At 53.1% G+C, this 138,810-nt stretch overlaps 5 protein-coding genes and 3 long non-coding RNA genes across 21 annotated transcripts; 4 read left to right on the plus strand and 4 right to left on the minus strand.

Moving 5' to 3' along the window:
* Positions 1–628: 628 nt before the first annotated feature.
* LOC138419805 (cyclic nucleotide-gated channel beta-1-like) lies at positions 629–28,475 on the minus strand. Of its 2 annotated transcripts, XM_069552892.1 has the most exons (16): positions 28,326–28,475; positions 27,215–27,272; positions 26,833–26,905; positions 25,918–26,038; positions 25,777–25,822; positions 25,329–25,365; positions 23,730–23,805; positions 23,446–23,485; positions 22,932–23,091; positions 21,881–21,956; positions 20,669–20,705; positions 14,382–14,550; positions 13,105–13,482; positions 6,941–7,142; positions 6,243–6,279; positions 629–687 (listed from the first exon to the last, which is right to left on the minus strand). In XM_069552892.1, the coding sequence occupies exons 1-16, from the start codon at positions 28,473–28,475 to the stop codon at positions 629–631; spliced, it is 1,719 nt and encodes a 572-aa protein (XP_069408993.1). The 2 variants fall into 2 exon arrangements, with proteins under 2 accessions (XP_069408993.1, XP_069408994.1); XM_069552893.1 differs by lacking the exons at positions 629–687; positions 6,243–6,279; positions 6,941–7,142; positions 13,105–13,482; positions 14,382–14,550 and adding an exon at positions 17,919–18,461.
* A 9,301-nt stretch (positions 28,476–37,776) lies between these two features.
* Positions 37,777–45,004, plus strand: SPMIP8 (sperm microtubule inner protein 8). Its single transcript, XM_069552894.1, is given in 9 exon segments — positions 37,777–37,881; positions 37,883–37,915; positions 38,677–38,932; positions 41,963–42,024; positions 42,247–42,421; positions 42,833–42,894; positions 43,117–43,181; positions 43,531–43,563; positions 44,841–45,004. Coding segments are annotated over 9 exon segments (822 nt in total). The 3' UTR covers positions 44,872–45,004.
* Positions 45,005–50,396: 5,392 nt separating this feature from the next.
* ZNF319 (zinc finger protein 319) lies at positions 50,397–56,521 on the minus strand. The gene is made up of 2 exons (XM_069552897.1): positions 56,240–56,521; positions 50,397–54,204 (listed from the first exon to the last, which is right to left on the minus strand). Exon 2 carries the CDS (start codon positions 53,974–53,976, stop codon positions 52,216–52,218), a length of 1,761 nt encoding a protein of 586 aa, XP_069408998.1. The 5' UTR covers positions 53,977–54,204; positions 56,240–56,521; the 3' UTR covers positions 50,397–52,215.
* A 33-nt stretch (positions 56,522–56,554) lies between these two features.
* On the plus strand, positions 56,555–84,582 carry USB1 (U6 snRNA biogenesis phosphodiesterase 1). 12 transcript variants are annotated; one of them, XR_011249075.1, is made up of 9 exons: positions 57,244–57,437; positions 58,835–59,001; positions 61,668–61,851; positions 66,523–66,576; positions 68,967–69,072; positions 70,299–70,382; positions 71,414–71,514; positions 72,608–72,857; positions 84,213–84,582. XR_011249075.1 is itself a non-coding variant. In XM_069552901.1 (8 exons), the coding sequence occupies exons 2-8, from the start codon at positions 58,890–58,892 to the stop codon at positions 72,657–72,659; spliced, it is 693 nt and encodes a 230-aa protein (XP_069409002.1). In that variant the 5' UTR covers positions 57,083–57,163; positions 58,835–58,889; the 3' UTR covers positions 72,660–75,075. The 12 variants fall into 12 exon arrangements, 7 of the variants coding, with proteins under 7 accessions (XP_069409005.1, XP_069409002.1, XP_069409000.1 ...); XR_011249078.1 differs by lacking the exon at positions 84,213–84,582 and adding an exon at positions 75,234–75,638 and having other exon boundaries at positions 70,299–70,410; XR_011249074.1 differs by lacking the exon at positions 84,213–84,582 and adding an exon at positions 75,234–75,638.
* Positions 66,977–69,300, minus strand: LOC138419811 (uncharacterized). Its single transcript, XR_011249081.1, has 2 exons — positions 68,689–69,300; positions 66,977–67,198 (listed from the first exon to the last, which is right to left on the minus strand). It is a non-coding gene; the product is annotated as an uncharacterized lncRNA (long non-coding RNA).
* On the minus strand, positions 81,861–86,279 carry LOC138419810 (uncharacterized). Of its 2 annotated transcripts, none has more exons than XR_011249079.1 (3): positions 85,595–86,279; positions 84,855–84,929; positions 81,861–83,092 (listed from the first exon to the last, which is right to left on the minus strand). It is a non-coding gene; the product is annotated as an uncharacterized lncRNA (long non-coding RNA). The 2 variants fall into 2 exon arrangements; XR_011249080.1 differs by lacking the exon at positions 85,595–86,279 and adding an exon at positions 85,410–85,592.
* MMP15 (matrix metallopeptidase 15) lies at positions 85,710–106,979 on the plus strand. The gene is made up of 10 exons (XM_069552896.1): positions 85,710–86,591; positions 97,833–97,981; positions 98,633–98,761; positions 100,052–100,359; positions 100,702–100,863; positions 101,758–102,011; positions 102,592–102,730; positions 103,658–103,808; positions 103,921–104,036; positions 105,023–106,979. The coding sequence occupies exons 1-10, from the start codon at positions 86,430–86,432 to the stop codon at positions 105,478–105,480; spliced, it is 2,028 nt and encodes a 675-aa protein (XP_069408997.1). The 5' UTR covers positions 85,710–86,429; the 3' UTR covers positions 105,481–106,979.
* A 9,506-nt stretch (positions 106,980–116,485) lies between these two features.
* Positions 116,486–118,137, plus strand: LOC138419077 (uncharacterized). Its single transcript, XR_011248852.1, has 2 exons — positions 116,486–116,828; positions 117,872–118,137. It is a non-coding gene; the product is annotated as an uncharacterized lncRNA (long non-coding RNA).
* The last annotated feature ends 20,673 nt before the right edge of the window (positions 118,138–138,810 follow it).

Below are 138,810 nucleotides of genomic sequence, written 5' to 3' on the forward strand. Positions count from 1 at the left end.
ATGCAGGCTCGGTAGTGGCAGCGCACAGGCTTAGTTTCTCTGAGGAATGTGGAATCTTCCCAAACCAGGGATCAAACCCATGTCCCCTACTTTGGCAGGCAGATTCTTAACCACTCTACCACCGGGTAAGTCCTTTTCTTTTCGGTGCTATTTTTAAAGGGTTTCTTTTTTTTTTTTAACATTCCTTTTCTGATGTTTCATTGTTATTATAAAGTGTTGCAACTCATTTTTTAATATTAATCTTGAATCCCACTACTTTGCTAAATTCATTTATTAGATCTAGTAGTGTTTGCTTCGGAGAAGGCAATGGCAACCCACTCCAGTAATTTTGCCTGGAAAATCCCATGGGCGGACGAGCCTGGTAGGCTGCAGTCCATAGGCTCACTAAGAGTAGGACACGACTGAGCAACTTCACTTTCACACATTGGAGAAGGAAATGGCAACCCACTCCAGTGTTCTTGCCTAGAGAATCCCAGGGACAGGGGAGCCTGGTGGGCTGCCGTCTATGGGGTCGCACAGAGTTGGACACGACTGAAGCGATTTAGCAGCAGCAGCAGCAGCAGAGTTTGCGTGGAGTCTTTAGGGTTTCCTATGGACAGTATCATGTCATCTGCATGTAGTGACAATTTTACCTCTTCAGGGCCTCACATTCTTGAAGGGCCTCGAATGGAGACATTTGGAAGTTTCCTACAATCAAGGGTGACAGACTGTTTTTGTAATGTGTGTTACCCCTGTGACATTTGGTATTTTCTTATTTTTGCATCTACCAAGAGGCCCCAGAAATAATCCCCTCAGCTCCTCTCCTGACCTCTGAGAGGCCTCGCATCCTGAGAATCAGATCCTCCCTGGGGAGACTGGGTGTGTCCTTGTTTTGGGCTTCATTACCCTCCCTTGGGACTGTGGGGACAGGTCTGCCCCTAGGCAGAGCTCAGAGGATGCTGAGGGGCTGGGAGGGTGCCCCCACTCCCCACTACACCTGGGCCAAACCACGCAATAGTAGCCAGGTGCAGGTCTGGGTACCAGCAAGGCAGGTGCACACCCCCAAAATGTGGAGGGGTGTGTTTTGAAACATTTGGATCTGTGAGCTTTTTTCAGTGGCCACATGGGGAAAGCCAGCACATTATGAAGGTTGGTGGAGGGAACGTAAGCAGACCTCAAGACTCTGGGGCATTTGTTGACCTAACCCTAAGCCCTCAGGAAAGGAGGATGAGCAGGACTTTTGCTAGACTCACCAGAGATGCCCCAGGTTGTGCAAAGCAGGAGAGAGCCATGAGGTAGCAGGGACCTCCCCCTGCTTCCCACAGACCTCAGGAGAGGGGAGCTGGAGGTGGGCTGGGGGCATGGAGGCAGCCAGGACTAAGGCAGCGTCTCAAAAATGCTCAGGGCCCCAGGTGCTTCCAGCATGGCACCCCCGGCAGCAAAAAAACACCATGGCCTCAACATCCATGAGGCTGTCCAAGGGAGCCTGGGAGGGACCACGTGGTCCCCTCACCCCCTATCTCACCCTGCATAAGACCCTACAAACTCAGTCACTCTCAAAGGTAGGGGGACCTCCTAAACCCAATGTTTCGTTTCCTGCCAGTTTGACAGAGTAAGAACTCAAAACAGAAATCATATTTGTTTATATTATACTGATTTATAGAATAAGAATCTGTGGTTAAGAATACAAAGAATAATATTGTATGCTTAAATTGGTTTAGAGAATAATAATATTTACTGTTAAGCACTTCCTATGTGCCTACTAGGCATTTGTTTCACTAAACACTAAGTGCTTTATTTATATGTATATATAAACCCTTTCGTCATTTCCAGCCACTCTATGAGGTCATTGTTATCATTGTCCCCATTTTGTGCAGAAGGAAACTGAAGCACAGAGAGGTTAAGAAACCTGCAGCAGAGCCCAGGTTTGGACCCAGGCATCCTGGCTCCAGAGCTAAAACTCTCAGCCCATCCTGAGGTTGGTGACCAGCCTACTTACAGACTTCTGTGCCACACAGAACCACTGAAATGGAAATAATCTTGTCACTCACTGCATGCTGTCATTGCCTCGGCCACAGCATCTAAAATCATTGTGTGTCAATCACAGTTGGGTCAGACCACCGTCCCAATGTGTCACTGCGACTGTTTCTCAAAGCGTGGGGCTCCCAGGGATCAGAGAAGGCACGCGATGATTTTAGATGGCACAGCCAAAACAAAGGATGACACAGAATGAGACCATTCCTCCCTTTCCTGTCCTCTCTGGATCCAGCGTGGGCAGAGAGGAAACCTCAGGTTAGTGCTGCTATGGCCTCAACGCCTCCCAGACATGTCCTAGTTCTCCTCCGCAGACTCAGCTATGAGCCTTCAGCAGGCCCCCACCTCACTAGAAATTACCAACATGACCTAGTTCCCCATGTCTTTGTGGTTATTTCTATTTATGCCCTTCTATTTATGGCAGGCCAGGCTGGTTTTCCATTTGAATTATAATGTAAAGCTTCCTATTTAAATACACTGAATTGAATGAAAAAATGAGTAAGCAAATAAGCGCAGAGTTGGTACATGCTTGCATGTATGAGTGCCAAGTCACTTTAGTCGTGTCCGACTTTTTGTGGTCCTATGGGCTGTAGCCTGCCGGGCTCCTTTGTCCATGGGATTCTCCAGGCAAGAATACTGGAGTGGTTGCCATGCCCTCTTCCAGCAGAGTTGATACAGACTATACAAAAATCAAGAAGTGATGTAAGGGTGGAGGACATGGGGGACCCTTTGGAGTGAGATTTAGGGCTGGCCTGGAAGATTGAGCTTGGCATGTCGTCCCCAGTAGCTCATGTGGAGAACGTCACCAGTCATGAGGCTGGTCTAGCCAAGAGCTCTGAGAGACAGCCCTGAGCCACCCCGAGCCACCGCCACCCCCAACCCTGGGTGTTCCGCTGTCTCTGCTAACTGAACAAGCCCTGGGGTCACTTGGCCAGGCAGGCTGATCTTACTCCACCTCACCCCCACTCTGTGCCCACCTCAAGCCAGGAGGAGGGGAGAATAAGAGTGGATCTCTGGTCATGAAATGTTCAGCTCGACCTGCCTGTGGATACCACAGACAACCTTGCCCAGTGTCATCCTAAAGCAAACAAATGAATCAAAGGCAAAACAGGCAGGTCTGGTTTGAGTCAAGGCAGACTCAAAGTGACAGGGGTTTGCCGCGAGGCACCAGCATGTCCCCCAGCTCTTTGTCAGCAGGCAACAAATAGCAGGAGCCCAAAGGCCACTATGGGGACCCTGTCACAATTAAATGGGTCCGGACAGGCTCTCTTTCTGCACTGGCCCCTGAGGACACCTCTCCTCTGGGTCTGCCTGTCAACACCTGGGGGCCTCTCCTGTCCTGAAAGGGAATTTGCTGGGCAGCCAGCCACAGTCCTCAGAAAGTCCAGCTCCCAGCAAACTCTCAAGGTCAGTAGACTCTGTCTGCAGTGGACCTTCACCTTGTATCCTGGTCCATTTCCCTCTGATTATTCTTCCCCCGACCCAGCTCCTTGATCCAAGCCTCTTCATTGGCCTGGAGATCTGAATGACTTGTTTAAACTAGGGTATGAGTGACTAACCCATATAAAAACTGATGATCTGCAAAATGCCATGTTTAACCCCCAAAAGTGAATTACGAATTGTGGAATTTTAGGCGCAGAGAGAAGGGGTCTATTATACCTTAAATCACCACAAAGCAAGACGAAGGCACTGGTCAGCAGAGGAAGAAGGGGTGGTTTTCTAGGAGCCCAAATAGCAGTCCCACACCAAGACCACAACACCCATGCAGAAAGCAGCCCAAGCCATGCAGAAACACACAACACAGACACCAGCATGCTGGGTGGGCAGTTTCACGCTACCTAGACGACGGGCTGAGCTCCTGGTCTCCTTGATGAAGCTGGAGTTGGACAAGTTTGTCCTCCGGGAGATGAGGACAGGGATGCGGGTGATGGAGGGGCGGTAGCTGGGCACATTAGGGAGGTGCTCCACCAGGTTTGGGGGGGCAAGCCTGGGGGTCACTTGGCCAGGCGACTGATCCTGGACTAGGTGATTCAGCTCCATGTCCCGGCCTGGTTTAGCCATAGTGCTGAGGCCAGGGGGTCTCAGGCAGAGGCAGGACCCTGGGGACTGCAATGAGGAGCAGAGAGTTGGGAGAGGCAGAGAAGGTGGGGCTCTTCCCCACCAGTGCCAACACAGACCAGCCCAGGGCCCACCTGCACTTGCAGCAGTGCACCCAGAGTCTGAAGCACCACTCTTGTCCCTGGAGGGCAACACCAGTCGTGTGGCTGGTCCACCCACAGCTCTGAGAGACAGCCCTGAGCACCACCCAGTTCTGGCACTTTCTCTCCTTAACCAACCGTCATAGCATTTCCTACTTTACAATCAAAGAACCTAGAACTCCTCAGGCTCTTAAGCTAACATTCAAACATTCTTAATCCGGTAGGATTTTCCATCCTAAAGAAACCCTGGAGCTCAATTAATTTCACTTCCAACCAGACACAATAACTTTTCCTAGGTTCCTGGTTCCCCAAATAGGCTGCATATTGGAATTGCCTAGGAAGGCCTGGCAATGCCTGATGCCCAGGCCCACCCCCAGAGATTCTGATTTAATGGTCTGAGGTGAGGACTGGCACCAGGATTTTTTAAAATCTCCCCCAAATGATTGCAATCACAGTCATGAGAACTACGACTCAAGGCCACTGCTTCTCAAACACAAATGTGCAGAGAAACCTCCAGGGATCTTGTCACGGAGCAGTTTCTGCTTCAGCTGGGTGGTGTGGGGCCTGGGATTCTGCATTCTAAAGCAGCTCCCAGGTGACACCAAAGCTGCTGGTTTGAGAGCCACACTTTCAAGCGGCAGCAGACAGAGAGCCATGCCTCAGTGTTTCTCAAAGTGTGATTCCCAGGTCACCTGCTTCCAAATGACCTGGTGGAACCAGCCCCATGGAACCCTAGTTTGCACTCCCTGATCCTGGTTTTGCTCATCTTTGTGGGGTGCAGACTTAGTAGGTTTCCAGTAGATTTGGGCTAAAGTTAACAGAGCATGTTTTTCAAAGACCAGGTGGGAAGCAGACTCAGGACACCTGGGGTTAAGACACCTGGGTCCATCCCATCTCCAACGCTGGCTGCCTGGGAAACAGGCTCATGACCCCATTTATGGTCTCTTCCTTCAGGGCCAGGGATACAAGGTCACCCCCACTCTGCCCAACAACCCAGTGAGGTAGGTACTGTTACTGCCCCTCTTCTTGACTTGGAAGTCACAGTTAAGAGAGGTCACAGACTGGCTCCAGGTCACACAGAAAGGAAGGAGGAGGGGAGCCAGGAGTGACATGAAGGTCTGTGTCCTTGCTGCCCACACAGAGCCTCAGTTTTCTCATCTATAAAATGGTCTGTCTGCCTTCCAGGGCGTCTGGAGCACTACTAGCGCTTTGAGGATTGTGGAGGTTTGCAAGGCCTGGGTTCAGGGTCCAGCTGGCCTCACTCTCCTAGACTCTGGCCTGTCGTCCCTGAAGTTCTCAGGATTAGGGGTCAGAGTGACAAATGACCAAACTTGTACCAAAGATCTCAGCAGTAAGGAAAAACTCAAAAGACACAGAGTCTAGGACATGCTTTCAGCAAGCTCTGGTCCCAATTTTCATTCAAGTATGATACATTTGAGCCAAACTCTCACTGGTCTGTAGCCTAGAGAGTTGTGGACCCAGTGAAGAGGTTGGCAGGAGGGATTAGCTGGGAGTAGGGTTTCCCTAGGCCTCCTGGGGTCCTGGGGTTTCCCAGATGGTGCAGTGGTAAGGAACCCGCCTGTCAGTGCAGGAGATGCTAGAGATGCGGGTTCGATCCCTGGGTCAGGAAGATTCCCCTGGAGTAGGAAATGGCAAACTGCTCCAGTATTCTTGGCTGGAGAACCCCATGGACAGAAGAGCCTGGTGAGCGCCAGTCCATGGGGTTGCAGAGTCACACAGGACTGAGTGAGTGAGCACACACACACCTGCAGTCCTGGTGGGGTGGGGGTGGGGGGAAGGTGGGGGGCAGGGCCTCAAGGCAGTTCCTTTGGGGCCTTTGAAATACATCATCAGACTCTGATTATGTGGTCCTAAGATGCAGAAAATGGGTTTTGCCTGAGGATGGGATGCGTTGGGGAGCGGAAGGAATTGAGAGGCAGAGGGGGAGGGCTTGCCCCTGTGCCCTGGCTACCCTCAGCCTCAAAGAAGCCTGGGCATTCGTATGCAACCCCACCCCCACTGCACACCTACCTCCTGAGCTGTCGGCCAAGGCCTCTTCTTGCAGCTCCTGTGAACGATAAAGAGGAAACCAAAGCAGTGACCATCCAACCATCCCTGCCCTGGTCCAGCCCAGCCAGTGTCGGGGGATCTGCCCTCAGGCATCTTCATGGGCCCAAGTCTACTCCTTACCCTGCCCGCTGGTTACACCTTCAGCCCACCTTCTGGGGCGTCCAGTGCACACAGGAGCCCCAGGCCCCAACACCTGGACCTGTCACATATCATGAGGGGAAATTCTCGGGCAACCCTTTGTGTGTGGAGACAAAGCAACTAAAGCAGCCCCCCCGGCACTCTCCGCCTGGCACCACATTTCACAGCCTACAGCCGTGTACAAAACTCTGGAGAGGGGTTTTTAGCCCCATTTTACAGAGGTGACCACTGAGGCCCATAGAGTCACATAGCCACATGAGGACTGGAGTCCAGGACCACTGCTGCCCACTCATGGCCATGTTGCCAAGGCCCTTCTTGATGCCATCTGATCCCTGACACAAGCAGGGCCTTACGGCAACTACCAGCCCACTCTTCTCCATTCGGTGGGCATCTCATCAGCTGAACCTTCACCCCCACCCCCACCCCCCATACACAAAGTGGACAAGGCCCCAGCCCCTTCCACTGACTTTGCCCCAGGCCTCCAACGTAGCCAGGGCACGAGGCCTGGCACTGCTCCATACCTGGTGTGAGGTGCTGTGGTCCTGGGCTCCGCCTACTCCGTCCTGCTCCTGGGCTCCACCCACTTCACTCTGGTCCTGGGCTCCGCCCACTTCACTCTGGTCCTGGGCTCCACCCACTTCACTCTGGTCCTGGGTTTCACTTTCTTCGCTTTGGTCCTCCTCACTCTGTGCCACCAGGTAACTATCCAGCAGGACACTGTGACTGTGAGGGGGCAGGAGGCAAGGTCTGGGGTTAGGGATATTAAATGTTTTCTGAGCTGTGCTGAGTGCCAGGCTCTGTTCCAGGAGCTGGGACACAAAGATGCCTAAGGATCATCCCCGGCCTCTTGAAGCTCCCAGCACCGGGCAGGCGGCAGATACCACATCCTGTTAACAATCTCACAGTCTGCATCATGTGCTGGAGCAAGCGGCTGTGAAGGGCACAGCCACAATTCTGCTAGTTAGGAGGGCTTCCCAGAGGAGGTGGCCTGTGAGTTGGAAATAGGTGGGGAATGGTGTCCAGGAAATAGGAACAGCATGTGCAAAGAAAATCCTGGAGCATGGTGTTGAGGAAACATCCTCTGCAGCAGGGGAGACTAATGGGCACTGTATGGTGTTCAAAATCTATGCCCAGCATTTCCCCTCTTAGAGTCTCCAGACAACCTTGAAGATGGAGGCAGAGAAGGAAGTATGAGAAAAGTGAAGCCCAGAGAGGTCAATTGGCCTGACCAAAATCACACAGCATATTGTCCCACATCACTCAAAATTCAGACACACACCCTGATTTCTTTGGATGTCATGAGACCAGAGCCACACTGCAATTGCTGAAGGTTTCAGGGGCCCCTGGCCCAGGCAAAGGCACACATGAGTGACAGGGGGCCAGGGTTAGACTATAGGGAGCAGAGGAGAATATGGCAAATTAGAGAACCCCTGCCCATCTGAATCAGCAACTCCATTCTGCTTGGAATGGGTGCCCCGTGGCCAGATCTGCTGATTTTCAAGAAAAGACTGAACTACACATTTTAATGTGGAATCTCCCCATCTTTAGAGGCTGATAATTAATCCAAACTAATATCTATATTAAAATATGTATGATCTACATTGACATCTATATTAATATGTCAATATCTCAAAGAGCCTGTCTCCAGGCTAAATTGGGCCCTGAGATGCCTGTGTGCAGTCTCTGGATTAAAATGATGACTTGGGACCAAGGGCTAATGTGATTTTTGTGGTTAGAATTAGATCTGGCTTCCTAGCAGCCTCAACCCACACCATGGACCATTGTCACCGAGGAGCTAATGGAGGATGCTCTTTCTGCTGCCCAGAAAACCTGAATCCCCTGTCCTCTACCCAAAGAGGCAAGTCTCAGCCTCTGAGGTGGGTGAGGAGATGGGGCCCAGTTGGTTTGGAGACAGCAGCCTGGGAGAAGGAATCAGCCAGCAATCATATTATCACAGCAGTTCCCAGGGGCTGAGTGCCAGGCACAGGGCCAACCACTTGTCCCACCAAATCCTCACCCAAATGACCCTAATAGCCCAGCTGCGATTGATCCCATTTGAGCTTAGTAATTGGAGGCTCAGAGAGGTCAGATGGCCTGGCCAAGGTCACATAGCCTGTACCAGGTGAACCTGGATAAAAGATGGGCATATCTGACCCCAGTGCCAAGTCCTTAATATTCCACTGCCAGCCTCTGAGTGTCTGCACAGCCCCAGGTGATGTGGATGAGTGACCTGAGTGTCTGGAGGATTCAAGCACCCAACTCATTTTCTTTCTCTTCATTGTATACATATTTCCATTTTGAGGCACCTGAGTTGTCAGATTCTATCCTGCCCAGGAAGAAACAGATTTTCTTAAAGAAAAGGGCATATTATGGCTTTCACAGGGCTTGGCACTTCAGCCTTCATGGGCCCCTTCCTCCATATATATATTTTATGACTGCATTTATATGAAGATTGACATGGTAATATTATATTTAAAATATTCTCTTCCATCTTAAAGTTCATTTGTTGGGCCTGCTTTTGAAAGAAATTTAAATGTTCTTTGCATGCTAAGTCGCCTCAGTCGTGTCTGCACTTTCTGACCCTATGGACTGTAGCCCACCAGGCTCCCCTGTCCTTGGGATTCTCCAGGCAAGAATATTGGAGTGGGTTGGTATGCCTTCCTCCAGGGGATCTTCCCGCCTCAAGGATCAAAGCTGTATCTCTTATATCTCCTGCATTGGCAGGTGGGTTCTTTACCACTAGCACCACTTGGGATGCCCATGTTCTTGGAGGGCTTCTAAAAGTATTACAGAAACCATGCCCTCAAGCCTAACAGAGAAGAAGGCCCTGCCCAGAAGGGGTGGATAGGCTGGTGCTGCAAGAAGCTGACTTGACTCTCCTTCCCTGAAACAGATGCAGTGGCCTCCTCGGTTCTCAGAGCATGAAGGCCCAGAAAATGAGCTTCCCACAGTCCCAGTCAGAGACTTCCTGGGGTCTTGCTCATTCTAGAATCAGGCCTGGAAAGCAAGTCCCTGGGAAGCCTCCATTTGCTTATCTGTCAAGTGGGTAGGACTTGTCCAGCCTCTACCATACAGCCTGGCCTTTTTGTTTGTTTGTTTTTTGGCCACACTGCACGGCATGTGGGATCTTAGTTCCCTGACCAGGGATCAGAGCCATAACCCTGCATTGACAGCACAGAGTCCTAACCACTGGACTACCAGGGAAGTCCCAGCCTGGCTTATTTGAGTGAGGTCAGAAGTGCCAGTAAGAAGCCAAGAGAAAAGTCAAAAAATCTCCCCCTGTCCAGAGTCATCTGGGTTCTCCATCTCTAAACACAAGTAAGTTGAACTGTTCCTCGTCTGCAGTACCAGATGTCTGCTTAAGAGCCCAGCCTGACCTGGGACACAATCCCAGCTCTGCGCTCGCTGCCAGGGCAACCTGGATGTGTGGGCTGCTGTCTCTGGGCCTCAGTGCTCTCATCTGTGAAATGGGATTAGCAGTAGGAGCCCTGGCACAGCATGTGGCAGGGAACACAAGTGCTCATCAAATATTTGACAGCTGTTATTAAGACTGTTCCTGTCGTAGTTATTATTAATCCCAGAGGAGGAGGCGATCTATGAATCACCCACAGAGATGGAAGAACATTTTACACAAACATCTCCAGCTATGGAGACACCATAACAGGCCCGATGGTGGCCCTGTCAGCCTCACCAGGGGCTGTTTGGGGACCCATGTACCAAAAAATCTTATTGCCCCTGGTTGGGAGTGTTCCCACTGCCTGCCAAGGCCCCCTCCTGACCTGCCCAGAAGCAGCAGGCCATGAGCTTCTGGAAAGCTCCCAAATTCCTGGGATTTGCAAGCAGAGGCTCAGACAGACTGGCTGAGGCGGGGAACGCAGAGATCCTGGCTCTCTGAGTTAAAGATGTGGGAAGTAGCAGCTATAGCCTCTGGCAAGAGTTTACCAGTCCACTGCTCCTCCCTCAAGTCACAAAGCAGGCCGTGTCCCCAACTTAAGGACCTCACTGTAGACTCTTTGCCAGGCATCCCTCAACCCCGAAAGAATGAAGGAGGGGAGCCCTTAGGGAGAATCAGGCACCTACTTGGGTCTTGCTGACTTTGCCAACAGGGACGCGCATGATGCAGGAGCTCAGCTGGGGGCAATGACATTCATCCCAAGCCCCGGGTCGGTGCGTGCCAGTGGAGAACTGGGGAGCCCTGGCCCAGCCCCGAGTCTGCAAGGCGAACTCCAGAGCCAGTGTGACTGAGCCTCCAATCCCTCCTGCTTCTAATCAGATTGAGGGGATGTGCAGGGAACTCTGTAGAAACGCCCCCAGGGAGACCAGGTGGGGACCAAAAGGCTGTGGTTGCTAGGAAAAGCCGAGCTGTTGCCAGCAGAGATCGGGTCGCTAGGCGACCATCTGCCCGTTACCAGGGCCTGCGCGTCATCAGTAACCCCTGTGTCTCCACAGAGCTGGCAAGAGCATCCTTCCCCAGGCAGCAACAGCCCGGCCGCCTGTCCCACGCCTGACACCCTCTGGCGTTGTGCCTGGGATCAGCTACTCTGTCATCACAAGACCCTTGTCCTTACTTGGGGCCCTAGGCTCCAAGGTTCCCTGAGTCTGAAGTTCTGGGCAAATATTTGCGTGACCAGGTGCGTGCCTGGGAGTGTGTGGGTAACTGTATGCGTGTGCTTGTGTGTAGTGTGGATGCGTGCAGGTGAGTGCCCCGTGCCTGTGTTACCTGTGCATGTCCGCAGGCTGTGTGGGGTATAAGCGCCCTGAAGACACGCACGTGTGCACATAACCCAGCATGTCTGTGTCTGTGTGCAGGTGTGCATGCACAGTGCAGATACATGCGGCGTGCCCGTGTGTATTAGGCAGAGAACAGAGAACAGAGAACGTATGTGTACTTAGTATGCTTGCCTGGGTGCACTGGCTCCCTGGCCTTCACGTGGTGTTTTAGTTCAAGAGCCATGGCATATAAAGGGATTTGTAGGCCTGTGTGTTGGGCATGTGTGTGTTCTGGCAGAACAGCTCAGAGCTCTGCACTATACCCAGAGCCAAGTGGAAAGAAGAGAGCAGATAGGGCTGTCCTAATGAAGACCCAAACAGCACCTAAGGTCTTCACCTAAGGGAGGGGCACTCACCTGAGAGTGAGAGCATCCTGGCTCTGGAGGGGCCTAGAGGGCAGAATTAGGACCAGGTCACAGAAGCCAAAAGGAAGCACTCCTAGTTTTGGCAGAAGAAATAATTTCCTAAGTCAGAGGTATGTGTGGATGGAATGGATAGCCTTTGAGAGGTTGTGAGTGCCCCATTATTGGAGGCAAGCAAGTAGTTATATGGCCTCCTGCTAAGGATGGAAAGATTATATGTGAACTGGGCAAGCGCGGACTCAAAGCAGAGGAGACTAAGCAGGCTTCTAGCTCCCAAATCCTATGTGGTCTCATGATTTAACTGCTTCCTGACTGAGACTAAAAGTGACTCTTAGTAGAGATGAGAAGGTTGGTGGTTTTTGATGGACCACATACTCCACACCAGGTCCTACTGCATCTGTTCTCAGCCGGCCCTCTGGCCACTGGGCAGGGGCTATTATCCCCCCCTGCCAGACCTCCCATTTTACAGATATAGAGGCGGAAGATCTATGCCTACCTGCTGCTCACCCAGGTCACTCTGCTGAGAGAAGCAAAGCTTGGGCTCCTAACACTCGCAGCGCTGTCTTGCCTTACGCCATGGCCAAAGGGACAGGGAGGCAGGGTGTGGGCCAAGGGGCACCAGGGAGGGTAGAACGACAGGGACAGGGAACAGCGCCAGGGGGTGAATCAAGGGGAAGGACTAAATCACCCGGTCTGATCGAGGGGAGAGATGAAATCACCCAGCCACCTCGATGCTCCTCCTGCTTCAACCTCTGCACAGTGCAGCTGCCAGCCTGCATCACTCCCCTGCTCACAAACCTTCCACGGCTCCCTATTGCTCCCAGGAAGTCATCAAGGCCTTCACAATCCAGAACCTCTGGAGGATCATCTCCCCCCACTTCAAGTTACACTGTTACTCTTCCTGGGCCATGCAGGCTGCTCCTGAGGCTGCAGTTCACTTCCGCCTCCTTGAAACACTTTCCAACTGGGCCTCCAGGTCCCACCCTCTTCTCATCTCCCTCTCCTCCTCCTTGGTCCTTTCTGGTTCCTCCTGAACTCCGATCTGGCCTTTGGGTCTCTGCTTCATCCATACTCACTCCCCGGACACCTCCTCTAGCCCCACTTTCAATTCCACCTACAAGACCAGACACCTGCCTTTACATGTCCGGTCCAGCCTCTTACCCCCTAACCCCACTCAGGCATCCAGCCATCTGCGCGTCACCTCCACGTGCATCCATCTCGCCATCTGCCCTTCTGTCCGGCTCACGTGGTTCAGGATCCTCTCCCCAAAACCTCCTTCTTGTGGAGGTGCATTCTACATTTGTTTGCCTGTATAGGGGTGGGTGGGGTGGGGGTGGTTGTTGAGTGTTGGGTATTGTGAATCCCAAGGTCATTATGAGCCCAGTGGAGGTCTCCCAGCAGCCCCCTAGCCTCTCTGATCAGTGCTCAGCGGTTCAGCACACAGCTCAGAACAAAGCGAGGAGCTCCCATGAGCAGCAGAAAGCATTCCCACCCCAAAAGCCACAGCAGCCCCTCCCTGGGTCATCCCTAAGCCAGGCACACAAGTGTCTTACTCATGCACCTCCTCTTCGTCTTCCTCCTCGTCTCCGCCTTCCACCTCCTCTTTCCCTCCGCCTTCTTCTTCCTCTTTCTCTCCGCCTTCTTCTTCCTCTTTCTCTCCGCCTTCTTCCTCCTCTTTCTCTCTGCCTTCTTCCTCCTCTTTCTCTCTGCCTTCTTCCTCCTCTTTCTCTCTGCCTTCTTCCTCCTCTTTCTCTCTGCCTTCTTCCTCCTCTTTCTCTCTGCCTTCTTCCTCCTCTTTCTCTCTCCCTTCTTCCTCCTCTTTTTCTTCGCCTTCTTCCTCCTCTTTCTCTCTGCCTTCCTCTTCTTCCTCTTCTCCGTCTTCCTTCTCCTCCTTTTCATCTTCTTTCTCCTCTTGAATCCGAGGCAGCTCCCTGAGTTGAGGTCAGAGGCAAGAGATGAGGTCACTTTTAGCTAGCTGCATCCCAAGTCCCCTTCCTGCCCCAGTTCTCAGTAGGATGTCCTATAACTGCAAGATTGCCCCTGGGGAGCCCTGGCCTCTCTCTAGCAATGAAGGCTCCCTCCCTGCATCAGGGGCCTGTCCTGGCCCCCAACCGCCCTGGTGCCAACCCTAGGTCACCCCTCACCCTCCCTGGTCCTCAGTTTCCCCATCTTTGCAATGTAGGTCATGGACCTGTGGACCTGAGGCCTCCTAACTTGAGCAGCTAAGACTCCACAGGGACTGAACTGAGAAGCTTCTGTCCTTGCAGAGGGTGACCTGGCCATCACTACCATGGTTACACACTCCCTTCCTTGATGACCCTGCAACTCCCTTCTGGAAATGTATCCTGCAGATATACACACATGCACGTTCAGGGACATGGAACAAGAGTGCTTGTGGCAGAATTATTTAAAATAATAAAAATGGCCATCAATAGTGGACAAGTTAAGTACATTCTGGCATATCCATACAATGAAATTCTATGCAGTTGAGAAAAATGAGTATGATCTCCATGTTCTCAATGCGGAAAGATCTCAAGGTACCTTGTTGAATGAATGTAATAACGTCGATGTATGTGATATGCTATCTTTTGTGCAAAAAAAATGAAGGGGCTCCATGGTCACATATGCTCAGATAGGCCCTGGAAAGTTACAGAAGAACTTGGCAACTGTTGTGCCCATGGGGAGAAAGATGTGTATCTGGTAGGAGGGAGAGGGAGGAGAAGGTAGGCTTGGTCCCAGCTCTCTGCCCTTTTGTACCTTGGGGATTCTGTACCATAGGACTGTTATCTTCCCAGACAATCTTTTTTTCAGGGCCTTCTCTGGCTCCCACCTGGGCATCTGCTCCACCACCTCATCCTTCTCTTCATCAGCTGGAGCTGCCTCTGAGATCCGCGGGCTGATGCTGGTGCTGCCCGCCTGGTGTTCATCCTCCTCCCAGTGAGGGTCAACCTCTTCTAGGATGAGATCCGACTCCTCTTGCTCTCCAGGGAGGATGCTGACTACAGGGGACACGGTATGGGAGAGAGTGGGCCTGGGCCTCTGAGTCCCAGGGACCACACAGGGAGCCTTGGTCATCATCAGCCACGCGCCAGTTCTCATCCAAGCAGTGGAAACAGCAGTTATCACTGGGCCATTGACAACCAGGCCAGTGCTAAAGTGATGCGCGGGGGCCCACAATAATTCACCCTGTCTCCTTCCATTAGTTCCCCCTTTCTTTTTCCTTTTGAAACAAGGCTTCTCTGGTGGCTCAGATGGTAAAGAATCTGCCTGCAACGCAGGAGACCCAAGTTCGATCCTTGGGTCAGGAAGATCTCACCTGGAGAAGGGAAGGGAAACCCACTCCAGTATTCTTGCCTGGAGAATCCCACGGACAGAGGAGCCTGGACTACAGTCCATGGGGTCACAAAGAGTCGGACAAGACTGAACAACTAACGCTGTCACTATGATTAGTCTTTGTCTCTCAGCAGGGCTTCCTTCCTGGAGGTCTGTACAGAAACAATGCTTCCAAACACAGTATTGCAGGTGACGCCATGAGACCTATGCTCAAAGTCCACCCTGCCGTATCCAGGTGCAATGCCCCGGAATGTCCCGAGGGCTACAGAGGGAGCTTGTTCACCGCCTGTTCTCCAGATGCCTCCCCTGCCGACAGCATACTTCATGCCCATAATCTCAGAACCTGCCTCTGGGAGTCTAGAAAGATTTTCTCTTGAACTGGAGGCTCCACCTCCAAGGGAATTTGACTTTCTCATGGACATGGTCTCACTTTCAACATTTCTCCATGGACTCTGGTCCCTGGCAGAGAAAGTGGGGCTGTGAGCGTGGCAGAAGCGGGTGCAGGGGAGGTTCATCAGGAGCTTGAGCCCACCCCCAGACAGGAGAACGGGGAGAAAGGTGAAGATTACCTGGGAGCAGGTGGTCCCCCAAAGCTCCAGGGGTCTTGGTGGGCCTGAAGCCAGGTGTGAATTACTAACGGTGACTTTATGTGGAAGCTGGCCTCAAGTCTTCTCCTTTGACTCTGGGAGTTATTGTTCATAGTGCAGGATAATAACAATAGCCCCAGCTACACTTATTGAGCATTTACTATGTGCCAGGCCCTGTACTAAGTGACCCATGGATTAACTCAATTAGTCCTCACATCAACCTTTTGAAGTGGGAATAACTATTATCCCCATTTTATTTTCCCTCTTTTATGTTTTAGTCCCCATTTTACAGATGAGCAAACTGAGATGCAGATTAAGGCTTTCTTTTATAGGGTGTTTCCCTCACGCCAGGCTCAGGGGCAGTCTCCTTCCAGGAGTTCTCACTCCCTACTCCTGCCTCCTGTCTTCCAGGTACGGATGTTATCTTGCCTCACAGAGGAGGTGCCCATCACATCCTAGACTACAGTCCTATCTCCCCTATCCCTCTAAGCAGCCTGGATTTTGACCAGGGAAGATCCTCCCACTGTGGCCCTGAATCCAGTGGTGGGACATACAGGTCATAGGTGCTTACTGTTCTATGTTGTCACCAAGCCTTGGTGTGGGGTCTTCATCCGGACCACCCCTTGAGGGTGCAAGTTCCTGCTTGACTCCCAGGGGCCACCCATGGGACAGAATATCCCCTGACCTGTGAGCTCATGAGCTTTCACAGCAACCCTGCAGGGTAAGGACAGTCCTCTCCCCATTTTATAGACCAGACAGGCTGAGTGACTTGTCTAAGGCCACACAGGATGCCAGAGGCAGGGCCAGGTCCCCTGACTCATTTCCCAGGTGCTATCCTAGGTGACAAGCGTGCCCTAGAAGCACCTCCCCGGCACTGGCAGCCACTCCATGACAGGCGTTGGATGCCATCCTTGCTCACATCCTTGCTTTCCCTCTCATTAACCCTTTTTCTTTAGGTACTAATTAGTGAGTAGGCATTTTACAAGCATTTCCTCCTTACATCTCTGCGCCAGGCCTATCCCCATTTTATAGCCAAAGAAGAGGATGGTGCCTGAGATCACCAGTCAGAAAGGGCAGGCAGGGTGTACCAATTCTGGGGCGGGGCCCTACTGTCCCTGGAGCTGTAAGGTGGGACCCTCTCTGCAGGCATCTGACTCTTAGCTCTTCTGGCTTTTCCAGGGTCCATCCAGGCAGCCAGGTCACAGATGGGGCCACGAAGCGCTATGGATGCTCAAACTCACATGGAAACTGCTGCTCCATCCAGGGCTTAAACTTCACCCTGGAGTGCCTCAGGGCACACCCCTTCCTGTGCAGTATCCTCCCAGCCTAGGGCAGTCTTCAGGCTGCTGACTCCAGCAGCGCAGGTCGACTGCCCCATACAGGGAGGGAGCTGCTGCTTCTAGGACCAGCCGACAGGGAGCCCAGGGGCATGGATTCTAGGCCAAGGCTTCCACCCGGTCCCTGGATTGCTGGCAAAGCCCTGGCCTGTACTTAAAACCCTCATCCTCCCTGGCACACCTGGATCATGACACCTGCTCTCTCTCTCGCTAGCCCAGACCCGCATCTTCTGGTCCCTGAAGCACTAACTCCTCACTAACTGGGTATTTCTCAAAGTGTGGTCCTCTCCACTACACCATCATCAGAATCATCTGAGCAAGTGGGTGCTTCTTGAAAGTGCAGATTATCAGGCTCCCACACTCTTTAAATTGGGAGGTCTGGGTGTGGGACATTCTTCATAGCCACCCCCAGATGTCACCTGAAGTTCAAGAACCCCTGCTTCAGCGGCCTTCTCTGCCTCCGATGCTAGCTTAGCCTCAGAGTACTCTCTGCGAAGTCACTGCCCTGCTCAACCACCTCCAACGGCTCCCCGTCACCTACAGCCTAGTCCCCTGACATCAGGCCCCGACTTTTCTAGCCTTACCTCCCGCATCAAGGACTCTGGGCTCCCGATCAGCTGAAGTGCCCAGCCCTCTCCCTGTACGCTCTCACCGCCAGGCATATGTTCACCCTGTTCCCTCTACCAGCTTGCCCTCCCCTCGTTGCCAGTCTGAGACCTCGGGGGTCTCAAAACCCCAAGGCCTGTGTAGCTGGGGAGATGAGAGTGGAGGGTGCCCCTGCTCTCAGGTGGCAGCTGCCACGCAGACTGTCCCCAGCGCACAGTGTGGAGCCATGGCAGCCCGATACTCCCAGTTGGCACGAGAAGCCAGGGTTTCCTGAGCCAAGTCACCTGGTTTTCAATGTCAACAACTAATGCCAATGTTTAAAATCCTCCTTGCCCCAAGCAAAGACATCTTGTGGGTCAGCTGGGACCCAGGGCAACTGGCTCAGGACCCGTGGCTGACTCCTTCCGACAACCCCAATATGCGGGCCTTATTAATTCACCCATGTCTCAAACCTAAGTACTCCCTTTAGCCTTACCCGGAGCAGTAACATCATGCAATCACAACTTTGATGTACTACCATATGCTTTTTAATGTCAGTTAAAGCATAGTGATGTCATCCACTAGTGGTCCCCAAATTTTGGAGGGGAAGAACATGGCCAAGCCTAAGGAGATCCTGTTTCAGGAAAAACCGTCCTTTGGGGGTGCTGAGTGTGTCAGGCACCGTCCTGAGAACTGTGTGGGTGTCCTTTCAAAGCCATGCCCGTGGGCGTCCCTGCAGCCTTCTGGTGGGAGGTCCTCCGGCTGTCCAGCCTAGACCCTACAGGCTGCTGGGCTGGCCTTCCCCTCGCTCGGGTGGAAAAGGGCACCCTTAGTCTGTGAGGGGCAGTTCTGGGACTGGCTCCCCGTCACCCTGCCTGGGATTGGTGGGGGGTGGGCAGTAGGGGGTTCAAGGAGGGTGGGGAGCTCAATGGCCACCCCATTCCCCTCCCCCGCAGGTCTTCTCTTCAGGGCACCCTTCTCTCCTTCCATCCATCTGTCCATGTGTCCATCTGTGCTCTCCCAGGCTCCCTTCCCTTTTGTTTCAGAGGCTTCCAGCTGCCACCACCCCTGAAACAAAGGAGAAGACAGAGGAGTGGGTGGCGGGGTGGACAGGCAGAGGGAGTGAATGAGCGAAAGGGTGGGGGTCTGGGGGACCGGCAGGGGAAGGGCCACCCTCATCTGAACAGTGTTCGCCCCAAGAAACTATATCCCAGTCCTAACCCCTGTTACCTGTGAGCGGGACCTTATTTGGAAATGAGTTCTTCCAGGTGTCACTAGTTAAAGATCTCAGGGTGAAGTGACGCTGGATTTAGAATGCTACTGCTAAGTCACTTCAGTCGTGTCTGACTCTGTGCGACCCCATAGGCGGCAGCCCACCAGGCTCTCCCGTCCCCGGGATTCTCCAGGCAAGAACACTGGAGTGGGTTGCCATTTCCTTCTCCAATGCATGAAGGTGAAAAGTGAAAGTGAAGTCGCTCAGTCGTGTCCGACTCTTAGCTACCCCATGGACTGCAGGCTCCTCTGTCCATGGGATTTTCCAGGCAAGAGTACTGGAGTGGGGTGCCATTGCCTTCTCCAGGATTTAGAATGGGAAGGACCTAAACCCAATGACACTTCCTTATAGAAGACATGAGAGGGAGGTTTGGCGGACACAGAAAAGGCAGAGCTTGGAGGGCAGCTAGATGCCAAGAGGCATCGAGGATGGCCAACAGCCACTGGAGCCAGGGGAGAGGTGCGGCACGGGGCCCACCTCAGAGCCCCAGAACCAGCCCTACCAACCCTTCGATTTCAGACTCCCAGCCTCCTGAACTGAGAGAGAGTCCATTTCTGCCGTTTGAGGGTATCCACTTCTGGTCTTTGTTATGGCGGCCCTAAGGAAATTGACACACCCTGGTTTCATTCATGACCCACATGCTCCAGGCACACCGCAAGGTCCTGCCTACAGCTGGCTTCCGGAGGAGCAGAGACCGGGTTCGGAGGGCGGGACGGGGGTCCATCCTCAGATCTCTCACTGGCCCCTGGGAGTGGAGGGGGTGGGTCTCTGTTCCAGGGAAGGGCTTCCGATCCTCTAACCTTGGCCTGGCTGAGCAGCTGCTGCTGGGCCCAAGGGACTCTAGTCATCGCTCCATGACAACTGCTCTGTGACCTTGGGCACATCTCTGCCCTTCTGCCCACCCCAATAGCCGTGGGCAGCCCTGCTCTGCACCCTTTAGGGTGGCTGTGAGCTCGAGACTGAGTGAACCCTGCCCTAAGCCTTCCCTTCACGACACTACCACGATTACACAAACCCCATTGCCTCCCATGCCTGAGCTCCACAGTCAGCCAGTCTGTGCGTGCCGCCCTGTGTCGGAGTGACCATGTGCACTAAGTCGCTTCAGTCGTGTCCAACTCTGACCCCACGGACTGCAGCCCACCAGCTCCTCTGTCCATGGGATTCTCTAGGCAAGAATACTGGAGTGGGTCATAAAGGCCACCATAGTGGGGCTGGGGCAGGCAGCTCTGGGACACCCAGGGCCCACATTCCAATGGCCTGTATCCAGGGTGAAAGAGGGCCACTGCCCTGGGCCTGAACTCTGCTCCGCTCACCTCCAGTTCTCATCACAGGCCTGGCACACAGCAGCTCTCCATGAGCATTTATGAACAAATGAACAGACAAATGAATGGATGTGTGGGTGCCCCATATGCCACATGCCTTTCCAGAGGCCATGACATGAAGGAAGAGCAGATTCTGGATCTCAGCCCTCCCCTCCAGGGCCCAGTTCTCCTGCAGGGCTGAAATAAAAAGCCATACACACTCCCCACAGGCGAGGGGATGCCCTCCCAGCTCAAGGTGTCCAGTACCCCCAGAGAAAGCCCATCTCTCTCCTTTAACCCCATAACCAGGGACTCTGCTGAGCCAAACCCACTAGCCCAGGGAACCATGGGACACTCTCTCCAGGGCTTCCTCGCAGGAAGGGAGGCTCATCCGACTTGATCTCAGAATTATTTTTTCTGCATAGAAGCTGGCAGGCAGGCCAGGTTCCTGCCTATGTGCCCATCCCCTCGGCTCCCCGGTCCCCAAGAGGGGGTCTCCAACCACCATCTGATTCTGGGCCAGGCTCTGGCTGGCTGGCCAGGCTGACCCGAAGTGTGGCCTGCAGAGCATGGGCTCTCCCAGGTCCAGGTCTGGAGACTGGCTGCTCTGGCCATCCCCATGTCCTTGCCTGGCCCATGCACACTCAGACCAAACAACCCCCACGGGGACACACACAAGGACCCACTAAGGTGTCACTTACTGGTCTGCACGTCACATGTCACTGGGGCGTCAGACTCCTGTATGGGGAGAAATGGGGAAACAGTTTCTGTGGGCTCCTCACCAGCCTTCCTGCTTCAGTCAGCACTGCTGGCACACCGGGAGTAAGAGGTTTCCTCACTGCGCCCGAGACACTCCCTCCCCCTCGAAGTGGCCCGCTGCTCTAGTCATTCCCCTATCAGGCTCACCGCTTGCCTGGTCCCATCTCACCTCCTTTGCCCAGGTGGGCACCTGCCTTAGCTGCCCTCTCTCTGGTTCTCTATGCATGAAAACCCTCTCCCATCCTCCCCTGAGGGTTCTCTCAAAGCTCCATCTGCACGCAGGCCTCTCCCCGCCAGCCCATCCCCAGAGACCCCCAGTCAGTGCATCTTCACCCACTAATCATTCCAGCTGCTGGACGCCCTCTTCCCTCCTCTTGGGGAGCTCCAAAGCTATTCCTTCCTCTGCCGCCCACAGAGGGTGTGTGAACATGGAGCCTGAGGGGTCAACCGGCAGGGAAGCAGTCCTGAAGCTTCCTGTCCACCTTCCACTACAGGGGACGACCACCCAGGCCTCCATTCCAGGTGCTTCTATGAAAATGTTCAATTGTGTCCAAGGGAGAAAGGTCAGGCGACAGATTCTTGGAGAGGGAAAGGTAGGGTGCCCTGCTCCTCCCTCCAACCCATGTGGGGGCTCTAGGTCGTCAGAAATGCACATGGGGCCCGCTGGCTTCCCAAGAGCCCCACTTCTTCCTGGAACATTCTGGGCCTCTCTTGTCTCTGGGCCTTTGCACATACTGACCTTCTGCCTAAAGGGCCCTTCCTACACCACCCCCTTCATTTTCTCCTACCCTCTTCTTACTCCTCCTTCAGGTCTCAACTTGAAGGCCACCTCTACTAGGAAGTCCTCCTTGATGTTCCTGGGAGGCTCCTCCTCTGCACCCCACATCCTCTCTGCTTCCCGCATGGAAGCACCTCCCCATTGACTGTGACCAGCAGGCAGGCGGTCACTGTAGTCACAGTGACCAGAGAGTGTGTGTGTGTGGAATGGACATGAGCCATGCAGACAGGCAGGCTAGGGGGGCTGAGTTCCGGTTACAGGCTCCCATCTTCCGTCTGTGCCCTCCCTGACCAGGGACCATCTCACCCTTGTCTGAGCTCCCAGGACCCTCCCACCACCACTACCCAGGATCCCTACTCCCCAAGACAGCACCCACCTGCTCCCCACCCTTCCCGCGGATCACTGGCTGTGGCAGGGCCATCTCCAGCCTGTGCAGGATCCATGCCATCAACCTGCAAGTGGGAGAGAGAGAAGGGGCATGTCCAGGCAGGAGAACTCATAGGAAGATTGAGGCTAGAGTCAGACCCCTCCCCAAGGCAGGTAGCAACCCGCCAGAAGATGAACCAGAACCTAAGTGCCCAGCCCTGAACACCACTGCCCCATCCCTGGCCTCCCTAGTTGAGCCTCTGGTGACTGTTCAGAGCCCAGCAAGTAACTCAGTCCCCCGCCACCCTCCACCCCACCTCTAAGATTCATTTCCAGCCCCTCATACACTGCCAGGGTGGGAGCACTTAGCAGTACCCATCTTGATTTTATTTTTTTGGCCACATGGCATGAGGGATCTTAATTTCCCAACCAGAGATCAAACCCGTGTCCCCTGCACTGGAAGAGCGGAGTCCTAACTACTGGACCACCAGGGAAGTAGCCATCCTGATTTTAAATGCGTGTATCCTTTGAGCCAACAACTCCACTTCCTCTGATTCACTTGCACATGAACGCGATGATGCCTGTACAAGTATATTACCTGTTCCAAGAGTGGAAACCCACCTAAATGTCCACCAAATGGTTAAATAAAAGTCGGCACATCGGTATAATGAAGTAGTATGCAGTCGCTGAAAGAGTGGAACTGACCTTTATGTGTAAAAACCACCTCTAAGATATATTTTTAGGTTAAAAACAAAAGTGAGATGAACTGGAATCTACTGCTAGAGTCTAGCGTATCTAGAGTTTGCTGCTGCGGGTATGTATGTTTGCAGGAGAAATGTTCTCCACGTTCGTCTGCATCTCGGAATTGTGCAGAAGCAGGAGAAGCTGCAGATGTGATTGCCTAGGGAGAGGGCGCTGCAAACCCACTGGAATTTTCTCCCAGGAGCCTGTGTTACTTTTCTAATTTAAAAGACTCGTTTTGGGGGGGCGGGGGCGGTATTGGGCTGGGGCCAGGCACTGAGCCTGCTGCCCCTGCGAGCAGAGGTGTTTGAGGGGCTCACCTGGCAGAGTCCTGTGGGGGTGGCAGGGAGGAGGCTTGAATACTGGGCTGGGGCTCTGGGGTCGGTTCCTCCTCAGGTTCCGGGGGGCCAGGAGCCGGCAGGGAGGGGCTCTCCTGGGCCTGCGGCATGGGCTTGATCTCCAGGGCGGGTCCTGGGGGCTCTAAGTAACAGAGAGGGAGGGGGTAAGGATGACGTGGGGGGCTCAATGCAACCCCTAAGGGCATGGGATCCAGATTCGAGGTGCCAGTGTGACTGAGTGGGGAGCCCTTCAGGACCGCATTAACTCTCCTCATCCTCAGACAGACATGGAGCTGAGGTGCAGGGCCTTGTCCAGGCCTTCATGAGGCTGTCCCTGGCTTCCCAGCCTGCACTAGGGAAGGGGTTTCAGGGTTCCCACAACAGCCAGTTCCCTGCAAGCTGAACCACTCCCAGAGCACCCTTGGAGCCCCATTTGTATCCCCAGCCCAGTCTGTGACCATCCCAGGCAGCCCCTCCCCAGGCCCCTTCCCTGTACCTGGACCTAAGGCAGCATCTGTAGGCTCATCGCTCCAGCCCTGGGCCAAAACAGGAAATGACGTCATGGAGGAAGAGGCCTGGTGCGCTCAAGCCCTGGCCAGCCCCGCCCACTCTTCCCCTCCATCGCTAGCCCCTCTTGCCTCCATTCCTCCCCACTAAGGACCCACCAGGGAGGAGAGCACCCGTCCCCCTCCAAGGGTCCCAGCAGTGAGGAGCACTTGCTGGAGTAGGTAGGCCCTTCCTGGGTAGTCAGCTGCCTGCTCTCCCTTTTCTTCAACTCACCTCAGAGATTTTCGGGGGCTGAGGCAGCATTTTCTCCAGATTTTGCTCGAACCACCGGAGCAGCCAGGGCCCGGGCCTGCAGAGGGGCCAGTGGTCAGGTGAGCAAACTCAAGTGATCAGCCCTTCCCTGGCTCCCATTCCGCACAGTGGGGACCTGGAACTGCATACTCTTAAAGGGCTTCCAGTGATAGGGGACTTCCGCCAAACTGAAATTCTGACCCAAGGCTGGACAAGGCTCTGGAACCGCAGGCCCAGCCTTGGCCTCCTGGGCAGCAGATGAGAGTTGGGGCTGCTTGCGGACCTGAATGCAGCAGGGGGGTGGGGGGTGCTCCCTGTGACTGGCACAGAGAAGTCTGGCTTCATGGGTATGTGAACAGTGTGGTCACAGAGGGCCCCATACTTAGAAAGGCTCATGTTTGGTTTAATGCTCTATTGTCACCATCTTAATCCTGTATTTTCATTCTGCAGTGGGCCCCACCAATTATGTAGCTGACTCTGGGATAAACACTGGGTCCCCAGATCCATCTATTCCAGGCAGCCCCACTCTCTTCAGGGAAGCTCCATGCTCCTAGGGGAACCCATCTCCCAGGTGTGGCCCAAAAGAAAGCTGGCGAGTCCTCTGGGTGCCTTCATCCTTAATGGCTTTACTGGTCTCACTAGTCTCCAGGGTAACCCTGGGGACCCATGACCTAGGCAGCCTCCAGGGGACAAAAGGAATAGAGAGCAAGTAGGAGCAATGAATCAATGAATGGTGTGTGTGATTGCATATTCATTCATTCGTCTCTTCTGTGCTGAGTTGCCTCTGTGCGGCAGGCACTGTGCTGGTCACTAGGGGTTTGGCAGTGACCTAGACAAACACGCCTGAGTTCAAGGACCTGACAGTCTATCAAGGCACAGGCAGGGGGAGCTCAGTGAGGCCCCTCCCAGGAGTGGGACATGGGCTCCCCCATTTGCCACAGTCACCACCCAGCCTGCCACCCTCTCAGTCAGTTCTGAGAAGTCAGAGCAAGTGAAGCAGGAGTGTCAGCCGCTCAGTCGTGTCCGACTCTTGGTGACCCCATGGACTGTAACCCACCAGGCTCGTCTGTCCATGGGATTCTCCAGGCAAGAATACCGGAGTGGGTTATCTTTCCCTTCTCCAGGGGATCTTCCCGACCCAGGAATAGACCCCAGGTCTGCATTGCAGGCAGATTCTTTACTGTCTGAGCCACTAGGGAAGCACCGTGAGAAGTCAGAAGCTGTGGCCAGTTGTGAGGCCAACTGGGCACCCTAGTGTCCCCCATGGTGGCCCAGATCCTGCCTCTGGGCATCCACCTCCATGTGGTACCCACCTCCATGTGGCACCCACCTACACAAGGCCCACCCCTAAGCAGCTCACCCATGCCTTGGCCCCTATCTGAGAATCTCCCAGTAATGAACACAAAAAACTATGAGCAGCACAGGGCTCATCATCCCCATACTGTGGATGAGAAAAGTGAGGTCCAGAAGAGACAAGAGGCACGTCCAAGGTCATACATAGAGGGAGTGGTGGACCCTCGGCTCTGGGCATGCTGAGCCCACCACACACACTACAGATGGGGCTCGGGGACAGGGACTCACCCTGGGTCTTCAGCCCTGGAGGGTCCACTGGGTTCATCTGAAAAAGAAAAGAAGCCTGTTAGCAGCAAGAGGGCTGCCCAGAGCCCCCAGTCAACCCAACTCAAACCCAGGTTTGAACCAGGCCTGAGACAGATGGGCTCTGGCCCCATGGACTCTTCCCCAAGAGCTGGGCCCAACCCAGCAGCCCCTCAGTCCTCAGTTGCTCAGTCATGTCTGATTCTTTGTAACCCTATGGACTGTAGCCCGCCAGGCTCCTCTGTCCATGGGATTGTCCAGGCAAGAATACTGGAATGGGTTACCATTTCCTTCTCCAGGGGATCTTCCCAACCCAGGGACTGAACCTGCATTTCCTGCATTGGCAGGCAGACTGCTTACCACTGAGCCACTAGGGAAGTCCTAGCAGCCTCTAAACCCACCACTATAATGCCATCTGGCCTCCTGTCCTTACCTGAGCCCCCAGTGCCGCACTGCCCAAGGACCTGTGCTCCTGCCTGCTGAGACAGACAGACGTGGGCAAAGGATACAGGTGCGCTGGCCTCCCTCCCGCCCCTTCCCCCCAACCCACCGGAGCTCCCAACCCCAGCAGTACCTGATCTGGACTCTCCAGGCCTGCAGCAATGTTCTGGGAGGGCCTGCTGCTGTGGGCAGGCTGCGGGACAACTTTCTCCACACCCTTCCTGAGCCAGGTCAGCATCCAGCCTCTGGGACCACTGAGGGACAGAGAGACTGGCCTGCCCTCAACGCCCCCAACCCTTCCCTGGTCAGCATGGCAGTCCACAGCATCCTAAAGAACTTGGTTTGAACCCCATGCCTCTATCTCCCACTGTGATTCTTCAGACACATCAACTCCCTCTAGGAGCCTTGTGTCCCTCTCTGGAAAATGGGGGGACACCAATGCTTGGTGAGGCCAGGCCTGCCCCATGCCATTCAAAGCCCACCCTGCTGAGATACTCAGTAAAACATCAGCCAATTATCCTTGTGTCCAGTTAGCCTGTCTCTAAGGGGCCCCTCCTGCACTTGGCTCATGTCTTGTGTTCTGGAAGGGTTGAGGGTTTCCTGTGGGGTGTTGTGACAGAGGCTTGTCAGCCTAGACAGAATCATAGACTCACCGTCTGAGGCCAACCTGCGCCCCCCACAGACATGCTCACTGGGGCAACCACCCAGGGTCTAAAATGTGACCTTTTGGGGAGATTTCATGGGAAAGTCTGGATTTCCTGTCTTCATGGGGAAAATCAGAAGCTCTGGCCACACCAAACCTGCATTTCGCCCGAGCACTGAGAAATCTCTGGTCCCCAGCCTCCATTTCTCTTGGTCGTATGGTCGATTTGGCCCAGGAGACCCCCCTCCTCTGCCTGAGGCTCCCCTCAGCCAATTCCTAGGGTCACCTGGGCCTTTGCTTGGGAATGACTGCAGAGCAGAGAGCAGTGGCCTTCCCCGCCTCCTCAATGACTCCCTAGCTTGGGTGGGGGGCTGGCCCTGAGGAGAGGGGAGGGTGCTGTAGTACCTGTGAGCTTCGGGAGCCACAGAGACCTGGGCCTGGAGGGATGTGGGCGGAGTGAGAGCAGTCTCCTGGGTTCCTGGAAAGAGCCCCTCTGACTTTAGGACTAGACCCTCTCAGAGGCCCGTTTCTACCTGCTGGGGAGGTCAAGGCAGAGGCGGAGGAGAGGGGAGAACCCTGAGGGAGTTGGAAGCCTGCAGTCCCAGCTCAGCTCAGCTAGAAAGTCCCCAGGAGTCTGCCCTTAGCTTCCTGAGCCTCAGTTTCTTCATCTGTCAGGGGGCACTCATGGGCCAATCTCATGGGCTGCTACTGGGCTCTAAGTGGAGGATACAGCCCTTCTCCCTCCCCGCCCTCCCCCAACCCACTGGCCAGAGCTTCCAGCACTCACCCTGAGGACCCAGAGTAGCCACAGCCACTTCCTTCCCCACGCAGGGCTCCTCCGGTGGCTGGAGGGTTCAAACAGGGCCATGTGAGCCCCCAGTGATGCCAGCCCTGGTACAGGCAGAGCAGCCCTTGACCCACCCATGACTGAGCCCCCGCAGGACCAAACAGCTCTATTCTCACAGTGGTCTCTGAAATCCTAGGGCCTCACCTCCCACCTGGGAGACAAAGGTCTACCACCTCGCCCAGAAAGCTGCCCCACTCAAGTGTGCATACACTTAACGTTTGCATATAGACCCAGACACGGATATTTGTTTGTACACACGTACATGCATATGCCCAGTCACATAAACATACACACACACATATATAGGTGTATACAAATATACTTGTGGTTTTGCACTGACATACAAATATCCACTCATAAACACATTATTTCAGGTCTATTAACACACAAATACAGAGATGTGCATACATGCACAGGTGCACAAAATATGTATATAAATCTAGAGCTGTCCCAGGTGTGGACCAGGAACCAGTAGCAGTCTGCAAACTGTTACTGGTCCACAATGTTTAAGAGGTTTGTAGCAGATTGTATTATCAACACCCTGCTTCCTTTAAGGAGAAAGTCGTCCTGCAAAACAATACCAGCTGAACTAAGCAGTGTGCTTAATATATAGTAGATTTATCCCTGGCAAGCTCCTGGTCTCCTCCTGGACTGGCAACAAATGGTTCTGGGCTTGGCTACTTTGATTAATTCTGTTTTAGACTCTAGAGGTTAAAAAACAATGGCCAGTGAGCCAAATCCAGCCTAGTGCTTGCTTTTGCAAATAAAGCTTTATTGGAACACAGCCACCATGTTCATTCATTTATATATTGTCCATGGCTGTTCTCACACTACAGTGGCAGAATTGAGTAATTAACAGAGATAGCGTGACCTACAAAGCTTAGAATGTTTACTATCTGGCTGTTTATAGAACCAGGATACCCCCGCCCCCCACATTTCCTTTTGGCCCCAACTTTCTCTGTTGTGGAAGCTGGGTGGGGGCAACTGATCCAAGCCGGGGATTCTCTGAGCAGCGAGGCCAGCGTGACCTTCCTGGCCCTTCAGTTCTCACCAGGGACACTTCCTCTATCTCAGTCTCCTCGGGGGCTGTTTCAGGCTTCGGCTCCAACTCTGGCTCTGGTTCTGTCCCCTCCTCCTCTTGCTTGGTCTTCTGAGGAGTCCCTGGGGGCTGAGGCAGCACCCTCTGGACCCAGCTCAACATCCTGACACCTGTAGGGGACAAAAGTCCTTCAGTATCCCCTGAGAGCTCATGGTTGCTCCTACCTTTCATGGGCTGCTTTTGTGAGTTACATATTTTCTTTTTCGCTCACCATCTTTAAAATACATTTTTGCAATTATACTTCCAGGTTTTTTCCTTATAGAAACATTCAAGCCCACAAACATATGTGTAAAGAGGTGGATCGTGACAATGTTAGAGAAAAAGATGAAAAATATCCACATATCCATCCGTGTGTTGTTTAGTCGCTTAAGTCGTGTCTGACTCTTTTGTGAGCCCACTGTAACCACCAGGCTCCTCTGTCCACAGAATTTCCCAGGAAAGAATACTGGAGTGGGTAGCCATTTCCTTCTCCAGGGCATCTTCCCAACCCAGGGACTGAACCTGTTTTGCAGGCAGATTCTTTACTGCTGAGCCACCAGGAAAGCCTGTAGGAGACTGGTTATTGGGAAGTACTTAATTGCTCATCCAATAATGGAAATATTATAAATAAATATTATAAATAAATAAATATCCAATAATGGAATATTATGGAGTCATTGATTTTAAATAGATCCATTTGAACTAACATGGAAAGACCTACAGGCTCCAGACTCCAGTCATGAGCAAATCAAGTAAATGCTCTATGCCTCAGTTTGCTTGTCTGTAAAATGGGGACATTAACAGTAGCTATCTTGTGGAGATAATTGTGAGGATAAAACAAACTGATGAGAAGAATGACTACCACGTGATGAAAGCTTAATAAATGTTGGCTGTGACTATTATTGGATGTCAAGCAAAAATGCTAATTTTAATTATGTTCAGCAGAACCCCATTATAAATTTTTTTAAATACATGATGAGCAGTATATGAATGGAAAATAACTTTTATGTTTAATATAAAAATTAACATATTTTCATGATTTAGAAAATTTTAAGATAAAATAACAGGCTCCTTTTTTCATGGTTTACTGCAATAGCTACTTTACATGGGTTCAGATTCTGGCTTCATATATCTTTAGGGAATGGGCAGCCCTGACCTTATGATTATACTCCTGCAGGATGGCCCAGCCCAGCAAGTATCACACAGATCAATATATGCAAACTCCAGCCCTTATAGGACCTTTTTGAGGCTGTGCTGGCATGGTGTGTCCTCCTTCCCCTGGCCACGGGCAGCCAAGGTATTAGTAGAGCACTTCTCTGTCCCTCCACTGCCAGGAACCCTGGTCCAGGGCTGCAAAGGGCAATCACAGGCCCAGGATCCCTGCCCCAGGGCCCAGCTCCACACTGCCTGCCCTTCTGCTCACAGCCCCGACTTCTGTCTCCACTCTGGCATCTGCAGCCCAACTCCTCCTTAGTGAAGCTGTGGTTTGGGACACAGCTCTTAGTGAGGGGGTCAGATCCCTGGCTCAGCTGCCAACAGTGTGAACCTGGGCCAGACACGACATCTCTGGTCTTCCCTGTCCTTGTTGGGTGTGGGGGTGTCGACAACCTTGGTGATTTCCAAGGTTGGCAGAGCCCCACATGGCATGTTTAGGATGGCAGATTTCACCACCCCAGCCAGACACAGGCAGCTCCATAAGCCACGATCATTTCATCCTTGTTCTCACCTCTGCCTCCTCCTCAGCCTCAGGAAAATAAGCATTTTTTCATCGCCGCTTTATAGCTAAGGAAATGGAGGCACAGAGAGGTCAGGAGACCTGCCCAAAGTAACACAGCCAGTAAGTGACCCAGCTGCGCTTATGCTCAGTCTGGCCTGACTCCAAGTGTCCCACACCTACCTGGATGTGCCGACATTTGCCCAGGATTGGCTGCTTCTGCACCCCAGTCCTACGAGCCATTTCCCAGCAGGCAGCTATTCTGGCTTGTGTTTCTGAACCTTTTGGAAATGACTAGGGGAGCCTTCCCCACACCAATTTTCCTTCTTTCCCCAGCCATTTCCTCCTGGATAGAAACATGTGCAGATTCCCTCCCATCTTTTTGCCCTGTCGCTGCTGATTCCACATTGATGAGGGAGGTATAGGCAGGAAGAGGGCCTGAGAGTGGTACTCAGAGCAACAATGGTACCTGGACGACCAGCCTTTCACAATTTTCCAGGGAAGCTGGGGGGTGCAGAGTCCTAGGCCCCTCTATAAACACACTGCAGGACCTGGAATCCGTATTTCACAAGCCGCCTTGGAGATTCACTAAGGTTTGAGCCTCACAGGGAAAAACAAGCCTCAGGTCTCCAGCCTTGCCAGATTCTCCATGTCTAAATGCCTTGCTGGGAGAAGAGCATGGAAGGGGTCCCATCAGGGGTCCCACAGAGCTGCCACCTCACCCTGAGTTACCTGCTCGGATGCCGTCCACCAGCCGGGACTTGCCTTCTTCCTGCTTCTCTCGGATGGCCTCTTGGACACAGCAGGGATTAATTGGCGGCAGCAGGGCCGTGTGCAAAGGATTAGGAGATGCTAGAGAGGGTGGGGAGGTGGTGGTGGAAGAGAGGCGATCGATGCCAAGGGAGCTGTCAGAAACCCCCTAGAGGCCAGCAGGGATCTGGGCCTCAGGGAAGGAGCCCCATGCGACCCTGCTTAGGGCATCGTGATTCCCCATAGACCTTGGCCAACCCACCTAGTGAAGGTGGGAGAATAACTGCTTGCAGCCCCCAGGGGACCCTGGGAGACTCCTCAAGGTAACAGAGGCTCATCAACTCTCCGTCAGCAGTGGCAGCAGGCACACCCCAGCTCTCCAGCCCCAGCGGAGGGACTCAAGCAGCATCTTTCTGTCCCAGAATCTTCTACAGCTTGGGCAGGGTCTCAGCACCCCTGCCTCGGGATCCACCAGAGTGGCTGTAGTCCCAGGGCTGGGCCTTTAGAGAGGATCCAAGGACTGATGACTGACTGCACTCAAGCTGGCCTCCTGAACTGAAGTCCTACCCTAAAGAGGAGATGGTGATCTCAGGGGAGAAGGGGAGAGGGACAGAGACCCAGAGCAAAAGAGTTCAGTGAGGTGATAGGACCTGGGTTGGGGGCAGGGCGGTGGGCTGTTTAGCAAAAGGCAGGGGACTTAAAAAGCAGAGATATCACTTTGCCAACAAAAGTCTGTAGAGTTGAAGCTATGGTTTTTCCTGTAGTCTTGTACGGGTGTGAGAGTTGGACCATAAAGAAGGCTGAGCACTTAAAAACTGATACTTTCAAATTCTGCTGGAGAAGACTCTTGAGAGGCCCTTGGACTGCAAGGAGGTCAAACCAGTCAATCCTAAAGAAATCAACCCTGAATATTCATTGGGAGGAATGATGCTGAAGCCAAAGCTCCAATACTTTGGCCACCTGATGGGAAGAGCCCACTCATTGGAAAAGACCCTGATGCTGGGAAAGATTGAAGGCAAAAAGAGAAGAGGGCAAAAGAAGATGAGATGGTTGGATGGCATCACTGACTCAATGGACATGAGTTTGAGCAAGCTCTGGGAGATAATGGAGGACAGAGGAGCCTGGTGTACCGAAGTCCACAGACTCACAGAGAATCAGACATGACTTAGCAACTGAACAATAGGGGACTTGACTTGATTATCTACATTTCTCAGCCTTGCCTATGTGCCAGGCAGCTTGCCAGCCTCTGCACACTGAGAAAGACAGAAATCTGACCTGCCCTCACAGAACTTCTGTTCCAACAGAAGATTCAGAAATAAAAAAGATTAACAATGAGTTTAAAAATATTGCAGATATGCTGAGCGCCATGAAAGAAACACGCAGAGCAGAAACATGTATGAGGTGATGAAGAGTGGGGGTGGGTGTAGGTGGCTCTATGCAGAGGCAAATATTTGCATTGAGATATAAGATTTAAGTGAATGGTGTTCCAGACAGAGGACACTGGAAGGGTAAATAAAGGTCCTGAGGCTGAAATAAGCTTGGATGCACCTGAGGGACAAAGTGGGACTGGGGGCTTAGTGGGGGTAGGGGAGAGTGGTAGGAGATGAGGTCCAGGACAGATCAGGCAGGGCCTGTAAGCCGCAGTCAGAAGCTTGGGTTTTAGCTGATGGCCCATGGAAGCCCACGATGGTTCAGTTTAAAACAGGGGCTGGACACAATCTGTGAGGCTGCTATCTGGTGGGCAGGTGTGGAAGCAAGAAACCAGTCCAGAGGTAGTGGAGGAGCAAGCCACTTTGTGACTGGATGACCCGTGGGCTCTCCTTATGCTAAAACTCAGATATGCAACTCACCCGCAAGGCAACTGGTATCAGAGAATGCTCTTTCGTCAGCAAGGTTGGACACCAATGGCAGAGCTCAAGGTGGCCCCGGCCATGCTTTGCCAATACCCGGCTGCTGAGGATCAGCGCTCCTCCCCCAGGTATCTCCAGCCAGACCCCTTCTAGAAAGAGCCAGCTCTCCTACTCTTCATGGGTGCCCAAGTGATGGCCTGTATCATTGGTGACACCTCCTCAACGGAGGCCAGGGCAGAGATGACAAGGCTTGGACTAGGGTGGCAGGAAAGAGAAAGGGGAGAGGAGGGAAGAGGGAGGTGTTGAGGGTGTTCAGCTTGGGAAGAGTTTTGAAAGAAGTCATGAGCTCCACTTGGTTATGATGTCTGAGAGACATCCAAGTGGGAGTGTCCAGCGGGTAACAAGAGGTGTGTGAGTGTTGCGGCGGTGGCGGGGGTGGGGAAGGTGGTGGGATTGGAGTTTAGGAGAGCCGGATGCCTGGAGATAGAAATTTTGGAGGCATCAATTCAGCTTGTAAATGACAGTTAAAGTTGCAGGACTGATTGAATCCAGTGTAAAGAAGAGAAGGACTGAAGATGATGCCTAGAGCACACTGGCTTGGTGTGATTTGGGGAAAAGGAGGAGGGGCTGGGAAAGGAAACTGAAGGAGCTGCTGGGAAGGGAGGAGGAGGACTACGAAGTGGAGTGTGCTGCAGCCAAGATGGGTGAGTGTATTGTGAAGAGGAGTGCTTTCCTGAGAGCACCAGGTGAGCAGAGGCTGAGCTGTGCCCCCAGGCTGGGCAACCTGGAGCCTGGGCAGTGGGCAGAGTCCCACTTCAGCCTGGCTGAAGAGTAGTGGGCTCTAGGGTGAGGAAAGTGAATGGGGCTCAGCCACACCCCACTGGATGACTCTCCTAAACATATACACAGATAATAAAAAGCCAGACTCAAAAGATCCCAGTGGTTTGTACATACAAAGCTGAGAAAGAGCATTATCAGCCTGTCTTGTCTATCTGGCTGCAAATGTAGATAATGAAACTTCAAAGAGAAGTGGAGGGGTCTTCCCTGATAGTCCAGTGGTTAAGACTTCACCTTCCATTACAGGGGGTGTGGGTTTGATCCCTGGTGAGGGACCTAAGATCCCGCATGCCTCAGGGCCAAAAAACATAAGACAGAAGCAATATTGTAACAAATTCAATAAAGAGTTTAAAAATGGTCCACATGGGAAAAAAACCTTAGGAATGAAAAACAGAAAAGCAGGTGGTTATACTACTCAGCCAGCAGACTGGTTACTTCTTTCAGGAGGTGGGATTGGAAAAGGGGCTGTGGAAGCTCCTAGGGATTGGCAGGGCTCTAACATGTTTTCTTTAGCTGACCTCAAATTTTAAAAACATTATTGTAGTATAACTTGTATGCCATAAAACTCACCCATTTTAAGTGTACAGCTCAATGATTTTTAGTAAATTGACTGGACAATGCGACATCTACTTTCAAAAAATAAACTCAGTTCAGTTCAGTTCATTTCAGTCACTCAGTCGTGTCCGACTCTTTCCCATGAATTGCAGCACGCCAGGCCTCCCTGTCCATCACCAACTCCCGGAGTTCACTCAAACTCATGTCCATCGAGTCAGTGATGTCATCCAGCCATCTCATCCTCTGTCGTCCCCTTCTCCTCCTGCCCCCAATCCCTCCCAGCATCAAAGTCTTTTCCAATGAGTCAACTCTTCACATGAGGTGTCCAAAGTACTGGAGTTTCAGCTTTAGCATCATTCCTTCCAAAGAAATCCCAGGGCTGATCTCCTTCAGAATGGACTGGTTGGATCTCCTTGCAGTCCAAGGGACTCTCAAGAGTCTTCTCCAACACCACAGTTCAAAAGCATCAATTCTTCGGCACTCAGCCTTCTTCGCAGTCCAACTCTCACATCCATCCATGACCACTGGAAAAACCATAGCCTTGACTAGACGGACATTAGTTGGCAAAGTAATGTCTCTGCTTTTGAATATGCTATCTAGGTTGGTCATAACTTTTCTTCCAAGGAGTAAGTGTCTTTTAATTTCATGGCTGCAATCACCATCTGCAGTGATTTTGGAGCCCCCAAAAAATAAAGTCTGACACTGTTTCCCCTGTTTCTCCATCTATTTCCCATGGAGTGATGGGACCGGATGCCATGATCTTCGTCTTCTGAATGTTGAGCTTTAAGCCAACTTTTTCGCTCTCCTCTTTTACTTTCATCAAGAGGCTTTTTAGTTCCTCTTCACTTTCTGCCATAAGAGTGGTGTCATCTGCATATCTGAGGTTATCAATATTTCTCCCGGCAATCTTGATTCCAGCTTGTGTTTCTTCCAGTCCAGCGTTTCTCATGATGTACTCTGCATAGAAGTTAAATAAGCATGGTGACAATATACAGCCTTGATGTACTCCTTTTCCTATTTGGAACCAGTCTGTTGTTCCATGTCCAGTTCTAACTGTTGCTTCCTGGCCTGCATACAGATTTCTCAAGAGGCATGTTAGGTGGTCTGATATTCCCATCTCTTTCAGGATTTTCCACAGTTTACTGTGATCCACACAGTCAAAGGCTTTGGCATAACTACTTCAGGGCATTTCTATCACCCCCAATAAGATCCTTCATGCTCATTGCTACTGCTGCTGCTAAGTCACTTCAGTCGTGTGCGACTCTGTACAACACCATAGATGGCAGCCTACCATACCAGACTCCCTGTCCCTGGGATTCTCCAGGCAAGAACACTGGAGTGGGTTGCCATTTCCTTCTCCAACGCATGAAAGCGAAAAGTGAAAGTGAAGTCGCTTAGTCATGTCTGACTCTTAGCGACCCCATGGACTGCAGTCCACCAGGCTCCTCCGTCCATGGGATTTTCCAGGCAGGAGTACTGGAGTGGGGCGCCATTGCCTTCTCCGTCATGCTCATTAGTCATTCCCCATTCCCACCCCCAGGCCCAGGCAACCACTAAACTGTTTTCTGTCTCTAAAGATGTAACTTTTCTAGACATCACACACAGATGGATTGTATAATGTGTAGAGTGTTTTTGTATTTGGTTTCTTTCATTTAATATAATGTTTTGATGGTTGTTCACAGTGTGGCATGTATTCATAATTCTTACCTTTTTCATTCCCAAGAGTATTCCATGGTATAGATATATCACAGTGTGTTTATCTATCCATTAGTCAACTTAAATTGTTTCCATATTTTGGCTATTATAATGAACGCTGCTATGAACATCTGTATGCAAGTCTTTGTGTGGACATATATTTTCATTTCTCCTGGGAAGATTCTTAGGGGTAGAATTTCAGGGTCATATGGTAAATTTAAGGCTTCCCAGGTGGTGCTATTGGTAAAGAACCCACCTGCCAATGCAGGAGATGCAAGAGATGAAAGGTTCAGTCCCCCGGTCGGGAAGATCCTCTGAAGAAGGAAATGGCAACACACTCCAGTATTCTTGCCAGGAGAATCCCATGGGTGGAGGAACCTGGAGGGCTACAGTCCATGGTGTCACAAAGAGTCAGACACGACTGAAGCAACTTAGCACACACACACACTCATGGTAAATTAATGTTTTATGTTTCAAGAGACTGCTACACTGTTTTGCCAAGTAGTACCCCTGTCTTGACCCGAATGGTGGTTACAAGTCTCACTTTTTCAGTCGTGTCCAACTCTTTGCGACCTGGTGGACTGTAGCCCACCAGGCTCCTCATTCCATGGGATTTCCCAGGCAAGAATACTGGAGTGGGTTGCCATTTTCTTCTCCAGGGGATCTTCCCGACCCAGGGATCAAACCTGGGTCTCCCCCATTTCAGGCAGACGCTTTACCCTCTGAGCCACCAGGGAAGTCCAGTAATTATGAGTTATATTACATATTTAAGCACTTTTTAGATTTTGTTATTTTTTAAGATTTTTTTTAATGTGGACCATTTTAAAAGTCTTTATTGAATTTGTTACAGTATTGTTTCTTTTTTTTTGTTTGTTTGTTTTTTGGCTGGGAGGCATTCGGGATCTTAGCTCCCCAACCAGGGACTCCCCAACCCACACCCCTTGCGTTGGAAGCATGGAGTCTTAATGACTGGACTGTCAGGGAAGTCCCTGGATTTTGTTATATTTTTAACTTTAAAAGAGTGAAAAATTTTCTATGAGGTGGTGAATGAAGTCAACTCTAGGAAATTTTTCTCTAAGGGGTGGGACTTGGAGATGCTGGTCTAGGGGCTGCATGGAACACTACGCTCGAGGAGGAGCAGCTAGGGAGCCAAATCCCACAGGAATCTCACAGCAGGGGTCCCAAGATGGCCCATTAGGCTCAGCAAGTGGACAGGTGTATGCAAAGCACATGCCAAGATGTGCAAATAAGTTAGCGTCTCCACAGGGTTCCCTCATGGGGGTGGAAGGGTTTCCCACTTCCAGTGATTCTTTTTTTTTTTTTTGGTGCACTATGTAATTTGCAAAAATCTTAATCCCCTGACCAGAGACTGAACCCAGGGCCACAGCAGTGAAAGCGCTGAGTCATAACCACTAGACTGCCAGGGATCTCCCTCAGTGGTTCTGACCACCTCAGGGTGCTTGGCTTAGGCTCTCATGACCTCGCTTTAGGAAGGTGGGAGGGAAGCTGCAGGCCTACAGGGGGCTGGCCGTGGAGTATCATCTGATAATCCCTGTCGTGCTGAGGTCACCAATCTCACTGATCCCCTTATGCTGACCCTGAATCCTGGCAGCCACTAATCTCCACCTTTGGAGCCTCAAGGACTGGCAGGCAGGGCAGTGCCCTCTTCCCTGAGGTTTGCAAGGAGAGAAACACCCTGCCAGTTCAGATACCCCTCCTGACAGGGCCCAGGATCCTTGCCTAACACAGATGGGAACTTTGAGGCCCAGAGAGAGACAGTGACCAGTCTAAGGTCATACAGCCTGCCCTGGCCAGCCCTACCATGGTTACCCCCAGGAAGCCCCAGTTCCTTGTCTGATTTTCTCAACATGCCCATCCTGTGTGAGCCCCAGAGATAAGCAACCTTCAGGCAGGCTGAACAAGGGGGCCAGTGTAAGGACTCAAGGGGGCAGCAGGCTCTTCTCCTCGGAGCCTGTGGTTGCCAGGGTTGCCAAGGAGCCAGTGCCCTCACAATGAGTCTGCAATGGGCATTGTCTCTGCAGAATGTCCCTTTATTCTCCTGTCTCATAAGGCACTGGGGCCTGGCCCATCTCTCTACCTCTCTTCCCCACTGAGCAGGCAAAGGAGGAGAAAATCTCTATAAGCCTGTGCACCTGGGGCTGGTGGCCTGCAGGTGAGGTACTACATAGGTGGATGGGGGGCAAGGGGTCCACCCTCCCCCTCCTCTCACTGCTCCCATTCCTTGCCCCTCCCTTCGAAGGCCCAGCCCCTGGGGCAGCTTTCCCATCCAGTCGTCATGCCCTCTCCCCTCTAAAGGTCCTCTCTCCTCCTATCCACCTCCCTGTTGCCCTCCTCCATCTCTCACCTCCCACTAGGGTCAGAAAGGAAGCAACCAGACTCAACAAATTCTCATTGAAGTTTAAATGACTCAAAGGCTCTGGGAATATCTGCTTTTTAAAAGGGAGTGCTGGAGAACCAGCCATATTTTTTCCTAGTTCATATCCATTACGTTTCTCCCCTTATGTAAAACTTCCCCATGTCTCCCTGTAGAATGTTGAGCAAATGCCAGGTACCTGAGCTAATGCCAGAAATCCATAATTAATTACCCAGAGGCAGGCTGAGCTCACTTCTGAACCCACTTGCTGCTGTTGCTCCCTACTCATTATTGCAGAATAGACACAAATGGCATCTCTTTTAGACAATTCCCTGAAAGCCCCAGCCCCAGCCTCCCCACATACACCCCCTCCTGTACGGACCTCTGCCAGAGCCCTTAGCACATGCTCTGTGAGTGTGTGTGTATGTGTGTGTGTCTGTGTGTTTCTGAGTGTCCCTGACCCCGCCACAGCTCCTGGCTCACAGTAGGTGCTCAATACCTGTTGGATGACAAGTCAGCACTGGCCAAGGCTGTGTTCCCACACAGAAGGGTGTCTGCTGCAGGTGTCTCCGCCACCCAGCCATGGCCCGCATCATCGACCTGGTGCCCTGGGAGGATGGCTCCACCCACGTGTACGCATCCCCAGCCATCCTCCTGCCCATGCCCCGGCGGCGCAACCAGCTGGCCGGCGTGAAGCAGCAGCTCTACCACCCAGCCCTGCCCAGCCTGCGCCGCATGGACATGGACTCTGTCAAGGCCTGCCTTTCCGACGAGCACTGCCAGTCCACCACCTACTGCCGCAAAGGTCGGGCCACCTGGCCACTGCTGGTGGCCCTCGGGGCCTTAGGGGAAGGCGTGGGTGGTTTGGAGGAGAGAGATCTCAGAGGGAGAAGCCAGGAGTGGCAGATGAAAGGGTTAGAGGGACTAGTCCCAGCTCTGCTCCTCCTTGCCTGAAAATCCTCCAGGTCTGAGCCTCTGTTTCCCTATCAGGAAAATTGGAATGCTAACAGGGTGGCCTCTCAGGGCTATTGGGAGATTGTTGTTGTTCAGTCAATAAGTCAGAAATGACTCTTGATGACCCCATGGGAGTCCTCCACTACCTCCTGGAGTTTGTTCAAATTCTTGTTCATTGAGTCGGTGATGCTATCTAACCATCTCATCATCGATTGCCCCCTTCTCCTATGCCTTCAGTCTTTCCCAGCATCAGGATCTTTTCCAGTGAGTGATGTCTTCATGTCAGGTGGCCAAAGTATTGGGGCTTTAACTTCAGCATCAGTCCTTCCAATGAATATTCACGACTGATTTCCTTTAGGATCAACTGGTTTGAGATTAACTTTGTGAGATTAAAGTGAGATAAGGCATGAGAACTGCTTAGAGTAGTGCCTAGCACATACTATGTGCTCAACAATAATGTTGTTGTTATTCATGGAGAGAGAACTGCAGAGGTCAGCAGTGCAGGAAGAGGAAGAATAATAACAGCAGTAATAATTTCTGCCCAGTCATCTCTCCCTTTGAAAAAGGAAGATAAAGATACCTGTCATGAAAGAGAGGGGAACATGGAAGCCTCTGGGGTTAAGGACTACACGGGGCTAAGGAAGAACTCTTCACTGGTGGAGAAGCTTGGGCACTGAGGTAGGGGTGCCACGCGGATGCCCACATGCATGCATTTCAGCACATTTATTCATTGCCCGCTTTGTACTTGAGTCTGTACTTGAGTTTGTACTTTGTACAAAGGCCTTCTAGCTAGAGGGAGCAGCACATACAGAGGCCTGGAGGGGAGAAGCTGCTCAAGGTGTTGGTGAACTTGAGGGATTTGGTTGGGCCCAAGGACAAAGTACGTGGGGGCAGCAGGAGCTGTGGCTGCTGGTGGGGACGCAGCTCAGGGAGGGCCCTGTTGTTGAGCTCAGCAATCTGGACTTTCTTGGGAGGTAGATAAGAACCCCTGAAGACTTTAAGCAGGAAAGAGGTCTGAGCATTGGGGTGTTGGGGAGGGGGTGACCGAGAGGGACTAGAAGTGGATAATGGGGGAGGGGTTAGTGGTTAGGACACTGGGAAGGACCACAGCCTTCAGGAGGTAGTGACAGTGTCTTGGCTATGGGGGAGGGACTCAGAAGGTATTTAGGAGATAAAGGAATAGGACTTGGTACCAATGTGAGTAGAGGGGCAAGAATGGGGAGTCCAGGGTGACACCCAGGTTCAGGCTCAGGTGACAGATGCAAAGAGCCTGTCAGAGATGATAGGGGATCTCCAGAGGTCCCACAGAGACTCCTGCAGGGCCAAGAGGGAAAACACAAATAGGGGAAGTGGGTAGGGAAGCAGTGGGGGTGGGGTGAAAGCGAGGTGGAGCCCCCTCACCTACCCCTCTATAAAGGGGAGCAGCTATAGGGTCCCCTTGACTGCTGTGTGGGAAGGGTCAGCACAGTTCTACCAATTTCCTAGCTCCCAGGAGAAGCCAGGAATCTAGATTTATAGGGAGAGCTCTTGATTTAGATATGCATTTTATTGCAAGTAAGTTTTAATCAAATCAATGGAGCCACAGGTTTAAAATGTTGTAACAATGTACTTTTAAAAAAATTCTTGCTCTTCCTCATTCTCTTCATTCTCACTTACAGGCAACCACTCTGAGTTCCTGATGTATCCTTTCATTCTTTACTACTGCAAATACAAATCTGTTCTTTTCCTCTACAGCTTTTTTTAAAATTATGAACATATTCAAACATAGAGGAAAGTTGAAAGACTAATATTTGAACATTTATTACCTTCTATCTGCTTCAATTAATGTTTTGCCATGTTTATTTTCACTCTTTCTCTCTCTATCTCTCACACACACACACACACACACACTCAAACACACTTTAGCAATCAGTTTCCAGTGATAAAAACAACTTCCTACATGACTCCCTACTATTATCACATTTAGGAAAGTTAAAGATAATTCCCTAACATCCAATATTCAGTCCATATTAAAATGTCCCCAATTATCCCCAAAGATGTCTTTCACAACTGTTAAAAAATTTTTGGAACCAGGATTTGATCTCGGATTGTGCCTTGTAGTTGGTTGTCATGTCTCTTGGGCCTTAGTCTAAAACCAATCTATCCACTTTCCATTTTTCCCTCATAATACCAACTTTTTAAGAAATCCAAAACAGTTGTGTTGTAGACAAGTCTTACATCGTGAATTTGAGTAGTTCTTTCCTTATGGTGTTGCTTACCTTGATAGTCTAGTTTCTGTAAACCAGAAATTAGGTGTAGAGGCTCCACTGTAAAAGCTTTCACAAGTTTTGAATGCCGCATTTGCCATGATGGCTCGGCAGGGGGCACCTAACATCAAACAGACTGTTAGTGGTGCTGCTTGATGACGTGGTTAGGTGATGACCTAAATGTATATTCTTGTTTGCCTCCAATCGTCTCAATTTTAGTCTTTAAAGACAAAGATAGCACATGGCATATACTCTTCTGTACCTTGGAAGTTCTTGAATCAAGAACTTTATTTTTAATCAAGGCATAGTGAGGATGCATCATGGTTTATTTAGCCACTCCTTTAATGACAGACGCTTGGGTTTTTTCCAGTCATTTTCTATTATAATACAAACAATGCTGAAATGAGTAAACTTTATACCCACATCATTTCCCAGTTGTGCAAAATATAAAATAGGATAAACTCCCAGAAGTAGGAGTATAGGGTCAAAAGATACATATATTTATAGCTCTGATAGATAATGCCAATTTCTTTCCATGGGCTCAAATTAATTTATTATCCCCCCTGGCAATGCATGGCAATGACCCTGTTTCTGGTAACTGCACTAACTCCTCTCCCTTTCTCTCTCTCCTTCAGATGACTTTGATAATGCCTACTTCACACTTCTCGGTGTCCCCAACAAACCCCTGCAGTGCTTGGTGAGCGTCCTTTGTCCCTGGTTTGCCCTGGAGAGAGGACCTGAAGGTCCTTTGTGCACCCAGCACCAAGCACCCCCGGTCCCAATCTCCATTCCGCTCACTTCCTCAGCTACCTCTCTGGGACCCTACCCTGCCCTTCCCATCTCTTTCAGGGGCTTCGGTAGCCCCCTGGGTCAGATGGTTCGAGTGCGCCCAGCTCCCTGACTTCCTTCCTCCTGGCAGGACATCACGGAGACTGGCCAGAGGCTCCGAAACAGGTACCACGAGGGAAAGCTGGCTCCCATCGCACCGGGCATCAATAGGGTCGACTGGCCCTGCTTCACGCGCGCCATCGAGGACTGGTCCCGATTCGTGTCCTCCGCGGGAGAGTTCAAGCTGCCCTGCGCGAGCAAGAAGGGTCAGTCTAACCGCGCGGACGATGCCCTTAGGGCGGGAGAGACAGCTGAGCCGCTGGGTCCATAGAGCTGGGACCCCAAGAGCTGACCAAAGACGAGCAGGGGGCTTCCGGGGCAGAACCTGACAAAGACAGGGGAAGAGCGGCAGCCGCGGCACTCGGAGGGTGGGGCAAGCGGGCCGGCCGAGGGGCACAGAGGCGGGGCTTATATTGGGGAGGGGGCGGTGCCAGGTCCGAACAGCGGGAGCCAGTGGGGCGGAGGTGGAGGGCAGGCGGAACGAAGTTCGGAGGTCGGACTGGTTCCACGAGCAGGCGTGAGGCGTGGCTTGGCCTAGGGGCGGGGATCAGGTAAGAGCCGGGGCGCGGGCTTGCTCAGGGCGGGTGTGGGGCCGGAGACCAGCGGTCTTTTCGCAGTCGAGAGCTTCAGCGGCTATGCGGTGCGGTACTTGAAGCCGGAGGTGACCCAGAGCTGGCGGGTAGGAAGGGCTGCTCGCCGACCGGTCCCTGGGGACGCCGGGGTGGAGGAGGAGCTGCTAACACGGGGGTCGGGGAGGGGGAGAAGAGACCCGGACTAGGGTCTCCGAGAGCCCAGAAGGCCAAGATCTCCGGCAGTCAGCAATGCGTGGGGCGTCGGCGAGGGGCGAGGTCCGTGTCCCCCCTCCTCAGTAGACACCCCCCATCCCTCTGGCCCGCCCCAGTTCTGTCTTAACCAGAATCCCAGTCTGGACCGCTATGGACAGAAGCCCCTGCCTTTCGACTCCCTGTAAGTGACCCCACACAGACCCCGGGGGACCCCATACCTGGGAAGGAGGCTGGGGTCTTGGCAGCTTTCATCAGCACATACCAAGTGGCCCTTTAAAATGTGAGACCTCCAAAGCATCGATTGGCTCCAAAACACCAAAAGAAAATTGCAATTTCAAAATGAGTAAATGTTTAATTCCTACCAAACGGAGCATCCTGCCATCCAGTCCCAGCAACTCCAGCCTTCAGAGTGGAGGCGTTTGGGTGGGGCGCAGGTGCGGTGTAATCCTGGTGGGATGGCACCTCCCGGAGTGGCGGTTCCCGGAGAGGGTCACTCTTCTCCGCCTCGGCCTTACCCTCCTCTATTTCAGGAATGCTTTCCGACGTTTCGGCTCCAACTACAGGTAAGGCCCCAACTGCAGGAGGCGGGGAATGACTCCGCCCCGCTCCCGCCCCATCTGGCCACGTCTCCGGTGGGACCGTGCTTGGCGGCCTCGGTGCTCAGGCGATGCTCAAATCCCTCTCCACTCGCAGAGCCTCATGAGGGAGGTGCCAGGGTATTGGTACCCTCCTGGGTGATGTCAGGAGGATTCGAAGGGCTTCCCCATGGAGAGATCCTCTCCAGGCAAAAGTGCAGCCTATTGGGAGGTGGAGGGAGCAGTTATTGTTCAGCCCCTCAGTCGTGTCCGAGTCTTTGCGACGACCCCATAGACTGCAGCACGCCAGGTTTCCCTGTCCTTCACCGTCTCCCGGAGTTTGCTCAAACTCATGTCCACTCGATTTGGCCCAGTCAGGACAAAAGACAAAGATGGGGGGTAGCGGGGTGGGGGTTTACCTGGGCAAAGAGCAGGGACAGAAAGAGTAAAGAGATGTATAAGAAATATAATGGAAAGAGCCAAGAATTTGCCTTCCAGAAGGCAGGTAAGGTGGTAAGGACTGGGACTAGTGTTCCCAACAGGAGAATACAAGATACTCAAGCACCTTCATAACTTGGCTGTCTCCCACCTCTCCAGTCCCATTCCCTACACTTCAGCGGTACCAGACTCCTGGGGGCAACCCAAACCACCCACACAACTGAGCACTCCACATCTTTGCTTGTGCTGTTTCGGCTCCTCAATGATCCTTCCATCTCTACCCGGAAAACTCCTCCTTACTCTTTAAAGCCCGACCCCGATGTCCCATCCTTCTTGAAGTCTTCTCTGACCTTCTGCCCCTCCCCTCCACCTCAAACCACCCCCCTCCAGAGGGTCACCTCATGTGCATCCCTCTCTATTTTGGAGCACACAGACTATTGCATTATAATTCCATATTGATGAAAGTCTGTCTTCTCTCACCTACCCTTGCACATAGAAGGGAATGCTATCTCTTTTTATACTAGTATATAATGCCTTCCAGAGTAGGTTCACTAAATGATTGAAAAATGAGGCAGACTCACAGGAGATAAGAATGAGGCAAATTGGAAACGGGGCTTGAAAATCAAAGGGACCAGCCAAAAATATATGAAAGGAAATAGGGAGCCAATGAAGGCTCTTGAGCCGTAAGAGACAGGATGGAAGCTGTGTTTTCAGAGCCTTAAAGGCAGGTAGGTGGGTTTTGTGAGGAATACCTAGAGAAGGACAACCTGATTTTTTCCCCAGGACACCCTGGAGGCCCCCACCCTCACCCCTGTTTCTTTCCACAGTCGTGTCAACTATCTGACCCCCTGGCATTAATCTGTGAAAAGGAGGCTGACACCCAGGCTGCCTAATTGTGCCACTCATGTTCCCCAGCAGGACAAGGGTATATGGTGGCCATAACCCATTTCCCTAAGTAGAAATAAACCTTACACTCCACAGGGAGGCACCCGACCCGTGTGTGTGTGTATGTGTGTGTGTGTGTTGCAAAGGCTGGGGGAGGATCAGGACCTCAGGATGATGATATTTTACCCTAACCTGCCTCCTGCCCTCTCCTGGAAGACTGATGGAGTCTAGGAAAGATGTACCTGGTGACCCCAGGCAGAGAGTCAGGGTCTAAGCCCCAAGCCCCAGCTGGGGGTGAGGTGCAAACTCAGGCCGGGAATTAGGTTCTCTCTGTGCCCCTGTCCACTGCTTATAGGCCTGCAGGCAAGCCCCTTCCACCTCAGACTCTGAACTTGAGTCAAAAAGAGAAAAGAGAGGGCACAAAAGGGATTTAAGACCCCTCTCTCAGATGCCCCTGCCATACCAATATATGCTGGGGGGCTTCCCTGGGCCTGGGTCCCCTTGGAGAAACGGAGTCAGGCCCTGGAGGTTTGGCCCAGGGCCTCGATTCATGGTGAAGCAACACAGTGTAGAAGTAAGGTGAGGTGCCTGAGGCCACTCAGAGAAGGTTCCCTCTGCCCAGAGCATTGCCACTGAATATACTGCAGAAACAAAAAGTTATCTGCTCTGTCCACAAAGCTTCAGGACTAGTTCTGATTGCCTACCAACCTACACAAAGGAGGTCTGATGCCCTTTAGACAGCCAGGGGTGTTCCTGGGCCAAGTCCAGAATAACCCTGCTCAAAGGGGTAAAGAATGTCTCAGTATGGCTGGGGTTAGAGCAGCCAGCCTCAGCACTTAGCTCCAGGATCTTCCAAACACCATCCCACCTGTGGCCAGTCTACAAGGACAGGCCCAAATCAGGGTCAGTAGCCACCAAGCTCACAAAGTATTTGAACAGGACTTCTGACACTATGATCTGGGACTTCAGGGATCCACGAACCTTCCAAAATCATGTGCAAAGCCGTTGGTCCACTCACATGTGCATTTTCCATGGAAAATCTCCTTGTTTTCACTTGATTCTCAGGAGAGTCAGTGCCCACAAAGGTTAGGAAACCCTGACTTACATCCTCCTCATCACCTGCAGGTTGAAAAGTCCCACGAGATGGAGAGAGGCCACTGAGCCTGAACCATTGCCTCTATGCCCTTAAGTCCCCTCAGTCCCAGGGGGCTCTTTGCTCCTCATAAAGAGATTAGTTTAGAAATCCTCCCTGTGGCCATTGCCTTGGGGACAGCCCAGCTTCCATGGCCTCACCTCTAGGCCTTCCTGGCCTGACCCCAAGCCACAACCCAGGCCCTGGGCCTCAACGCACTACCCCAGCCCAAAACCCATCACCAGTCTCCTTGCTGTTCCAAACACTCAGAGTCTTGCCTGCCTCCTAACCCTTGGTCAAAGCCTTCCTTCCACGTGAAATGCTTTTGCCATCTCTTCCTACCCAAATCTCATCCTTTCTTCCAGGCAGGCTTCTCCCCAGTCTTCCCTTCTCCCCAGTTCTTCCCCAAGATTATGAGGACAGGAATCATAGCCTCTGGCCCACAGTAGGCTCTTGGGCAATACTGTATTTGCTGGCCGCCTCTCATCTGTCCAGTAGGATCTGGGACTCAGGAAGGGGGCCTGGGGCCTCCCAGAACCAACACAAGACCTGGATGAAATGAAACAACTCCTACAAAGTAATAGTTGTGTTTATTACCGAGTAACACACAAGACACATACTCTCACCCTGGGCCTGGCAATGGGGAGGATCGGGGATGGAGGAAGGGTCCTGGCTGAGGGAGGGTGGTGGGAGGGTCGAGGAGGACTCTTGCAGGTAGTATTTTGTACTGTATTCCAGCAGCTTTGATATTTTTGACCCTATCTTTTGATATACATGAAAACCTCAAAACTCTCTCATCCCAATTCCTACCTTCGTGCCCAGTTGCACCAGCTCGGGGTCTGGCAAACAGCAGGTGTTCAGTGATGCTTACAGATGAACAAAGGCAGGAATGGGGATGGACATGAACGCAGAGTGAAGAGGGAGATCCCAGAACCCCTGACCCACCCCTACCCCTCCCCTCGACCTCCTTTTCAAGGCCCTGTGAGGAGGCCTGGGCATTCCTGCCAGAATCTTTGTAGATCTATGAAAATCAATAGCAGCCAAGGCTTTTCCTAGAGGCATGACCTTCAAGGAACAAAGAAAGCACCGGCTTGAGGATGGGATGTGGAGCTTATCACAGGCGAGCCTGGGCCAGGCGAGGAGGCCTGGGCAACTCTCCAAGGTTTGAGCAGTTTGTGGTCCTCTCTGGGGCCTGCTCTGGAGAAGGGATGAAGTTGGGGGCTGGGAAGTCAGGCGAAGGCTCTGTATGGAGCTGCCTCTGCACAGATGGGAAGATGCGGAACGGTGGCTCCAATCACTCAAGGAGTTGAGAGCAGGCCAGAGGGCTGGCCACACCACGCCCCCCCACCCCCGCTGCTGGTTGAAGAGCTCTCCTGCTCCCCTGGCCAGCCCGGGTGCCAGCACCAGTCCCGGCCATTGTTCCCAGCTTCCTGGCCAGCAAAGAGTAGGTTGGAACCAGAGCCCCAAGCTCCAGTGGCTGGAGGTGGAGGCCTGTGAGGTTCAGAGCCTAGGACTGTCCTGCCCCACTGCTTATCCCCTGCCTGGCCCACCTGGCCCGCCCCCACAATTCCAGGCCTCTCTCATCATGAACTGTCTGACTCATCACGAAGACTCTGACTTCTCAAGGGTCAACACAAAGCAGATCCTCAGGTCTGCCCGGTATGAGGCTCCAACCAACTGGTAGGTAGGAAAGTGACAGTGGGTTTGGGGGGTGGTGGGGAAGGGTAAAGAGAACCCTGACACTCGGATGGGAGAGCGGGGCTTGCTCCCTTCTGCATCGGACCTCCCAGTCAGTCCTCTGCTTTCCTCAGTGACTGCTACATGTCCAACACTCCACATGGGTCATTTCATGGGACCCTCACCCTAAGCCCAGAAGAGAGTGTTACTGGCTCCATTTCACAGATAAAGAAAATAAGGCCCAGAAAGATTCACAAACCTCCCCAAAGCTTTGGTTCTTATGAGTGGCAGAGGCAGGACTCCAGCCAGGCTTAACTGTGGTGCTCTTAACCACGAGAGCACAGCAGGGCCACCACGGTTCATGGGCACAGACGCCACTCCTGGACAGCAGGGTCCTCTCCCACTGCTCCGCTGTGGGGCTGAGCACAGAGCCGGCCGCACAAAGTCAGCAAGATGGTGGGCTCCCTGGGAGAGTTGTCTGTGGTGATCCAGCCTGCCCTGGCAATGACTTTGAGGACCCAAGGGAATGTACACCCACCCAAGCCATGCAGGGGGAATTATTAACTCCAAAATGTGAAATTTATGTTAGTGTTTCTCTCTTTTTTTTTTTTTTTTGGCTGAGCCTTGAAGCATGCAGGATCCTTGACCAGGGATCAAACCCACGACCCCTGCAGCCAGTGTAAGCGCAGCAAACTACTGGACTGCCGAGGAAGTCCCTGTTAATCTCTCCCTCTCAGTCCTCTGGCTCTCATCCAGATGTCACCCCTCACCCCAAGGGACCACCCTCTCCCTACGCTGTCAGTGGCTGGGCAGAGAGAACGATAAGCCAGAAATTAGAGAAGAGAGTGCCTGGGACTTCCCTGGTGGTCCAGTGGCTAAGACTCTGCACTCCCAGGGCAGGGGGTTCCGGGGTTCAGTCCCTGGCCAGGGAACTACATGCCACACGCCACAACCAAGATCCAGCAATGTCAAATAAAACAAATAAATGTATTTTTTAAGAAAGAAGAAGGCAGTGCTAGTTTGTACCCCTAGCCATAATGTTGGACGTCTGCCCATGAAAATTCTGTGCTCTAAGGATGGAGTTAATGGAACACAGGAAACTGTGGGGTTCCTGGGTAGGTAGGTGGGAGAGGTTATCTGTGTGTGGTCAGGTACAGTGAAAGGCAGCTGCTTAAGCCAGTTTATGCTGTTTCTGTCAGTTACAACCAAGAGACCAGAATGAGGCAGGTGGGGGGGAGCAGACTGGAGCCCCGGAGAGGCAGGGAGGGGAAAGGGGGCCACAGGTTGATCCCGTCACCTTCCCAGATTCAGGTCTCTTAGGAGCCTCAGAGATCAGAGTCAACACCTCTGCTTCAGATGGAACTGAGGTCTCGAGAGGAGCGGAGCCTGCCTGGAGCACCTGCTATCAGAGCTCTAAGACCTGAACCCCCAGGCCAGGGCTCCATTTACTGCCCTGGCTTTGGCCCAGGTTGGAGCCCAGAGGCTGAGGGCCAGGTGGGAGCCCCACTGCTTTGTGAGAAATGGAATGGGAAAAGAAGAAACAAAAGTCATTGTGGTCTATGTGAGATCTGCCAGGGCTTCTCCTGCCCCTGGCACACACAGACCACCGTCTGTCCAGGAAGGGCAACCTGAAGCTATAAAGCACCAAACACAGGCCAGTGCTTTCTAGGAGTTTCTGCAGGTGGGTGGGCTTTGCCTAAGGTCATTCAGCTAGAAAGGAAGCCAGAATTTGAGCCTAGCAGACGCACAAGGGGCCCTGGGCATCATTGCTGAGAAGCAGACACCTGCAGGAAGGAACCACCCAACTTCTCAAGGGCAGGTCCCCCATGGCCACACACGGAGAGAAGCATGGAGTCCTGGTCACATCTTGGGTCCTCCAGCCTCGCCACTAAGCCTTCTGCAGCATTTTGAGTCCCCTGAAGCGGGGGCAGCTTCTGGTCCTCTTTTCTACCCTCACCTCCACTCTACCTTCAAGGCAGGGATCCTGCTGACCACACTTCACTAGCTCTCAGACCCCAGGCAGAGGTAGTTGCTTGTCCCTTCCTCTCCCCACCTCCACCCTTGCCTGTGAGAGGCAGAAGGAGCCCAAGTTGCAGTTGGCTCCCTGGGGGACAGGGATGGGGGCAGAAGAGGGGTTCAGGTAGGCTGAGATGGAGGTGGCTGGGTTGGACATGCGAAAGGATCACCCTGTGACAGGGTGCGTGGGAATGAGGCCAGAACGGGCCACCCTTGGGGGCAGGGCCCACAGGCTGCTCCAGGAAGTTCCTGGTTTTCCACTGGAGCCAAGCAAGCTCTCCTGCTTACCAGGCTCAGGCCCCAGCTTCTGACCACCCATGAGCTGCTGGTCCCTCAGTCCAGCTCCCTCTACAGTGGCTGTGGCAAAACCCCATAGAGGTCAAGAGGTTGCAGCCCGAGGGTTCCAGCATCGTCACAGCTTCCCCCCTGGGGAAGCTCCATATGCAACTCCACTTAACTCTCACAAGAGCCAAACAAGGCAAGTGTTAACCTCCCCGTTTTATAGACGAGGCAACTGAGGGCTTGCCCAAAGTCACATGACCAGAGTGTTCCAGACTCAGGATTGGAACCCAGCCTTAGATCCCAGTCTCCCTCTGGCCCCCCTAGCCTGCACACCACCCCCTCCCCATTGCCCAGCATCCCTCTGTGGAAGAATGACCAGCAGAAGCTGTGCTTTGGTCTGTAAAGGTCAATGTCTTTACTTCTAAAGCATACATTGGACTCACTATATATTAACATCAAAAGGGGCTATCTAAAATGGAGTCATTCTTTTAAAAACTCAAATCCTCACATTTTTAGATAAGATCCAAAATGACATGAAATTAAACTATACAATGTTATGAACAGTATAACAACTGCTTTTAGAAAGCAAAATGAAAGGAAAAAAAGAAAATGAGCACTTGGGACTGTTGTCAGCCTGGGTTCCATGTCTTTTGAGGCATTGTGACTAAGGCCAGCACCGAGGGGAAGGACTGCCCCTCTCTGCAGGCACAGGAAGGGAATCCAGTCAGAGGAGGTGGACGTGGGCTTTTCAGACTTCTGAAGGTGACAGCGGGACGAGGCAGGTCTCCCTGTTCCTCTGGGATTTTGGGGTGGGCACTGATTAAAGTCTCCTTTTAAGACCCACATCCTGGGAGGGGGCTAGGGAGAGGGCAGAGAGCGGGGTTCAGAAGAATCATTTTGACAGTAAACATCTTCTGGCCTTCTTGAGAAGAGCCCCAGCCATCAAGTGGTAACAGCTGACTCCCGCTGGTTTCCTTAACAACCCTCTCCCCCTGCTCACTCCCTATCCAGGACACCCAAGGCTCCATGAGCCCTGCGGGTAGCCGGAGACCTAGGGGTATCCTAAAAGGACCCGAGGGAGAACACTCTGGTCTTGGAAACAGCTGGATGTTGTCCAGAGCATCTTGGGAGCACAAGACCCCTGGAGTACAGGCCAGCAGCCAGACCGATGGGGGAGGGGGCCGGGGGCTGGGAGGGCACTGTGGGGTCAGAGGCATTCCCACGGTCCTTTTACCTCCCCTACCCCGGGTACCCAGACATAGTCTTGACCCTGAGGCAGGGCTGGGGTGAGCTGATTAGGGCCACGCCCTTGAGGCTTTGGTTCACACAATTTGATTCGAGTGAGGGAGTTACACTTGTTCTCATCCACTAGGAAGATGAAGGGCTTGGCCCTTCCTCCTCCTGGGCACCAGGGAGTCTAACAATCCCCTCCTTTCACATCAGCAGTTCTGTCTGGCTGAGGGCACATTCCCCACCTGCACTTGGAACTCTGCGGCAAAGGTGGGAGGGGCGCTTCTAAAACGCTGGGATGAGTCCTCGGTGCAAAGGCTGCCTGTCCTCCTTTTCCTAGGGACAGCACTGTTCCTGGCTGTCGGGGGAAGAGCTTCTCTGCCTCCTCCCTTCTGGCTGAGCCAATCGCTCTCCAAGCAGACCTGGCCCACAGGTGTGCAGTACTCCTGTGTGTCTCGCCTGTCAGAACCCTGGAGGGCGGGTTGCCCCTGGCTGAAGTTGACAGAGGGGCCTGGGCCTCACAGGTTGCCTTCCTGGCCCCAGGATTCCCTCCTGGAGTTAGCCTTCCCCTTTAAACAGCAACCTGAAGGGGGCCACTCTGCGCCCATGCCCTCGCGTGACCCTCCTCTTTCCTAACCTATCTGCTTTCTCTAGTGAGGCTGAAAGGTTTGGGAAGGTTGGGCTAGCACCACCCCCTCCTTGGGGTGGAGAGAGGACAGTTTGACTTCCAGCCTGGTTCCATTGAGAAAAGGGAGGCTGAGGTCTCTCAAGAGAGCGAATCATGTAAGGGGAAAGAGGTTTGTGGGATCAAGACCAGCCACGGCCACCTGCCTCCCCACCCCCTCCAGGCCGGTACCAGGGGTGCCAGGCACCCACACCCTCCACCTGCCCGGGTGCCCTTTCATCCTCACACCCAGGGCCAGGTCCGAGGATGGGCGCGAGGAGGCCGGGCCGGGCCCTGCAGGGGCCGCAGCGGGGACTCAGGGCAGGCAGGCGGCTACCTGGTAGGCGCCCTCGGCCGCGGCGGCCGCGGCGCTGTGCTGCGCGCTGTGCTCCTGCAGCAGGGCCACGTCCAGGAAGCGCTCGCCGCACCACACGCACTTGAACTGCTGCTCGCGGGCGTGCACGCCCTGGTGCTTGTTGAGGTGCTCGCGCTGCTTGAAGGCCTTGTCACAGTTGGGGCACTTGTAGGGCTTCTCGCCCGTGTGCACCCTCCGGTGCCGCTGCAGGTCGGAGGCGTACTTGAAGCGCTTGTCGCAGTCCGGGCACTTGAGCGGCTTCTCGCGGGCCGGGTCGCAGCGGTGCTGCACGAACTCGGAGGACGAGAAGAAGCGGCGCTCGCACAGGGTGCAGCGCAGGGGCTTCTCGGCCGCCGAGCAGTGGGCCAGCTGGTGCTTCTGCAGGGCCGAGGCCCGCTTGTAGGCCTTGTGGCACACTGGGCACTTGAAGGGCCGCTCGGCCGCACCCGGCAGGCACTTGTGCCGCAGCAGCTCGGCCGACTGGTCGAAGCCCTTCTGGCACACGGGGCACTTGAAGAGGGTCTCAAGGGTGTGCACGTGCTGGTGGTAGAGCAGGTGGCTGGGCTGCCCGAAGCCCTTCTCACACAGGCCGCACTTGAAGGGCTCCTCGGCCTTGTGCGTGCGCCGGTGCCTCATGAGCGCGTACTGCTGCTTGAAGCCCATGGGGCACAGGTCGCACTTGAAGGGCCGCTCGGCGCTGTGCGTGCGCTCGTGCTGCCGCAGGTCCGACGGCCGCTTGAAGGCCTTCTGGCACTCGCCGCAGCGGAAGGGCCGCTCCCCGCTCGGCGTGCATGGGTGCTGCAGCAGCTCCGACGACTCCTTGAAGTGCAGCTCACACACGTTGCAGCGGAACAGGTGGTGCTCGCCCGAATGCGCGTACATGTGACGCACCAGGTGCGAGCGGTGCTTGAAGGTCTTCTCGCACACCGCGCACTTGTACGGCCGCTCTGAGCTGTGCGTGCGCTTGTGGTGCACCAGATGGGACGACTGGCTGAAGCTCTTGTCGCACAGCGTGCACTTGTAGGGCTTCTCGCCCGTGTGGATGCGCTCGTGCCGCGAGAGCTCCGACAGGTGCTTGAAGGGCTTCTGGCAGATGGGGCAGCTGTAGGGCTTGTCGGCTGACTCCGCCGGGGCCACGGCAGGCGGAGGCGGGGGTGCCGGGGGCAGGGAGGGGGCGGCGGTGGCCTCGGGCTCGGCCGCCTCGGCGGGCTTGTAGGTCTTCTCGCAGATGGAACATTTCACAAGGCCCCCTGTGCCGCTGTGGGCGCTGTGGTGCTGCGCCAGGGACGTGAGCAGCGAGAAGCCCATCTTGCAGACGCCGCAGACGAAAGGTTTCTGCTCGGCCTGCACGCACTGGTGCTCCAGCAAGTCGGTAGCCTGGTGGAAGATTTTAAGACACTGCGTGCACTGGAACGAGCGGTCATGGCCCGCCAGGCACTGGTGCTCATGTGGACTGGACAGGTGCGCCAGGTCGTGACCGCACACACCACACTTGGGGCCCGGCTCCCCCGCGGCCTGCAGGGGCACGTGCTGCGGGGGCTGCAGGCCTGGCTCAGGCTGCAGGAGGATGCCATAGACCGCGCAGCCCAGCGGGTTCTCAGCCGTGCCTGGGGGCAGCGTGTGCTCCGCCAGGGCCGGCGGGGGTTCAGCATGGTGCTGCGGCTGTGGGGGCTGAGGCTGCTGCGGCTGCGTCTGCGGCGGCTGCTGCCAGCTCTCCGACATGCTTGGGAAGATGAAACAGGGTTTGGAGAGTAGTGGCTTCAGTTTCCCTGCTTAAGGTGACCCACACCAAAGAGAGAAGCTGCCCAGGATCAAGGGTGGAGGAGGACCTCGGACAAGGCACGGAGCTGGACTGGTCAGGAGGTCCAAGTCATTCACCAAGACAGACTACAAGGCTGTGCCTACAGGACGGGGGTCTTCGGGCAGGGTGCCAGGAGTGGCAGGGAGGCTCTGAAGAGAAGAAAGAAATCGTGAGCTTGAGGCAGAGACACACAGCTGTTCCCCGGGCCTCTCCCTGGTCTGCCTGCACTCACCACATTGACATAAAACACATCAGGGAAGTGAAGGGGGCTCTGGGCTGGGAGATCTTCACTTGCTGGCAAAGCAATTCCTCCAGTAACGGGGATAGTGGCTGTCTCTAGGCCCACCCATCCTCAGTTCCCCATCCCTTGGCCAGGCATCCCAGTCTCCCAGCTTACTGCCAACCCGCTTCCATTAGCTGTCTCACAAGTGACAGTCTGGGGTGATCTCCCCACAATACAAAGAAGTCACAAGTTCTGTTCATGCTCCCAGGAAAGAAGGAGGGAAAGACTGACCGGTGAGGGCCTTGGCGCACAAAACAAGAATTTTAATAACATAACCTTTTTTTATGTGTGTGCGAAACACTTCTTATTTGGAAGCCTAATACAGAAGATAGATAAAACCAGAGAAGCTCTGGTTGAGGCCTCCCTGTAGACCTGCCAGCTCCTCTCTGGTCACTGCCCTGAATTTCGACCTAGGACACAACTGCTCATAAGAACAGACTGTAGATCTAAAGGGCCAGACCTCCCAGATCTGAAGGCCCCTTAGTCAATCAATATTTAAAACACCTGCATGGAATGGAGGCCCATCTCAGAAAACTTCTCCTGTGAGGGGCTGGCCCATACCTCTCTCAATTGTCCCCAGGTCCTCCCCCCTGACTGTGCCTATTCTCTCTTCACACAATAAGGGGGATGATTTTGCAGGGACCTGAGCCAATGCCTGATGAGGATGAGACCCACAGACCCACACAGCCTTGATGGCTACTTGGCAGAAGTTCCCCAGGCTAGTCATCTCCCAGAGCACCAAAAAAAAAAAAAAAAAGCCTTAAATCCTCTTAATATGATATAGTGTCAAGGCTTGCAGGAAATGTAAGCAATTTTGAGTTTGCCTCTGCAATGTGGGATGTAGCATGCTAACCATCCCTGTCACCTTTCCGGAGACAACCCTGTTCCCTTGCTCCAAGTCTGTAACACTGGATAATCCATGGAAAGTAAAGACCACCCAGCCCAAGCAAATCTCTAACTCACCACTTTGTGGCAGCATAAGGTAATGACAGCGAGAGGGAGGAACTTTTAGAATCAGATGCAACCCGCTTTCAGGTTCCCAGCTCCTCTGCTTCTAACATTGAAAAGTTTCTAAGTTTTCTCCCGATGAAAAGAGTAGGAAGGGGATGCCTACACAAGCCAGCCTGGCCTCTAACTGTTCTGCCAAAGAAACGTAAGAGTCAGGCTAAAAACTGTCAGCCTCAGCATCTTTCCGGGAAGGGAAGAAGTGAAGAAGCTGCTGCTCCGAGTGGAGGCAGCAGGTTGCATGAGCCAGCAGGTACCGAAGCCTCCCCAGGAAAGAGAGAAGCAGGACTTCTCTGAGCCTGGTCTAGGTCAGACTGCGCCAACCCAGCTGTTTTTTGTTTTTTTTTGTTTGTTTGTTTTCTCCTGGCATGAATGGCTCCCAGACCCAGGGTCCCCAGCCCCGGGCCCCCAGGTCCGCTGCCCATTCCGGCCCCCCCACTCCAGGAAGGTGCGGTCAGGAGGCCTCTCTGATCACTCAGCAAAGAGGATGAGAGACTAGGGTTAGGGAGGCACGGGGAGGCCCCCACCTGCGCCCCACCCCAGCCCTTCCTCTTCCTTGGGAAACCAACCGAATGAAAGCCGATCACCTCCCCGCCGGCACTGCCCGCCGGCCCAGCTGGGCTGCCTCCTGTCAGCCCTTGCCGGGAAATGGCCAGGACGCTGCGGCCCCGGCGCCGGACCTGCGGGCGAGTGGGCCCGAAAAAGGGCCCAGGGCTGCAGGCCAGGCCCGGGAGGTAGCTGCGTGTCGAGGTCGGCCTGGGCCGCCCAAGAGCTCAGGAGGCCGCCGGGTCGGGCCGGAGGTGGGGTTGGGGGGGTACTGCCGGGCCAGCTGGGGAAGGGGTGCGGCGGGCGCGGGAGTGGCCCCCAGACGCGGCCCCGGGCGCCCCGCCGCTCACCTGCTCCGGGCCGCCCGCGGGGTCAGGCGCGGGGCGAGTGGCGACTGGCTGCTCTCTCAGCCGCCCCTTTATTCCGACTCCATCCGCGGCAGCGCGGCCTACGCGCGCTGCCAATCCCCGGCCTCGCGTAGCGGCGGCTGCCGGCCCGGGGGCGGGGAACGGGCTAGCGGCGGCCGGAATCGAGGAAGCGACGTGCGCGGCCGGGATAGCGGGGCCGGGGCGGAGGAGCGCCGGGAGGGCGGGCGGACGGAACGATGGCCTTGCAGAGACCGGCGGACAGGCGGGCGGCGCGGGGGCCAGGGAGGCGGGGCCGGGGGAGGAGCGGCAGCCCGGGCGGCGGCGGCTGCGGGAGGAGCGGGCGGCACGCAGCGAGGCCGCCCCCTGCCGGGGACCCCGCGGCCGGGCCGGGTCGGACAGCCGGACGCGCTGGGTGGCTCTTCGGTCGCTCGGCCGGCACGTCTCAGCTGACCCAGGAAGGGCGCTCTGCTTCCGACCACTCTACTCGGCCTTAGGGGAGCGAGTTCCCAGGGCCCAGCCAACGGCCCGACCCCTGAGCCTGAGAGGAGAGCCCTCCTAGACCCTCTGATCTTCTGGAACGGACCCGCCTCTGACTGTTCAGCTCGCTCTTAGGGAAGGGGGCCCCCCGGAGCTCGGACTTTGGGCGGGGCTTGGGGAAGGGGCCCCGGGACCTCTAATTCCTGTCCGGACGACTAGGGCAAGGATCTCCGCTGGCTCTAGGGCTCTGACCTCTGACCCAGGGACCATCGGCTGCCGGGAGGTCCCGAGTTGCTGCAGACTGAGCAGCGGACAGAGAGAGGTCAGGACTCAGAGAGATCTCTGAAATGGGCACACGGAGGATGGCCGTGCCAGGAGGCTCCAAGGGAGCGGTCAAAGCGAGGCGAGCGGGCACGCAGCGTGGCCTGGGTGGGTACAATCTTTGCTCCTGTCCTGCCGGGCCCCGCCCCCGCCCCCCGCCCCGAGGCGGTGCTAATTTGTGTCCCGCCCCCGGGAGAGCACTTCCGGCACAGAGGAATTCCGGGTGGGGTGAGATTGCTTGCCGACCCTCTGTGCGGTCGTGAAGGTGGGTGACGGGGTTCCTCATGAGTGCGGCGCCCCTCGTGGGCTACAGCAGCAGCGGCTCCGAAGATGAGGCCGAGGCCGGGGACCGGGTTCGGCCGGGGGCTGAAGGCCGCAGTCGGTGAGGAGCGAGGAAGTCTTTCTGGGGAAGGGTGATTGGAGAGGGTCCGGAGCTGCTCTCGAGGGAAGGAAAAGGGGCACGGGGTGAGGGGGGCGGGTGGGGGGAAGGAGGACCAGACAGAGCCTCGGTGTGCCCCCACCTGGCTGGGTCAAGGTTAGGAGGCAGGAAACGGGGTGGGTTTGGGTCCAGCCTCGGGCGCCTGCCCACTCTGTCTCCTGGCACGCACCACTGTACCACCCCAGGTCTGTTTCCTCATTTGGAAAGTGTTTTCTTTAATCTGATAAATATTCATGGAGTACTCTCTCTGCGCCAGGCTGGGAACTGGGGACTCAGCAGTGAGCAAAGTAGGAAGTCTCCTACTTTGTGGAGGAGCTTCGGTTCTTAATTGCCAGGCCTGGTACCTGCTGAGTGCTTTTCCAGCAGCACTTTCGTTCATCTTACTTTATGGATGAGGAAACGGGAGGTCCACAGAGAGCATATTACTTGCCTAAGACCACAGAGCTAGGAAGTGTCACTCTGGCTCAGGCCTGTCCAGTTCAGTTCAGTTCACTTGCTCAGTCGTGTCCGACTCTGCAACCCCATGAATCTCAGCACACCGGGCCTCCCTATCCATCACCAACGTCCGGAGTTTACCCAAACTCATGTCCATCGAGTCAGTGATGCCATCCAGCCATCTCATCCTCTGTCGTCCCCTTCTCCTCCTGCCCCCAATCCCTCCACATATCACCACCTGCTCCTTTGTTTCTCATGGGGACCAGGTTCCTAGAAAGTCTGCTTCCAGGAGTTATTCACTCAGTTGTGTCTGATGCTTTGCAACCCCATGGACTGCAGCACCCCAGGCTTCCCTGTTCTTCACCATCTCCCCAAGCTCGCTCAAACTCATGTCCATTGAGTCGATGATGCCATCCAACCAACTCATCCTCTGTCATCCCCTTCTCCTTCCACCCTCAATCTTTCCCAGCACCAGGGTCTTTTTCAATGAGTCAGCTCTTCACATCAAGTCGCCATAGTATTGGAACTTTAGCTTCAGCATTAGTCCTTCCAATGAATATTCAGGGTTGATTTCCTTTAGGATTGGCTGGTTTGATCTCCTTGCAGTCCAGGAGACTTTCAAGAGTCTTCTCCAGTACCACAGTTTAGAAGCATCAATTCTTCAGCACTCAGCCTTCTTTAACGTCCAACTCTCACATCTGTACATGACTACTGGAAAAACCATAACTTTGTTGGGAGACATCAATGAAAGAGTGTTGGGGAAAGAGCTTTGTGGTTATCTAATGGCACTTGGTGAGAAATAGACATGCAGAGTCACCCTGTACAAGGGGTTACCACTTTCCTCATGTGTACAGACAGAGAATGTAGGAAGCTAACTGGGCTTATTTTCTTCTTTCCTCTTGCAGGGGCCAGAGCCCCCTTCCCGGCCAGAGGTTGCCAGTACCCGACAGTGTGCTGCACATGTTTGCCGGCACTGAGGAGGGGCCTGTGGATGATAGTGCACAACACGGGGGCCGGGTGCGCACCTTTCCCCATGAGCGTGGCAACTGGGCCACCCACATCTACGTGCCTTGTAAGTAATGCCTGAGAGACACGTGGCTGACACTGACAAGGTGCCTCTTATGGGAGGAAGCTGGCCCCAACCAGGAGGAAGCCAGAAACCTCAGCTTCTGACACTGGTAGTGAGAAGGAGATCAACTCAACAGAGAGAGGGCGAGCTTCAAGAACTAGGGAATTTTTCTGTTACACTTGATTTTAGTTTTGAATTCATTGCCTGAAATATATATATATATTTTTTATTAACCCGGTGTATACTGTTCTCTCTGCTCGTGGAGATGTGGCCACAGGAGGGTCTAGGGCAGAGTGTCAAGGCCATCGCAGAGTGTAACTGTTGCTAGTACTTTGTTTCTAAGAGGGCTGTAGGTGTGCTGGCTTCAAGTCCCCACCCTAGCCCTGATGAGTGAGTGGCAGGCAGAAAAAGCCCAGGCTTCGGAGTCTGACCTCACTCCACTACCTGCTACTCTGGGTGCCCCTTAGTTAAGTTGCTAGACTTCTCAGAGCCCCACTTTCCTTATCTCTAAAATGGGGACAGTAGTAATACCTATATGGGGACAGTAAAACACCTCGAGGACTTCTGTGACAATTAAATGAGATCATCAATGTCAAGTTCTTAGCACAATATATAGAGTACGTGGAGGCTCTTACTGCTTTGTGTTAGATCAGGTAAATTCTTAGAACCTCCATTTCCCCATCCACAGAATGGGAATGATTCTCTATATTCCCTATTCCACTGGAAGTGAAGTGAAGTCACTCAGTTGTGTCCGACTCTTTGTGACCCTGTGGACTGTAGCCTACCAGGCTCCTCTGTCCATAGGATTTTCCAAGCAAGAGTACTGGAATGGGTTGCCATTTCCTTCTGCAGAGGATTTTCCCGACCTAGGGATCAAACCCAGGTGTCCTGCATTGTAAGCAGACGCCTTACCATCTGAGCCACTAGGGAAGTCCTGAAGTGAAAGTCACTCAGTTGTGGCATTTCCATTCCACGGGGCATTTGGGCAAATTGAGTAACTCATCAGGTGTGAGCAGATTGTTAACCATGGAGCTCTAGTCATATAAAAAGATCTGTGAACATACAGTGGTGTCTTTCTTGTGTTTTTTGTTTTTCTGAACAATTAGGAACATTCTACATGTCTGTCAGGAGATTCTAGATGGCTAATAAATGTCTGATTAAAGAAATGCCCTGTTTCTAATCTAAGGCTGGGTTACTGTGGAGCCATAATCATGAGCTTGCCTTCTGTAATGAGAGGAAGGCCATCCAACATGTAGTGTTACATGGAGAAAGCTCGGGGAAGAACTGCATGCCCTCATCTTCTCTAACAAATAAAATATATACATTGGCACAGCACTGAGAAAAGCTGTGGAAATAAGCATCATGTTTGACAGTCTTTGTCTCTAGAGTAGTGGTCTTGAATGTGGGGTATGTGCCCTGAGGGAGAGATCAAGGTAGAAAGAAAAGCATTAAGACTTTTTAATGTATTTCTCTTTGTCTCATCTTTTTAAGTTTCTACTCTTCAGAGTGTACATTTTATAACATGATTTTGCAGCAGAGTGCATGTTTGTAATTTATATAAATGCACATTGACTATAGGTATGTGTGCAAGCTCGTTTGACTAACGGCATGTGTGATCACAGTAGTTTGGATTCCCCTGCTTTAGATGTGGACTTCGAGGACCCTTGCTTTCTCTGTCACATATTTCTCTTTTTACTCGAATTCTTTTCAAAACGCATATGTATGTATATGGTTCAGTTCAGTTGCTCAGTCGTGTCCACCTCTTTGTGACCCCGTGGCCTGCAGCACGCCAGGCCTCCCTGTCCATTGCCAACTTCCGGAGCTTACTCAAACTCATGTCCATTGAGTCAATGATGCCATCCAACCACCTCATCCTCTTCTGTCCCTTTCTCCTCCTGCCTTCAATCTCTGCCAGCATCAGGGTCTTTTCAGATGAGTCAGTTCTTTGCAACAGGTGGCCAAAGTATTGGAGTTTCAGCTTCAGCATCAGTCCTTCCAATGAATATTCATGGTTGATTTCCTTTAGGATGAACTGGTTGCATCTCCTTGCAGTCCAAGAGACTCTCAAGAGTCTTCTCCAACACCACAGTTCAAAAGCATCAGTTCTTCGGCGCTCAGCTTTCTTTACAGTCCAACTGTCACATCCATACATGACCACTAGAAAAACCATAGCTTTGACTAGACGAACCTTTGTTGGCAAAGTAATGGCTCTGCTTTTTAATATGCTGTCTACGTTGGTCATAACTTTTCTTCCAGGGAGCAAGCTATATGTGTATTCTATAACCATAAATACATATTAAAATATGATTAGAATACATAGACATTGGCTGGGCTTCCCAGGCACCTCAGTGGTAAGGAATCCACCTGCCAGTGCACGAGACGCAGGTTGGATCCCTGGGTTGGGAAGATCCCCTGGAGAAGGAAATGGCAACCTGCCCCAGTAGTCTTGCCTGGAAAATTCCATGGACAGAGGAGCCTGGCAGGCTGCAGTCCATGGGGTCGAAGAGTCGGACACAACTTAGCGACTAAACAACAACAACAAGATGTTGGCTGCCCTCAAAGTAACTTTCTCCTAAAACCTAGAATAACAAAAGCCTTTCTCTGCTCCTGGCCATCATGTGGCCATCCTGCTAAGAGAATGGCCCTCCCTCTCCACTCTTTCCCTCCAGACGAAGCCGGGGAGGAGTTCCTGGACCTGCTTGACGCACTGCTGTGCCACGCGCAGACATACGTCCCCCGGCTGGTGAGGATGGAAGCCTTCCACCTCAGCCTGTCTCAGAGCGTGGTTCTGCGCCACCACTGGATCCTCCCCTTCGTGCAGGCTCTGAAAGACCGAGTGGCCTCCTTCCAGAGGTGAGTGTCCTGTGCTTCTCTCTGCCTCTCCTCTCCTTCCCCTCCAAGGCTCCTCTTCCCATCCCAAGTTCCCATGGGGATGGACCTGTGGGATGGTGTTACCCCAGCAAGCAGGCCAGACCTAAAGGCTAGCGCACTGAGTATCTCCCAGAGCTGCGCCCTGTACACGTCATCCCGTGTGACTTTGAACCCGTAAGATGTATATAGATAAGAAGAGACTTATTACAGGTATTGGCTTATGCAGTTACGGAGGCCAAGAAGCCCACTGTCTGCCATCTACAAGGAGAGAACCAGAGGAGCTGGTTTTGTAATTCAATTTGATTTCAAAGTCCTAAAATAACAGGGGACTGGTGATGTAAGTCCTAATACGAGCCTGAAAGCCTGAAAACCAGGAGTGCTGATGTCAGAGGGTAGGAGAAGATCAGTGTCTCAATTCATGCAGGGAAGGGGAGTTTGTCCTTCCTCTGCCTTTCTGTTCCATTCAGGCCCTCAGCACGTTGGATAATACCCACCTGTTGAGGAAGGCCGTTTGCTTTACTCAGTTCATCAGTTCAAATGTCCGTCTTTCCAGAAACACCTCACAGACAAACCCCAAGATAATGGCTTACCAACTCTCTGGGCATCCCTTAGATCAGTCAGGTTAACGCTTCTCGACTTGACACTTCCGTGCATCTTCTTAAACCATACTTAATCTCTAAATGAAGACTACAGCAAGGCCATAACTCTGCCTAACATGATACAACGTCCATTGTGCTTCTGAAAATGCACTAGTCCCTTTCCCAGAAGCGGGGGTAAGGTTCTTGAGCAATGTTTTTGCTCTTCTAATCACCCCTAACTTGAATGTGTACACGCATACTCAGTCGTGTCCAACTCTTTGTGACCCCATGGACTGTAGCCCGCCAAGTTCCTCTCTCCATGGCATTTCTCAGGCAAGAATACTGCAGTGGTTTGCCATCTCCTCCTCCAGGGGATCTTCCCAACCTAGGGATCAAACCTGTGTCTCCTGCATTGGCAGGTGGATTGTTTTACCACTGAGCCACCTAGGAAGCTCATAACTTGAATACAGTTAGCAACACTTAAATACTAAAATAAAGTCATTACATCTTATATTATGTGATAAGGGAGTAAGAAGAAAACAAAGATATTTGCTTAATATATGTACAGGCAAGTCTTGTTTTATTATGTTTTACTGACAGCATTTTTTAACAAACTGAAGGTTTGTGGCAGCCCTGCATTGAGCAAGTCGGTCAGCATCACGTTCCAGTATTTGCTCTTGTGTCTATCATATTTTGGTAATTCTTGCAATATTTCAAACTTTCTCATTATCCCTATATTTGTCATAGTGATATTTGACGTTATTATAATTGTTTTGGGGTGCCAGGAGCCACACCCATATAAGAGGGCAGACAGTTGATAAATGTGAATGTTCCCCCGCATCTCTCTCCCTCCCCTTGGGCCTCCCTATTCCCTGAGATACAACAGTATTGAAATTAATAACCTTATGCTAGCCTCTGAAGTGTTCAAGTGAAAGGAAGGGTCATGTGTCTCTTACTTTAAATTAAAAGCCAAAAATGATTAAGCCTAGTGAGGAAGGCAGGTCAAAAGTGGAAGGAGACTGGAAGGCCTCTTGTCCCTGTTAGCCAAGTTGTGACTGAAAAGGGAAAGTTCTTGAAGGAAATCAAAAGTGTTCCTCCAGCGAATGCAGGAACAATAAAGCAAAAGAGCCTGGAGAAAGTTTTAGTGGTCTGGACAGATGATGAAACCGGCCACAGCATTCCCTTCAGCCAAAGCCTGATTCAGAGCAAGGCCCTAACTCTTCAATTCTGTGAAGGCTGAGAGAGGGGAGGAAGCTGCAGAAAAGTCTGAAGCTGACAGAGGTCGGTTCATGAGGTTTAAGGTAAGAAGCCATCTCCATAACATGAAAGCGTGAGATGAAGCTGCAAGTGCTGATGTAGATGCTGCCGCAAATTACCCAGAAGATCTAGCTAAGATCATTAATGAAGGTGGCCACACCAAGCAACAGATTTTTCAGTGTAGATGAAAGAGCCTTCTATTGGAAGAAGATGCCAGCTAGGATTTTCATAGCCTGAAAGGGGGTGTCAGAGCTTAGCTTCACAGCTTCATAGACCAGGCTGACTTTCTTGTTAGGGGCTAATACAGTTGGTGATTTTAAGTTTAATCCAATGCTCATTTGCTATTTCAAAAATCCTAGGGCCCTTAAGAATTATGCTAAATCTACTCTGCTGATGCTCTGTTAATGTAACAACAAAGCCTGGATGCCAGCACATCTGTAGACAACCTGGTTTACTGAATATTTCAAGCCCACTGTTGAGACATCGAGCTCAGAAAAAAGATTCCTATCAAAATATTACTGCTCAGTGACAATGCACCTGGAGACCCAAGAGCTCTGATAGAGATGTGAAAGTGAAGTCGCTCAGTCGTGCCCGAATCTTAATGACCCCATGCACTGCAGCCTACCAGGCTCCTCCGTCCATGGGATTTTCCAGGCAAGAGTACTGGAGTGGGGTGCCATCGCCTTCTCTGCACTTTAGTGAAGTATTCACTTTATTGCCTTGTTCTAGATCCAAACTCACAGTGTCCCTGAGGTGTCCTGTATTTATACTCACAGATGTATTCATAAAATAAGGAAATTCTCGTGATGATTACAGTCCTCATTGCTGTAACTGGTCACATGATCGCAGCTGATATTCACAGTTACCTTCTGCTTCCTAGCTCTCTATTCCCTTTGCCTTTGGCAAACACCTCAGGTGGTTATGGTTCTTTACCTGGGGTAGCGACCCAAACCTTTATTTCTGAAGCGTCTGGGCCATACTAGTGCTGCTTGCGTTGGCCGTGTACTTTTCCACTGGCCGGAGTCAGTGGGCATGGTTAATACTAAAAGATCTAACAGCAGATCTCTTGTATCCCAGGTGTCCTCTGCCTTATCTCCATCATGGAGTTCTAGTCCAGTTTCCCCTTGGTAGTCAGGATCAAGGACCCCAGCCAGCACTGGAACTCTTTGTTGATTCAAAGGTACAGGAGCCCAAAGTGGGAAGTCTTGTTTTAAAAAATATCATTTATTTGGCTGTACCGTCTTAGTTGCGGCATGTAGGATTAGTTCCCCAACCAGGAATCAAACCCTGGCCCCCTGCACTGGGAGTGTGAAGTCTTAGCTACTGGACCACCAAGGTGGCAAGTCTCAACTTCCAGTTCAATGAAAGCACTATGTCTCCTGTGGGAAGTATTCCTCCCTCTGGAACTAAGACCTCTGGGCTATCAGAGCATGAAGTTGTGGGAACAGAAAGTAAACATTTTGCTAATGGATCACTCATATTAGTGGTTCCACTCCCATTTCCACCCCTTGATTCCTGGCCCCGTGAATCCTGGCTACGGGAGAATCAGCACCATATGTGTCTGCTGATTCAGAGCAGATGCAGATAGCGTGGGTTCTGTTATAGAATAAAGTAAATGAAAAGTAATAGTCACTCAGTTGTGGTCGATTCTTTGCAACCCCATGGACTGTAGCCTGCTAGGCTCCTCTGTCCATGGAATTTTCCAGGAAAGAATATTGGAGTGGGTTGCCATTCCTTTCTCCAGGGGATCTTCCCAACTCAGGAGTCAAAGCCGTGTCTCCTGCATTGCAGGTGGATTCTTTACCATCTAAGCAACCAGGGAAGCCCTGGAGAATACTGGAGTGGGTAGCTCCAGGGGATAGTCCCAACCCAGGAATCCCGCATTGCAGGCAGCTTCTTTACCATCTGAGCTACATGGGAAGCCCCCTGTTGTTGCTTAGCCGGGGTCAGAATTGTCTTTTTTTTTTTAACCTACAAGGAAAAAATTGGCCCTTCAGTTCAGTTCAGTTCAGTCGCTCAGTCGTGTCCGACTCTTTGCAACCCCATGAATCGCAACACGCCAGGCCTCCCTGTCCATCACCAACTCCTGGAGTTCACTCAGACTCACGTCCATTGAGTCAGTGATGCCATCCAGCCATCTCATCCTCTGTTGTCCCCTTTTCCTCCTGCCCCCAATCCCTCCCAGCATCAGAGTCTTTTCCAATGAGTCAACTCTTCCAATGTGGTGGCCAAAGTACTAGAGTTTCAGCTTTAGCATCATTCCTTCCAAAGAACACCCAGGACTGATCTCCTTTAGGATGGACTGGTTGGATCTCCTTGCAGTCCAAGGGACTCTCAAGAGTTGTCTCCAAAGCCACAGTTCAAAAGCATCAATTCTTCAGTGCTCAGCTTTCTTCACAGTCCAACTCTCACATCCATACATGACTACTGGAAAAACCATAGCCTTGACTAGATGGACGTTTGTTGGCCCTTAAGTCATCTATTAACACCAACCTGATGATGTCTTTCTCAGTTCCCATCAGTAAAGCTGAGATAGTCTCAAATTGCTTATCAAAATCAACTGTTCTTAATAAAGTAAAATTTTTGCTAGCATCTGAATGAAGCTATGGGTTACTTGGACTCAGCGATTATTTAAGGTCTTGCCCAGCTCCTGTATTTTAGGGTTGAGTTTACCACCTGTATACAGGAAGGACAGTACTACATGTGAAATGAGTTAACTATAGTTTCAAAGTGATGTTTTTTAATATATAAACTGTTTTCTCTAAAAATATTTTTCTTATCATTTTTCCTGAAATGCAGTTCTTCTTCTGAATTTCAGATTCTGCTTTACTGCCGACCAGATAAAGATTTACACCAATCAAGAGAAAACCAGGTGGGTCTCCCTGTTCTGCCCCCAGTTGTTCCCAGAAGAGGATTCTTTGCAGTAAAGACTTGAAGGGGGCCTTGTCTGTCTCATTTTTTGGTTTGTTTGTGTTTTAACCAGCTCTATGACTACCAAGGCAGTTGTCCCCAAATCTGAACCTTTCATTAAGAAAAATAACTCCGGGAGCATGAGAGGAGGAGCAGAGGTAGAGATTAACATCTTGGTTTAGTGGGAAAAGCCTGAGACTCAAAACAACCCTGGGTGCCTGCCCAGCTGTCTCCAATTTAACATTGAGCTCATACCTTCAACCTCTGTGACCTGCAATTTCCAAGCTGTCACAGGCATGCCCGGACACATCTATCAATGGGCAGTTGTGAGGCTCAATGAGTTTTATAAAAGCATTCAAGGATGAGATGAACAAAAGAAATTGTTATTAACAAGGCTTCAAACCACACCTCCTTGTCAGATCCACTCGCTGAGTTGCCTTCTGCTCTCAGCACCTCTGAGAGGATGGCTCATTCCTTCATTCTGCAAAATTGGTTCAGCACATCCTGGTGCCAGGGACTTGCTGTACACTGCAGATCAGCAATGAAAAGGTCAGCACAGTCCTTGCTCTTTGGGGTCTCACGTTCTGCAGGGGGAGGTAAACAAACAAGGAAATGAGACTGTTAGAAACTGCTGTGTGATATGAGTCTGGATCATGCAGCCAAGGACGGCCCTAGGGAGCTGGCATTTGCCAGCAACCTACAGATGAGAAGTAATGAGCCTTGGGAAACGCTGCTGAGAGAGCCTCCAGGCAGAGGACACAGCCGAGGAGGTGGTCTAAGGAGGAAGGAGCCTGGCTTGTTTGAGGAGCCAATGATGCGGAACCTGGGGAGCAAGTGGGAGAGCGGGAGGAGATGAGTCAGTCCGGGTTAGCTCCTACCAGGCCGTCAAGGTCAGGAGTTTTCAGGGTCATGGAAGCCACTGGAGGGATCTGCACAGAGACGTGATCCAAGTTATGTTTGTAACTGTCGGTCTGGCCCAATCATGTCTGTGGCTCTCTCGTGGAGACAAGATGTAAAGGAGGTTGGATGCACGGAGAGAGAGAGGAGACAGGTGTCACCATCCAGGTGAGGCGCCAAGGGTGTCCTGACTCAGGGTGATGGCAGTGCAAGGGCCAAGAAGCAAGACACATTCCTGATACACTGCAGGTAGAATCAACCAGAATCAGCAGTGAGTCCGGTCTATGCACTGTAAGGGGAAGAACCAAAGTAGATGCCTGGACTTGGGGTTTGAACAGCTGGGTAAATAAATGGTCCTGCTTCCCGAGATGGGAAACACTGGTGGGAGGAAAATCCGTTTTGCTTTGTTCCCAGTAAATGTTGCCACCGATGATACCCCCGGGTACCCGTGGGTGGAAGAGGTACATACATAGTCAGGCAGACAGGAGAGGTGCCAGCCAGAGATGGAAATGTGGGAGCCATTGGGCTGTGTGGTACTGAAACCAGGGCTGGGGTGGGGGCCAGGGGCACACGGAGCAGATCCAAGGCCTGAAGGCTGGGCTCTGCAACCCTTGACCATTTAGAGGCTGGAAAGAAGAGAGGGCGGCAGAGGAGACTGAACCGGAGGCCAGAGGCAGGGTCACACCAGGACCGTGCAGTGGGTGGTCTCTTGGAGCCAAGAGGAAAAAAATGGGTTTCAAGGGGAGAGGAACCAGCTGTGTCAGACCCTGCTGAGAGGCCAAGGTGAGGCCGGAGAAGTGTCCATCAAGTGCAGTAACTGGAGGTGGGCGGCAGCTTTGATGGGAGCTGGCTGAACACGGAGGGGCGGGAGAGACAGCGGAGGGAGACAGAGCATCTGAACATCAAGTCTGACTGAGGATGGAATGGGAACTGGCTGAGAAATCGGGCTCAAAGGAGGGGTTTTCAGGATGAGAGAGTGCTCAGAACTCCCTGGCGGTCTAGTGGTTAGGACTCTGAATTTCCACTGCAGGAGGCACGGGTTTGATCTCCAGTTGGGGGAACTAAGATCCCACATGATGTGCTGCGGGGCCAAAAATAAATAAGAGAATAAAGATGAGAGTGTGCTACTGGGAGGGAGTCAGTGCCGGAGAGGGAAGCCCTGGAGAAAGGGACCCACCTGGGAGTGATGATGGTGAGCCTGGGCACAGAAGCATCGGGTCCGTAGACTTGGCAGCGGCAGATGAAGATGGTCCTTCAGGGGATCTTAGACCCTAGGGAAAGAGGGGAGGTGAGCGATTAGAGCTAGGGGAGGATGGGAGAGCCAGCTCGGAGAGTAGGGCAGTGAACTGAGTTCATGACCCAGACCTCCCGGCTTCCTTCTGTCGCATCCTCTGCCCTCCTCACGGCTGGTTTACATTTTCAGCAGCCGTGTCTCATACTGCTGTCTCCCTCCAGGACCTTTGTTGGGCTCGAGGTCACCTCAGGGCACGCCCACTTCCTGGACCTGGTTGCAGAGGTAGACAGGGTCATGGAGGAGTTTGACCTCAGCACTTTCTACCAGGTAATCAAGGGGCATCTTTTTTCCTCTCCACCAACCCATGTCTAATGGGAATAAAACCAGCCTTAAAGCAACCCTTGCAGAACCCTCCAGAACTTTCCCAGGGGAAGTGTCCATTCTGCTGGCCCTCAGAGGACCCACACCCCTGGGGAGTAGAGTCTGATGTTGGGTCAGTTACTGCCCAGCCAAAGTCCAGCATTTCTTACAAATCTTCTGTTACCGCTTCAGTATGCTCGACGAGATCTGTGCCTTCGATTCTGATGTATCCATGCTTATCTTCATATTTTTTAGAAGTAGCTTTCCCTAGTATTTTTTAGTCACGTCGACACTCCACATAGAGTCCAAGCTTCACATCCCTTCCTGTGCCTTACCCCATGCCCTCCAGGGGAGCTTGAACCTACCCAAGTAGAATATTATGGCTTTAAAGGGCCAGTGGTTTTGCTTGATATATTCTTTTAAAGTCATGCTGTGATATAGAAGTATGAATTTGAATGGAGATAATTTACAGTTTTATCATAACTTTAGATATTTCGGGTTTTGTTCACCTTAAAAAGTATGTCATCTATTGAAATCTTTTACATCAGAAAACATTAAATCTGGGACATGGGTTCTCTTCCATGTCCCAGATGTAAGGACTCAATGTTAGGGCATGTAAAGGAGAGCCTCTGAGAATAGGACTGTCTTAGCTCAGGCTGCCATAGCCAGATACCAGAGACTGGATGACTTAAACAGTAGAGCTTTCATTTTCTCACAATTCTGGAGCCTAGAAGCCTGAAGCCAAGGTGGCATCATGGTCGTTTTCTGGTGAGGCCTCCTTTCTTGCCTTGTCGATGGCCATCTTCCCACTGTGGAAAGAGAGAGGGAGGAGCCATCTGCCGCCTCTTACGTGGGCACTAACCCCCTCACGAGGGCTCCACCTTCGTGACCTCAGCTAAACCCAGTTATCTCCCAAGGGCCCCTTCTCCAAATACCATCACCTTGGGGATTAAGACTTTAATATATGAATTGGAATGGGGGGTGGAGGACACACAATTCAGTCCATAGCAAGGACCAGCCCAGGGCTATTGTATCTATCCATGGAGACACTTGGGATCAACACCAAGGATCTAGTCTCCGTGGACCAGGTCAGGGATCCAGCAGGGATACTGGGACAACTCTTGTCGCCGAGCTCTTGTGATGTCTGCCACGGCATCCAGGTGACCGCCTGCCTCCCTGCTGTTCCTCTGCAGGACCCCTCCTTCCACATCAGCCTGGCCTGGTGCGTGGGTGATGCGCGTCTCCAGATGGAAGGGCCGTGCCTGCAGGAACTACAGGTGAATTCCCGGCACGAGAGCTGGGCAGGTGATGAACTCCGGAAGTAATGCTGTGGAAGGTGGGGGGCGGGAAGGGGGCTGACAAGCCCTGAGGATTAGGCCCGCAAACCGGAATCCCTGGGAGATAACCGGCCTTGCCGGAGAGACCCACACCACCCCCTGCTCCTCTCAGACCAGCAGCAGGGCACCACCTGGGAGCTTATTAGCGACACCCACTCTCTCGCCCCAACCCAGACCTAAGCAGTCAGATGTTAACAAGATGTCTGGGGATTTGTGTGCGCGTTAAAACTGGAGACGCCCTGCCCGAGAACAGTGCCGACTCCCCAAGTCCATAGCCCCTCGCCCAGAGGTCAAAGGCTTGGGTGCTCACCGGGGCCCAGGAGGGGCTGGAAATGAGTGAAACCTGCCAGGTGTCCAGAATGTCCACCCTCACAGCCTTTCTCATCTTGTGATAAGCCGGGGGTAACTTTCACTTTCCCATCAGTGCCCTCAGAGGAGCTGATACTCACCTCTCAGAAAGGAGACGGTGGGGAGCTGCCGTGCAGGAATGTGGGCCTTGTGTTGCAAGCACTTGTTTTTCAAGAAAAGCCAGAAACCTAGATTTTTTTTTTTTTAAATGTGTAATCACCCTATTTTCAAATGTTGGCCACCAGTATGTATTTTTTAAGAAAAGATTGTTTGAGCCAAAGGAAACACATGCAGGCGGGAGACAGCCCCTGGGCCATTATCAGGTAGCCACATCTGCTCTTGGCCTGATCACACTGGAGGCGGCAAGGACCTCTGGGCTCCGGCTCCAGCAGACCCAGGTCCCAAACCTGGTTTTATTGGATTCTGTGATTCAGGTCTCTGAGCATCCATTTCCTCATCTGCCAAGGCGGGAATGATAGCACTGACCTCACAGAATAGCAGAGCTGATTAGACAAGGTAGCCTAACCTGTGAAGGATTTCAATAGGCTGGCTTTGTTCGCAGTGCCGTCTGGGTCCCTGATTCCCCTTAACACGACTGTCCTCTCCTGGCTCCTGCTTTTAAGGGAATCGTGGATGAGTTTGAAGACTCCGAGATGCTGCTGCGTGCATACGCTGAGCAGATCCGCTGCAAGTCTGGGAACAAATTCTTCTCCATGCCTTTGAAGTGAGCACCAGAGGCCCTCATTGTCCTGGGCCCCTCTGCAGCCAGACAAAGTTGGAAGAACCCACTCAGATCGCTGGGGCTGCTGCCAGCCCTCCACTGGGGGGCCTGGCCAGAGGAGGCGCAGCTGCTTGGGATGCTCTCCGGAGCTGGTTCTCTTTTGGCCCCTTTGGGTTGCAGGTCGGGCACCGCTGCATTGTGGTCTTTCCCAGAAATCACCAGTAGAGGGCAGCCTGGGCTTCCTAGTTCTGGGTCTGTGGTGGTTATGCAGAAAAGCAAAACAAAACAAAAAATGGGGGTCACTTGGTGAGCCCACCCGTACTCAGTCAGAACCCCCATGGTAGTCCCACCAACAAAGGGCCCCTCCCCAATACCCCCTTGGGCTGTCTGCATTTGGATGCCATTGGCCCCCAGACGAGGGCTTTTTGAAGCCATCATGCCCTGTCTCATCTCTGCTCAGGCCTGACAAAGGGTGCTTCCACAGGCCTGCCATGCTCCCTCCTTGAAGCGGTGTAGCTTTTATTTATTTATTTTTAGTCTCACCCCCTCCTATGCCAGTGGAGGCCATCTCAGGGCCAAGGCCCAGGGTGCTAATTTGCGGTTTAGCATCAGTTTTCTCCATTCCTTCCTCCCACTCACCCCCAGCCAGGTGCCTGGGGAGACTTGAGCAGATGTTTCATCTTGGCCTGACTGGTGGCTTTAAGCCAGGCCTCCAACGCTCTGACCTCTGGCTTCCCATCAGCTTCCCAAAGAAGCCGAGAGGCACCTTCCCCAGGCAGAGCTCTCTCTCTGCCGCCTCCGGCTGCCTGCTGCGGCCTGTGGGCGTTCTGGGGGCACTCGGAGGAAGGGCCAGGGCTTGCACAGGGGTTTTTGTTTTCCTTGAGCCCTCACCAGAGCCAAGGGCCAGTCCCCTCTCCAGCTGCCACCTGGATTTCTAGTGATGGCGGAAGAGACACTTTTATGTTTTAGTTTTAAATTATGTTCAGCAAATAAAACTTAGGGTTTTTATTTTGGACTCTGTCTTGGACTGCTTCTGTTCAACCAGGTGCAAAAATGACTAAAAAAAATTACTTTCCTCTGCCCCCATCTTCTCTAGCCTGCTTCATGGTGGGAATGTACTCTTGAGAGTCTCCGTTATGACCTCGTAAGGTGGCCATGAGAAGCCTTGACTATGCATCAGTACAGGGTGCAGGCACCTGGCCTGCCAGGCCTGCTTGCCAGCGAGGGGCACCTGGACCAAGGCATAAGCACAGACATCTAGACACGATCCTGCTGCAACACTTCCGGAATCCTTTCTAGAACCCTCTCTTCTTTTCCTCCCAGGAACCCCCTGGAGAGTAAACCAGGTAGGAGTGACTATTCTGCTTTTCCAGAAAAGCAGGTTCCATGAATTGCCTGGGGTCACATGAGAAGTCAGACAAGGCCCTAACCTCAGTGCTGTCCTTTGCAGCCTGCCAGGCCCACTCTCCCTGCTCCAGCCCAGACCACCCTCTTTCCCCTTGGAAGGATGTAGGGCGAAGGGGGCCTGTGGTTCTGGTTCCCACTCTCCTTCCTGCACCTCTGAATCTCCCTCCTGGCCTCTTCGTGAGGCCAGCTTCCAATCTCCAGCCTGGAGAGACCCAGGAAATCACATTCTGTGCCTTCTTCCCCAAGCCCTCTGCATGGAGCTGCTGATTCAACCAGGATTGGCCAGTCAGGTCTGCTGGCTTTTGAGGTCACACAGGCTGGAGAGGGAGATGCAGGCCAGCCTTCCTGGCAATTCCGCTGTACAGCCAGCGCTTACTGACACCTGCTCCATGCCAGCGCCTGACCTGGGCAGCTGAGTGAATCAGCCTCCTCCAACCCACTGGATGCTTATGAGGGGGTGGGGCCGACTGGGTGCAGAGAACACCCATTCCCATCTGGGAGATGCAAGCAAAACCACCCAATTTCCTGCAGGTTCCAATTTCAGGATAGAGACCAGCATCTCACAAGGCAGGTATTGAGGGTGTGGACCACCTGATCCTCCTCATCAGGGCCCTAGAGCCTCCATCTCAGGCACTCCTTCTTCCTGGGAGGGCCCCCCTCAGCCCCCACCCACACCCCCCATGTCATGTAGCATCACCATTAACAAACCCAGGGGGACTGACTGACTGCCCGGCCCCCTGGGGGAGGATGTGGTGCAAGGATGGAATTAGAGTGCGGCATCTTTGAGAGATGGGCCAAGATCAATAACCGGCTCTTCGTGGGAGAATGGAGGTGGTGATGGAGGAAGCAGGAGATTCACCGAGGGGGAGGGGCGGCGGGCGGCAGGGCTTGGCGGGCGCCCAGACCCTGAGTGCGCCGCTGGAGAGGCTGCGATCGGGCGGGCGCCGCGCTGACAGTGCAGAAGCAGCTGGGGCTCTTCCATAAGAGGAGATGTGTTCAGGAGACAGGAGGCGAGACCAGAGCCAGCTGGGGTCCACCCCTCGGCAGGCCGGCTCGGAATAAAGACACGCTCTCGAGGGGGGTTTTATCACACCAGGGAGGGTGCAAAATCAACACATCTGTCCTTAGATGTTCCCCACAGGGCAGGGAAATCATCGTCTCCCGGCCTGTTTGGCCCCCTTCCACCTGGCATTCTCTTCTCTCCACACGCCTCTCCAGACCACCCCAGCTTTGTTTCCAAGGAAGAGGGAAATTACCCCAGCTTGTTTGTTTATTCCCGGTCTCGGTACCAGGAGCCCCAAGGGGCCCACAGCAGGACGGCCAGGGGTTGGGGGTGGGGGCTCCAGGCCTGCCTTTCCTTTACTGAAAGGAGGGATCTTGGCCTCTACCTGAGCCAGAACCTGCCTTTTACAAATAAGGAGGTTGACCCCAAAAGGGGAGATCACCCGCTCAAGATGGCCCAGTAAATAAAAGTTTTTAAAAGGTTGCACAGTAAATAAATTTGTGCTGGGCCGGAACCGCTGGCCTGGCTTTGGATCCAGAGCTATTTGTATAACCTCTCACACCCCAGCAGGGTCCCAGAATGAAACTGTGCTGTGAAATGAGGTGTCTGGGATTTAATTCAAAAAGATTCCGGGACAAAAATGAGGGGAGGGTTAGGGGCTAGATGAAAAGATTGAGGCAAGATGTGGGTAGTGTTTCAAAGCTGGGTGACTGAGAATAGATCAATGTATATATATAGAATTGAGTCACTTTGCTGTACACCTGAAATTAACATGACACTGTTAACCAACTATACTCCAATTAAAAAAAAAAAAAACTAGGTGACTGAGGTTGGAGTTCACTCAGTCCCACTGGTCCCCTCAGGCCTTGGGGTCTGGCCAGAGCCCCAGAACTGCAGACCTCTGTGATGGGTGCAGGTACAAACCTACCTTGGAGCCCTGAGGTACCCATAGGGGCCAAAACCAGTCACTAGAGAGAAAACAATGACTAGCCCTGTCTGACCATGGGTAAGCAGACAGCGCTGCTTAGGATTCCTGGGCTCCCGTCCTTACTAGGTACCCTCTAAAAGCAAGCCTTTTTTTTTTTTTTTTTTAGTTTGCCAATTGTGAATAAATATTATGAAAGATTGCAGTGCAATCAGTTAAATGGAGACAACCCTGTTGTCCATTTCTGATGACTATACATTTCCCAGAAGGAAATTTCAAAGTGAAAACTTTAGAAATCCATTTCCCAAACAATGGACCCAACACAAAAGTTGGTGGAAATGGATGAAATTGTCCCCTTTGTCCAAACCTCGACTTCTTTTCCCTCAGGATGCTCGGTTCAACACCAGGTAATGTCCACCGTTGGTGCGGACCAAGATTCTTGCTTGACCAAACTTCAGTCACATTCTCCTGAACCCTCTCCCTAACAAGGAACAGAGGCTGAGTTAGAACCCCAGGTTTCTCTGTTTGTAAGTGGAAAAGCACCATGTTCGAGAACATAGGGGCTTCTTGGGACTTCCCTGGGGATCCGGTGGCTGAGACTCTGCATTCCCAACGGTGGGGTCCTGGGTTCCATCCCTGGTCAGGGAACTAGATCCCACATGCCACATCTAAGAATGAAAATGGACGATCTCGACTGCCACAACTAAGACCCGGTGCAGCCAAATTAATTAACTGTTTTTAAAAAAGCATTAGTTAAAAAAATAAACATGGGGGCTTGTTGATTGACTGAAACTGTCTTCATATTCCTGTGGACCACATGCTTCTACGGCCCTAGTACTGTCTGTTTCCACTGATAATACCTTACCCAAACTCTAGAGCTAACACAGCCCCTTTTGGGGTTCCTGGAATCTGTTCAAATTAGTCTACCTAAGGGGAAGCCCTAGGGCAAAACATAACTCAAATTTCTGATGCATGATGGTCCACTTTTTTCACTTGCTATAAAGAAGCCAAAAAGCAGCTAAGTGATTCAAACTATTGAAGTTCTTCAACAATGTCTTCGGAAAATACTTTCTGACCCAGTAAACCCCATAGACCCCTTCCAGTGCCCGAGTCCCCACGCCCAGCTCTCTATGACATCTGTCCTTCTCCCCAAAATGTCCTTCACCAACAGTGGACATGGGTTTGATCCCTGGTCTGGGAAGATTCCACATGCCATGGGGCAAATAAGCCCGTGCGCCACAACTACCAAAGCCTGTGCGCCGAGAGCCCACACCCCACAACAAGAGAAGCTACGGCAGAGAAGCCTGTGCACCAGGAGTGGAGGGTAGCCACCGCTCGCCACAACTAGAGAAAGCCTATGCATAGCAGGGATACCCAGTGCAGCCAAATATAGATAGTGTGTTTTTTTTTAACTTTCCTGATCTGCCAAATGAAAAGGGAAAGATTTATTGAAGAACTGAAGACTGTCCTGGAAGCATACTCTCCAGACTCCCCAACTGATGTCAACTTATCCCCCTACCAGTTGACCCTAGGGATGCTGCCCTTTGGTTTGGAAGGCAAAAGGGAACCCCATTTCTGAAGACCCTCAAGAGTCTCAGATGACCTTGATTCTCCCAGGAGAATGAGGGAAGTAAGAGAAAAGTTACCCAGGTCCTGTATTGAAAATCGTAAACAGTAAAGAGATGAGCTGGGCTGCCCACCTAATTGATGGCCATCTCCATCAATTAGAAACAGCACAGTCAGAGCACCCGGCACTGGACCTGACCTCCCTAATGGCCCCTGCTCTGACCACAAGCTTTGTAAATGGCCTCAGGCCAGAGCTCCATGACACAATACAGAGAAATAGTATTAACGGGCAAAATGCAAACTTGTCTGACTCCAGGCATTAGCCCAGCATTATGAAGATGGTATTTCCAGAAAATTGCAAGCTTAAGGCACTGCAGTTAAAACAGCTAGAAGGACCTGAAAACTTTTAATCTATGGCAAGCTCCAAAATCATGGTCCCCTCCTTCTGAAATTGTAGGAAAGAAGGACTTGAGTCTAGGAGTGGCGAGACCTCGAGAAGAGAGGAAAGCTACCCCTTAAGACAGAAATGGGTCTTTCCATGCCCCTGCCTAGGGTTCCCCAATAGCACTGAAAGCTAGAAGGTCCTAAGGGGCCCTGACTGACAATCCAAAATTTATTAGAAATGCTCAGCCCCTACTTCTAATCCATGCATGACTCCCATTTGTGCCATCAAAACCCACAATGGGCAAAGAGGTTAGTTAGTCCAGATCTGAGATTTATTAAAATCGTCAAACTCAGATTTGCTGTGCTGCTCAATCCTAGCACTATCCTGTCTGCTGTTCCTCCCAACACCCAGTACTTTTCAGCCGTCAACTTGTACTCTGCCTTGTTTAGGATTCCCCTTTATAAGGAATACAGTACATGTTGCCTTCACCTGGGATAACCAATAACACACCTGGACTGTTATGCCCCAGGGATTACTGAGGCTCCCACTTCCTTGTCACACATCCTGAATGTCATTTCCAGGGACTTAAAATTCCCGGGAGACTCCACGATAGTCCAACAGGCAAATGACCTCCTTCTATGTTCTGGCAGTCATGACAACCCCTTTTGGATGCTGAAGACCTTTCGAAGGCATTCGCAAGAAAGGGCCGCGAGGAGGCTAGAGACGAATTTCAGCTATGCTCTCTGTGTGTCTGCTATCTGGGTCATGATATTTCAGCTGCAGGGAAAACCATCTCCCCAGACTCTGCTATTCAACATTTTTCCTCCCTGAAAGAAAAGGACAACTGACAGGGTTTGGGGGTCCTGTGGGATATTATAGGCCATGGAAACCTCATTTTTTAAAGTATTTTTATTTTTAAATTTTTGGCCATGCTGGGTCTTTGTTGCCATGTGGGCTTTCTCTAGCTGCGGCGAGCAGGGCAGGGGCTCCTTTCTGGTTGTGGAGCGCAGGCTTCTCGTGGTGGGGGCTTCTCTTGCAGCAGAGCGCAGGCTGCAGGGCAAGCAGGCTTCAGGAGTTCCAGCGCACTTAGTTGTTCCAAGGCATGTGGCTTCTTCGGACCAGGGATCAACCCTCTGTCCCCCGCATTGGTAGGCAGATTCTTAACCACTGGACCACCAGGGAAATCCTATAATTTCTCTATGATTGCCTCACCCCTCTATGCCATGACTGGGGAGGCACCCCCAGTCCCAGTGGTTCAGACTCTCTGCTTTCACTTCCCACCCTTGAACTTTCCAAGGACTCCCTGCCTCTTTCTTGTCTGTGCATAAATGAGAGGTCATGCCCTCAGAGTGTTGTCCTAGAAGTGTAATGGACACCCAAGACCTCTGGGATAGTATAGTTTGACCTTTGACCCAGCAGCTACGGCATATCCCCCATGCCTGTGAGCCATGGCTACAACCACCACACTTGTCTGAGCTACCCCCGATTTAGTATTAGGTCATCCGCTTGATATATATGTCCCTTGTGCTCCACAGACCCTGTCACCTAATGAAAATACACAGTACTTTTCTTCATCTTGACTTACCTCTCATGAAAGGTACTCTCTCTCTACTACTCTCTCTCCTCACGTTGGTATACATCAAAGTCAAAACCTTAACCCTGCTCCCTTGCTTCCTCTACCCACTGATGGGACACCCCTTGATTGTGTCATTAACACTAGATCCCTGTTCTGTTCTAGGCTAGATTTACCAGAAAAGCCCCTCCCCCAAGTTGACCTCACTCTTCAGAGGTCAATGGCTCCTACCTCTGGAAGGAAGATGAGGTCTTCAAGGCTACACAGGCCATCACTGATCAACATAAACCTCTGGAATATTGAGGCTTGCCAAACATCAGTTCAGCCCACGTAGCTGAGTTAATTGCTCTTATCTGGGCTTGCCTAAGAGCGGAAGGAATGAAGGTTAACATCTATGCTGATAGCCACTACACCTTGGGTTAGTGGAAGCTTTTGGTATATGCTAGAAACAGAAGATTCACGACAGTAGCTGGTACCCTGGTAAAAAATGGGCACCAAATAGCAGAACTTCTAAAAGTATTGTTATTACCCCAGCATATCATGACAGTTAAAACTGAAAGATATAGCACAAAAAAATCCAGATAAAGTCCAATAAATACAATAAATTAGCAGCATCTTCCCCAACCACCCAAAAAATCTAAGCAGTTTCATGCTTTGGGATGGAGTCCCCTGCATCCCTCTTTGAGGCCCTAGACCCCAGTGGGATTATTCACCTTCCCTCAAGGGACAGCCCTAATTTAGAAGGATTCCTGGGACTTCCCTGGTGGTCCTCTGGCTAAGATTCCGTGCTCCCAATGCAGGGGGTCCGGGTTCGATGCCTGGTTGGGGAACTAGGTTCCACATGCCACAAGTGATCCTGCATGCTGCAACAAAAATTGAAGATCCCTCCTGCTGCAAGCCAGACCAGTGCAGCCAAATTAATTAGTTTTTTAAAAAGAATGACTCCTAAGAAAATCATAAAAGAGGTCCACATGGCCCAGGTAACAGCTTCAGACTCAGAAAGAATTGGATGGGAAGAAGCTGTCTGTTCAAGCCATTCAGATGGACTTTGGAATCACCAAGATGTCTGCTTGGAAGCCTTTAAGTATGAATATCTCTCTCGAGTCATTTCGTGTGGTTCACACAACATGACTCATACAGAAAGGACAGGATGCAGGATATATTAGGCAAAAGGTAGTTTGGACCATTTGGCTTTTATTTGGTTCAAGCAGCTCACTTGCCTCAATTGCCAGAAATATAAGTAAAAGTGGGGCAGGAAGGGAGGCAGCTCCCCCTCAGACCTTTCTTCACCAGCAAGTAGATTTTATCCAGTCACCAAAAGCACGAGGCTACCAGTATGTTCTCACCGCTGTCTGCCTATTTTCTAAATGGGAAGAGGCTTTCCCCTGCCCAAATGCTTCAGCAATATCAGTTGCCAAAGGGTTCCTGCAACAAATCTGCCCCACCTGTGGCATCCCCTTTACCATCTCTAGCATTTGATCTAGGGGATCAAATTTCACTGGTAAAATTATACAGGGAATGGAAAAGGCAGCAAGGTAGTCAAAGACTCCACTGTCCTTAGCATCCTCAGCCATCGAGTGCCACAGAAAGAACATAGAAACACCAGCCTCAAGGCCAGACTGGCTCCACTGTCCAGGACTGGGCTTCCACACCTGCAAGCCCTGCCCCTTGCTCTCAGGACTCTCACATCGTCACCCCTATCTTCAGGCATGCTATCTCCCTTTTTAAAAAGATATTTATTATTTTTAATTATTTATTTATTCAACAGTGCCGTTGAATAAACAGTATTTATTCAACTCAGTTACAACACGTGGTTTCTTTAGTTGTGGCAATATCTTTCAGCTGTGGCATGCGAGATCCTTAGTTGTGAGGCACATGGCATCTAGTTTCCTGACCAGAGATTGAACCCAGGCCCCCTGCGCTGGGAGCACAGAGTCCTAGCCACTGGACCACCAGGGAAGCCCCAAGCTATCCCCGTATGAAACAATCACAGGAAGGCTCATGGGGACGCCTTATTCATCTTGACTAGTGGAAGATTCTAACTGTATTCAATGTAACATCCTTAGATACTGTCAAGAATCAACAAAACACACTTGATCCTAAATCAACAAGTCAAGGTTCCGTTGACTACCTTCCCTTTAGAACTTCCTGATTATCCGTCCTGTGACTACAATAAGCAATCTAGAATTCTAGAAATGCCACTGTCAAAAAAACCAATCTTGAGCCTTGGCTCAAGATTATTATACCACTTTACTCGTCGCTAACACTGCTGTCAAATCACTGGGTGTTCAACACTGGAGTTGTGTTTCATAACTAAAGAAATATAAGAATCATATATAAGCAGCTCATATAACTCAACATCAAAAACACAACCTGATTTTTTTTTAATGGACAGAAGAACTGAATAGATATTTTTTCCAGAGAGGAAATGCAGATGGCCAATAGGCACATGAAAAAGTGCTCAATATCGCTAATCATCAGGGAAATGTAAACCAAAATCACAATGAAAAGGACTTCCCCGGTGGTCCAGTGGACCAGAATCCACCTGCCAACGCAGGGGGCACAAGTTTGATCCCTGGTCTGGGAAGATTCCACATGCCAAGGGCAATTAAGCCCACATGGCACAACTACGGAGCCCGCGCTCTAGAGCCCGCAAGCTACACCTAATGAGCCGCTGTGTCGCAAGCACTGAAGTCCATGTGCCTAGAGTACATGCTCTGCAACCAGAGAAGCCACTACAGTGAGAAGCCCGCGCCCTGCAGCTAGAGAAAAGTCTGGGCAGCAGTGAAGACCCAGCACTGCCAAAAGCAAATGATTTTTAGAAGACAATGAAAAAAACAAGCGAGGAGTTCCCTGGTGGTGCAGTGGTTAGGACTCAGCACTTTCACTGCCAGGGCCTGGGTACAACTACTGATCAGGGGGCTATGATCCCACAAGCCATGTGACACAGCCAAAAAAAGAAAAAAAAAGGTGAGAAAACCACAAAGAGATATCACCTCACACTGGTCAGAATGACTATCATCAAGAAGAACACCAAGAACAAATGTTGGCAAGGATGCAAAGAAAAGGGAACACTTGCACACTGTTGGGGGAAATGTAAATTGGTACAGCCATTATGAAAAATGATATGGAAGTTTCTCAAAAGTCTAAAAATAGAACTACCATATGACCCAGCAATTCCACTCCTTGGTATATACCTGAAAAAAAACCCCACTTATTTGAAAAGATATGTGCACCCCAATGTTCATAGCAGCATTTTTTACAATAGCCAAAATAGGGAAGCAACCTAGATGTCTATCAACAGATGAAAGGATAAAGAAAATGTGATATATATATTTGATGGAATGCCACTAAGCCATAAGAAAGAATGAAATTTTGCTATTTCAGCAACATGGATGGATTTGGAAGGTATTATGCTAAGTGAAATAAATCATACAAAGACTAACACTGTATATCACTCACATGTGAAATCTAAAAAAATACAACAAACGTGATATAACAAAAAGGATGCAAATTCACAGATAAAGAGAACATATTAGTGGTTTTGGGGCAGGGGGAGAGGAAAGGGGGAAGGGCAATACACAGGTAGGGGTACACACTATCAGGTATCAAATAAGCTGCAAGGATATACTGTACAACATAAAACCCCCAAGCCACTCCAGGAACTCTGCATATCCCTCATACAAGTGGAAATGATACCACTGCCCCTCCCAGAGTAATTGCTGAGACCCAGGCCAACCACAGGAGGACCACCTTCAAACAAATCCTTTCCCCACCCAAACTGAGCATCCTTTGGTTACCTTTAGCCATCAGATAACTATCTCTCTAGCTCCTACCTAACTCCAGATCATTCTTATTTTGTCCATGGAACCCATGCCTATTGGCTGTTACCTTCCATCTGGGCCAGATACTGTTACCTTGACAATCTCACCATTCCCTCATCTTATTCTATTTCCCACGATCTCCTTCCTCTCTTAAACTATCTCTAAAAGAGTCACCACTCCTTCAGTTTAATTTCCTCCCACTATAGGATCAAAAGGTATTCAGGACATCATCTACATCACCATCTACAAATACCTTTGTAGATGATCTTGGTTCCTGGGGAGCAATTTAGAAAAAAAACAGTTATAGAATTGGGCCTACATTCCATCTACAACCTCACTACTATTTGGGGGCAAAGGTTTGCCATCTTTTGGGTACCATTCCCAGGAATTTATCATCCGGCTCAAGAGGTTAGACTCAACAACAGAATCAATCACCTGCTCCTTGCTGAAGCAATTCACCTTGTCCTCAGATAACATCACCACTGGCCTCAAATCAGTGACTCGCCAAGGATGAGAACCCCAGCACGCTGTTCTCCATAACTGCATCAGCCTCGATATGACCCAAGAAGGGGCACGTGCACAGTGGTCAGAAGCAACTGCGGCATCTTTGTCCTTGGCAATCTACGTGAAATCTCTGCCTTAACCAGGAATGTTCGAGACATGAATGAAGAGGTGTGTGCATTACTTCCATCACCACCCACTGAGGAGGGGCAACAGGTCTGGGGACTTCTTCTGGAGGCTCCCTGAAGGTCTACGAAGTTGGGCACAGGACCAATTCGGCCTCTAGTCTTCATCTTTCTATTTATCTTCAAGGTATTCCTCTCATCAAATGTCTGTGGATCCCACAGCACAGCAATTATCAACCCTCATCAAGTCTCAACAGATGATTCAGCTGGTCCTAAATGAATAAAAAGCAACCAAATGAAAAATGAATGTATTAATATATTGATCAGAGGAAAGAAGGACGCCTCTGCTTCCCTTGAACGAGAGGGAACTGACAAAGACTCTCTGCTTAACCCAACGTTAGTCAGGCTCCCTTGAATCTTCTCCCCAGCAAGGCCCATCCCTGTACTTCCTTATAGAATCCAGTTTTAGCAAGAATCTTGCTAAGTCAATTTAGCTGAATACCCCATCCTTGACACCTGATCAAACTCAGCATTCCCACTATACCCTGGAGATATGTGATCACCCTCACCTGCCTTCAGGTGAATGGCCCCCAAAGACTTGATAACTCTTCTTAGTAATTTTCCATCCACCAAAGCTGCCCCTCCCCCCACTTGCTCCTTGGCAGTAAATTCCCACTTGTTCTGGTTGTATTTTGAATCAGAACCAGTTCTATATCCAAGTCTCTATTGCAATCTTTTTTTTTTTAATAAACTCTGTCTTGGCCATTTTAACTTCTGCCTGTTCTCTTAAACAGTGCCCTTTTTTGGACTTCCCTAGTAATGCAATGGATAAGAATCCGCCTGCCAATGCAGGGGATATGGGTTCAATACCTGGTCCAGAAGGATTCCACATGCTGCTGAGAAATGGAGTATTTCCTGCCATATCAGTAAACAAGGATGTCCCAGCCATCAGCGATTCTGTCCCTCCAAATGTTAATTTCTGAGCTACAAGGGCACTCAGGAAGAACAGTATCTATAATCTGGCATCCCTTAGGCTGCAGTCACTCCCAATGGTGAGCCCTGAGGAACTAAGGATATTGACCCCAGATAGCTGAAATGCATCTGAAAGGAAAGATTTCAGTGACCCTAGACTCTTACATCTTCCCCTACATAGAAAAGTGCTAAATTCCTTAACTTGAAATATCTGGTTTTACTTAATTAATAATAATCTTTAGATGGTCAGACTACCTGCCCTGTTGCAAACTTCTATAAAACCTGACCCCCCCACACACACACACACCCTCATACCACCCCCCTCTTCAGACCTGTTCTCTAAGGGTCACTTGAGATGCTGTCTCCCAGGCTTTAAGTCCTAAAAATTCCACCAAATAAAACATAACTCTCAATTTTCAGGCTGTGACTATTTTTTAAGTCGACACTGCAGAGCAACTAAGCCAGTGTGCCACAACTACTGACCCTGAGTGCTGCCACAACTGAAGCCTGCATGTTCAAGGCCCAGGAGCCACAGCTGTTGGGCCCATGTGCTGCAGCTCCTGAAGCCGATGCACCTAGAGCCTATGCTCCGCAGTAACAGAAGCCACTGCAAGGAGAAGCCTGTGCACCAGGACTGGAGAGCAGCACCCCCACCAAAAAACTAGAGAGAGCGCAAGCAACAAGGACGCCCCAGCACAACCAAAGAAATAAAGTTTAAGAAAGATTAACCCCTCCCAATCCAATCTGAAGTGAAAACAAGGCCATTTAAAAAGGAAAAGAAAAAAACAAACAGTACTCTTTGTCTTCACCTGGCCTGTTGGTGAACAGGCCTTTTCTGAAGCCCTGCCAGATCTCTGCGGATTTCCAGGTTGGGAGGCCTGCCGGCGACCCCGAGGGCTTACTCTATGGAAACCTGCCCTCAGGTAAAGAAAGCTCCCATTTCCGGGGCTGGGAGGCGGCTCCGGTGAGGTCCCCGCCCTCCTGCCCTCCCGCGGGCGCCATCACCGCCTGACCTGACGCCAGTCCGTCGGGTCAGGACTTCCCTTAAGCCTAGAAGGTTACCTTTGTGAACCTTAGACCCCAGGCCTCCCACCTCTTGCCTTCAGCATCCAAACCAACCAGATCCTCAAATCGATCCTGAAACAGAATTAAGTGAAAGTTACTCAGTCGTGTCCGACTCTTTGTAACCCCATGGACTGTACAGCCCGCCAGGCTCCTGTGTCCATGGAATTCCGCAGGCAGGAGTACTGGAGTGGGTTGCCATGCCCTTCTCCAGGGGATCTTCCCGACCCAGGCATCGAGCTCGGGTCTCCCACATTGCAGGCAGATTCGTTACCATCAGAGCCACCAGGGGACTAGCACTTTCAAGTCCGCTCTGCGGGCAGTTTTGCCCACCCGCCCAGCACCCTGTGGGGCTGCACTGTCACATTTCGTTTGTACAAAATAATGTTCTTTGCTTGGACACCCAACGTGTGCTAGGCCAGGAGCCGGAAGCATATCTTAACTGCCCACCCCAGCCCTTTGCCCTGCATTCCAGATAAGGACTTGGCGGTTCAGAAAAGTTAATTAACTTGCGCCGCTCCATGCTGCACGTTTGTAGCCACCCAGGACAGCAACCTCATCTCTGTCGCATGGCATCCAAGGTACCCAACGCTTCACTGGGCAACTGAGAAAAGTCCTGAAAGGGCCAAAGATAGCCCGAGGCTTTTGAAAAGAGGCGTTAGGCCAACCAATCTCTGGGTTTTTATCTTTTTTTTTTTTCAGCCTAAAACCAGACGCTTGGATCCCCTTCCAAGGCCCACCTTCCAGACCCCGCTGTCTCAGTTTATCCCCACCAACCCAGTAGGTGGGAGAAAAAGGCGTCATCATTCCTCCTTGCCCCTCCCTCTGTGGGGCGGGCCGCTTTGGCGGGGGGTCAATCCGGCTCCCCCAAAGCAAGGATGGGAGTGGCGGGGGCGGGCTGGAGAAGATTCCCGCCGTCCCGGAAGAGTAAAAGGGGCCGCGGGTTCCGCTCCACCGCCGGCACCTGCTACCTAGAAACCTCGGGCTGAGGTACCGCCCCCGGCCCCCGCCCGGGCCGGTCTGCCAGAAGAGCGCTGGCCCTTTAAGAGCCGCGGTAGGGGATCGCGGGGAGGAGGGCCGGGAGCGCCCGGAGCTGCGCGGAATTCGCCGGGAACCTCGGGCGCCGGCTCCCTGGCTAGCTCACTCGCTCCGACCCGCGCCCTGCGCCTCATTCTTAGGCTGCCCGGGAGCCGGGCCGGGTCGGACGCGGGGCGAGCAGGATTCACGAGCGGGAGGCGCGCGCTCCCGGCAGCGCCTGCCCCTCAACATGGACAGAAGGAGCTGGGCGCGCAGGGCACGCCGCGGGATCGGGCGGCCGGAGCGCTGAGGCAGACAAAGGCTCCGGAGTTGCGCTTGCTCTCAGCCGGGCCCCGGGCGCCGAGGCTGCAGGACTCCGCGGCGGGCGACTCCGGCCCGCCCTCTCCCTAGTGGGCCGGCTCCGCGCGCCCGGACCTGCCCGGCCCGCTTCTCCTCGGCCGTGGGAATTTGCCGAGGCTCGGGCGAGGAGCCAGGGAGTCGCAAGTTCCGAGCCGCGTGCAGGGACCCGGCGCCCGCAAGCGGGCGAGCCCCGCGGGCATGGGCAGCGACCGGAGCGCGCCCGGACGGCCGGGCTGGGCGGGCAGTCTCCTTGGCGGCCGGGAGGCGGCTGCACGGCCGCAACTGTTGCCTCTGCTGCTGGTGTTTCTGAGCTGCCTGGGCCGCGGCGCAGCGGCGGAGGACGCCGAAGTCAATGCGGAGGTAAGGACCCTCGCCAACCGCTTTGCCAGGGGTTGGAGAACTTGAGGCTGGGGGACTTGAGGGTGGGGAGGAAGCCACGCCCGCAGCTTGAAGCGTGGAGGGGAAGCGCGCAGAGATGAGCCCCTGTCCCGGAGTTGGGGGCGGGGAAGAAAGGGGACCGGGCCAGCTGACCATCTCCAGCTGGCCCTTGGCGGTGCACCTCTTCACAAACCCCGGAGGATGTAGGGCTTGAGCCCACTCTCCACTCCTCCAGCCATGTCCAGGGCACTGATCCTTCACAACCCGCCTCCCGGGAGCTGCTTCAGCGGCCCCCAGCCCCTGTTCCTCTCCCCTCTCTTCCGGACGCCCGATTCCTCGAGAGCCCTGCAGACGCGCGGTGACGTTCTTTGCTAACAGAAAGGGGGCTGCTCTGGGCCCCGGGGGTGGGGGTGGGGACCTTGAGCACAGCGGCAGCGCTCCCGCCTTAGTTTGGGTGACACTGAGCCTCGTGCGGCGCGCTGGGGTAGGGGGAAGGGGTGCGAACCTCCGAGGCAGCCGATCAGGGTTGAGGGGGCGCTTTGGCGACTTTCTCGGACTCTTGCGCGCAAGTCGTGCCACCGCCAGATGGGATCAAGAGGGAGACCGGATCTCACCCGGCGCTTCCTCCACCGGCGCCCCTACGGCCAAGGCCCGGGTCTAAGAAGGTGGACTCTGAACATCTTTTCACCAGGAACCCGCTTGACGTCCCTACGGAGACTCATCTCTGGATCGGTCCAATGTATAATGTATGATTAGGCGGGGCCTCCTGGTGTAGAGCTGAGTCTCCACGGGGTCGCCGAGCGCTGCCCTCCGGACTAGGGACAGTGAAGGCGCTAGCTCCACTGAGTCAGAGCAAAAGCGAACATGTTCTTTCTCCGACACTCAAAACGCTGCTTCCTGCCCCAGAGAAGAGGTGAGGTGTAGATGCATGTTGGAGGAGACACCCTTCTCTGCACGTCCTCAGTAGGCTTGGGCCTCAGTGCCCTTGGGCCGGCCTGGAGCCTCCCGCCGCCCGGGTTACGGGCCTGATTGCCATTTCTATTTGCAGCCAGGCCGGTGCTCCCTTCTAGCACCCCACCCCCAACCCCAACCCGCCCTGCGGCTTCCCCACCTCCCCGGCTGCCTGGGAGTTTTTTCCGATAGAAGCCTGCCCTTCCCCGCCCTACTTTTAATAAAAGCTCGGAGGAAGGGCAGGGAATTCCTCCCAGCTCAAGTTACACCTCCCAGCCAGTTCCCCACCTGCTCTGCCCTCCCTCTACGGCCTGGGCAGGGAAAGCAGCAGGGAGCCAGGCCCTGGTAGGAGGCAGAGCCGGGAGCCCAGGCCATGCCCAGTCCAGCTCCACCACCCCGCCCCTGATTCACACATGCAGACAGGCAGGGGCTTATTTGAAGACTCCTGCTGGTGGGAAATGGCCCTCAGCCTACCTCCAAGTACTGGCCAGATAGTGCTGTTTGCACCCACCTGCCACTCTCTGGAGTGGAATGCCAAAGAATTGCAAGTCACAGACCCACCCCCCAGGAGTTTATAATCTACTTAGAAATAGCATCTCTGAACAGAAAGCAGTTGCGGACCAAACTGGGATTTGGTAGCTAAGTATCGTGATTTAGCATCTTAGATGGATAGGAGCTCGGGCACTGGGATCTGTGGTCTGAGGGTTTTTGTTCTCTCCTTTGCTTCTGTTTCTCCATCACTCTCTCCTCTCCCAGCTGAGTGAGTACCTACTGCCTAGGGTCTGCACTGGGGGCTTCCCTGTGGGCTCTGATGGTAAGAAGTCCACATGCCATGCCAGAGACCCTGGGAAGATCCCCAGGAGAAGAGAATGGCAACCCACTCCAGTGTTCTTGCCTGGAGAATTCCATGGGCAGAGGATCCTGGCAGGCTATAGTCCATGGGGTTGCAAAGAGTGGGACACAACTGAGCGACTAACACCTTTCACCTTTCAGGGTCTGCACTGAGGGCACAGACCATGGGCCTACGCCGGTGTAGCACCGACTAGGGATTGATTGACCTGGAGCCTCTCTCCTCAGGGGACACTTGGGTTGGGCTGTTGCGGGAAGAAACTCTGGAAAGTACAGGGGACCCTTGAATGCTGGAAGCCAAGGTAGATGGGGGTCTCAAGACTGGTGGGCTAGCCCAGATTCTACAGTTGGCTTTCGGGTACACGGTGTTGCTCCTTAGGGTCCTATCAAGTCTGGCCAGATCTGGGCCCACAGCCAGCCCATTAGCCCCGAGGCTATAGGAAAACTGTGCCAAGTCCAGGCGCTCCAAGGACCAGCCTAAGAGATTCATGGGCCTGGCTACACCCTGTGTCCAGAGTCTCCATCCCTTGAAGAAGCGCTTTGGTCCTTGACCACAGCTCCAGACCTTGGGTCAGGTCACGGCTAGGACAGTCTCTGAGCAACTGAGTCAAAGCCAGCTCCTCTCTCCCTCCCTCCCAAGGCAGAGTTTCATCAGGCTAAGGAATCAGGCAGGTGCTCAGAGCCAGCACACACATGCAGCCTGCCAGCCTGGAGAAGGCTGTCTTTCTTGGGGAAGCCACCACTGAGCCATTCTGCCCTGTCCCACTCCCTCCATGGCTGTCAAGCCCCAGTCTGCAGCCATTCTGCATAAACCAGGCCCTCCCTGCCTGACTGAGCTGCAGCTCCTGGCCTCCTCGGCTTGAGAATCCAGGCTCCCCTTTCTGTCCTCCTATCTCTGGCTCCAGCACCTAGTCCACTTAAGTGCCTTCGGTTTTCATCAGAGAAGCTTTGGTCTCTCCCCACTCCCTACACACCTCTAGGCCCTCAGCCCTCCTGCCCTGCCCCAGGGAGGTGACTCAGGCTGCCAGAGTTCACAGGTGTGGTGCCCCTGCCAGTTAATCATGGGCACACCCACTTTCCCTGAGCAGACTCCTGGGTATCTTCCTTGCCCTTACCCAGCAGCTGAGGAGGGGAGCAGACAAAGGAGGGTAGGGATCAGCTCGAATTCTGCCTTTGACCGTCAGGTCTGACTGATGATCGCAGCCCCAGGCTTCCGGTGTTCCAGTCTCCATCCACACTTCCATGCTGGCCCCTGGAGCCCTGCGGGTGTGCTCATATTAGTGCCCTGTCCTAACTGTGGAGCAGAAGCTGCAGGGGCCCCCATGCCCACCCGCAAGGGGAAGAGGTGTGATAGTTTGAGGGCCTTGTCTTTGAGAACCTATGGAAGCTGAATCTTTTCTTTCTGTTCTCTTACCAGTAGCAAGCCACTGTTCTCCATACTTTGTTTCAAAACCCATGGAGAACTGGGCTGATGAGTGCTGCCAGGGACTTGGGATCTAGCTGGGCCACGCCCTTTATGCCAAGTGCTTCGCCAGGGCCCTGTGTTTGGGCTGCCCTGGGGTCCAGTCAGTTGGCTGCCTCCTTGCAGAGAACAGCCCTGCATGCATTCCGTGTCTGTGCATCACAGACCTGCCTGTTCTGACCCCTAGATGCAAACTGCTTCATTTGCGTCCAAGGAGAGTGGGGAGGAAATAACCTAGAAACACACCCACATGCCCCCTCCAAAGAAGACTTCCCCCAGAATCCCTCCAAATACTTCCTCCAAAATCCCTCCAAATACTGCCCACATTCTCTAATACCAACTCAGAATAGCAAGACTGCCCAGCAAGGATAAACCTCTCCCCGCCAAGCACTGGGTTCTGGCCACCCCTCCGTGCCCTCCAGGTGTTCCCTGCTGTGGACCCTTCTGCCCAGCCAACAGTTTCACTTCTGCCTGAGGCCAGCTCAGCTGTGGTGGTCGTTGTGGTGGCTGCAGCTTCCCACCTCCGATTAAAGTTGTCACTATAGACTGAGTGAAGCCCCTCCCCTCCCTCTACCTACCCCCCACCTTCCTCAAATAATATGTTGAAACCAAACTTCCCCAAGGTGATGATATTTGGAGGTGGGGGCCTTTGCGAAGTGATTAGGTCATGAGGGCAGAGCCCTCGTGGGTGGGATTAGTGTTATTCTAAAAACTGTCTGAGGGACTTAACTGGTGTTGCACTGGTTAAGACTCCAGGCTTCCAATGCAGAGGGTGTAGGTTTGGTCCCTGGTCAGGGAACTAAGCTTCCGTGGTGGCTCAGTGATAAAGAATCCACCTGCCAATGCAGGAGACGTGGGTTCAATCCCTGGGTTGAGAAGATCCCCTGGAGAAGGAAGTGGCAACCCAAGCCCACTGCAATATTCTTGCCTGGAGAATTTCATGGATGGAGGAACGTGGTGGGCTACAACCCATGGGGTTGCAAAAGAATCGGAACGTAGTGACTAAACAACAACAGTTAACTAAGATTCCACATGCCTCGCGGTGCGAATGAGATGTAAAAAGATAAAATACAAGAACTGTTGGCGAAGTCTCACTTGCCCCTTCCATCGTGTGAGGACACAGCAAGAACTTAGCAGCCAGACCTGTCACTCTGAACTTGAATTTCTTACTTCCAGAACTGGGAGAAATAAATGTTGTTATGAGCCACCCAGCTTATGGTATTTTCCTTATAGCAGCCAGGATGGACTAAGGCAGTTGGCACCTTCAGTATTGCCCCAAGATTCATGTAGTTCACACAGCTGGCTCCTTAGGCAGGGGCCAAACCCCGTGGCCAGCTCTGCTTTGGGCGTGGAGAAGTGTTCTCTGGATCAGCAGAAGCAGAGAGGGCTCGGGGCTCTCTGCTTAGAGCTTCCTCCATCTCAGAGAGGGCCCCAGGAGGAGTCCACAGATGAAGGTGCGGACCTGGCACCCTGTCAGCTGCTGAACACTCCAGGCCTGAGACACACAATAGGCGCTTTCTGACTGGACAAGCCTCGACTGAGTTAGGCTCATATGAAGCCATTCCCCAGCAGGACCCTGGTTTTAGGGATGCCTGAGCGCTTTACGGGAGTAGCACAGATTTTTGCAGCTGGTTTTTTTTTGGCAAAAACAGCAGAGATGTTCAAGGTGGGTCTGGATCAGAGAGAAAAAAGGGAGCGCCTCTCAACAGCTCCCATTTCCCTCGTGGGATCAGCAGACAATGAACAAGTAGACCCAACTCAACCTCTAGGATCTAGACAGACAGACCCTGGGTCCCAGCCATTAGCCAGCCCTCAGAGATGCCCCCATGGCCATGGAGGCTGGAGGCCAAGGTTTGGAGCTGCTCTCCAGGACTAATTCTTGAGCCTTGGACACCACCTTGTCCTTCTCCCAGAAGGTACTGACCACCGCACCCCCCACCTCCCAGGGGTGAGAGCCCAACTTCGAGTCCACTGTACTTGAGCACGGCACCTGGTACATAGGAAGTGCTTGCAGAATGGTGGCAAAATACAGTGAGAAGCAAATGGCATTTGCTGTTGGGCAAATCATTGACCCCATTGGAACCTCAGCTAGGCAACACGGTTAGAGATGGTTCCATAGCATCACTGACTCAATGGACACAAATCTGAGTGAACTCCGGGAGATAGTGAAGGACAGGGACGCCTGATGTAATGTACTGCAGTCCATGGGGTCGCAGAGTCGGACTTCGCGACTCAGACAGAGCCTCAGTTTCCTTGTCTACAAAATGAGACTAGTAGTAGTATCTGCTGGATGGTATTATTGGGGAAATTCAGTGTGTTTGTGTATAAAATACCCAATGTTCCACATGGTGTCCCTCACGTGGTGCCCAGGGGAGGACCAGGCATTACTTTTGAGTACCTTCAACATACTTGATTCCATCCTGAGCAAGGCCTACAGTGGTTTTGTAAGGTTTTCACATTTAATCCTGAATTAGCTCTGTAAGTTTAGGTGTAATCATGACCCCACTGTACAGAAGAGGAAGTGGAGACTGTGAGGTGAGAAAATTACCCTTGATTCTGCAGCCTGGATGGTAGCAGAGCCATTCGGTGTGGCTTGGAGCCTGAGCTCCCAGCTCCCGGCTAGGTGAAAGGCTGCAGCTCAGAGCCCACAGTGTCATTTTTTGGAAGCTCCATGGCCAGACTGGAGCCTGCTGGGCCAGAGCCAGGTGGGAAGGAGGGGATGGGGGTGGGGCCAGGGCCTCCCTCAACCATGTGAGTCCGGAGCCCTACTCCCGACCTGTCCAGCCACACCGGCCAGACCCACTGCAAAGACCATACCTACAGGGGGGTTTCCAGGTGGACGGCCCAGGCCTGGCCCTCAGCCAACCCGAAACCACCAGCCAACAGGGCCCTTTCACCCACCCCTGCCACCCGCTGGCCGAAGGACCCAGATGTTGTTTCCTCCAGGTTAAGGAGTGCGGGGCTTGCGGGGGAGGCTCCTTCCTTCCTGTTTCCCTGGCCCGACATCCCCACCCCACTGGCTCTGCCTACTACCCGGAGCCCCTTCCCCAACTACAGCTGTCCCATCTTGAGGGCTTAGATTTGAGCCCCAGGAGAGCAAGTGTGTTCTCAAACCGCTTGAATATGAACCATGCTACCTCCAAAGGAAGTAAATGGTCCACCAAGGACAGGGCGGCCTGGCTTGGGGCCCCCGTAACTGGCCCCAGGACACCATGAAAGGTCTGTGTCCACTGCTGACGGGCCTGACAAGATGCCTTTTGTGCCTGTCTGGGCAATCCTGCCAGGGTCTGCCTGGCCTGCAGAGAAAGCGGTGTGGCAGAAGCAGAGCTGAACCAGGAGAGATTGCTCTTATCGAGTGGGGTCTGATAAGGCCGGGCGGGAGGGGGCTCCACTGATCTGAGCCTGGAGGAGCTGGCTGTGGGGTAGCTGAGGCTTGCCCCTACCCCGGAGACCGCTTAATGCACAGTATTGATCTGGTGGCTCCTTCCCAGACACGCCCACAGGATGGGGGAGGGCCTGCCTTGGCGAGGTCTCAGCAGTCCTGGGGAGCAGCCCTGCTGATGTGGCCCAGTGCCCAGACCCAGACACCCATGGTGGGGAGGATTAGACCCCCTCCCCCAGTGCCCTCCCCCAGCACTGTGCTGGGCACGGTTCCCCAGATGGGCCAGAGCCCAACATCCCCAGCCTTAGGCCAAGAGGAGCCGACAGTGCTGCCTCTGGGCTCCAGTTCTACCCACAAACCGGTTGTGTGACCCTGGGTGAGCCGTGCACCCTCTCTGAACCTTGCAGTCTGTGTAATGGGGATGGGCTACTTGTGAGCATTGAATGGGGTGATGAGAATCGACAGCCTGGCTCCAGCGGAGTCTCAGCCCCCGGCTGCTGTATTTATCGCCTCTCCTATAGGGCCAGGGGGCCAGGCAGGCCCCACCCCAAGACTCTTGAAGGCGCCACATCTCCTTGCCTGGGGGCCAGCCACTCACCTGAAGCTTCTGTCCATACTTATGGGGTGGGGTCTGGAGCTGGAGAAAGAATAGCTGAAAGAACAGGTTGGTGGGGGCAGTTCTCCCACAACAGCCTCCCTCCCTGGGCTGCAGGAGGCAGGAAGGGGCCTTGTGCTCTCCCTGTAGAACCGTTCCCTGCCTCCCACTGGGCAGTGATTCTCACGGAGGGGGTCTCCCTACCCTGTGGCGTATGGGCCTGCCTGAGCCTCAGTTTCCCCTTGTGAGAAACAGAACTTCACTGCTTGGTTCATCCCACCTGTGAGACTCAGGTGACAGGAAAAGGAGTCCTGATGGAAGGGGGCAGGAGGCAGTGTTTATCCCGGTAGGAGCAGTGGAGGCTTGAGCAAGCCTCTCCCCCACTTTGAGACCAGGGGTCTGTCGTGACTTTGGAAATTGCTCCCCATTTTTGTCCCGTGGCTGCAGAGCCCCTCAGGAGACTGGAGTCCGGGCAGCACCTGCCATTCGCCGGTGCCTGCCCCCGCCCCATGCTCTTTTCCTCCCTTGCAGGGCTTGTCGCACTTAGAACAGTAGGGTGATGAGAAACTTCCTCCTGGATACTGGCGGAGGCAGGGTGGGGGGCAGCCCCAGCCCCGCGGGTGGTGAAGACTGGTTGGTGCTTGGTCAGCTCTGAGCCCATTGCTTGCCAGTCAGGCGTCTCCATCAGCTCCTTCGCCTTATCTTCCAGGGACTCAGCTGCTCTGCCAAGGCCGTTTCAGCCTAGTCCACTCACGTCACCAGTCCTCGGGCTCAGCTTTCTACCCAGACACTGGCTGAGAGACATTTGTCACCGAGAAGGCTTGGCTGATACCGAGGTGGAAGCTCTTGGCTTCCCTGGGACTCAAAGGGCGCCTGGCAGTGTGATGGAGGGTCCACAGGCACCCTTGGGCCTTTAGTGTCAGCCCCCAAGCTGTCTCAGTACTGAAGGGGCCCCTCTGCCCCTTCCGCCCCGCCAGGCTCTGGACCTCTTCACTGCAGACAGGCCCAGCTCCTTCCCTTGCCCTCCTCTCCCCTCCCCAGGGCCCCAGCCAGCCTCCCCCGCCTGCCCTGCCCTCCTCCTGTCACTCGCCAGACACCACTAATCAGCCCCTTGGTGGCCTGTGATTGCGCTCCCCGGATATTTTTACCTTATGCAAATAGGCGATGTAGAGGTGCCCTAGTCTGTCAGCTGCAGCCCCAGGCCCTCCCCCCACCTCCAGCCGGATTCCTCTCACTGTGAGAGCTAGCCAACCTCACAGCCTCGCCTTCTAGATCTCTCCAGGCTTCTTCAGGCAAACCGTGTCCATCAAGAGTAGTGGACGTCCCCCTCTCTCCAGACATAACAGGCGCCTCGGGAAAGGTTTCTGTGCTTGGGAAGAAGGCTGTGGAGGGCGCCCGGAACACTGCCAGGGTCTGGAAGCTGGAGGAAGGAGCTGGAGGGGTGAGGGGGGCCCGTGGCGGGTGCCGCAGGGCACTCGAACCTCCCCCAGCCCTGAGGCTGCCTTGTCCCAACCTGGATCCTTCAACCCTGTCAATAGAGGCAAAAGTCTGCCGTTCTAGGAACAACGAGGCAGTCCTCCACCCCCACCCCAGCCCTGTCATTAGTAACACGCTTTTTGAGCACTTTCCCCGCCCAGCACGGTGCCCAGGGCTCCTGTGGACATCCCCATTTCATCCTCGCAGAAACCCCTGAGATGAAGCAGGTCCTGATACCACCCCTTTTACAGAGGCACAGGAATATAAAGGGGGCTGACGAGGCTCTGTCCCCAGAGCCGTGGTGGTTTCCCAGCTCGGTGTCTCTGCCTTGTTCGTTGTCCTGTGACTGTCACCCAGGGCCCTGCGAGCCCTCCAAGCTGAGGCTCGGCGTCCTCAGCCTTTGGCCATCTCCCGCCTCCGCCCTTGTTGGCTCAGCCTCTGCTCCCTCCAGCGGCAGCCTGGCATGGCTGAGCTGGGCCGTGTGGGCAGCCCGTCCGCTCCGGGGGCCTGGCCAGGGGCCAGGGTGGCACCGAGGGGAGCCAGTACCTGAGGAACTGGATGTGGCTCTGGTGGCAGGCTGATGTGGGCGTGGCCCAGGCAGCTGACACGTGGCTGTCGGCCCAGAGCAGCGTCTGTGTCCAGCCTCCATCTGCCCTGCAGGCCCTTGCTCTGCAGCCTCTGCCTTCCAGAGCGTCTCAGAGCAGGTCCCCTCACTCGGGTTTTCAGAGACTGAGGATACCAAGGAAAGCTTCAAAGGACACGCTTCCATGTGGCCAAGGCCCACAGCAGCCCCTGGCCTCTGTGCTGACCAGCCTCCCACAGTGGTCTCATTGCCTTGTGGGCACGAGGTGGACAGGGCAGAGTCCCCTTTCTCAGCACCACTCAGCTTGGCTCACTAGGGATCCCACCATTGGGTTTCAACTGCAGTGGTCCTATCTGCTCACAAACTCGCAGGTGTGAACTTCTCTGCAGTGGGTCTCCCTGGGGAAATCGTAAGCCCCTGGAGGTCAGCCACCTCCTCCATGGCCTCCAGCTGGCATGGTGGCTGGCTGGGTGGGTGGACAGACAGATGGGTAGATGAATGAGAAGATTTGCCCAAGGACTTCCCTGGTGGTCCAGGGGCTAAGACTCTGAACTCCCAATGCAGGGGGCCTGGGTTCAATCCCTGGTCAGGGATCCCACATGCTACAACCAAGAGTTTGCATGCCGCAACTAAAGATCTCACATGTTGCAAGGAAGATCAAGGATCCCACATGCGGCAATTAAGACCCAGCGCAGGCAAATAAATATACAATTTTTAAAATCTTTTTTTATATAAAAAAAAAAGACAAGCCAAGCAAATTCTGAAGGGGGTAGGCGCCCCCACTGTGTGCCAGCTGCTCTTCACAGGGCTGTCTCTTTCACATTGCACCCACCAGTAACCCTATGGCTCCCCTTTCACATGAGAAAAGTCAGGCCCAGAGAGAACAGAGTTAGTGGCAGAGCAGAGACTGAACTTCAGGCCTCCGGTCCCACCCTGCTGGGCCTAGGTGGACTCCCTGAACTTACCTGCTCTCCTTCCAGAAGGCATAGGGCCTGGTGCAAGTGTTAGTCCCTCGGTTGTGTCCAACTGTTTGCCATCCCATGGACTGTAGACTGCCAGGCTTCTCTGTCCATGGATTTCCCAGGTAAGAAGACTGGAGTGGGTAGCCGTTCCCTTCTCCTAGGGATCTTCCTGATCCAGGGATCAAATCCAGATCTCCCACATTGCAGGCTGATTCTTGACCACCTGAGCCACTAGGGAAGCCCCATGGTTTTCCTACTAGGTGAGAACTCAAGAGGTTCTAAACCCCATAGGGGTCCCAATGGTCTGCCTGAATGGTAGGGCACCCACCCCTGCAGGCGCCAGTGCAATAATAAAGATGGCAACTGTGGGCTATCATGGACACAGCTACCATCTTCATGGGGGAAGACAAACGGTAAACAGCCAAGTGAAACATAGTGTGTCAGATGGTGACGAGGGCAGGCAAGCAGGGGAGGGAGGGCGTGCAGGGTGCAGTAGGTGGGTATGTTTTCTCCATTTGTCAGAGAATGCCCCTCCAATAAGGTGAGGAAGCAGAGACCTGGAGACAGAGAGGGCATGAGCCATGCAGATGTCTGGGAAGAGCACTCCAGGCAGTAGGAACAGCAAATGCGAAGGCCCAAGGCAAGAGAGGCCGGTTGGGCTGAATGAATGATAGGAGTGAGGTCTGAAAGCCAACCTGGGGCCCAGTAGCTCCTGTAAGAACTGGCTTTTCCTCTGAGACAGGGTGTCTTTGGAGGGTTCTAGGCGGAGGACTGATCAGTCCCGGCCTTTTGTTCCAGCTCCTGTATGAGAACAGACCACAGGAAGTGGAAGCAAGGAGAGTGGTCCAGAGGCCCACACTGGTGGGAGGTGATGGGGGTGGGAGGGGGTGGGAGGCAGACTGTGCATGCTTGGAGGTCAGGGTGCCAGGACCTGCTGACCAGGCCGTGGCCTCTCCTTTGCAGAACTGGCTGCGGCTCTACGGCTACCTGCCCCAGCCCAGCCGTCACATGTCCACCATGCGCTCCGCCCAGATCCTGGCCTCGGCCCTCGCCGAGATGCAGCGCTTCTACGGGATCCCCGTCACGGGTGTGCTGGACGAAGAGACCAAGGCGTGAGTCCTTCCGTCAGGTCATTCCCAGACCCCACTAGCACCTGCCCTCCTTCCAGCCTGCTCTGATGAAGGCTTGGTCTGTGGAGTTTTCCAGGAAAGGGTGGTGTAGATATGAGGTGGCAAAGGGTTTGATCCTCCATGCTAGCTCTCATTGGTTGGGAGGGGCTGCTGCTGTCTTGTGTTGAAAAAGCTCCTGAGGCCAAAACCCAGCTCAGCAGCAAGGAGCACAGGATTGATTAGTGGTGTCTGCCACAGGTTTGGGAATGGGAGGTGTGGTGTATGTGCTCTGATTGCCTAGTTAGGCCTTGCTCTGAGTCTGACAGATATGCTGTGACCCAGAGCCACATTCTTGATGAGCACTCAGAGCAGAAGGTATCAGGGATAAAAGGCTTCAGGGTAATTCACCTCCTGCTCCTGGGCAATACGGGTAAACATGGGCTCTCCTTTGCAGAGCCACTCCTAGGCATGCAGTCTTCCAGTACCAGGTTTCCTGAGAAGGAGCTCAAAGCTTAGGGAGAGTCTTCTCACTGCCACTGCCCTCATAATAGGTGCAGCTGGAGGCCAGTGGCCGGAGGGTGGGAGATGGTGGACTGCCTGGAAGAGGCGGTGCCCAGCAGGCAGGTGTGTTGAGAGGCGGCTTTGTGCTTCCAGGTGGATGAAGCGGCCCCGCTGTGGGGTGCCAGACCAGTTCGGGGTACGTGTGAAAGCCAACCTGCGGCGGCGGAGGAAGCGCTACGCCCTCACAGGGAGGAAGTGGAACAACCACCACCTGACCTTCAGGTAGAGACTCCAGCTGCCCAGGGTGACCTCCGCTCATGGCGTGTTTCTGAAGCACTGGGACCGCTTATTCCCTGGGCTGAGGCCTCAGGCTTCCCGGTGGGCTTGTCTGGAAGGCTTCCTTTCCCAGCAGCCCACTGCAGGGTGCCCGGCCTCCCCATCCAATCCCACCCCCATGCTGATTGGATCGGCCCCTCCCCCACCGCAGTTTTCCTCGAGAGAACGGTGGGACCCTTTGAACTCTGCTCTGTCCTCCTTTCCTCCCTCCCCGCACCCACCAACAACCGAGGGCTGGCCTCACCCGCCCAGGTGGGCTCCTACACTGGAGGAGGCTTCAGGGGTATGTAGGATAAGGAAGGCCCTGGAGCATCTGGGCAGTCCAGCATCTGCCCAGGGGGAATCTGTGCACCGAGTCACCCGCACAAACCCTGCTTCAAATACCCCTCCTTCCTTCCTATCAAGTTCTTTGGCAAGAAATCCCCCTGAGCCTCGAGCTGCGTAGAAGTCCTCAAGGGTCCCCCTTCCCATTCCAATCCAGCCATGACCCCACCCTCAGCTCCATCTCCCGGGGAAGAGCAGCTCCTGAAGTCCTTAGGGACCCAGGCCACCAGAGTGAACTCTCGATCCATGAGCTGATTCTTGATCTCTGATGGAGCTCTGTCTAGCACGCAGATGCTTAATCTGCTTTAAATGGGAACTAACAGGCCTCACCATGCTTTTATCACGTGCAGGAGCATACTCTCCGTGAGTTAAGCCGCTGAATCCTCCCAGGGACTCCATACTAGAAGTGCTGCCCTCCTTTCCCATTTCACAGATGAGGAAGCTAAAACTCAGAGAGATTTAAGTTGCTTGCCCAAGGTCACACAGGAAATGTTAGAGCCCAGCCTTGAACCTGATTCAGCCTGATTCTGGAGCCCAACTTTGACAACCACTTGACCTGTGTTTCCCAAACCTCAGCCATTTGCATCCCACTTTCTAGGTCTTTCTCTTGGCTCTGTATCACCTATACTTTTAATTACTTAATGTTTTCTTAAAATAAGTGTATTTGGCAAAATGTAACCTTATTCAGTGATATCCTAATGAATTCCTGGGCTTGACAACTTAGTTCTTTTTTTTTTCAAATTCACATCAGAGTAAATTAACAGTCGGTATTGATGAGCATCGTCCATGAATGAGCTCAGATCCTATGCCCTTTCCCTGAGACCATGTGTCCCTGCCCCCAACCCAGTGGATGCTAGCAATGGACAGCAGCCCTGGCTCTGGGCTCACTCATGTCTTCCTGTCCACCTGCAGCATCCAGAACTACACAGAGAAGCTAGGCTGGTACCACTCGCTGGAGGCGGTGCGCCGGGCCTTCCGTGTGTGGGAGCAGGCCACACCCCTGGTCTTCCAGGAGGTGCCTTATGAGGACATCCGACTGCGGCGGCAGAAGGAGGCAGACATCATGGTACTCTTTGCCTCTGGTTTCCATGGCGACAGCTCGCCATTTGATGGCACGGGTGGCTTTCTAGCCCACGCCTATTTCCCTGGCCCTGGTTTGGGTGGGGACACCCATTTTGATGCAGATGAGCCCTGGACCTTCTCCAGCACTGACCTGCATGGTGAGCACCTCTGGTCAGGGTGATGACAGGGTTGGGGGGTGGGGGGTGGGGAGGGTAGAGCTGGGGGCTGGGAGGGGAGAGCATCCCCCATGCAGTTCTTGGGAGCATTGACTCTTGGTCTTAGTCTGCTGTTCATCATCTCCAAGGGGGGTGACAGGGAAAGGAAGGCAGGGATTGGTGTACCCATTTTCCAGATGGGGAAGATAGAGGCCCAGAAGTCAGAGTGGCTCAGCTTCTTCTGAGAGTAAAGTGTGGGCAGGCTCTTTGGGCCCCTCAACCCACAGAGTGGGGTGTCCAGGTCCTGAGCCAGGCCAGAGCTGACCCCACTGCCCGCCATGACAGGAAACAGCCTCTTCCTGGTAGCAGTGCATGAGCTGGGTCACGCACTGGGGCTGGAGCACTCGAGCAACCCCAGCGCCATCATGGCACCGTTCTACCAGTGGATGGACATCGACAACTTCCAGCTGCCCGAAGACGACCTTCGGGGCATTCAGCAGCTCTATGGTGAGCACGCGGCAGTGGAGGACAGGGGGCTCTGCACGCCTGCTCTCAGCTCCCAGCCCCATGAAGCATAGGGACCGTGGCCACACCCATTTTGTAGATGAGGAAACTGAGACCCCAAGAGAATTAGCTATGGTCCAAGTCATCCAGTCAGTAGAAGATGGTGCTAGAAATCAATCCTGGGCTGGCTGACTCCAGGCCCAGGCCCTCACCCAGAGATTCCATGGTGGCTCCAGGGGACACAGGCGGCCCCAGGGCCCCTCACTGCCCCCATTTTCCTCCTCACCCTGTGGGATATTTTTATTAGACCCAGGGTGTCCCTGGGGTCCTTGTGCCTCCCACCATCACACCCAGCCCAAGCGTGTCCCACTGAGGCTCTCCTCCGAGCATTGCTGGTTTATCACTTCCCAGCTCCTTTGAGGCAGGTAACACTCCCCACCCCCACCAAGGAAGCCCCCAATGGGGGGGGGGGGTCTCTGGGGGCCAGTTCAGTGGGTCAGTAACCACCCCAAGCCCTCGCTGTGTTCCCAGCCACCTGGGAACCACATTCTTCCCTCCACTTGTGTCTACTGCTTCTGGAGCCTCCACTGGAACCGGCCAGCCTCCTAAGAGGAGCGTCCCCAAGGGGAAGTGCAGCCAGGGGTGGCCTTAGGGCGCAGTCACCCTAGCCCAGTGTGGGGAGGTCAACGAACGGACTGCGTGGAAGAGACTGGAGGTCCCCCCGAGCGATGGTGGTGTGGGGAGGGGTCTGCTGTGGTCAGATGGGGCCCCTCACCCGGGTGGGCTGCCCATGGGGCACAGGTCTCTCCAGGCCGCCAGGGTTCCAAGTAGAGAAGCTGGCATCCTGGCTGGGCTCTGGGGCTACCCTCCTCACTTCCCCCTCCCGCCCCTCTGCAGGCACCCCGGATGGCCAGCCACAGCCCACCCAACCTCTTCCCACTGTGACCCCCCGGCGGCCTGGCCGGCCAGACCACCGGCCCCCCAGACCCCCTCAGCCGCCTCCCCCGGGGGGGAAGCCGGAGCGGCCTCCGAAGCCAGGCCCCCCGCCCCCGCCCCGCGTCACAGAGCGGCCGGACCAGTATGGCCCCGACATCTGCGACGGGGACTTCGACACGGTGGCCATGCTGCGGGGGGAGATGTTCGTGTTCAAGGTCTGGCCCCCGCCTGCGCCACCCCCAGCCCCTTGGCCCAGGCTCAGAGCGGAGAGCTCCCGCCCACTTCTCCCCCAGACTCTTGCCCCACCTCCGCCCCCTCACTCAGCGGCCCCGGGGGAGCCATCAGACCCTAGACCTGGAAGAAAAGAGCCCGAGGGACAAGGGACTTGCCCGGGGTCGTACAATAAGCCTAGGGGTCCACCCTTGTGCCCCCCCACCCCCCCCGCCACCCTCTTCCTAAGACCCCCTGCACCAGCCTCTCCCAGGCAGGGAGAATTGTCCTCGTCATCCACTGAGTAAAGGTGATGCTGGAAACCAAACCGAGAGCTGGCCAACTTCAGGACCTGGCCCTCACTCAGCCCTTACCCAGAGCTTCCACGGTGGCTCCAGGGGACACAGATGGCCCCAGGGCCCCTCGCCGCCCCCTCTTCGCCCAGTCTGAATATGCTATTAGACCAAGGGTGTTCCTGGGCCCCCAGGACCCATTCTTCTCACTGTCACTCCCAGCCCAAGTGTGTCCCACTGGAAGGGGGGTGGGGGCCCCCATGCCGTCCACTCACCCCCACACCCTCCCCAGGGCCGTTGGTTCTGGCGGGTGCGGCACAACCGTGTCCTGGACAACTATCCCATGCCCATCGGGCACTTCTGGCGGGGCCTGCCCAGTGACATCAGTGCCGCCTACGAGCGCCAGGATGGGCGTTTCGTCTTTTTCAAAGGTGAGTTGGGGCAGGTGGGAGGGAGGAGGCTGGGCAGCCTTTCTGCCCTCACCTCTGGCCTGACCTCTGACCCAGCTGGGCCTGACGGAGGATGGAAAGGAAGGACCGCGTGCGCATCTCGTCCTGTCGCCCACTGCGGGCTTACTCAGGGGGACCTGACCCTGGCAGCAGGGCAGGGGTGGGGTGGGGCTAGACAGGCCCAGAGGCCTGGCGGGCAGAGGCGAACTGACTGAGGGCAAGTGTCCACCTTCTGCAGCACAGGGGCTCCGCCCCATCGCCCTCCTCCTTGCATCCTAGGCCTTTTCTTGCCCCTTCCTCATAAGAGCAAGTCCCCGAGCCCACTCTGGGGAGTGTCCCTGGGTCTATCTACAGAGACAGTGGAGCTCCCTCCCCTCAGCCCCTCCTTTGAGGCCTGTCCCCCAGGAAGGGCCTCAAGGGCAGCACCTCTGAAGGATTGGCTGTGTCCCCAGGCCCCCTGGCCTGAGTCTCAACCAGGCAGGAAGTCCCCAAGGACCGGGCTGGGCTCACACTAAAAGGGAGGAGCCTGGGCCGTGCACTGGGGGGCCCCAGGAACACAGTCCCCAGATCCAGAGGCCAGGCCTCTTCCCTCTCTCTCTGCAAGAACTGTGTGTGGGGGGAGTGGATGTTCAAGCAGGATCAGAGGCTTGCATGTTTTGCGACTGAGTGTGTGGTGTGTGTGTCACTGTGAGCTGGCAATGTGTATACACATAAATGGTGCATTACAGGTGTCCCTAAGTGCCACATGCATGTGATGTGAGCGTGAGTTGTCTTGGGTGTGGAGTGTCAGTGCTTGTTCTGTGTACAAGGATGAGAGTGTGTGTGTGCGCGTGGTGAGTGTAGCAGTGAATGTGAATTTGGGGACCCAGATTCTCACTCCCCGTGCCCGCCCACCAACCCCTCCCGCAGGTGACCGCTACTGGCTCTTCCGAGAAGCAAACCTGGAGCCGGGTTACCCACAGCCACTGACCAGCTACGGCTTGGGCATCCCCTACGACCGCATCGACACAGCCATCTGGTGGGAGCCCACAGGTCACACCTTCTTCTTCCAAGAGGACAGGTGAGCGCCCCTCCGCTAAAGGGAAAAGGCTCCCATCCTCAGGCTCTCCCAGAAAGAACCCATGGCCTGGACAGGCCGGGCACAGCCCACAGCCTGGTACTTTTGGCCACAGGTATTGGCGCTTCAACGAGGAGACGCAGCGTGGAGACCCCGGCTACCCCAAGCCCATCAGCGTGTGGCAGGGGATCCCCGCCTCCCCTAAAGGGGCCTTCCTGAGCAATGATGCAGGTACCAGGGCCGGCCCCCGCCCAGCCTGCCCAGCACCCACCATCCCCCCACCTCCACACACGTGGGACAGGACTTGCTTGTGCTCACCAGCATCAAGATGGCAGGCACAGGGGACCCAGCTGGGCGAGGCGACCATTGACACCATTTACAGAGGCCAAAGAGAGCTTGAGTAAAGGGCCCCAAATCGCACAGTGAGGAAGTGGTGGAGTCAGGAGTCCAGCCAGGCCGGCCTGTGTCCAGAGCTGGTACTCAGAGCTGCCCTGCTCCCCATAGAGCCTTGAGCCCGGCGGGGTTGTGGGGTGAGCTTGGGTTCAGAGCCTCTGGAGCAAGAGTCCTCCCGATAAACCCCCCTTACCTATCTGGCAGGGAAGCCTGATCTCTGTCGTTATAACTGAGCAACAGGGAGTTGCGGCTTTTATTTCTCCAGCGGGGTCTCTGGTGAGTTTCAGAATGCCCATCAGCCTTCAGGGGCTCAGGGGAGACCTGGCTGGCTTTGCTAATGTTCAGGTGGGTCACACAGCTTCCGTGCACAGTGGCTTCACCCTGCAGCTGCTGTGACCTCATTGTGCTCCGCTGAGCAGGGATGCATCTGGTGGCTCAAACCTGGTCCTTCCTGGGGTTTAAAGGATGTGGACAGAGTGCCCTGGACCAGAGATCTGGTCCAAGAGGGCATCAGGCCCCACTCCGGGGCTGACTGTGTGGCCTTGAGCAAGACACTGTCCTCTCCAGTGTAGGAGAAAGCCAGACTGGATCCCCTGACTCTAGCCCCCGACCCAGCAGGCTCTAGGACCCCTCTCTGCACTGCCCTGGTCAGTGTCAGCCCAGCCAGAAAGCATGGACAGATTTCAAAATGCCCAGGGAAGCCAATAAGAAAGAGGGTGTTTTAAAGCCAGGGCCCCTTTAGCTCTCCCTGGTTCTCCTCACGGGTCTCTGGCCGGCGGGGAGCCCCCACTTAACACTCCTCTGGCCTGCTTTGCCCTCTGCAGCCTACACCTATTTCTACAAGGGCACCAAATACTGGAAGTTTGACAACGAGCGCCTGCGAATGGAGCCCGGCTACCCCAAGTCCATCCTGCGGGACTTCATGGGCTGCCAAGAGCATGTGGAGGCGGGGCCCCGGTGGCCCGACGTGGCCCGTCCACCCTTCAACCCCGACGGGGGTGCAGAGCCCGGGACGGGCGGTGACAGCGAGGAGGGCGAGGAGGGTGGTGAGGCGGGCCCTGGCGGTGGCGGCGCGGCAGGGCCGGACGAGGATGGGGGCAGCCGCGTGGTGGTGCAGATGGAGGAGGTCACGCGGACGGTGAATATGGTCATGGTGCTGGTGCCCCCTGTGCTGCTGCTGCTTTGCATCCTGGGCCTCACCTACGCCCTGGTGCAGATGCAGCGCAAGGGCGCGCCCCGCATGCTCCTCTACTGCAAGCGCTCCCTGCAGGAATGGGTCTGACCCTTGGCGCCAGACCCGCCCACTCCCCACGGTGCTAAGGGGCCAGGCTGGTCGCGCCTGTGGTTCTGAGACGGCTCCTGGGGCCTTTCATCTAGAGCCTTCTGTGGCTCCTCAGCCCCCGGGTGGGGATCCCTCCAGGCCCGCTGACATCCCTGCCAGCCCCGCCCCCTTGTTTATTTATGCCCAGGTATCTTTTTTTTTTTTTTGCACACTAATTAAGCATTTCTTCCTACTTGCCTGACCAGGGCGGTCCCTCAGGGCGATCCCTAAAGGCAGGGGCTTAGAGGTTTCTAAATATACTTCTGCACCAGAGAGGGAGTTAGGCTCCCACCCACCCCTGGCTTAGCCAGAGGAGCAGTGGGTCAGAAGGCCCTGTTGGAAAAGTGAAGGGCTGCTGGGTTGGTCTCCACGCTGAGTACCTGGGTCAGAGCCCAGGGCTCTGTTGGTTTTAGAGCTTGGTGGGGCCTGACTGGTCTCCAGCCCCCTGAGTCTCAGAAAGAGCTTCCACCTGGTGGCAGCCTCAGGCCAAAGAGCGCAGGGAGGGGAGGGGGCCCGCTGATAGAGAGTCCTGTTGAGGTTTAGTTGCTTCCCAGCCCACTTCTAACAACCCCAGCAGTCGGGATTCCTTAGGCCCAAGAACCCTGCCCGCACCTGGCCAGCCCGTGGCTAGCAGCCCCCAGCTCCCCTGTACCTCCTCCCGTCTCAGGAGAAGGGGCCCTAGGCCTGTCTTACCAAGGACCAAAGCGGGTCTGCCAAGGCCCCACCCCCAAGGGTAGCGCCAGCCACGCCCCCCGGGGGCTGGGTTTCCAGGCTCCCGCCCACTCTCTGCTCTGAGCTGCGACTCAATTGGGTTCTTTCCACGAGCATCTTCCCTCTCCCTGTCACCCCCCGACCACCAACTGCAGGGGTCTCAGAAGCCCACCAGCCTCAGGCTCAGCTGCCAGTGTCCTAGTTCTCCTAGGGAGAGAGGGGATAATGGGTGCTCAGGCCGGGGTTATAGATGTCCAGAGACGCATGCCCACCAGGCTTAAGGGGTTCCTCCCCCCCAGCTCACTGTCCCCCAGGGACACTGGTGGGGGTAGCGTGGTGGCCAGCAGCTCATCCTCTCTCTCAGACTATGGGACGGGACTGTGGAGCCCCCAGAGGAGCCCACTGTAGCCTGGGGCCTCCCCCGATCCTGGGTTCAACCCTGTGGATGGAGGTGATTCTGCCCTCTTTTCCTCCGTGAAGCAAGCAGGAGGCGAGGCTGCCGTGGGAAATGGTACTGTAGAGCCGGCTCTGTCCCCGCTGCTCCCCTAGCCGTGAGCAAGCAGGCCTGCCGTCCGGAATCCCAGAGGCCCCTGGGGCGAGGGGCCCCTCGTGGACTGGCCCCCAGTGCGGGTCCAGCAGCGTCCTCCCCACTCCATCCTCAGAACCACCGGAGAGCCAGCCGAGGGGGGTGGGGAGGGGATCAGTGTCTGTCTGTAAATAATCTGCACTGATTAAATAGTAAGGCCGGCGACTCTGCCTCCTTTCTCAGAGGCCTCAGGCTGGAGCTTACATCTAGAGGGGCTGCAGGTGACTTGAGGGCAGGGGATGGGGAGTGAGGGGGGGACATGGTCCCAGCTGGGATTTGGGGACTTGTTCCCCCCATGCCAAAGAGCTGATTCCCAGATCTGTGGGGGCTCCTTCCCAACTGGCCCTGGGAGGGGCAGGCCTCTGGGGAAGGCTGGGAAGTAGCTGCCCTCAGTAGACCAGAGCAGGGTAAGGCAAGGTACCAGGGGTGGCCATGCTGGCATCGAGCAGAGAAGGGATGGGGAATTTACTGGTCATTCATTTGTGGTGAGAAAGAGCAGCCCGCTTCCAGCCATCTCAGAAGGGTGGGAGAAAGAGTCCAGGCCACCCAGCCTTCCCACCCGTCCAGATTGGTTCTGGGCAGCCTGAAGGCCCAGCTTGGGCAGGAGGAGATGGGAAACAGTGCCACTGTGGAGTCTTAACAGTTCCTCTCGCCACACACGCTGCTCAGCTGGTGAGGGACACCCAGGATCTGCTCTCTTTTTTTTTGGCTGTGCCACACAGCTTGTGACATGTTAGTTCCCCAACCAGGAATTGAACCCCGGCCCTCCACAGTGAGGGCATGGAGTCCTAACCACTGGACTGTCAAGGAATTCTTGCAATGTCAGTTCAGTTCAGTTCAGTTCAGTCGCTCAGTCGTGTCCAACTGTTTGCGATCCCATGAACTGCAGCACGCCAGGACTCCCTGTCAGTCACCAACTCCCGGAGCCTACCCAAACTAATGTCCATTGAGTCGGTGATGCCATCCAGCCATCTCATCCTCTGTCGTTCCCTTCTCCTCCTGTCCTCAGTCTTTCCCAGCATCAGGAAATCTTTTCCAGTGAATCAGCTCTTTGCATCAGGTAGCCAAAGTATTGGAGTTTACTTTCATTCTTTTTTTTTTTTCGGCTGCACCACTCGGCATGCTATATCTTAGTTCCCTGACCAGGGATCAAACCTTTGCCCCCTGCATTGGGAGCCTGAAGTCTTAACCAGTGGGCCACCAGGGAAGTCCCATTCTTTCTTTGAAGAAGCAGAGAATCTCACGTTGGCAAGAGAGCAGATGATACTCAGGAGCTCAGGAGAGAGGCATTGCCACCTTCGGGTCTGAGCATTGCTAAGGAGCTTTTTGCTCCACGTCCAGCCTTAGGCCCAGCCTGCCGGGTGCTGATCTGTGTGCTGATCACCCACAGAGCAGGCCAGGCCCCCACAGCTCCTCGGGTAGGGTCCTCCAGCCTGCTCCAGGCTCCACCCTCCCCTGCAGCTGCACGCCCCCTCCCCAGCCCCCTGCATCCCACCCTTTCCTCTCTTTGTGTTGAAAACTGGCTGAAGAGAGTAGGAAACGCTGGCCCTCAGAAGCCACGAAGGCCTCTCAGGCTTGGCTAGGAAACAGCCGACATGCTTCTCCCACCCCAGGGGCCTCGGGGGGTGGTGCGGGACGGGAAGGAGGGTCACAGATGGACACCATCGCATCAGCCTTCCTGTGGCGACAGCCAGGTCTGCAGGTCCACCTCTTGCCTGAAGCCTTAGGGGTCACCCAGAAGCCCAGAGGTCAGCAGGCAGGTGGAGGGCAGTGTGGAGGCACAGGGAGGAGAAAGGACAGGATGAAAGGCCTCCTGGTTGAGTTCTTCCTCAGAGGCCAGCCAGCGGAGACTTGGCAGAGGCCTCACCTCCTCAGGAAGCGGCCTGAGGACCTTCCACCCCCGAGCTCTGGTAGGATCTCTCAAAGAAACCCAGCGGCTGCAGGAACGGCTTATCTCAAGAGTTTATCCTCTCTGGGTGTTCCACATGGATGAAGGTCTCTGAGGGGACAAGAGGCAGGTGAAGCACCTGGACCCGGCCTCCCCATCCCCAGACAGCCCAGTGACCTCCCCACTCCTCCCCAGGATAAAACAGAAGCCCACGTAAAAATCAAGCTGTAACTTAAATCACCTTGGACCCCTCCCAGCACCTATTCTCTCAGTATCTTTTGTTTCTTTATATTTTGCTGATTCCCAAGTAAAACAAGACATTAGAGATTAAAAAGGAGAAGAAAAATATAAGTTGCCGTCACTCCCCCAGGCAGTGTTGACGGCTTGGCATAGTTCCTTTCAGCTTCTTTTCCTCTGCTTTTGCACAGCTTGGGGTTTTAGAGTTCAAAACATCCTGAGCTTCAGCCTGGTGTTCCTGGTACTTAAACCTCCATGAGGTTGGTGGTTGTCAAGTACTGGTGAAGGCTCGTAGTGTGATCACGACGATTCCACTCATCTTACGTCCTCCCCTGCTTACATTTCACTCCGGAGATGAGCAAGGCCCAGAGAGGTGAAGTGACCTGGCCAAGGTCACACAGCCAGGAAGTGGCCAATTTGAACCCAAACAGACCGATTTGCACAGTAACCCACCCCCACATGCTGCTGGAGAATCCAGCAGGGATGAGAGGGCCCCTGCCCACCCTGGCCTTCCCTCCTCACATGTTCTAGACATTAGAGACCCCAGGGCCACCAACAGAGCCTCCTTTCAGGCTGGGACAGGGCCGAGCTGGCTGCTTCCTCCCCCTCCAACTTGGCAGAAAAGCCTTTTTGTTGTGGCTCACATAGAGGCCATTCTCCTCCAGCTCACGGGAAGGAATGGCCGGCTTCCTGTCCATCCATAGCCGCCCAGGCTGCAGTGGCGCTCCCCCCTCCATGTATGTCCAAGAGGAGCAGGGCTCCCTGCCCCTCCACCTCTAGTTCTGCCTTGGGGGCCTGAGGTTGCAGGCTTTGCCCCTTCATCCGTGAAACCACACCAGGGGGCTAGACACTGCCTTCGCTCAGCTATTCTGGCACATGCTGGGGATTCCAGGCCTCAGGGCACAGCAATACCACTCTTGGCCCCCTGCTCAAGTAGCCTCACAACCCACAAAGTGCTGTCAGAGCCCCCTGCCAGGCTGTTTGCTCTGTCCCAAATGTTCTCTGCATTTGCTTGCCTCTGTGCCTTTGCTTGTTCTGTTCCCTACTTCTGGAAAACCCTTCCCTGCACGTTACAAAATTATTTTTGTGTTTATTTATGTATGAATTTGGTTGTGCCCAGTGTTAGCTGCAACACACAGGATTTTCAATCTTCCTTGCAGTGTGCGGGATCTAGTTCCCCCACCAAGGATAGAACCTGGGACCCTGCCTCTGGAGCACAGAGTCTTAGCCACTGGACCACCGGGGAAGTCCCCTTATACATTTTATTCTGTTCAAATTGCCCAGATCCTTTAAGGCATCCTTAATCCTTTAAGATTAAGGCTTGCCTATTCCGGATTTCCACCCTTCCTCCTGAAGATGATTGCGCTTCCTTCCACCCCTAGCTCAGCCAGCTCTTGTGTCCTGACTATTCCCTGCCTTTGACTCCAGTCAGGCTATCCTACCAGGTACCCAGATGCTGTGTGTGGCTCCATCACTCCCAGGCTGTGTGTCCTTGGGCAAGTCATCTCACCTCTCTGAGCCCAGAGTCCCATCTATAGAACTCGGCTAATAGCCATGCCTGTTTCATACAGCTGTGAGGCTTGATGCAGCTGATCCATGTAAACACTTAGAACAGCCCACAGCAGGGTCTCAAGAGTTAGTCACTAATATCTCTTTAAGGGACAGGTATCTGGGGGACACTGGACTTCCCGGGGGGCTCAGCAGTAAAGAATCCTGCCAATGCAGGAGACTCGGCTTTGATCCCTGGGTCAGGAAGATCCCCTGCAGAAGGAAATGACAAACCCCCTCCAATATTCTTGCCTGGGAATTCCCATGGACAGAGGGGCCTGGTGGGCTACAGTCCATGGGGTCGCAAAAGAGTCAGACATGAGTCAGCAATCTGGTGGGCACCAAGAAGATGTCCCTCCTTGACTTCCTTCCCAGGAGTGTTTGTGGGATGGGGTCAAAGGTCAACAAGCCCTGGAACAGGTGCCAGGAAGAGGAACATTCCTGTCCTACCAGCTCCTCTCCTCAGCTGCCAAGGCCTCACCCTGCCGACCCCAGGGGCCCAGCCCTTCTTTCCAGATTGTAAGCACGAGGCCCCGGCTCAGGTTTTCTTCCCCAGCTCTCTGTCATCTCCCACCCCTACATTTTTCACCCACCTCACTCTTTGCCAGAAATAGCCTCCAAACTCCCCTTCTCTTGCAGACAATCTAGCAGGCCCCTCCTGGAAAAACTATATCATTCCCCTGCCAGCATGGATCATGGCAATAGCTGGATTCCATTAAGAAATTATTCCAAGTCAGTGGAAAGGGAGGGGCAGCTATGCCCCCAATAATTGCATCATAAAATTACACTGCACCATCCTAAAACCTGTCGACTTCAGCCAGATCAAGCTTCCTTTATAGACTAAGACCCTGAGGCCTGGACGGTGGGCTGATTCGGCCACAGTTGCTCATGGAGTCTTTAAACTGATGCCCAGCGAGACTCCTGCAGCCCCACCCTGTCTCACCAAACACCCCACGTCACCTCCCCACCCCCCAGGGGCCTCCCTCTTCTTCACTTTGGAAGAACTGAGGGCAGAGTGTTGTGGTTATTCCAGCTTTCCTGATAAAGGGCATTTGACACAGCTAGAGAAGAAGGATATTTGCCCTCTGCAAATATCCCCCTCCACTAGCCTCCCCCCCATCCCCCACCCCACCGTCTTGTTCCAGGAGAATAAGACCCCCCTCCCCTTCCTGCCAGTCCATGGATTCTGGTAGAGCTGGCCGCATTCCCTTGGTGGCCAGAGGATCTCGAGACCTAAAGCCCAGCCAATCAGAACCCCAGTGCATGATCCAGGGGTGGGCAGAAAACCCAAATCTGGCCAATCAGGGACTCCCTGCGACTTCTTCTGGAGCCCCAGGAAGAAAGAAGCCATGTGTCTGCTATTGAGCTGCTGGAGTGTGACTCTGGAGTTGCTAATGGGTCATCTGTCATCTCACCACCACACATAGACAGCTTTCCTCAGAGCTGAGACAGTAAAGACAAGTGGAGCCTCGAAGACTCTAGAAGGCACCTTCTGAGCACCTGGATCCAGCTGTGCCTAAAGCTCCTGCAGTTACATGTACCAATAAACTCCTTTCATTTCTTAAGCCAATGTGAATTATTACTGGGCTGCTGTTGTTGTTTGTCCTCTGATAACCAGGGTGCCCTGAGTTCCAAACTTGTGCTGAGCTTGACACATTCCTCTTGCCAGTCTAAGACTCTTAAGCACCAAACTCCAGGGCTACATAGCAACATCTCTTCAACAATTGAATATCTACTTAGGTCCTTGGCACTACCCCCCAGCCTCAGTAATGCTGCCTAAGACAACACAGGACCCCTGAGTATTCACAAGAGGCCCTGGGAATCACGTAGCCAAATGGTGGCAGGTGAAGAAGTAGGAAGGGTCACTTAACTGTGACATGGACTTTGTCAGCTTTCATAAGGTAACAGATAGACAATGAGGAAATCACAGAAAAGCCAAAACTGTCTACGAAAAATGCCTGCAATTTCTAGTCTCCTGCCAAACAACCGTAACATTTATTTTTTTTCTGCACTACGAAGCTGACGGGATCCTAGTTCCCCAACCAGGGACTGAATCCATGCCCCCCACAGTGGAAGCACAGAAGGTTAACCACTGGACCACCAAGGGACAGCCCCAACCTTGACAATTTAAATGTAAATCCTACAGGCTTTCCCTTATGAGTATATATTTTAATTTTTAAAAGTAAGCTCATTCTTCTGAACTGTGCTTCTGATGCTTTTGAACCATGGTGTTGGAGAAGACTCTTGAGAGTCCCTTGGACTGCAAGGAGATCAAACCAGTCAATCCTAAAGGAAATCAGTCCTGAATATTCATTGGAAGGACTGATGCTGAACCTGAAGCTACGATACTTTGGCCACCTGATGTGAAGAGCTGACTCATTAGGAAAGAACCTGATGCTAGAAAAGATTGAAGGCAGGAGGAGAAGGGGACGACAGAGGATGAGATGGTTGGATGGGATCACCAACTTGATGGACATAAGTTTCAGCAAGCTCTGGGCATTGGTAAAGGACAGAGAATCCTGGTGTGCGGCAGTCCGTGGGGATGCAAAGAGTCAGACACGACTGAGTGACTGAACTGAGGCTCATACCAGACATGTTTTTTAAACCTTTCTCATTTACTAATTTGGACGAGTAACTTGACCTACAGAAGACCTTCACTTTATTTGTTTCTTGAATTTTTCTGAGCATGCTCTATATGCCCATCATGATGAAATAAGTGAGTAAACAGTGTATCTTCAGCCCCTTTTCGTGTCCACAGGTTGGTTTCTACAACATGCTTTTTGTTGGGTGCATTCTATGAACTCCCTGGAGCGGTTTCCTCAACCGAAACTAAAACAGTTACAGATAATGTTTTGGAAACATCCATAATTATAGAGAATAGTTCTTGAGGGCTCACACTGTACCAGACTTTTTTTTTTTTTCAAACTTTATGCTTTTTATTTTGTATAGGGGTATAGTTGATTAACAATGTTGTGGTCATTTCAGGTGAACAGCGAAGGGACTCAGCCATATACACACATGTATCCATTCTCCCCACAAACCTTGTCCCATCCAGGCTGGCACTGAACATTGAGTAGAGTTCCAGGTGCTATACAGCAGGTCCTTGTTGGTTATCCTTTTTGAATATAGCAGTGACTGCCCCAGACTTCACCCACTTTACTGAAGTTAATCCTGATAAGAACCCCATGGGGTAGTTCTTCTATTTGTACCTCACACCAGAGGAGCCCGAGGCTCAGGGAGGTGATGGAACTTGATCAAGGTCACACAGCTAGTCAATGGCAGAGCCACAGCTCCTGCCGCACCTGCTCTCAATTGTTTACTTATTCAGTGAACATCGGCTGCTGTTAAGGGACAGGCCAAGGATCCAGCGGGGGATAACACAGAGCCCTCACGGGGCTCACATTCGAGGGAAAGAGGCATCCCAGGCAGAGGTAATAGCCCGTGCAAAAATCCTGAGGCTGGACCAAGCCTGGCAAATTTGAGGAAGAGAAAGAAGACAAGCAGGGTGAGAAGGAAGGTGAAAGAGAAAGAGTAAGACCAAGCGACAGGGTAAAGAATTGGATTTATTCTGAGCTTGACAAGAAACCTTTGAAGTGTGGGAGGGAGGAGGCTTTGATTTTATTGCGACAGAATATTTCTCTGCCTACTGTGTGCTCTGGTAGACTACATTTGCAACATCCATGATTCTTGCCTCTAGAGAATTTTCTAGTTGTGAAATCAAAGTGGACTCACCAGCCCACAATGTTCTAAGGCTTTTATTACATACTGACAAAGTACCCTCCAGAAAGAAGGTCTCACTTGTTTCTGCTCCTCCCGGGCAGTGGCTGAGTGCCCATCCCCCAACCCCTGACACACCTGGAATGAGATCACCTTTATCAACAGGACTGGCGGAAGCAGTGTTGTTTGGTTGGTTTTACTTGTAGTTCTTTGCCACTGAGTTTGAACATTTCTTGCATGTTTGTTGTTAACCATTTAGAAGGTTTTTTTTTTTTTTTTTAAGGGGAGGGGAGGTTGGCCTGCTTATGCCCATTGCTCAGTTCTTTGGGTGCATTTCTTCATAATGATTTCTGGGAACGTTTTATAGTATGAGGAAATTGACCCTTTGTCAATCAATGAGTTTTAGAGCCAGAAAGTTCTTAGCCCAAGCTCCTTGTGTACCAACGGGTTAACTGAGGCCCAGACAAGAATGAGTACTGGTTCTAGTTCTAGTCAGTGCTCCGGGCTCTCTGGAGTCTCGCTGGTTCCAGAAAGATGCCTCTCCGACTGGTTTCATTGCCTAGAGAGATCCCCTCCCCTCCTGCTGGCCCCTTCTGATATCTTTCCCTGCTCCTACCCCCAACTCCCCACCAGATCCTCTTAGGGGTTTCATGTAGACAGGAAGACATTCTGCAGGCCACTGGCTCTGTGTGTGCAAGTGAAGTCACTGATGGAGGATTGGGTCTCAGAGAACAGAGCTCAGTTTCCTGGGTGGGGTGAGGGTGAGGGTGAGGGGGTAGTACCCCTGTCCTTCCCTTGTCTCCAGATGCCAGGGGGGGCCACAGAGTCTGGCTGGGAGACTAGCTGTGTGCACACCCTGCACCAGCAATCTTCCTTGGCTAGTTGGGGGGGGGGGGAGGGGTGGCCACAGGAGCATGAAACATGAAGGGGATATCAGAGAAGGGGCAGTGGGATGAATCAGAAAAAGTCCTAGATCAGGGCTCAGAAATCCTGGGTTGGAGACCAGATTTGTCTGGACCACTCTTTGAGCTCTCAGCCTTTGCCATGAGATGGGACTTTTTTCCCAGAGCTGGTGCTAAGAATCGGTGCTAAGAATGATGGACTTAAATATGTGCAAATATGAAGCTGTGTTTACTTTGGTGGCAGTGGTGCTTTTGCCTGCCCAGCACCCATCTTCCCATCTCTTGGCTCCTCTAGGGAGCTACCCCTTTCCTACTCTGAGTTCATGAAATGCAGAAAGGCTGCCCCTCTCCCCAGTTCCAGGGGCAGGTGAGACCCAGGTGGAGGCAGCCCCCTCTCCCCACCTCCATCTCTACTAGGGATGAGCAATGTCCATATCATCTCTGGCCTTTGTCCACACATGGAACTGCCTGCATGAAAATGAGCCGCACACAAGAGAACAGAGACACAAGACAGAAGGATGGCATTGTTTGAGCCCCTGGATACAGCCAGACCTGATGGCCATCCCCCTCACTCTTATGAGGAACAGGAAGTACTCTCTTTGGTCATTCCAGTTTGAATCGGAATTTCCATGATTTGTAACTCAAAAGAAAAATACAACCAAACACAATTGTCATTTAATTCAGTCCTTCAGTGCCAAAGTCTGGAGCTCAGTGACAACAGACTTGTCCCAGGTCACATACCACTTAGTTGCAAAGTGAGAGTTCTGGAGCCCAGACACACGCCTCCACAGCCTTCCAGCTCCTTCCCCTGCTGGCCTGGTCAGGATGTGCAGCCCAGTCACTCTCCCTCACTTCCTTGAGGATTTGCAAGGTAACAAAAGGCTTTGTAAACACATGATCTTGGGTTGGTTTGTTTGTTTTTTCATACACAAATCAAGCAGAGTGTGGATCTGAGTCTAGGGTGGCCGTGGCAGCCCATGGGGCTGGTCTTGTGCCTCGACTTGCCCTTTAGTGTCCAGTGATCCTGATCACACCTCTGTTAAGCCACTAGAACATTTTGCTGGGTCTGTGTGAAGAGAATTCTGTATCGTGCCTGGGCTGGAACTGATACAGCTGGAGAGAAGGCGAAATTGCCAGGTCCCTGGACATGTGAGTTGTCTATTTGAACACTTGCCTCCATGTTGCCCTTCCAGGTCACATGGCAGCTCATCTGACCGGGCCACTGGGCACCCCAGTGGGAAGTTGGGGGCGTGGGGCTCCCTCCATGGGTCCCTGCACTGCCCTTGAGGTGCAACCTCAGGTTCTGGCTGATGGACAATCACACCCTGGGGCACACAGGGCCACTTCTGGTTGGATGCATGCCCAGGTGCACGTGAGGGGCCCAGGCCCCGCCAGCTACTAGCGGCCACTGCCAACTGAGGCCAGCCTGGGGCGCCTTCCCCTGTCCTGCTCAGGGGCAGGGCAGAAACCTGACAAGCGTGTTTTCACCAGGGTGAGAGTTTCGGCCCCTCTTTGGGGACTGTTTGTGTTTCGGGTCACGCTGTTGGCTGCCCCCGCCCCCTTCTTTCCTCTGCCAAAGTGACATTCCCCGGGGCGGCCAGGGCTCCAGGAAGCTGGCCATCCCTGCCCTCGAGCTGCCCAGTGGGAATCTCCTTTTCCTATTCCAGGCACTTCCATATCCTCAGTTACATTTCATTCTCTCATCACAATCCAGCAAATGGTGAGTACAGCCTCCATCTTACGGACAGAGAGCTGAGGCCCAGCAAGGGAGGGTAGCTTGCCCGAGGTCACACAGCAAGTGTGGGGCTGAGAACATGAAAACTGATCCCCAGCCCAGTATCCACTCCCCACTTCCCAACCAAACCCAAACTCAACCACGGACAAGGATCAGAAAAGTGTCAGTCCCTCAGTCATGTGAGACCCCATGGACTACAGCCTGCCACGTTCCTCTGTCCATGGGATTCTCCAGGCAAGAATACTGGAGTGGGCACCTTTCTTTTCTCCAGGGGATCTTCCTGATCCAGGGATTGAACCCGGGTTTCCAGCATTGCGGGGAGATTCTTTACCATCTGAGACACCAGGGAAGCCCAACAAGGGTCAGGACTGATAGCAATCCCACCCTCTCCAATTCATCCATTCATTCAACAAATACTAGAGCTTCCCAGGCACCAACCAGGTTGGCCCTGGACCAAGGCCCACCCACCTCCTGTTTTTGTAAATAAAGCTTTGTTGGAACACAGCCACTCCCCTCCATCTGTTTATGTGATGGTCGCTTTCTGCTGCTGGCAAAGGTCAGTCAAAACAGAGACCACCTGGCCCCCAGGCTTAATATATTTACTACTGGGCCCTTTATAGAAAGAGTGTGCCCAAGGCCACATTACGACTTTCTTGATACTTTTGCACCTTCGTGAATCCTTCCTTGTAAAAAACTGTATATATTTATGTACATATGAATCTGAGTCCCTCTAAAACCAAATCCCCTTACTGAGTTTATGATTAAAATCTCTATCCAAAACTTGACCCACCTGCCCTGTCTCTTCTGACTTCAACCTCTTTCTCGTACCCTCTGATCTCCGTCCTGCGCTGCTGCTGCTGCTAAGTCGCTTCAGTTGTGTCCGACTCTGTGCGACCCCATAGACGGCAGCCGTCCTGTGCTAACTGAGCCCTAATCAACCTGAGTCAGATGACTCAGATTGCTGTTAATGTTCTAAGATTGCTCTTATAGATTCTTCATTAATATACAAACCTGGGTTGTTTCTCCAGGGCAAGATGAGCTCACAGACAAGCCCCCTAGCCTCATCTGAGCCATGGACCACCTGGCCAGAGAATCATAAGCTCAAGACATCCTGACTCCCAAAAGTGTGATTAAGAAATGTCACAGAATGTCACAAGACAAGGATTAATCACAGTTCCTTTGTTGTTAACCTTTAAAACACCCTTAACTCGAAGACCAAGATGGAGTGGATCTGAGGCTTGGCTCCCGCTTCCTAGCTTGGTGCCCTGCAAATAAAGCCTTATTTTGCTGCACACTCGATGCACTTGGCTGTCAGAGTTTGGCTGTCTGCACTGCACTGTGGGCCCAGGAGTCCTTGCTTGGTTACCTACACATAAAATTATGGATATAGATATAGATACAGCAGTGTGTGTGCTTAGTCGCTCAGTCGTGCCTTTGCAGCCCCATGGACTGTAGCCCGTCAGTCTCTGTCCATGGAGTTTTCCAAGTAAGGATACTGAAGCAGGTTGCCATTTCCTACTCCAGGGGATCAAATAGATATACTTAATTATGTTTTATGACCCTGTTAGTAAAAAGACAAATATAATCTAGGCATGACTGTATTCTTTTTCTATTGTTTTAAGCCAATTTCAACATTTCCATGAGCCCCCGGAACTCTTGTGGACCCCAGGCACTTCACCTGCTCTGCCTCGTGGGAAGTTAGCTCTAAGTTGGCCACAAGTGACATCATATTGCTGAGAGTAAAGCCCCCAAAGGAGACACTCCAGTGTTTAGCCCTCACCTCGGTCCTTACCCCAGAAGTAGGGGTCACAGAGAAGTTTTGACAACTCTGAAGGGAACTATTCAGGACTCAAAGTGATTGCATATATTTCTTAGGATGAAAAATTGCATTCCCTTTCAAATGTCTATATTTTGTATTTTTAAATTTTCAATTAGTTTGGTAGGATAAATAATAGGTGCACACAGGTTAAGAGTATGTTGAATGCCCCCAGTGATTTGCAAAAGAATCTAAGGCTCTTTTCTACTCCTGCACCACCACCCCGTTCCTATCGCTGATGTGAGTCCTTCCAAGCAGACTGCATTTTCAAGATGTGTGCACAGTTTACCACACAGACTGTTCCACTCTTGGCTTTTTTCCCCTCTGAAGTCTACATTCTTATGCATAAATTCATCTTGTCTTTATTGAATAGTTCTTTAGTATTCCACTGAATGAAGATACCATAATTAGGATGTGTGGGTATCCAATATTTTTCTTTTCTTTTTTTTTTTTTCTGATTTCTTCATGTAGCTTGCAAGATCTTAGTTCACTGACCAAGGATTCCACCGGGCCCCCAGCAGTGGAAACAAAGCGTCCTAACCACTGGACCGCCAGGGAATCCCTCCAGCATTTTTTTTAAACATAATTTTATTTGTTTATGTATTGGCTGTCCTGGGTCTTTGTTCCTGCTCAGGCTTTTCTCTAGTTGAGGCAAGCAGGAGCTTCTCTCTCTAGTTGCAGTGCGCAGGCATCTCGTTGGGGTGGCTTCTCTCGTTGTGGAGCACGGGCTCCAGAGCACAAGGTCGATAGTTGTGGTCCACGGGCTTAGTTGCCCTGTGGCATGTGGGATCTTCCTGGACCAGAGATCATACCCGTGTCTCCTGAACTGGCAGGTGGATTCTCTACCACTGAGCCACCAGGGAAGCCCCCTCCAATATTTTTCTATTACAGCCCTGGAACAGAGAATATGTCTGTACAGACTGGCTATGCCTGAATATTAGGCAACTTTTTTCCCCTCCAAAAAATCTCTCAGAAAAGAGGAAGTCCCTTTACTGTACATACGAGTTCCGATAAAGGTTCCCATTACCTGAGGATTTCTGATTCCTTTATTTCAAACGAGGAAGTACTACTTGTGGAAGACACAGTAGCCTGAAATGACCTCAGTGAATTCTAATTTGAGATATTTATGGCGGACACTCAACAGAATTGGCTGTGGGGGAGAGAGGAGGCAGAGGCATTTAACACACATGCTGTAATTTTTCCTGGGGATATGACTTCACAGTTGCAAGTGTTAAAATAACACTGTAAGCAAATCTTTTTCAAGATTACTTTAGAAATCAATGTTTTAAAATTAAGAATGTCCCTCACCAGACACCATTAAGAAGAAGAAGAGGAAGTCGCAGAGCAGGACAAGATACTTGCCATCTGTATATCTAACAAAAGATCTGTATCCAAAATGTATAAAGGACATCTGTAAAACAAGAAGGGGGAAAAGACGATCCAGAAGAAAAATGACTAGGTCAGCACTTTATTTAAAAAAAGATATCCCGATAACCAATAAACATACGAACACATGCTTAACTTCATTAGCCATCAGGGAAATGCAAATGAAATCAACGATGCAATCCTGCCATCTACTCACCAGAACGGCTAGAAGGAAAACAGAAGATAATGCCAAGTGTTGACAAGGATGTGGGGAAACCAGAGCTCTTATTCTCTGTTGACAGGAATACAAATTATACAACTTTGGGAAACTGTTTGGCATCATATGGGAAAGCTGGACATATACACTCTCTGAGCCAGCAGACTTGCTCCATATGCAGCAAAAATGCTCACATATATTCATGAAAAGGCATGTTTAAGAAAATTCAAAGCAGTACTATGATATTGTGATTGATAATAAAAAATATACGTTTGTTCTTCCTCTGGGTTCCTGCCACATGGCTTCTAAATCTCTTGGAATTTCCTAAGTGATGAGTGTGATAAAGGTATCTGGTTATGCTATTGAAGTCTCTTTTGGAAAGCCCCCAGGTAAGCTAAGATTGGGGCAGGTTGTCAAGGTAACCAACCACAGGATTGGAGGGTTTGAGCTTTCAGTCCTACCCCAGTTTCTGGTGAGGGAAGAGGAGTCAGTGATTAAGGTCAGTCACCAATGGCTAATGATTTGCGCTATCAAGCCAATGTAATGAAGCCTCCATAAAACCCCCAAAGGGTGGGGTTTGCAGAGCTTCCAGGCTGGTGAACACATACAGATGTGGGCAGAGTGGTGCTCAGAGAGGACATAGACCTTCTGAGTCCCTTCCCATATACCTGCCCTATGCATTAAGTCCATCTAGCTATTCCTGAGTTGTTGTTGAGTCGCTAAGTCGTGTCTGACTCTTTTGCGACCCCATGAACTGTAGCTGGCCAGGCTCCTCTGTCCGTGGGATTTCCCAGGCAAGAATACTGAAATGGATTGCCACTCCCTTCTCCAGGGAATCTTCCTGACCCAGGGATCAAACCTGCGTCTCCTGCATTGGCAGGTGGGTTCTTTACCATCTGAGTCACCAGGGAAGCCCAAAACAAGTCTAGGAAAATGTAAATTGCAAAGCCTACATAGTGGATCAATGGATGTTCATTGTACAATTCTTTCTGCTTTTTTGTATTTTGAGAATTTTCATAATAAAATGTTTTGGGTGGAAAGAGGCTCAGTAATCAAGGATGTGTAAATTATAAGAGTCTCTCTGCCACCCCTGGATCGAATCAGAGCAGGACTCTATCTTCTACTCTCTGGATTGACAAAGATGTTAAAGACTCAGGGTACAGTAGACACACAAAAGTGTGGGGATTCTCACACTAGGTGGACGGAACCGTGATGGTATCCCCACAAAGCCACCAGCCCTGACACCCCAGGTATTTCCTTCCTATCCCCTTCCTGCCCTGATATTCTTGTTCTTTACATACGATGTATACAACGTTGTATCCCCTTTTCCCCTCAGCTGGGTATCAACATTTCCCCCCTTCTTTAAAAACTCTTTGTAAACATTGTACTTAAAAGAAAACAGGTATTGCAGTATTTGGGTGTGTGTGTGTGTTTTAATGGTTACAAAGTTCACTGTGGAAAAATTAGAATGTCAGAAAAGAACAAAGAAGAAATAAAAATTCTCTGATACTCTCCTCTTTGACCTTTTATCGGTACTCTTTTCTGTCCCATCTGTGCGCAAGTGTGGGTACACACACACACACATTTTTATGTTTGTGTGTATTTTAACAAAATTGGGATCCTACAGGATATCGTGTTTTATTGTTTGCTTTTCTTAATAAAATTCTTCTGGGGCGTGGCTTTACAGGCTGCCTCGTTCTCTAATGAGGGATCTTGTTTCTCCATTATTGGGGTTTAGGTAGGGTCAGCCTGGTGCTCACCACACCCTTGGGGAGCCCAGAGCAGGGACAGGCCCAGTGACACCCATTTAGAGATGTGTGCGCCTCTTGAGTCAGAGAGCCCGGCAGAAGCACCCCCTGATCCGGGGGGAGCCTCCTTGGCCTGGCCGCTGGCCCCTGGTCTGGCTGCCCCAGCTGCTCCCATCACTGCCTGGGTCCAAGCTCAGCTGGGAGCCGAGCCCATCACGGATCTTCCCTGGGGGGTTCCGCTGCCTGTCCTGGCGTGTGCTGGCCTGTCCTGAGCTGCCCTTGTCTGGGCCGGGTGGGGTGAGGGTGGGCCCCGTGGCCTCCGAGGACTGTGGGAAGAGCTGGGCATCTGAGGCCAGTGGCCAGGGAGACTTTGGTTCAGCAGAGCCTTTGGCTTAAGAAGCCTCCTCGGTCCAGCCCTCGGCCTGGAGGAAACCCCTGCGCCCCAGTCATTGTATTGTCAGGATTTCCTGTTTCCTGGCCGCCTAACCTATTTATGGGCCACAGTGGCTGCTTCCCAGGGGAGGCCCCTACTGTACTTGGGCCGTTCTCCACAGACCCCATCGGGGGCCCGGCCTGGCCTTCCTCTGGGGCAGGGACGCTGAACGGGCAACCTCACATGTTAATCCAGTTGGTTGACAGAGCCTGCCAGACGTAGTGTGAGAACTCTGAGGCGCCATCTGGGCTCAGCAGGTGCTCCATCGGCCATGAACGCTGTGCGGGGCTGGGTGATGGCCGTCCTAACTTCTCATCTCCCACTTCCCTTCCCTCCGCCGCAGGTCCACTCCCTGCTCTGAACATGCCCTGCCTTTTCCCGGGCTTCCCTGGTAGCTCAGAAGGTAAGATATTCACCTGCAAGGCAGGAGACCCGGGTTTGAGCTGAGTTGAGAAGATCTCCTGTAGAAGGGAATGGTAACCCTCTCCAATATTCTTGCCTGGAGAATTCCATGGACAGAGGAGCCTGGCGGGCTGCAGTCCATAGAGTCAGATATAACTGAGTGCTTTTTCCTGCCCCAGGGCACTTGCTTGTGTTGCACCTCTGATGTCTCAGTTCCTCAGCAATTAAATCAGGCAAGATTGACTCAATGGACACAAGTTTGTGCAAACTCTGCGAAGGACAGGGAAGTCTGGCGTGCTGCAGTCCATGACGTCACAGAGTCTGACATGACTTAGCGACTGAACAATAACAAGATATATCACAAGAAACAGGCACTGTTCAGCTCAACAATTCTTACTCAACTTTCAAGGCCCCGATTCAAATGTCACCTCATCCAGCAGGCTTTCCTGTGCCCCTAAGACTGCCTCCCCATTCCTCTTCCCCAGCCCTGATATCATCATTCTATAAGCGAGGCCACCAGGTCAATTTTGTGGGTGTCTGAGCTCAAGCTCCTGAAGAAGAACCTGAGATGCAATATTTATGCAAATGGTTTATTGAGAATCTCAGCTTGTGTGAAAGTGAGGGAAGCAGGGAACAGGGCAAAGGAGGCAGCCCACCAGGATGCGGCTTCAGGAGAGCTCTTGCCTCAGCCTGATCCCGGGGACTCCATAGGGTGAATGGTACTGAAGATGCCGTGGACTCTGGAGGCTGGGGGACCGTGCTGCCATCTGCCCACATTGCTCAGCCTCAGTTCATTACTCCTGGGCATCTGTGGGTTATGCAGCTCCAGTTAGCCAAGGGCAGCTTTGGGAGTGGGTGAGCTGAGAGCAGCCCACTGCACAGCACCAGGCTCACCAGCCTGGGGATCCGGGCGCCCGTGAGCAGCGCCTGCCTCACGGAGAGTCCTGCGTCCCCACCAAGTGGGAGCTACGCAGGGCTGCTGTGGCATCTGAGGCACCCCAGAGCTCAGAACCGTGCACCAGCAGACAGACGTGACACATGACAGCTGAGCCCTGGGAGGGCAGCGGCTTCAGGGCTGCTACTGGCTGACTCAGTGGCCCAAACCCGGGGGTGTGGGATCACCCTGCCCCAGCATCTTCCCAGGAGGCCCGGTGTCTATGCCACCTGGCCCCATCTCCTCTGGCTGTGTCCCACCTCCCTCCCCTTGGTCAGGCTGGCTGTGTGTCCAGCAGGGTCTAGGAGAGCTGCAAGCCTCTGTGCCAAGGATGCTCAGGACCTCTCCCCAGCCCTGTCCACCTCCCACTCCTCTCTCTGCCTTGGGCGTCATCTCCACACAAGTCATCCCTAGACGGGCAAGTGGAGTGGAGTGTTAGTTGCTCAGTCGTGTCCGACTCTTTGCGACCCTATGGACTGTAGCCTGCCAGGCTCCTCTGTCCATGGGATTCTCCAGACAAGAATACTAGAGTGGGATGCCATTCCCATCTCTAAAGAATCTTTCTGACCCAGGGATCGAACCCAGGTCTCCTGCTTTACAAGTGGATTCTGAGCCACTAGGGAAGTGACAAGCAACTCCCTAAATAACCTCCTCCTCCTGGAAGCCTCCCCAGACCCAGACTCAGGAACTAGGTGATACTGGGGGAGGGGCATGGTTTGGGGTACTTCCTGTCCCCTGCTGGTGGGTAGGGGGCAGGGGTGGGATGGGTATGAGGGGAAGGAGGTGGTCTCCAGACGGACCAACCAAGGAGCTGGTCTCAGGGGCCTTGGTCATCCAGCCAAAGGCCATGGGGTCTAGACCCTGATAAGGGGGGTTGGGGTACAAAGCTAGGGTCTGGAGAAGGGCTGGGTCCCTCCAACAGCCTGTGGGGGGAGGCATTCATGTCCCGGAAAGGAGTAGGGCCAAGGGGGCGTCGAGAAGCCTCACTCAGCATCCTCACCCTGCTCAGCCCTCTGTTCGGGGAGGGGTGGGAAAAGTGGTGGGGTTGGGGCCAGGCAGAAGAGTGGGAGGAAAGGGAGTGTGCCTGTGTTGATAACCCTACCAGGAACCAGTCTGTGCTTAAAGGAAGGAAGAGAGAAAAACAGCCCACACCCGGGACCACCAGGCAGGAAGCCGGAATTCCAGCCCTGCCTCACGTGCTTTGCAACCTGAAGCTCCGGGCCCCTGAGCCTCAGGCTCCTCAGATGAGTGACAAGGAGTTGGAGCAGGTGGCCTCTGGGGATCCTCTGGGCCAGAAAGGGCCCCGGTCACTGGAGAGAGGCTGCTCTTCACGGGGGCGGGACAGGGAGCCCCAGGGCCCTGGAGGGAGGAGGAGGTGCCCGGGGGCCGTACCTGCATCAGTCAGACCGGGCTCCAGTCTCAGGACAGCCACTGGCCTGTCTCTGAGCTGGGAAAGGGGGACAGTAATAGCAGCACCTGTCATCAGGAATGGTTTGAGTGCAGTGGGTATCCAGGGGCCTCGGGAACATACTCCTGCTCCGCCCATCTTGGCATCTGTGACCCTTACTACTACTACTACTACTACTAAGCCGCTTCAGTCGTGTCCGACTCTGTGTGACCCCATAGACGGCAGCCCACCAGGCTCCCCCGTCCCTGGGATTCTCCAGGCAAGAACACTGGAGTGGGTTGCCATTTCCTTCTCCAGCTGTGACCCTTACATCAGCCCTATTAAGAAAGTGAGACAGGGGCACGCCCATATCTCAGACAACAAAACTGAGGCTCCAGGAGCTCGGCTCAGGCTGCCTCGTTCCCTCTGATGCACCCTGCCTCTCCCACGCCCATGGCTGCAGGCGACGATGGCCAGGCAGCACCTGTGTGCATGTGTGCACCCACACACTCACACACACTCACACGCACATACACACACACCCTGCCCCCTCTGCAGGGCCACCATGGGTTCAGCTCTGCTGAGGTGGGAGTCAGGAGCACAGCATGGATTTTCCAGCTGCTCCTCCTGCCAAAAGAGGAGGGAGGAAGGAATGGAGCTGGTGGCAGGAGGGGGGTAGGGTGCGGGTGGAGGGGTGAAGTGGCAGGAGGCTGCCTGTTCCATGGAAGGATGGGTTTTTCCCTGGAAACACTCCTGCCCTCCACCCCCTCCCTAGCTGCCTTTTCCTGGAACAAAGGCTGGGGGTGGACAGGAGCTGGTCCCACCTGCCAGCCCGCCTTGGCCCCAGAGTTCTGGCCCCAACCCCATCGGGGAACTCAGGCCCCTGACCACCACCCTGCCTCATAGGGGGAAACCAAGGCAGATGGTCAGAAAACCACCTTCCTCCAAAATATTGGGTCCTGTCATCCCAGAATAGGATGGTGCAGCCCATGCCCTTGGAGAGGTCTTGGTGGCCAGCCCCCTGCCTCGGGAAGGCCAGGGCTCCAACAAAGGGGCATTTCCCTTGAGGGCCTGTTCTTTGTTTCATCAAAATGTTCCTGCTTCTGTCCAACTCAGTCGTCCCCAGTGGACGACAGACCAGCCCCCACCATGCCCCCACCTCCCTCCCAGGCCAGTGAGGATTGGGGTGGGGTTGTGGGGTGTGGGATGGGCAGTGGGGGGTCAAGGCTGGGGAGGTCTGGGGAGAAGCCCTCTGGCTTTTCACCTGCTCTGCTTTCTGCTCCCTGTGGCTCTGGCTCTGGCCTAGGTCTCCCTCATCCTCTCCTTCCCCCACTCTTTGCCCCTTTCCTGCTTTCTCCCCATCACCCTCTCTCTTCCTCTGAATCTCTCTTGTTCTCTCCTTTGTGTGTGTTCCCCTCTGTCCTGGGTGCTCTCTCACTTGCACTTTCCTTGGCTTTCTCCTTCACTGCCTTGGTCCTTCTCTCTCTCCCTGTTTTGCTCACCAGTCCCAGTGTCCCCGTCTCTCCCCCTAACTCTCCAGCACTCTCCTGCCTGAAAGCCAGCTTCCTGCAGGCATCTCCTCAAGTTATTCCACCAGCTCCTCAGCCTGCCCCTCCTCCCTCGGTGCTCCCCCAGGGTCTCACCATCCCCCGCCCGGGGCCTCCATGTGCTCCCCACTTCTGCCTGTCTCCCTCCCAAGGCAGGTCTCTGTCCAGGAGAGAATGTCAGAGCTGCAGTGGGAGAGACCTGACACAGATTAGGGCTGAGAAATCCAGGTAAAGATGAGCCTGGAATGAACAGACCCAAGAAGAGGCCAGTGGAGGCGGCACCCCAGGATAGCAGAGCTGGGGTGGGGGGAGTTCTGAAATTACCAGCACAACCCCTGCCCTTTGCAGCTGGTAAGTTAGGGTGCCCACTGTGGAGTCCTGGGCAGGCAGCCCCCTGACCCAGTGGTGCAGAACTCTCTGGTTGATGCCAGCCCAGCAGGCAGCCCTGTGGCCCAGCAGACTATAAATCATCACCATTGTCTGGCCTGGCCCCAGTCTCGCCGTACTTTAAAAGAAAGGACACAAATCTCCCAGAATGTGGCCCCTCTGCCCGCCAGTCCAGAGAGGGCTGACGCGGCAGAAGAGAAAGAGGGTCTTTATGCCCACAGGCAGAAGGGCACTGCATCCCCCCCCAGTCCCCCAACATTGCCCTCTGGTGAAAGGAGCCTCTGTGATGCTCCCTGAGACGGGCCAGAGCAGACACAGCATCCTCCCCAGACAGGAGGCAGAACAGGCGGCTGGGAGGGTGTGGGGGTCTCTGCCCCGCAGCGAGAACGGTCACAGGCCACACTGGGGGAGGCCTCTGGGCCCAAGGACCTGAGGAAGAAGCCCTGGGTAGGCAGAAAAGGAGAAAAGAGACGGTCACATGGCAGCGCGGAAGCGGGGTTAGAGGGGCTGCATCCTGTGTCCACACAGCCCTGGCCTTTCACAGCTGCGGAGGAGCGAATTCCTGTGGAACTGGCCACAGCGGAGGGGCAGCCCGCCCCCCTGCCCCGTCAGTCTCTGACCACATTCTCACCTCCTCCAAGCCTCACCCACTCTGCTTTCCCTGCTTCCTGAGCCACTTGGCACAGGCCCTGCAGGTATTTTGCAGTGCTGTCCCTCCCACCTAGGACGCTGTTCCCTGAGCCGACACTGTCCCCTTCCCCAGCACCCCCTACCCCTCAGGGCTGGCTCTATTTCCTCTTATCCCACCTCCTCACCTTCCAGCCTACTGTGTCACTTGTTATGTCTGTATTTTTATACAAAGCCCTTTGAAAATTATTTATTTATATTTGGCTGCACTGGGTCTCCTTGGCTGCATGCGGGCTTTCTCTGGTTGCAGTGCCCAGGCTCCTCATTGCAGCGGCTTCTTGTTGCAGAGTTCAAGCTCTCTGCCCGTGGGCTTCAGTAGTTGTGGCACACGGGCTTCGTTGTTCCATGACACATGGGATCTTTCCTGACCAGGGATCGAACCCCTGTACCCTGCATCGGCAGGCCGGTCCTCAACCACTAGATTATCAGGGAAGTCCCTGTTATGTCTGCATTTTGGGGGTCAGTCTCCCCAGTCGCAACGTGAGTTTGATGAGGAAGCCTGCATTCATTTTTCATCTATCTCTTGTCCCAGTGCCTGATACACAGTAGGTGCTCAATGACTATTTCTTTGAATGAACATATAGATCATTTTACTTCTCCTTTCTCCTACCCTGAGGGGGAGGCACAATGGTTCTCCATCCAGAAACTGAGGGATACTTCTCAAGTTATGTCGTAAAAAAGAAGTGGAACTAGGATTCAGATTCAAGGCTATCTCACCCCCACAAAACCATGCCTTTAATCCATGTGTTCACTATCTCCCCGTGACAGCCACCCATACACACCAGAACTTAGCCAGATGGGACCCCAAGGAGAGAAGGGCTTAGCCCCAAGGGAACGTTTGGATGGCCCCATGCCTCCCTCTCAGATTGGATGGGGGCCCAAGGCCAGGTCTTCCAACAGAGTTCGGTCCCTGTGGGAACCAGGGAGCAGCTCCCCCGCCCCCCAGACCTCATCTCTGCAAGTCTGCCCCTGCCCAGCTGTGCATCATTAGGCTGGGTTCCTACTCCTTCTGGAAACTTAGCACCCCTCTTCCCTCCCCTCATCAAGAGGGGCAGCAACACCTGCTCAGCAGGTTGACCTGTGAGCACCACAGGTGAGAATGTGCAGAAACGGCTCCTGGGACCGACCAGAAAGCCACAGACCCCTCTGCAAAGGTTCGAAGCTGACCAGAAGCTGGGGTGGGAAGGGCTCCAGGGAAAGGCTTGGTCCCCTTCGGCCCCCAGCTGGAACGAGGGTTCAACTCAGGGCTGCTGAAGCTCTGAGTCAGCTGGCCCTGAAAAGCCAGGTAGCCAGGGAATGAAGCACCAGGGGCCCCAGGGGCCTACTCCATGGGTGGGGACGGTCTCCTCACGGGAGAGTAAAGCCACTCAGGCCAGGAGCCATTGGAATCTGTCTCATCCAAGCCTGATCCAAAGACCTGGGTGATGCTAGCAGCGGTCCCTGAAAAGGGGGCTTCCTTATAAAGGATAAACATGGGGCTGCCCAACCTCTCCAGACTGCCTTCATGCCCTCATCCTACCACCCCATCCCCACAAGTCCACAGTGTCCCCTAGGGCCCCTCCAAGCCAGGGACAGAGCTTTAGCGGACAGTGAGCTGGGCCCTTCATCGTGCAGAGGGGGAAATCATCTGAGGGAGGAGCAGTGAGCTGCCAGGGGTCACACAGTCAGCCAGCAGGCCCCAGCTCTTTCTGCCCCAGGCCTCGCACCTGGCTCAGCTCCAAGGACAAGCTGCTCAAGAGCAGCTGTCTCTCGCAGTGTGGGTTGGATGCTCTGCAAAGGCAGGCTCTGACCCTCGAGTGGAGACCCCGAGCAGTGTATCCTCTCGCCCCATCTCTCAGCACCCTGACCCCAGCCACGTGAATCTTCTTGCACTTCCTCAAGCTGGCTCTCTGTAGCCTTTGCCCATGCTGTCCCTTCTCTCTGGAGGGACTGCCCCTTTCTTTTTCCTGGAAAATCTGTGCCCATCCCTCAGCTCTCAGTGCAAACCGTAGACACGGTTTCCTCCAAGGAGCGCTCCCTCTCCTTCTGTTTCCATGAAGCCAGGGCTCTGACGCCCTCTCTGGGTTTCTGCCCAAAGTAAAAGCTCCGCTCCAGCTCCCAGCACTGTGGCCGGTACATAGCAGGGGCTTAATGTTTGCTCAGGCAAGGGGACTGTGAATGAACTGAATAAGCCTCACGGTGGAGGGCCTCTAGGATTGGGGGCAGGCCCCAGGGAGCATGGCCCTCCTCTCTCAACCTTGCCCCTCTGGACAGAGGGGAGAAGAGGAGGTGCTGCTCTTTCCCCACCACCTTCCTTTCGGAGGGGCTGACTCTATCCCTGTTCTGTTGGGCCCACTTCTCACCAAGTCCAGCTGCTAACTGCCCCCTTCTCTATTTCCTTGTTCAGATTCCAGACAGAAGGACTTGATGGCCATGTCCTGGGTCACTGACCAGCCCACAAGTTCATCATCCAATCTCCTTCTGCCAGGGGCCCAGGGGCCACCTCCCAGGCAGCTAACCCACTAAAAAAGTTTTTCATTCATTTATTCATTCAAAAAATTTGCTCTGAGCACTAAGATGTGCTAGGCACTATCGTAGGTACTGGGGATATAACAGGGAAGAGATACGACGCGGGCCCTGTCCTTTCAGGCGCACAGTCCTGCTGGCTGGTCTCTTTCCTACATTCCTGGGAGCCTCCGTCTTCCTTCCTGGGAAAGATGTCTTTGTTTCTCCTCTCCAAGAAACCCCTTGAAGCAGGCAGAGACACCTGGGCCAGAGAGAGGCTGACCACCATGACATCCATGAAGATGATGAGCTGAGAACAACTGTCTCCATGACAACAACCCGCCCAGGGCTGGGTCCTGCCCTAAGCACAGTTACCTCAGGCTTTCAATGAACCCTGACAACAGGCCTATGAGGTGAACATCATTACTGTCAGTCCTGTCTCTGTAAAGCGGGAAGGCTCAGCCGCTGAGTTCACAGGGCTGATAAGCAAGCAGTGGAGCCAGGATGCAAGCCCGCACTGGCAAGCCCTACAGGGAAGGGCTTAACCACGGGCCACTTGGCTTTTCCAGGCTTAGAGGAGGCACATCCATTCATCTCCCTGCCCTACAGTGACCCCACAGGGAGGAAGGCCAGATGTCCCAGAGGCTCTGGTCTCCATCAAACTTGCTTTCTGCTGGGAGGGCGGTGCTGGGGAGGGCCTGCCTGGAAGATAGGGGACTATGACCAGGCAGCCCAGTCGCTTACAGGCAGCTCATTCAGTGAGAGACACCCCCACCCCTACCCTGCAGCCCCAGTCCTGGTCACAGGAACTCCCGGGGCCCATTTGGAGACGCTGTCTCCACCTTCCCCACCCTCTCCAGCTGATGCCGACTACATTCATGACACGGGCTCTCTTTTCTACATCCCCTGTCTGGGGCCCACTTCCTCCCCAGTCCGTCACTCTCCCCTACCCCCCATCTCAGTGAGGACCATGACCTCCTCCCCAGCACCCTCCGTAATTAATCATGGCTCTGGTCCTGCTTGCCCACCCCATGGCCAGGCCCCGACACGGCCATCCACCTCTCCTGGTCAGAAGCCAGTGACCAACTCAAAATAACTATTTCCCTTCCCTCCAACACAACTGTCTTTCCCGGGGAGGACAACAGCTGCAAGGGATTAGGTGTGGGGAATGGAAGAGAACCCCCCACCCACCGAGCTGGAGGCTGAGGCCAGGGAACATGGAGTAGGAGCCTGCCCCACCCTAGTGTCCGGCGCCCAGGGCTGCCTGCCCCTGGAATAAAGTGCTCTTCTCCAGGAGCAGGAGGTGAAAGGAGGGAGCAGCGCCAGCGCCTGCCCCAGCTCGGCCCACCCGTGGCCGGGACAAGGCCCCCTAGCCTGAGGCTGCTGCTTGAAAGTCAGGTGTAAAGGCGCTGCGTGATCTGGTAACTGGAAGCTGGAATTCCCATTCCAGGCCTCTGCTCCTGTTGTTCCCTCTGCCTGGACTTGCCCTTCCTCCTACGGCCTGGTGTCTACACCTCCTGGTCCCCAAAGTCCTCCTCCACAGAGCCTTCTTGTGGTGAAATCTCTCCTCCAATCTGGAGGCTATGGCATGAATAGACTCATCCCCCCACGCCTCTAACAAAACCTACAGCCTGGACGTTACACACTTTACCTAATCACACAACCATCTCTGATGGTCCTGCTCATGAGAATGGACCCTGGGTGAGGGCTACTCAGTGAGAGGGCAGGGCCACCCTCAGCTGGAGGAGATGGGGGCCTCTTTGAAGACTCTGGAGTTGAACTGAACTGGATAGGCTTCACTTGGAGCAGTGACCCCTCACCCAAGGTCAGTTCAGCCAAAGGACAAGGGCAGACGTGATGGGGCCAGGGAGCGAGCTCTGAGCTGAGACCCCCAGGCAAGGCTGTGGTGCAGGGGCGCCGGCCTCGGTACACATTACCCCACCACCCTGGGGGCTGCGGCTTCTCTGTGGACGGCCCCTCTGTGCCTGTGTCTTTCTGCCCTGGGGCCACTCAGAGGTCACCTTGCCCCTCACTCGCACTTGCGGCTCCTCCTCGCTCTACAGACAGACACCCATGGTCCCTGTGTCCCTTCCCTGAGGCAGCAGGAGGGGTTGTGGCTTTCTCCCTGCAGGTCTTGGTCACGAGGGCTCTCAAGCCACGCTTTCAGGCCAGCCCAGCAAACACGAGAGCGAGAGCTGGTGTGTTGACACACCTTTGTCAGGCAGGAAGCATGTTGCCCTCCCACCCCCAGCCTGTCACGTCCGGATGCGGTTACACAGTGACCAAGGTCAGTGACGGAGGTCAGGAGTGAAAGGAAATGCTCATCCCTCATAGGTTTTGAGTTTGCGTCCCACTCCTGAGGCTCATCGCCTAAGATCCACCCTAAGCGTTTGTAACTAAGCCTCCAATCCCCTGTGGCTCTCAAAGGGAGGTCCGTGGATCAGCAGCATTAGCACAACCTGTGAGCTTATTAGAACTGCAGCGTTTAGGGGCTCACATCAGACGTGCTGAATCTAAACTTAAGTTTCAACAAAATCCCTAGATGACTCCTAGGCAACATTAACGTTTGAGAAGCCTGCTCAGATCCACTTTTAAGGAAACGATTCTGCTACACTGAACTTTTTTGTGTGTCCGACTCTTTGCGACCCCATGGACTGTAGCCCGCCAGGCTCCTCTGTCCACAGGATTTTCCAGGCAAGAATACTGGAGTGGGTTTCCATTCCCTTCCCCCAGGGGATCTTCCCAACCCAGGGATGGAACCTGGGTCTCCCGCATTGCAGGCAGATTCTTTAACGTCTGAGCCACCAGGGAAGACACTTTTTTGACAGTGGTGGTAAAATCTTGGTTTGTTGAAATAAGCATTTAAAACAGCATTGTCCCATCAAAATTTCCTGTATCTGCATTGCCCAATATGGTGGCCGTCAGCCACGTGTAGCAGCTACAGAATGCTTGAAATCTGGCTAGTACAACAGAAGGATGGAATTTCAAATTTATTTTAAATTAATTAAAATTTAAGTTAAATAGACACAGGTGGCTAGTGGTTACTGTGTTAGCATGAATCCGTTTCATTTTCTTCAGGTCTGCCAACCCAGGAATCTGCTGCCTGGCTCCCTTCTCCAAGAGAATACGCACATCCCTGAACTCCTTGTTACAGTGTGAAACCGTGATAGAAGAAGAGGCACGGATTCTGGTCTTTGGCCCCAGATTTTGGCCAGAGCTCCTAAAACCTCTGCAGTTTTGTAAACTCCTAAGCAGTAAAGGTGCTTCTGTTCTGATATTTGGCCTTTGACCTCAGTTCCTGACATAGAGGTCTAAATCCCTGGGAATTTTCTGGGTGATGGGAATGTCTTGTTCTAAAGAAGTGGCTCTTGGTGGATTCCTGGATGGGAACTGGTCACCTGGAAGACCAAACCATAATTAGAAGTTTGGAACTTTCAGCCCCTCCCCATCCTCCAGGGAGAAGAGTGTTGCTAGAGATTGAGTTAACCATTAATCACACCTATGTGATGAAGCCTCCATAGAAATCCCTAAAGTACGGGCTTTGGGGAGCTTTTGCACTGGGGATCACATCCAAGTACAGAAAGATGGTGCATCTCAACTCCGCAAGGACAGACGTTTCTGCAGTCAAGACCCTTCCAGACCTGGCTTTCTGTGTCTCCCATCTGTATCCTTGACCACATTCTTTACTACATAACAAACTAGTAAACACATTTATTTTTGAGCCATCATGGCAAATTATCAAACCTGAGGAGTGGGTCAGGGGAATTCCCACTTCATAGCTCAGTCAGACACAAGTGTGGGTAACCTTGGGACCCACTACTGGCAATCGACCTCTGAGTTGTGGGTGGAAGAGGCTGTCTTGTGAAACTGAGCCTTTAGCCTGTACAATCTGATACGAACACCAGGTAGACAGCATCAGAATTGAGGGGCTTCCCTGGTAGCTCAGGTGGTAAAGAACCCACCTGCAATGTGGGAGACCCAGATTTGATCCCTGGGTGAGGAAAATCCCCTGGAGAAGGAAATGCAGCCCACTCCAGTATTCTTGCTTGGAGAATCCCATGGACAGAAGAGCCTGGCAGGCTACAGTCCATGGGGTCTCAGAGTCGGACAAGACTGAGCGACTAACACACACACACACACACACACACACACACACACACCGCTGGTGCTGGAAAACTGGTAGGTATCAGAAGTATTGTATGAATAGAGGAAGACATCAAAGTTTTTCTCTTACATGGTTTCACAGACAAGGCAGGAAAACTAGTGCCTCTGAGGACCAGGGAGCCCCAATAGCAGGGAAGGTGGCAGCCACCCAAGGTCCCCATACCAGGTGAACTCAGCCTCCCAGGGAATGAGTGATACCCTGAAGCATCTTCGGCTTCAAGCGCACCTCCTTTGTCGAGAGCGGTAGAGAGGGACAAAGCTAATGCGCAAATCCCACTGGGAAGCCCAGGGGCCCCTCAGGGGCTCAGCGCCTCTGCTCCATTTCTCTTCCTTAGGGTTTCCTGGGGGCAAGGACTGGTGAAGGGCCTCTGCCCTCCCCCAGTGCTCTGCCAGCCCACTGACCAGAGTGAGCACAACTTGTGGGAACGAATCTCTACTCTCTGTAAGCAGTGTGGATATATCAGAAATACCTTTCCCTAAGAAATAAAGAAGGAGAAATTCTTTCCACTGGGAAAGTGAGTCAATTCCAAAATATGCAATAGCCAGAAGCATTTTATACGTACCTCTGTCTGTCCCCGTTAATATGGGGCAGGCATGGGAAGTTGGCAAGCCCAGCCATCCAAGACCTTCAGAACTTTAGTCTGGAACTCAGATGGGATGGGTAGCTCATCCCTCCTGCCACCCGCGTACACTCAACAGAGAATCCACATGGGGTCTTTGCTGTCCACATGGCCTCACAGTCCCCACACAAGCACATCATAGGAGAGTGCGCAGACACTTCACCGAGGTTTAGGAACAGGTGACATGAGTCTTTTTTTGCATGCTCACTGTCAGTTTCTTACCTGTGGTCTGAGACATGCTTTTACAACATACCACGTGCAGAGGCTGGCTTGGAGGGGAGAGATTTCAGCTTTCCTCTACCTCCTCTGACAGAGGGGCCCAAGGTTCACCAGGACCCACATGTTGGCTTAGGTCAGTTTCCAGCACCATGAAGAGAGGCCCAGGCTTGAGAGCATGCTTTAGGCTTCAAGGGCAGCACCGGATGGGAGGTGGATTTGAGGGTGACTCGGAACTCAAGTAGTCACGTATGGATGGGAGAGAAAGCTGAGGGCCCAAGAATTGATGCTATTGAACTGTGGTGTTGGAGAAGACTCTTGAGTGTCACTTGGACAGCCAGGAGATCAAACCAGTCAATCCTAAAGGAAATCAGTCCTGAATATTCATCGGAAGGACTGATGCTGAAGCTGAAGTTCCAAAACTTTGGCCACATGATGCGAAGAACTGACTCATTGGAAAAGACCCTGATGCTGGGAAAGATTGAAGGCAGGAGGAGAAGGGGACGACACAGGATGAGATGGTTGGATGGCATCACTGACTCGATGGACATGAGTTTGAGCAAGCTTTGGGGGTTGCTGATGGACAGGGAAGCATGGCGTGCTGCAGTCCATGGGGTCACAAAGAGTCAGACACAACTGAGCGACTGAACTGAACTGAACTGGAACCCAAAGGCTAGTGTGTGTGTGGACTGATTCTACTGTATTTCCTGATTTTACTGTATTCCTTCCCAAATACCAGGAGGATTCACAGCTTAAGACTTTATGGAAAAAAAGAATTGGGGGGAACCCATGTGATGAGGGAACTCACAAAGGCCCTTATTAATATTTACTACCCTCATGCAATAAAACAGCAGAGGTTCTCGGTGACATTTTACACCCTTTAATAAGGGGTTCTGTCCAATGTGTTTCCATATCCCACCCTTGCACACTGTTTTGCTTTGCTTCAGACACCATGGATACCAAGAAGCACAATTTTTCCAAGACTCACGCTCCATCCAGATGTTCAATGCCTTATGGATTTACAATTTGGAAGGGCCTCTATTGCAGCCCAGAGGCACTCGTGGTTTGCATTACAGGACTCCATATTTTCAGGTTATGGAAAAGGAATTGAGATGTAAAGTTATGCACAAGGATTTTGTAGAAAGGCAACGCAAGCATCTGGGAGGTAGGGGGCTGCTATGGGCACACGTGCCAGAGTTGGTTTGCTTTATTTACACTCTCCTTCCCTCCCTGCATCTGACTTCTCCGCACTCAGAGGCACCACTTCAGTGCTTGCTTGCTCCATCTTGGAGCAGCTTCAAGTGACGGAAACACCAAAACCCACCAGGGGCAGATGTCGATCTGGGCCAGATTTAGATCTCCTGAAAGAAAATCTGCATTTTGATGAGCTGGGCCCAAGAGCCTGCATTTTAATAAGCTAGGGCTAAGTCATCTAAATTTGACATTTTTTTTTAAATTGAGAAACATAATCAGAAGAATATATTCAATGGTGTGTGTAATTCAAATAGTAATGAAGCAAACATCTATGAGTAAAAACTGCCCAGGTTAAGAAATAAAACATCGATAGTCCTGAGAAGCCCCTAGAGTGCCTCCCCCATCACTTTTGTCTCCCACCCCAACCCCCACCTCTAGGGAAAGCACTCTCCTGAGTTTTGAGATAGTCTTCTGCCTGTTGCTACAGGAGTCCCCAAAGGGATACATTCCAAGACACCCCATGGAGGCCTGAAACCCTGTAATAAGCATGAGCTCAACACTTTGCGACCCCATGGGTTATATAGCCCACCAGGCTTCTCTGTCCATGAGATTTTCCGGGCAAGAATACTGGAGGGGGTTGCCATGCCCTCCTCCAGAGGATCTTCCTGACCCAGGGATCGAACCTGGGTCTCCTGCATTGGCAGGTGGATTCTTTACCACTGAGTACGTTCCAAGACCCACCATGGGTGCCTGAAACCCTATATACACTACTATATATACTTTTTTTTCTGATATGTACATGCCTATGCTTGTGCTTAGTCACTCAGTTGCGTCTGACTCTGTGACCCATTCGAATGTAGACCCAGTCTCCACGGTCTACCGGATTTTTCAGGCAAAAATAGCGGAGTGGGTTGCCATCTCATTCTCCAGAATACATGCCTATGGTAAAGTGCAATTTATACGTTAGGCCCAGTAAGAGATGAACAAATAATAAAATAGAACATGTGTAACAATACACTGTAATGAAAGTTATGTGACTGTGGTCTCTCTCAAAGTATCTTACTGTACTATACTCCTCATTCTTCTTGCAATGTGAGATGATGAAATGCCTGCCTGGTGAGAGGAAGGGAGGTGGGTGACACAGCATTAGGCTACTGCTGACCTGACACTCTCAGCTACAGAATCATCTTCTTCAGGCGATCCTGTGTCATCAAGCCACGACAGTGTGGATGGTGGACGGCCAGAGGCAAACGATGGTGACGGCTGGACATCCCAGGTACAGCACAAGACTTCATCGTGCTACTCAGAATGCCCCGCAGTTTAAGATTGGACTACTTCTGGAATGTTCCATTTAAAATGTTTGGACTGCAGTTGACTACAGAGAACTGAAACCAGGAAATGCGAAACTGTGGATAAAGTGGGACGACTGTATAGACTGTCATTTATAAATGCATCCTAAACAATAGATTGTTTTGTCTATTTAAAAATTGTATAGAAGTAGAATCATCCCCACTATATTTCACCTTGCTGTCTTCACGCTGCTTTATGGCTGTGTGGTTCTTCTGTTGTTGTACCTAGCTGTAATTTGTCCCTTTTCATGGCTGTATAGTATTCCCTTGGGTGAAGTTAACACAAGAGATCTAATCTATTGTTCATAGGTGGACACCTCGCCCCCACCCAGCTCTTAGGTAAGTTTCATGTGTTTTATCACAAGGCTATTGTTAGGAGGAAAGAGCAAGTTAAAGAAGCCAAGTGATTTAAGAGCCCAGCACAGACGCGTGAGTTGAAACCTGCTTCTACCACCACTGTGTGAGCTTGGGCACAGTAATCTCTGGGCCTTGGTTTTCTCATCAGTAAAATAAGAATAATAGCTTCTATTTCAGTGTCATGATAATTCAGTAAAACAAATACATGTAGTTAAAAGTCAGTCTGGTCCATTCAAATACTTTCAGTTAAGGAATGGGAACGGCGACTTTATCTTACTCCATATTCTATGTACTGTTTGAATTTTGCATGAGCCTATGCTACTTTTATAATCCATTAAACACAAACCTTTGTCCCACAGCGTTCTATCCTCAGCCTCAGGCCCTGAAGTTCAGCTAAAGTGCAACCATGAAGGGACACGCCAGGCGAGCCCTCACCGCAGACGCAGAGCTGAGTCTAGTCTTCCTGAGGAGCCAACTCTGGCCTGGCCCAGCCTCCCAGGCAGACATTATCTTTGTTTGTTTTTACAGCATTTTTGTTTATTTGACTGCACCAGGTCTTAGTTGCAGTGGGCAGGATCTTTTAGCGATGGCTTGCAAACTCTTAGCTGCAGCATGTGGGGTCTAGTTCCCTGACATGAGTTTCAACCTGGGTCCCCTGCA

This window comes from Ovis canadensis, chromosome 14, assembly GCF_042477335.2.
Source record: "Ovis canadensis isolate MfBH-ARS-UI-01 breed Bighorn chromosome 14, ARS-UI_OviCan_v2, whole genome shotgun sequence".
Classification (NCBI taxonomy): domain Eukaryota; kingdom Metazoa; phylum Chordata; class Mammalia; order Artiodactyla; family Bovidae; genus Ovis; species Ovis canadensis.

Bases quoted from the DNA above. Each gene is read 5' to 3' on its own strand.
- USB1 (XM_069552898.1), top strand. From the start codon at position 57,340: ATGAGTGCGGCGCCCCTCGTGGGCTACAGCAGCAGCGGCTCCGAAGAT. The intron at 59,002-61,667 runs GTAAGTAATGCC...CTTTCCCTCCAG, and splicing joins CACCCACATCTACGTGCCTT to ACGAAGCCGGGGAGGAGTTC. The intron at 71,515-72,607 runs GTGAGCACCAGA...CATCTTCTCTAG, and splicing joins TTCTTCTCCATGCCTTTGAA to CCTGCTTCATGGTGGGAATG.
- MMP15 (XM_069552896.1), top strand. From the start codon at position 86,430: ATGGGCAGCGACCGGAGCGCGCCCGGACGGCCGGGCTGGGCGGGCAGT. The intron at 86,592-97,832 runs GTAAGGACCCTC...TCTCCTTTGCAG, and splicing joins ACGCCGAAGTCAATGCGGAG to AACTGGCTGCGGCTCTACGG. The intron at 98,762-100,051 runs GTAGAGACTCCA...GTCCACCTGCAG, and splicing joins AACCACCACCTGACCTTCAG to CATCCAGAACTACACAGAGA.
- ZNF319 (XM_069552897.1), bottom strand. From the start codon at position 53,976: ATGTCGGAGAGCTGGCAGCAGCCGCCGCAGACGCAGCCGCAGCAGCCT.
- LOC138419805 (XM_069552892.1), bottom strand. From the start codon at position 28,475: ATGTTGAGCTGGGTCCAGAGGGTGCTGCCTCAGCCCCCAGGGACTCCT. The intron at 23,092-23,445 runs GTACAGGGAAGG...TCTGTTACTTAG, and splicing joins AGATGCTGCCTTAGGTCCAG to AGCCCCCAGGACCCGCCCTG. The intron at 14,551-20,668 runs GTAAGTGACACC...TGTCCCCTGTAG, and splicing joins GACATGTGACGTGCAGACCA to TCAGCATCCTCCCTGGAGAG.